Raw genomic sequence first — 144,179 nt, 5'->3', positions numbered from 1 at the left:
TTGTGTAGAACGCAGAAAGCTGCAGAAAGAGAGACAGGGTGTGTTTGTGTGTATGGAAAACGCACACTTTTTGTTTTTATGCGCTGGCGCTGCAAGCAGATTGTGCGAAACCAGAGTAGAATAGAAAAGCAGGAAGGTTAGCTAGGCGATGCGAAGTAGGCTGCCATGCTCGAGCAGGAGTAGGCAGCAAGTGAAAAAAAAATTCCGAGAGCACTGTTCTTTCTACACCGAAGAAACCGGAAAGCCTAAGCGTTTCTGGGGCACACGGTGCATCACGTTCACCATCATTATCACCGTCTTTATCGTTGCTAATGTAATCATTGTCAAAATCAATCAATAAATAGGTATCTTCATCGCTACTACATCCACATGGTAGACAACGCGAATTATGATATACCTTTCACGATCCCGGGCTTGGTGCAGTTGTTAAAGCGCTCGGCTGGGGATCCAAGGGATGGAGATGCAAGTCCTAGTGGAGACAGGATTTTATATTTGTTTTTAAAACGATTGGGCTAGGTGTAATTTAATTTGCAACTTAAGTGTTACTGAACGGACGCCAATGGTATGAGAAATCTAAGGCATTCACCCTAAAAAAAAAAACGAAGGATGATTAAGAAATTCGCGGCAAAAAGTTAGGGCGACACCGCGTGCACGAATCACTGTCTGTCGAAAGATTGAAATGCAAATTATTAAGGAGAGTTCATTTTTTAGCTTATATTAAAGAAAGCAACCATCGCAAAATTATATGCTTTTCAGTATACCGAAACTTGCTCTGGGGTGCTGATTTTGCCTCGTGGCAAGTAAACATTGTCAGGTACATGACATGCAATTTTATTGAAAAGAAATTGTCAGTAATTTTTGTTACCTTTAATTGGTGTGAAAGATCCTAATTTCTTTAACATTGAAGTGAATGCACAGTCCTAGCTCTGAAACAGGTGAGCCACACTGCCTGGTTTTGGGCCTACGTTTAAAGCAATCAATGGTGATCTCTCGTAACTGTCGCTTCAAAGTTCAATGCACAGTCACCGCACCATATAACTCATAATATTGTCGCACTCTGGAACCATCCAGACAGATGATTGAAGCGCATCGCTGGGCTCTTCGCAGATCACCCTCTTGAATTATAAGACCGCCATTTGCGCGTCTGGCAACAACCGCTATACTCAACCGCTCTCTCTGATAGCAAAGCGTTTGCAACGGGAAGACAGCTAGTGCCCTCATGCGGGTGTAAATTTGCTACTTCATTATTAATCCTCTATAAGGCTGAGCAGCTGATAAGTACGTAGCTTTATGGCTCCATTTAAGTGCCATCTGCAAGTAGGAAAGCTGCATCAGCTTAGCTTACAACTGATTTGATAAGTCAGTTATTCCATTTCGTTAATAAGAAAAGTTCCGCCTATGATAGACGTTAAATTAGCCATATTCCTTACGCAATGGCTCAATGGGTCAAAACATGGCGAAAAACTTTTGTCAAATACGATATTGCGGGAAAATCATTACGCCCTTTAGCGCCAGTTTTATATCACAGTATGCAGCTTTTGGATAATGTATGTCTCTCTACACAACGTCATTCAGATTTCCGGAAGAAGCCCTTGCTTGCAGGCAGTTCATTTCACCGAACTCTTAATACAAGCAAAGTGTTTGACTCTGCTTTTTATCCCTTTGTTTTTCATCCATCATTAGTTATATTTACCATGCACGCATCACGAATAGATCTGCTAAATACAATTTAAAGGTCATGTCATTATTAAAAGCCATTTCTACAACTCACATTTTCCCGCCACAAATTTGAAACATTTGACTATTCTGAGAAACAATGAAAGAAACAATATGGCGCCGAAAGGCTGCCATGCGTGTCGAGAGTAAGACCCCGGCAGAGGCACGTGCGCTGACTATATATATTTCGCCGTCATACGCTCCAACTAGCTCACGCGGACGAAGCAACCATCACCAACATACCGCCCTAACGCTGAAAAGAAGGCATGGAGTCATGGCAGCGGCTGGTTTTGTTCGCTCAAATAATGGTTGCCAGGAGCACGACTAAGGAATCCAGGCGGGTCGAACTGTCATCTGCGCCGGCACGCTTCGCCAGTGGGGCCCGGCTATCTTCAGCGGGACTGATGAGCACGATGTTGAAGGCTGGCTCACTGCTTATGAAGGGGTGAGCGTCTATAATAAATGGGATGACGAGACTAAATTGAACAATGTCATATTTCACCTCAACGACGTAGCAAACGTGTGGTACCGTAACCTTGGAAGCGACATCCGTGAATGGGCTGCATATAAAAAAGATGCTCTCAGAGGTCTTTGGTCGCCCGACTTTCAGTAAAATCCGCGCCGAGCAGTGTTTACGTGAACGGTTGCGGCAAATTTGCGAAATCTTTACAAGCTATATCGAAGAAGTCGTCGACCTCTGGAAACGTGCGGGCGCCAAAATACCAGAAGCCGCAAAGAACAAACACATCTTGAAGATCATTGACCATGACGCCTTCGAGATGTCGGCGCACGACTTGCGTACCGTCTCAGAAGTCTTCACGCTTTGCCAGAGCTTCATTGAGCTGCGCAAGCTGAGGGTGTTGATGCGTCAGCCCCAAGTACAGGTTGAATCGCTCTCCGGACTGACGCCTGCAGCAGACAAACCATCTCTGTTGTAGCAGATTAAAGCATTTATTCGTGAAGAGGTGGCGCGGCAGCTTTTCCTGCCTCCTAGCACTCAAAATTAGTCACACAAGGCCCCCGCGGTATTCCGGCAGGCTATCCAGGAGCAGGTTTCTGAGGGGCTTCCACATGTCCATTCGCCAATAGTTGTCACTGCTCCTCTTCTGACTCATACCGATGCCGTTCCAAGACCTGTCGGCGCTCCTGTTACCTATGACGAAGTCATCCCGAAGCCTGTCGCTGGTCTTTTGACTTATGCCGGAATGGTTGCACGGCCTCGGCCACCAACTTACACTCTAGCATCAGGGCCTGTGGAAGCGCCAGCAATCTATTTTCGACAGGCTCCAAGATCACGCAATCCTTGGCGCACGACAGATAACCGGCCAATTTGTTGCAGGCTGGCTAGACATATTTCCCGAAAGCGTCTTCCAGGGTCAGCATCACCTACTCAAGGATATGAACACTGGTCTTCGACGCCTCAGTATTCCGCGGCTACTGAGCAACCAGCAGTCGTAATTTCTCCCCAGACCACTCATCCATGTCACACCGCCGTTCACCGTCGCCGCAACGCCGCTCTATCTCTCCGATGCGACATCGACAGAACGCTTCACGCGAGGAAAACTTAAGGCCGCAGTTCCTGACGCGAGAACTACGAGCTTGAACTTCCAAAGTCAACATCCATTGCCAGCTAATCTTATTGACGTTTTCATCGAGGATGTTGCTGTCATTCCTCTAATTGATACTGGTGTTGCGATTTTAGTAACGGATGCAAAACTTTGTAGTTTTTAAAGAAAGTGAAGATGCCAATGCAGGACTTTCGTTGCTAATGGCCAGCGCTCCGCAAATCAAGCCTTTAGCAGCTTGCACCGCTCGAGCAGTGATCCAAAATTCATCATCATCATCAGCCTGATTATACCCACTGCAGGGCGAAGGCCTCTCTCATATTTCTCCACTTAACCCGGTTCTGTGCTAGCTGCATCCACTTGACCCCTGCGAACTTCTTAATCTCATCCGCCCACCTAACTTTCTGCCGCCCCCTGCTACGCTTTCCTTCCCTTGGAATCCAGTTTGTTACCCTCAGCGACCATCGGTTATCCTCTCTTCGCACTACATGTCCTGCCCATGTCCATTTCTTCTTCCTAATTTCTACTAGAATGTCGGTAACTTGAGTTATTTCTCTGACCCACTGTGCACGCTTTCTATCTCTTAATGTTACCCCTATCATTTTTCGTTCCATAGCCTTCTGGGTTGTCCTCAACTTAAATAGAGCTCTCTTGGTTAGCCTCCACGTTTCAGCCCCATAGGTGAGTACAGGCAAGATATACTCGTATACTTCCCTCTTGTAGTGCAGAGGTGGCGTAGCGGTAGAACATCCGCCTCGCATGGAAGAGGACCGGGGTTCAAATCCCGGTGCCGCGCAATTCTCCACCGGATGAAAAAAAAAAAAAATCCGCGTGTCGATGGAATTGCATAAACAGGTTTGGGGTGCGACCTGATGCCGGTGAACACCTCCGGCAACGCACTCCCCCACCAGAACAGGAGTAGGCCACCCTGGTGCAGTAACTGGCCGCAACCTCCTATGATAAGCTCCATAAAACCCCGGCCCTCAGTCACCAGCGGCTGCGGAACAACTGACCACGGCGGCGATCAGACCTGTGACGCAGCAGGGGGTGCTAAGAAAGCCTGGCTCCGCTGGACAGGCCGCCATTGGAAACTGACCCTGGCAACGTTTAATGCTAGAACCCTAGCTAGTGAAGCTAGCTTAGCAGTGCTGTTAGAGGAACTAGATTGCATGAAATAGGATGTCATAGGGCTTAGTGAGGTTAGGAGGCCGAATGAGGCATATACTGCACTGAAGGATGGGCATGTACTGTGTTATCGAGGTTTACCGGAGAGGCGACAACTAGGAGTAGGTTTCCTTGTCAATAAGTATATAGCGGGTAATATAGATGAATTCTATACTATTTATGAGAGGGTTGCAGGCATCGTAATTAGGCTTAATAAGCGGTATAACAGGCCTATGCACCTACATGTAGTTATGATGACCAGGCAGTTGAAAGCTTCTATGAAGATGTAGAATCGGCAATGCGAAAAGCGAAGACGCAGTATACTGTACTAATGGGCGATTTCAATGCCAAGGTATGGAAAAAACAGGCAGGAGACAAGGCAGTAGGTGACTATGACATTAGTTCTAGGAATAGCAGGGGGGAGTTACTAGTTGAGTTTGCAGAGCGCAATAACTTACGAATCATGAATACCTTCTTCAGCAAACGGAAGAACCAGAAATGGACATGGAAATGTCCTAACGGAGAGACTAAAAATGAAATCGACTTCATAATGTGTTCAACCCCCGCCATTGTGCAGGATGTAGAGGTAATCGGGAAAGTGCGATGCAGTGACCACAGGATGGTGAGGTCCCGAATTAACCTAAATCTGAAGAAGGAACGCAACAGATTAGTAAGAAGGAAACAGATCAACGAATTAGCGGTGAGGGGGAGGGCAGACGAGCTCAGGATCTCACTACAGAATAGGTTTTCAGCTCTAACTGAGGATGGCGACATTACCCTAGAGGCAAGGAACAATAATTTCAGAGAGATGATTACGGAGTGCGCGGTAGAATTAGGCGGTAGTATAGTTAGAGAGGATACCGGTAAGCTGTCTAAAGAGACGAAAGATTTGATTAAGAAACGCCAGAGTATGAAAGCTTCCAATTCAACAGACCAGATCGAATTGGCCGAGATATCAAAGCTAATCAATAAGCGCAAGGTGGCCGATATAAGGTAGTATAACATGGAGAAAATTGAGCATGCTGTAAAGAACGGGGGAAGCATTAAAGCGATAAAGAAGAAATTGAGCATAGGCAAAAACCAGATGTATGCGATAAGGGACAAGGCGGGCAACGCCATCACTAATACGAAAAAATTGTCAAAGTAGCCGAGGAATTTTATACAGATCTCTACAGTAGTCAAAGTAGTCAGGACCGTAATGAGATTGGCGGTAGAGAAAAACAGTCAGACGTTCCACCAGTGACGAAGGACGAGGTCAAGAAAGCATTAGAAACTATGAAAAGGGGGATTAGCTGGAGAGGATCAGATAACTACAGATTTGCTGAAAGACGGGGGGGGATATCGGGCTAGAAAACTGGCTAACCTGTATACTCAGTGCATGGCGTGCAGTGAATAGCAGGGGGTAGACCCTTACGTAAGGGTAGGCCCCATTTCATTCGTCCTCTTGAAGTGAGTAAAAAAAAACGTAAAAAAGAGAGTAATCCCGGACACGCAAAAGCTTTGCCATGCTTAAAACCAATAAAAAACAAATAAAAGGAAGCGATATCTCGAGATAAAAAAAACTTTTTTTTAAAGTGATATAAGGTATAACAAAAAAATACGAGGACCATGCCAGAAGGAGGTACATGCTGGCTTAAAGAATAGAAAAAATCCAGAAGGTAGCATCCAGACCTGCAAATGAATCAAAAACAGGAACCAGAGCCGGAAAAGAAGGGAACAACAGCAAAACAACAGTCATACAAAAATGGAAAAGAACGTACGGAGAGATAGGCAGACGTAATAAACCCAAAACAAGAAAAAAAGGGAGACTGAGGTAGAATAGTAAATAGGGCAGTTCCCATTAAAGAAGTAAAAAATTGGGTGTACAATAGAGAATTGCAGTATCCTACAGCATTGTAATCGCTGGTCTACAAATCCACAAAGAGAAAAAAAAATAAAGTAAGGAGCAAAAGAATGAAAAATAAAGAAAGTGCTGACACAAAATACAAGAGGGGGGGGGGATGAGAAAGAATTGTAAACCCTAGACAAAACAAAAGAGAAAAAACTATTAAATCCAGTCTGATGCGAAAGACGTCCGTCACTCAACCAGGTTATATTACCCGCAAAATGCTCGATAAGAGAAATTATGGAGGAAAATACATGAATAAAAAAATACCTCACCGCTATACCGGACTCGTCTGGCAACCGCATCAGAAAAAGTAAAAAGTACGATATCACAGGAGAATAAAAAAATAATAATAATAATAACTCCACTCATTTCATAGCAGTATATGTATGCTGCCCATGCGGACCTGGCTCTGTAGGCAAAAGTGACCGCAGTCACGAGCACATTAAGAAAAACTGGAAGACATGCCTAAGGCACTCTGCTCAACACAGGAGCACGGAGCCCTCCCCTGTGCAGAGCGTGGTAGGGGTTCAGCAGGACCCTCCAACGAGACACTCCCCCCCCCCCCCCCCCCCCCAACGTCAGGCTCAATCACAGAATCAGCAAGCCACCCTCTGGTGCTTGTAAAAACGAAGATGGAGGGTTGGCGGCATCGGAGGGCACGTCACGAAGAAATACCAATGGACACGTAGAAACGTTATCAAGCAGGCATAGGTGACCTGCGCACTACAGCCACAGGCGCCTCCATGCAAGCAAGTGGGCGTGTCTGAATCAGACAGGCTGAAAGGAATATTCTTTCTCCTCTGTACAGAGCGTGGTTGGGGGTCGGCAGGATACTCCGAGGAGTCCCTCATCCCCAGACAAAAGTACTAAATCCAACGGAAATCCGCTGGTGCTTGTAAAGCCATGGATGGACTGTTGTCAGCAGCAGCAACGTGCTCGCCACAGCTGGAAACAGGTAAAAATGCACCCAAGTAAGAAGGCATCCAGAGAAAATAAAGAGAGAAATAAAAGATACCTGAGAAGAAAAACAATGGACTTATGGAAAGAAAAGGAAATCAACTCTAAATGATTAGGTACATAATTGGAAAGCATGTTTTGAAAAAAATATGCAGATAATTGATTAGGACAGAAATAAAGAGAAAAAGAAAACAACATATGCAACCTTTCAGAGGAGATATGTAGAAAAATAAAACCAGAGGCATATAATTTAAAGAATGCAAAAAAAGCAAGCAAATAGTTTACCTAAAAGAAGAATGTCAGCGACAATAGCCAGGTATACATAGTGCTCCTTAAGTTTTGAATCATTTGAACTGAAATTACACAGGCGACAGGATTCCGAAGCAGTGTCGGGTATTGAGACGTTGTAATATCTGATGAGCAAAAAGACTTCAGAAGAGAAACAAAAGGAGTAGTATGAGAACAAACAGTCTTGAAAGTAGTGCCGGACGTCATTACACATCTTGGCACAGGAACAAACTGAAGAGTAAGACAGACTTACTTAAAGAAGGAAATCTGCCGTGCCCTGTAATTATAGTTGTAATCGCTTTACGGGCGGACAAATTCGTGGTATATCGTTTGTATCAGGTATCCAATTAAATAATTTTTTGCCGCCATTACTTTCGCGCCAATATGTGCTCCATAAAACGACGTAAGCGAGAACGGACATAACGTAGTGAAAGGGTTGAAGGGTGAAAACGGCCGTACGGGCAACACATTGCCATTAAATCGGAGTGGTCCCGGATATGGAATAACATGAATGGAGCAGGAGACGATAAGCGCGACAGGTTCTTTTTAATGGTAATAATTGTCGGGTTAAACAAATGTACTTAAGAGACGGCAGAAAGCAGAGACAGAGAAACTGTATTGAAATAAATAGCCGCAGTTGGAGGGAAGTGAATGGCATAATAAACAGCAGAATTAAAGGCTACAAGTTCCACTTCATACGCACTGGATGGTGGCTGCAAAGGAAGGCGATGAACAACTAATATGTTTCTAGGTTGAGTTAAACACTGCAAAAGCTGCGCCCGCGGAGTGAAGTGTGAACGACCCATCAGCATAGATATGCAGTACGCGTTGAGGAGAACAAAACCTGGCTTCCTGCTAAGTGAGTTTTATAAAATGAAACTTAAACTTCATTGAGGGATGACCATTCGAGGGACTGAACAATGGTTGTTTCAGAATGGTTCAACCTAGAGTATATACATACTCTAGGTTGCCGGAGTGTATAAAGGTTGAACTCGGCACATAACTGGTCTAGATAAATAGGCCATGGAACAACATTTGCAACAACAGTAAGTGCAGCTGTTAGCGTATTTTGCTAAGGCACCAGTAAGAGCGAGGAGTGGTATTCGTTGTAGTGATTGAACACGATATCTTTGTCGAGAAAGAGGACAGTCATACCACCATGCTGGGCAGCATATTTAATCGAGGAGAGAATGACTTCATCATAAAGTTGACGCAAATGAGATGAAACCCGAAAATGTAAATTAAAGAAATGAAGGAGCTTAGTGGTAAAGGCCAATGTTTTAGTTTCCAAGTGATTTACATAGGGAATAAATGTAAGGTATAAACCAAAAACAACCCTAATAATGTGATAGTTGGCTGGCACTTAAGGCAGTGCGATCCAAGACGGATGGCTGGCTTACGTTTATGTAATGCTGGTACTTCATTATGAAATAAAACATAACATTTTTGTGCGTTTAACTGAACACGATTTTCGGTGCACCATTGAGTAGAGACCCCTGGGTCGCTTCTCTTATCGAGCTCCTCTCAGATCCATCGGTTGCTTCTCCATCACGCGCGCTTCACCGCCAAGCATCACACTTCACCATTCACGACAACTTTCTTTATCTCCGTAACTACAGTGCTGATGGCCGAAAATGATTGCTAGGCATTTCCCGCCACCTACGCTTGCAAGTCTGCGACGGATTTCACACGGATCCACAATACGGCCATGCGCGAGTGTTCAAGACCTACTATATCGCCTACGCTAACGATACTACTGGAGGGGCATGTATAACTTTGTCCTCAAATATGTTCGCTAATGCCTCGTCTATCAACATCGCAAGTCTCCTTCTCATCCTTTTATTGGCGAATTGCAGCCGTTACTTGCCCATCATGGCCCTTTGATCGTTTTGGTATTGATTTATATGGCCCGCTCCTGTACACTGCCGCTGGAAATTGTTGGGCCATCGTCTGGGTTGACCACCTGACGAGTAATTCAGAAACCGCTGCCATTCCATCTTCCACAGCGTCACACGTAGCCTCATTCAATTTGCAGCGATTTGTCCTACGCCAGGGTGCACCTGGTGAATTATTCTGTGACAGAGGACGCGTCTTTTTATCTGACATTGTTAAAACTCTCCTGAACCAGTGCCACATACTTCATCAGACCTCTACCGCCTATTATCTGCAGAATAACGGACTCACTGAATGCCTTAACCATGCCCTTGGTGACATGCTTCCTAAGTACGTCTCCTCCGACCACTCTAACTTGGATCTCTTCCTTCCATATGCAACGTACGCATACAATACTGCTACACAGTCAAGTAGCGGTTTCTCTCCGTTCTATCTTATTTACGGCCGTCATCTTTCTGCTCGACTAGATACCATTCATCCGCACCAACCAGACACATTTGTGTATACCGCTGCATCTGAAGCTGTCTGACACGCAGAGGAGTGAAACCAAATAGCCCGGTCTCTTACAAGTGAATCCCAACCCGACCATAAATCCCGACGCGACAACCATGAGACGACACCGCAATTCTATTCTGGCAGCCTTGTGTAGCTCTGGATTTCATAAGGTACTCCCTGACTATCTTCGAATTTCATTTCGAAGTATCACGCCCCCTATCAAGTCCTGGAGCGCATCTCTCCTACCAGTTATATTGTGCAATCCCTGACGCCCTCACCCGACCTCCCTCGACGCGCCCGCGAAACTGTCCACGTCCAGCGCCCTAAAAAGTATTACGACCCTGCCGTTTTGCCTCCGCCGTAAGTCGCCAGGGTGACTCTTCTTGTCCCCGGGGTCCCTTGTAAAGAGGAAGATGGATACTTTCGAAGATGAAGCTTCCGGCCGCTGTCGCCAGTAACATCGCTATCGGTCAGTGCTCTGGACTTACTCGTACGTGGACTGTTCTGACGGGGTCCTAGGTCACATCCTTGTACCTCTCATAAACCGCCGTCGTACAATATATATATATATATATATATATATATATATATATATATATATATATATATATATATATATATATATATATATATATATATATATATATATATATATATATATATATTGGTGTGTTCACGTAAGACCTGTAATCGAGGTCTCAAAGGAACTTTTATCTGTGGTTGGTATATGTCTGCACGCAAAGGGATGAACCGAATTTGTGCGATACGCAGTAGTTTTCTCGGACAAAAAAAAAAGAAACAATAGTACAAACCTAAATGAGGAGAACACCGTTTATGCTATTTCGAAACGTTGCAAGAATCAGTACTGCTGCTTGCGCACTAGAATATTGTCGTCCACTATTTTTTACTCACTTAATCTATGCAATTTTGGATTTATATGAACGAATAAATGCTATTTTGGTTCTGCTTTTTATTTAGTAAAAAAATCGCAAATATTGCTCTAGGAGTGACGCGCTGCCTGAACGTTTATTTGCAAACTTATGTACAAGCATGCGCTTGTTTACGATGTGTGCACTAACACCTTTTTGTATTAGAAAGGGAATTCTCCTAATTTTAGGCAAAACGTAGAGCTCTAGACTACTAGGTGTGCCCTCCATTGTGCCTCAAAAATGTGCGAAATTTGAAGAGAGCAAAAAAGTGGCGAAGTTTGTTCGAATCCTTAGAAACAATCGGCAACTGATATTTTTTATTGATATTTCTCTCAAGAATCCTCAGCATCTCAAAAATATTACGGACAAATGTCGCAATATATTGTTTAATACTAGAAAAAGAAATATAACGCTGAGCCCTTGTAGTGAAGATTGTCACTGTTAAGCCTTACATTCTGGGTTGGCTGAACGAGGTGTTTCTACTGGAAAGTTTCTTTTGTATTGTTCTATATTATGCAGCCATTGCTCTCAATTTGTGGGAAAATATGACGCTCTAGATTTGTCCGTTCTTTCTCTATACAGTCTTTTGTAGGACCAAAGTTCAACGAGATGAAAAATGTACAATTTTCCTTCGAATTTAAAAACTACCAAATCTGCGATCTTTCTCGAAATCTTCTAACACAATTCTAACTTTATTTCAAACATCATGCACTAATTCTTCTGTTATATGAAATAAATATGAAACTAAACGCATAATTTATTCTCTAGTATTGCTTATGGTTTCTCCTTATAGAATAAGCATCAACATTCCGAATATTTATTCGCTAAACGTTTTTATTTTACATTTTATCTTATGCTTTATCCCATAACTTTCTAATGCATATAATGTCCTTTTCTGCTTTTTGGCAGGGTTGACAACCACTTAAAAAGGAATAAAAATATGCTCCTTCTGGAATTTTTCGGGGGAACGCAAGCGAAGCCAAACTTTTTATATCCGGTATTGTTTAAGCAAAGTGCATCATTATTTTGTGCATGTGTTTATTATGTTATTTAACTGCTCAGTTATGAAAAAATAACAACGTTCTTTCTGAAAACCATTTTTTTAACCTGAATGTAAGTACAATCATAAGCAAACGGCTTTGCAGCATAACAGTTTTGGCGAATTTTGTATTTTTATGACAGCATCCAAAAGAAAGCTGGGGGAGGGCACTTCAAAAGCAGTTCTTTTAAGATATCAGCCGGTGTAACCTCAATTATCCGCGAAAAAATTATCAAGGGGTTGTTTCCAGCTACATTTCAAAACCCCTGGACAAGAACAGCAGTGACTGCCATAATATTTATAGTAGAGCGCCGTAAGCACTGTGCCACTCGGCGGGCGAGTGGCACAGTTTATATTGCAGCATGGAGAATGCATTGGGCCCGGGTCACCAATCCTAACTGCTCTTTTACCTATTCCGGCGCTATTCAAGGCTGCCACATGGGGGACAAGGGTGTGCAGAATTAGGATAAATAATTGGAAACGGGTCGCGAAAAGGCTGCTTTATCAGTTAGCACTGAGTTTAGGGCAATTAAATTTCAGTTGGACATAGTTGGTGCATGATTTGTTAAGGCAAACTGATTAGCGCAAACGGTAGACGATCCGCGGAGAATACACAAGGACAGGCGCTAACTATCAACCGCTTTGTTCTTCCCGGCAACAGTGAATTTGAAGACCAGAGGCCACATTGCACGAGCAGACCAGAAACGGGCATGTCACCTTGTATAAGTTAGGCACGTCGCGATCATAGCAACTTATATTCGGCCTCGTACAAAGGAATAGAATTGTCGATAATGCAGTATTTAGCGTTTTCTTGTTATGAAAGGGTTCAAGTGCCAATCGCGCATGTTCGTTTTTGCTCCTGCTTAGAATCGACGTCTTACCATATTGCGGGGTACATTTGCATGTAAGAATATTTATTTCTTCCTAAATTTTATCGCATGTTCCCTCATTCGCTCATTAATACAGCATCCTTTGTATGTCAGTCGCATTATTTCTCGTGATTTGGCTCAAATATTGTCACGTAGTTCTTTAAATCTCACAGGGAAAAAATTACGAATCTGGATCAGAACTAAAGATGAACTGTTATGTGGCTGACTTGAGCCCGCAAAAGAACTAAGCAACTCGGCGTTCGAGATAGAGACAAGAGCTCTTGGAGCCTGTAGAGCTGCGAAAGTCCGCTGCAATTGGCAGAACTCAAATTACCGAAAAGCGATATGTAGATAAACAGGGCAAAGGAAACTAGAACAGGCCAGGCCCATAACATGATCGCGTTGCTTGGATCAAAACGCGCGTGGAAAGCTATTTGCAGCAATACCAATTACAGTGATTCCAATTAGAGAACATTATAATGCGATCTGCAAGTATTGTAACTACGGAGAAAACACCTCCAAATAATTAATATTGTGTAGTGCTTAAATTATTCATATTACGTGAGAACGCTTTGGCGTTTGCTTCAAAGTGTTTTCAACGGCGACTGAAAATGAAAAGACGCCTGAGTGAGTTCATTGAAGGGGACACCGTGAACGGTGTGTTACCTTTTGCTTCTCTCTAAATCGACGCTGGAATGTAAGATGCATGTTCTTGTACTCGCTTTGCCACGCTCCTGATCTTCTAGCTATTTCTACCTGATGTACCAGCCTTTCAGAGTGAAAAATGTCCTCTTCAGTGTTTCGCTTTTTTCCTATCAGGAGGATAAATATTTTTTGTTTTGCAATTTACATCTTATTAGCCATATGTCAACAGCTTAAAGAGCGCTTTAGTGTGCTTCTGAAGGAAGTGAAACATCAGAGCACGTGGAGTATTTTAAAACCGCGTGTTTTCACTTTTCACGATTATACGCCTGCATCCGAACTACGCATGGTTATGTATTGTCACTGAAGTACCCGAGTTATATTTCGAAGAGCACAGGTAGCGTGGTGTCTGATACTCTTGTGTGTTTACATTGATGCTCCCTGTTGCTAGTGAAGACAGCTTTTTGGCACTTTTCACGTAATTAGGCTCGCTCAGGATCAATTCTTATAGCTAACTTAAGCGCATAAACACGGACGCAGAGAGAATATAAGCGCTTCTTGTTTACTAATATTCCTTCTGTGTTCGTCTTTATGCGCTCTTGTTGGCTCTGCACCCATACCAACTTACCCATATATCTGCGGTGAGTAATTGTCATGTTTTTGTTTCCAAGCATATATGTAATATCTGCAGGCATTCGTGACCTTCTCGCCTGATCGCATAATTATGCGCATGTGTTTGACAGAATGCATTCGTTTTAACTGTTTGCGTTTTATAAAGGCCACAGTTTTAGAAAGGAAGCCTTCTTCTGCTGTGCGTGTTACCTCAGGTGCTTTTTGATGTGCCGGACGTTTCTAAAGCGTGGTTATTTGGCTTTCAAGCAAAAACTGTGATGCACAGGGGTGGACCGAAATTCAATTAGCTGTTTATAAACATAGTTTGAAGTTGCCTGTTTTCTGTGATAGCTTGCTCTTTTGTATGTGTGTGAATTATACTTCACTGTCATGAGTAAGAATGTTGAATATCTTGCGTTTCTGTCAAACTAAATTGGATTCCTACGGCCGTGCTTCATTTTCACGTGTTTCATTTTCTCGTGTTGATTCCTGGAGTTTGAGCATTAGATACGGCTTTTTTACTCTCAAATACAAATTCATAGCATAGGGAATGACATTTTTGAACTCGCATTAGCTGCCAAACAGTTGTTACGACTTACCGAATGGAGATGAGGAAGCATTTCGTAGATTTGTTCTCATGTCACTGGTGCTTTTGTGCCTGAAACTAAGGAACCATCATACTTTCTGTACGGATGCGTGAGAAGTTTGAAAAATCGCAGCTTGCTGCCTAAAATATTTGCCAAACGTTATCACGTTTGCTTGTCCTTCAGTACATTTCGTCTTAACTTTCTGTGTTCTGGTTATTATATAATCATGTTATGGGGGCGGGAGGGGTGAATGCTGCACTCTATATTAAAGATCAAGCGCTTGCAACGGGTAGAAAACATGTGTTTCTGTGCCTAGAAACTTTATGCTGAAAACGAACCTGTAAATATCCCGTGTGGTAATTTTAGTTTCAGATTTATAACAAGGTCGTTTGATATAAAAGCGCTTTTTACATGATTTTTAAAGTTACTTCATCTGCTCCTGGCATGGTGTGTGTAATTTAAACAGCCGTGCAGTACAGACGGTAGCGCGGTATAAAAGATTAATTGAGAAGTTTTGACAACCACCACAGTTATTTTCAAAAACGTGCGAAGGCGTGGGGAATAAATGGGCTGCCCTATACAGCAGGTATTTCTTGCTGTTTCTTCTTCTGCCTTCGCTCGTACAGAGTGGTGTAGGTGACCACAGCTGCAAACGTGGCTCAGCGATAAACTGCGGTGCGGAAATGAGAAACTCCCTTCTCAGACTGTACACGTTTACTTTTACACCTATTTACACGAACGTCGTCAGATGCGACATCAAAACAATATTGGCTAACTGCAAATGGGTGAACCTTCAGAGGACAGAGGCTAGTAGAATCATGCCTTGGGCTTCTGCTACACTTTAGGCCGGAGTCCCTAGAGACCTCCGTCAGCCTAACCTCCCTCCTCGAATAACCCCTCTGCCCTCGACTCTCGTGTGAGCCCCACTGTCTAAACGCTCGCTTCCTTAGCGTTCCCAAAATTTGATTCTAGTCCGTTGACCAATCAACGACTAGTCACTCTGTGACCAATGACATGCAGTGTTTCAAAATGGGCTGGCCAATCAATGTACCACACACACATACCCCTCTCCTAAGCATGTCAAGTAAAGCAAACACAACACACGCATTCAACAGCGAGTGGTTGCTCAAGCAAACATAATGATCTTCGGTTTACACTCTCTCCCGAGGTCTTCTCTCAGTTCACGCGGGAGGCGCAAATGAGTCACAAAGACAAATGGCGTGGACGGTTACGCTTCCAAAAACACACACATAAAAACACACAAGCGCAAACCTCAGGCCCAAACATTCCGATCGCTGCCCTTGGTCGGCTGCGCGCGGGCGGCGGATTCAAATTGACGTTTAGGCGTCTTCCCGGAAAGGCATGTCAACAGCGGCTCCTCTGCAGCACCTTCTCCCCAAGCCCGTGTTACACCGCGTTTTGGGATTTATGGCCTCCATCCTCTCCACTCGAACCGGGAGCATAGCAGTTATCGCCGAACCCACGACCACTGCGCTTACACTGTGCTGTCTAACTGCATTGTTTTGCCTCCCTCTCGGCACGGGACGGACAGAGCCGGCAGCGTCGCCTGCTGCCATGTGTTCTGGCAGCACTACCGAAAAGCGGCCGCCTGCGCGGCCGTCATAAATCAGCAGCGTCAAGCTGCCCCTTGACCTTTGTCGCCCCATCGAAATCTCCCCGCGACAGTGTACCGGCGATGAACACTTCGATTCTGTGCGAAGCCCGCAAACTTAACTAGACTGTTGTTCGCTTTCATCATATACAGTAATTACGAAGAGTACACTCCCTCTCGCTTCGTTTCATCTGAATACGACTATACGCTGCACTTGGCTGGGACGTTGTGCCTATGTATGCCACCAAACTGCCGCAAAGTGGCCATCCAGAAGTATGAAACGGCAGCAATCGGATTATCTTTTTCTTTGATGTTTTCGCCCTTTGCTCTGTGGGGAACGATTTGCCCTTGTTTCTCTTTAAAGTCGGTTTTCCCCCGCGGTAGTTACTTCAGCTATCGCGAATTAACCTCAGCATTGGTGGTTACCATCAACTACCGAGAGCTGGCACCAGCGTCAGTAGCTGGGAGTCACGGAAGCCTTCTCCCCCTGCGCACGTCGAATAGCCGGTTCTCGTCGGCATCGGCAAGGCCTTGGCATCGGGACCTAGACGCGAGCGGACGTCTCCTCGCGGAACTCCGCAGTCGCCGGCGAAGTGAAGCCTCGCGGGACTTCTCTCGCTTGCCCGTCTTTTCCGGCCTCGGAGTTAATCCCCTGCCCTAGCGTGGGCGAACATTCGCCCGTAGCCCTTGAGTCAGACAACCTGTATTCATTATCGTGTGTTATTGCTAGCTGGCATTGTTGTTATTGCAACAAGAAATGCCTGTTTGTTGTCAGTACCTATTGTACCTTTGTGCCCAAGAGCACGGCCCGCTGTTGTCGCCGTGCGCGCGGTAGCGCACATGATCACTTGGTGAGGTGGCCGGGTTGGACTGTCAGCCGCGACTAAGCGGGGAAAACGCATTTATCCCCCTAATAAAACCCCACATCTGGTAGCCCAACGTGGGGCCGCTCTTGAAACATTGGACGACTATTTGTTCATGGCAAGGGACGTTCTTTGTACGGACATGACAAGTGAGTGAATTTTGATCGCTAGGCCCTGCGGCATGCTTTCTTGAGTGCGAGGTGAATTCCGCTGCAGCATGTTTGAAATTTTCGGCTTGCTCATCGCATTTTTGTGCCCTTTGGAGAAGCTTCTTCAGTTCGAAAACCACATGGTCCACACCGAAGGAGCCAAGCCTGTAGCGAGTGAGTACGGCAGCTGCGTGTGTGGTCCGAGTTTTCTTGAATATAATTTCCCATCCGACTCTTTTGCGACTCCGGGAGTCGCGGGACCTAGGAGCCGAGTGGCCATGGCTCACGGGTGCCACGATCAACTTGCTGGTATAGCAGCTCGGCACCGGGCGTTCTGACACCGTTCGGGACGGTGGGCGCCGATCGCCAATCCGCTTCGTGCGTTGAGCGGAGTAGGGCTAGCCCCATTGTGCTGATGTCTCCTCGCGACTGTGTGCACGTAACCCTTTTCCGGGTTGTTTTATTTTTTTGAAGGTGGTCTTAGCCACAGTGGTTGTTGGGCCTAAGGCTTCGTGCCTACCTGCACCGCTCCAAAAGAGACAACCGCAGGGTCCGTGGTGTTGCAGAGCGGGAGTACAGTGCTGACCGCTTGTTTCTTTTTTTAATATCCTCGAACGAACTGAGCATTCTCGTTAAACTCAAGCAAGGGCTTTGTTCACTTAAACTTTGCGTTTTACTGCCGCATGACACGTTTTGCTAGCGAGTTTTGTTTTGTGTGTAGCCACGAGGCGCGGGCGGATCCTGGTGCCGCCTCTCGTGACTTACAATAAAGGCTTTTGGAGAGCATTACGGCAGTTATGAAGGTTCACCGGAACTACCCCGGCTTACTGGCCTCTGCACATTCTCTCGCTGATGCCTGCTGCGACGGAGCTGCCTGTATCCTGTTCAGCGCATCCGCCCGGAGCAGTCGTGGCGAGACCAGTCAGCAATCACATCTGGCTGCTACTATCCTGACCAGCAGCTTTCAGCAGTCCTTGCGGGACCTGTGGACACGTGGTCTACTCCCCGCGACCCCTAGTGCAGCGCCGATCCAGCACCTGGCTCGTTACCGTTTCTGACGTCATCTGCACCTGACTTCCAGACAGCGGAGCCATCTCTATGGTCTCCCGGCCACAGGTTTCGAACGAACCCCGCTGCGTACCGAAATGCAGGCACTGAAACCCACTTGACATGCCAGCCATCCTGAGAAGACCTGCACGCAACTGTCGGCACACCGCGGAGAATGTTTGCAGTGAGCATTTGGCCCTTCTACAAAACCGAGCCGATTCCTTATATTTTGGGCTAAAAATCTGCCCATATCAGCTCCCGCGGACAGCCGTAACTACTTCGTTTTTTGGACACAGCAAATATACCCCAGATTATTTCACCACCCGCATATTCTGCGTATATTTGTGTTAAAGTGTACCCCAGATCTTACGTTCTAAACCGAACCTCGTTTAGGGAGGGCGTTAGAGAACAAGCTATTTACTCCGGTTCGGGGAATTGGGGATTAATGTGTACTATCTTTATTGTCAAGAAATAACCATTTTGCATTGCGCGGATGCTGCAGTTGTTCCTAACATTAGTTAGTGAACTATGTGTTAAAGCTTTGAAATTGAGAATTCCTTGCCCTATGTTGTAATAACTTCCCTGGCGGAAATTAGTTTTGAGAACTTTAAGGGGCTACAAGAATTGTCAAGCGGCCTGATCTCACGCAGTACAGGTCCAAGTCGCTAGGTTGGTGTGCCCTGTGGGCTAGTTCCCAGTAATCTTAGCTAGTATGTGTACGAGGAATCAACTGGCCCCCAGTTCACCTCTATATTCAATAAATATTGTAGTATTAATAAATGACGCGTATAGTTTCATAGATTATAATGGTCAGAGGGCATAAGCTTCTCAGAACCCTGAAAGTGCAGGCACGCTACCAATCGCGGCGAAATTCAGTACGAAACTAACAGGGGCTCTGTGCACCCCAAACGCTCTGGCCGGGACCTGGCATGTCACCTTAAAGCCAAGCTCCTCGGAAGAGAGCAACAGAGCTTGTTCAGCTATCCCTTCAGAATAATTTTGTTTCACACTAGCAGCTAATTTTATTCAGTTTTTAACGTTGACTGGAAAACAATATATCGACCTCTAGCAAAATTGAAATTTTATTCAGTTTTTAAAGTTAACTGGAAAGCACAACATTTCGACCCAGGACAAACTTGTGCACTTCATTTTTCAGAATGGCGCTATTTGAAACAACTTGCTGTCTGAGGCGCATTGGGATAACCGGGGCATCAATGTCTGCAAGCGGCGTGATGGCTTAGGGAACTCTATATCGAAGAGGGCCCTGGACAACCTGGGGCACAAGAATTTAATACTCCTACCGCAACCGGCCATGGTCATCCTGTCTTCACACATCCTGGGCAGTATAGTCAGTGTCGAGTTTGGTATCCGTGAGGACCCAACCAGTCTCGAGGATCCATGAAAGCTAAACGCGCTAAACTAAAAACCGAACCCTATGTGCACACACAGTACGGTTCATTAAGCAGTGCCTTCCACGGATGTGGTATAGGTCAAGTAAGTAGAATATTTTGCTCAGCCTTAGTCAACATTGATGGTGTATCCTACGATTCACGTTTTGGAGGGTTTAATAATTTCTTTTGGTCTTTAGGGGGTTTAGGGTGCAAAACCCGTTCAGGCTATTGATGATGCCGCAGTGGAGGGTTGCTGAAACTTGCACCACCCGAGTTTCTGTTTAACCTGTAGTGACATTGCATTGCACAGGGGCGCCATTCCCTTCACCTCCATAGAATATATGCCGCTGTTGTCGTGACTCGATCCGACTTTGTAGAGCTCGACAGGCAAATGCCCTTACCATTGAGCCTACACTAGTGGGGGGGGGGGGGGGGGGGTGATTTCCTTCATCGGTCATCAATGCAGCAAGCCGTTACCTTCTTTCTCCACTGTCTTCACCGATCTACATATCATCGTCATGTTATAAATATCATTTACTTTGACTTCTTCGTCAAACGATAGGGACGATCGCTCGGTGGCCCGAGTAGTGTTACAGGCGATAAAGAAGCGGGCACTGGCGTGGGCAGGCACGCTCGCGCTAGGTCCACCACCTTTCATAAAAGCGTCATATACTATCGCTATCGGTCATGCTCTGTCTCCTTTCTTCATCGGCTTGCCGCCTATAGTAACAATATATTTACCGCCTATAAGAATGGTGTACTTATGATGCGCTGAAAAAAACAGGCATTTGGCTAAAATTTGTTGTCTATAGTAAGAGCCATCGTTGGCAATTTCGGAAGGGTTGGAAACTGATGCCACCGCTGCCATATGATTGTTGATATCTTGCGTTCCGCTGTGTTAGTGGCGGTTGACTTGTTCGCTGTGCATCGCTGGTTCTCTAGTGTTATTCTTTTGGTGGCGTACGCTGTGAACTTCGCCTCTTCGTCTCGGCTTGCATTTCATGTCATCTGTTTTCTTGCATTGCTTACATAGCATCGAGATTTCTATTACCACGTCGTCGTCGCCTTGCTTCTGCTTTCTTGTGCTTCCGACAAAATAAGCGAACGTTTGAATAACAGTGAAAAGTGGACGGCAGTTACCCTGCTATGGGCAAGTTTAAAGCCCGTCAGACTCTTATTGTACCCCAGTGCAGGGCTGTATGCGGCGAGCTCTCTGAGTCATACTCAGAAGAAAGTTAGTTGTAGCGCAGCGCTGTCACAAGCGCTAACATATACGCAACATTCTCCGAGATTGTAGCATCGCAGAACGACAAGGATAGCAAAGCAAAACCTGGGTAATCTTTAATATGAGTAAAGCGCTCTTTCCGAGGCTGGTAGCGAGTTGTTAGGAGCAGTCTTTTAGGCAGCCGCTAATGCACTCCCCTCGCCAGTGTTTTTATACATGGTAAACCAAAAATAATCATTAACGAACTAGTGAGAACGCAAATATGCAGACAGCTTTTGGCTTTGTTTGGAGCGTATCGTGTACCGTTATGGAACTAGTCACGATACGACAGGAGTCATTATGATGGTCTTCCGAAGTTGGGACAACTTGCGATTTTTTTATGTGCACGGACATCGCTCTCTGTGGACGCCCTCTTTGTGGTCTCTACAGGAAAGCAGCCGTCGCCGCCAGGAATGTTCACGTATTCACGTTTTCAGCTGTAGACATCCTTAACTATTGAACCCTCACGGAGAGGAAGCTATCTTGTTAGATTGCAACCGGGCGTTATTGTAACGATTAGGATGACGCAAATATCTGCTTTTTTGCAACCTCAAAGTTTCCTCATTTCGCTCGTCTCCTTGCGTAGGTAAGCAATTTGGCCGATCATAAGCTGTATGCGTAGGTTCTCAACTCGGCTGCATTATTCATGCAACAGAATTGATACCTTTCTCTTCTTTTAATTGCGTTTGGCTCGTGTTTTCATGGAAAAATAAAATTTTTCAAAACTACTCAACGTGACCGATAAGAAACGGCTGTCATTTGTACGGTTGCGTCGTTTCTTCGCGCAGCTGCGAAATCTCCCAAATATACCACATGTTGCTTCAGCGTGGCAGGCTTGAACTTTATTCAGAAGGCTGCATTGCCCGCGTCTTGCGCAGCAAAGAGCGTTTGTCATTTTTCTATGCTTGTTGTGTTCTGTTCCATTTAATGGGGCATAGGCAGCTGAGGCTATCCTTCGCCAACCACAAGGTTAAGAGTGTGCATAATTTACGTCTATAAGAATATTCACTAAACAATCTCAGCGGCACTGCCTGAAAAGCGGAACACCTGCTAGGGTGCCCGATATTGATCCCGCAGCAGGCATGCGTTTTTAAAGCTGAAGTTTTACTGGGCTAGCTGCGGCGTGTTTCGCGTACGCCGGAGTTTACCCTTCAGCCGAATTTCAGCCGCGTGGCAAACGGCGTGTGGCCTACTAGCCGCCCGCTTCTTCTAGTTCACATGTGTGTTGTACGCAACGGGAGGCGCTCCAATCTTCTGCTGCTGCCTCGCTTCTTGTTCTACATCATATAACTGGCAAACTGTATTAGTACCGATACCAATCGCAGGTCTCTGCCGGATGAACGAATGAAAAAAAAATTATTTGCTACATATTTCAGCTGATTCTGACCGTTAAAGTTCACTTGAGGGCCGTGGTCGATCTTTGGATCAGGATGCCGCAGTTCAATGCTGTCATTGAGAATGTTACTGTTGTCATCGTTGAAGGTGTTCATACTCTTGCGCTCGTCGACACCGGTGCCGCTGTGTCAGTTATCAGCCAAAAACTCTGCCGCTCCCTTCGAAAGGTGACTACGCCTCTCGAGGGACTATCGCTTCGTACCGCATCCGCCCACAGTATACAGCCGACAGCTGTCTGCACTGCTCGCGTCGTCATTGCTGCAGCCTTGTACACCATCAAATTCGTAGTTCTTCCCACATGTTCTCCTGACGTTATTCTTGGCTGGGATTTCCTGTCCCAGCATCATGCTATCGTTGATTGCGCCAATCCTCAAGTAGAGCACATTGAACCAAGTGATGCACCCTCTGATGCCCTGCTCCACGACTCGTGTCCTCGTTTTGTGGCCGAACTCCTCGTAGCTCATGACACAACCATCCCACCCGTTAGCGCTGTTCTGGTTACCCTCACTGCAACTTTGACCACCCCCGCGACAGTCATCTTTGGGCCCTCTAAGGTTGTCTGCCGCCGCCGCCACTTACCGCTGCCGTTTGCCGTCCTTGACATTAGCAACGGCGTTTGCACACTTCTGGTAGCCAATCCTCTTGCGTATCCCGTTATGTTGATCGAAGGGGAGTGCCTCGGCCGCATCGAGCCCGTGGACCTTCTGTTCGCCTTTGATGATTTGTCATTCCCTGTTTGCCAAGTTGACGCCTTGACTCAAACTCCTGTGGCTTAAGATCTGCTACAGCGGGATCTTTTTGACAATTCTGTGGACAGCGCTCTAGAGCCGCGCCACCGCGAGTAACTTCTTGACCTTCTACACCAATTCCGCTCCTCTTCGACATCCCGCAATCTTCCTTGGGCCGCACGACGAGCGTTTCTCAGCCCATTGACACTGGCGCTCACCCACCTCTCCATCAGCGGCCGTATCGGGTACCCCCACTGAGCGCCGTGTTATTGCCCACCAAGTGGATGGCATGCTGCAACGCTGAGTAATTAGAGAATCCTGTAGTCCATGGTCGTCTCCTGTGGTCCTAGTTAAGAAGAAGGACGGCTCCATATGATTTTGTGTTGATTATCGCCGCCTAAACAAAATTACTTGTCGTGATGTGTATCCCCTCCCACGAATTGACGATGCTGCAGACTGCTTGCAAGGCGCAGAATCCTTTTCCTCACTCGATTTGCGCTTTGGATATTGGCAGGTGCCCATGGCAGAGGAGAATCGCGCTAAGGCTGCCTTTATTACTCCAGACGAACTATACGAATTTAATGTTATGCCGTTAGGTCTCTGTAACGCCCCAGCCACATTTGAAAGAATGATGGACATTGTACTGCGTGGCCTGAAATGGCACATCTGTTTATGCTACCTCGATGATATCGTCGTCTTTTCAGCTGACTTCCCGACCCACTAGACTCGACTTCACCAAGTCTTCACCTGCCTAACCCTCGCCGGTCTTCAACTGAACCTCAAAAAGTGCCGCTTCGGTGCCCGCCAGCTCACAATACTCGGACATGTTGTGTGCAAAGATGGAGTTCTGCCTGATCCTGAGAAGCTCCGCGCCGTTGCTGACTTTCCGAAACCGACCACTTTGAAAAAACTGTGAAGCTTCGTGGGCCTCTGCTCGTACTTTTGTCGTTTTGTTCGCAATTTCGCAACCATCATAGCCCCCCTTATACAGCTTTTGAAAGGCGCCCCTAACCTCCCCTCTTGATCGCCAGCCTGCGATGATGCATTCGCGACGCTGCGCAATGTTCTAACGTCACCGCCAATTCTTAGCCATTACGACCCTACTGCACCTACAGAACTTCACACCGATGCCAGTGGTGTCGGCCTCGGCGCCGTCCTCGCCCAGCGCAAGCCTTACTTCTCCGAATACGTTGTCGCCTACGCAAGCCGTGCTCTTACCAAAGCTGAGACCAACTACTCCGTTACTAAAAAGAAGTGCTTAGCAATCGTGTGGGCTATAACGAAGTTCCGCCCTTACTTATATAGACACTCCTTCGATATAGTGACTGATCATCACGGTCTCTGCTGGCTCGCGTCTCTCAAGGATCCGTCTGGCCGTCTCGGGCGCTGGGCTCTCAGGCTTCAGGAATAAGACATCCGTGTAGTGTACCACTCTGGCCGCAAGCACTCTGACGCCGATGCTCTTTCTCGGTCACCGGTGCGTTCGACTAACTCATCATCTCTTCCTTAAGCCTCCTTGTTCAGCACTCACCATTGAGGATATGCCTTTTGAGCAACGACAACATCCTTACATTTCTAACCTGCTAAATGTCCTTGGCACTAGTTCCGCGGCCATGCATCCTCGGGCACTCCGCCGACAGTCCTCTCATTTTACCATTCGGGATGGCCTGCTCTACCGAAAGAACTACAACTCAGACGGCAGAAAATGTCTTCTTGTCATTTCGCGCCACCTCCGCTCCGAGGTTTGTGCCCACCATCACACTGACCCGCAAAGCGCTCATGCCGGCGTCCTGAAAACCTATAATCGAAATCGTCAGAGGTATTACTGGCGGGGAATGTACAATTTCGTACGTTTTTACATTCGAACTTGTGCCGCCTGTCAACAACGCAAGATTTCTCGCCACCCCGCTGGCCCTCTCCAGCCTTTACCTTGTCTAGCTCGCCCGTTTGATCGCGTGGGAATCGACCTCTATGGTCCGCTACCATGCAGTACCACCGGTAATCGATGGGTCATCGCCGCCGTCGATCACCTGACCCGTTATGGGGGGACCGCTGCACTTCCCGCGGCAACAGCCCGAGAGGTAGCCCATTTTCTTCTGCACCACTTCATTCTTCGGCACGGCGCCCCTCGCGAGCTACTCAGTGATAGAGGTCGTGTCTTGCTTTCCGAAGTAGTCCAAGAGCTCCTCTCGTCTTGCAAATCAATGCATCGGGCTACTACCGCGTATCACCCGCAAGCCAATGGTCTCACGGAGCGTTTCAACCGTACGCTTGTGGACATGCTCGCAATGTATGTTACATCTGAATCTGGGAGCACTAACTGGGACCAGGTACTGCCATTCGTAACATTCGCGTACAACACTGCCACCCAAGCAACAACTGGTTTTTCGCCCTGCTTTTTCCTATACGGCCGGGAACCATCTTGCACTCTGGACACAATTTTTTCATACCATCCAGATGCCTCAGAGTACAGTGCTTTGTCCGATATTGCACAGAAGGCTGAGGAATGCCGTCAGCTAGCTCGCACGTTTACCTCCAACACTCAAGGCTATCGCAAAGATCAGAAGGCCGACACCTTCGTTTGGCTATGCGTTCCTGCCACCAGCAAACTAGAAACGAAATTCCACGGACCTTATCGCGCCTTGGAACGCACATCCCCTGTTACCTACATCATCGAGCCAGTCACCCCTCCTTCCGACCACCGCCGCCGCAGCCGTGAGTTGTCCATGTTAGCCGCCTCAAGCCGTATTACAACCCTCTGTTTGTCTCTTCTCCGTGAGTCACCAGGATGGCGACTTCTTCACGCTGGGGAAATGTAAAGAAGACAAAGAAGAAACAACGCTGCGGCATCGCCATCACCATCGCTGGTCTCCGGCGCCCATCTCTCTCGCGCTGAAGCTGTGCCCTGCGACTGGTATTCCGATCCTGCTGTGCCCGAATTACTGCCAGCGCTAGACATTCCAATCAACCATTAAATCCACATTTCACTAGCTGTATACGAGTAATTGTTCTGCTTCCTCGTCCTCGCTGGCTAGCAAGTTCTCTCAGTGTTCAGGTCGGCCTTAGGTCAGGCCCATTTTACATGATCTAGTGCACATTTTCCGTGCCACCACAGACAGTTGTCTACATATTGCCAAGGGGAAATATTATGTAATCTGCCTAGAGGTTGATAAGTATCCGATTTGCGATCTACGCCAGTCTACTTGCTTGCTTTTTGCTTGGTGAAAAAACAGCGCAACAACAACGAGACACACGAGAGACAAGCGCTGACTTACAACTGAGTTTATTGCATAGAAACATGCCTCCTTATACATGTGCAACAGCCACGTGCGACACAACCATATCGCTCAAGCATTGGAAAAAGTAGCAGAATTTGTAATCATGCAGGCGCGTCAATTTACAACATGTCCAGTTCACTTTTTGTTATTGCAATAGACGGTGTGCTGATACACTTATCATTCAGCTTCGCTATAGCAGCTGCCTCTATAATCTTGCGGACTAGCTGTTCTTTGTGCTTGGAAAGCACTCTGCACCTGCTGAGTTCCGGAGCACAAGTTTTTGAGGGACAGTCTCTGCAGTGAACCCCTAAATGTTGGCAAGCCTGCTCAAAATTCCTTTTATGCTCTAATCGTCTTTCATTCAAACATCTTCCTGTCTGCCCAATGTGCTCCTTTCCACAGGACACCGGCAAAGAATACACAAGGCCTTCAGTACATTCAACAAAAGGGTTTTTGTGCTTTGTCAGGCACACCTGTTTTTTACCACTTGGATTAGTGTTTACCTTTCTACAGAGACTTTTCCATTTGTTAGGGTAGGATTTGGGTAGCGTTTCCGCTGGCCTCTGTAATTATCGAGTACACTTGAGAACGTGGGGATAACAGGGTTAAGTCCCCGCCGACAGCCGCGAGTGACGTCATCACTTAGCAATAGGCCTCACTGCACATGCGCCGTGGCTCCTGCTGCTACACTTCCAAGTGGAATATAAGCCGTGCAGCAGCCGCTCGCTTGCAAAAGGGTATAGATACGTTGAGGATTGCAGCGAGTTCATAGTGCTTTGTCAATTTGGGGAAATAACGCTTAGTGCGAGCTAACACATCACCCTTAACAACATCACTAGCAAGGGTGTCTATTCGCTACCTCGAATTGGTGACGCCATCGGCTGCTTAGAAGAAGCTGAATTCTTTTCGTCTTTAGACCTGCGGTTAGGATATTGGCATGTCCCTCTAGCTGATGGCTCTAGCTCAAAGATCTCTTTTGTAACACCTGATAGCCTATATATGAATTTAATGTAATGCCCTACGGGCTTTAGAATGCTCCGGCCATTTTTGAGCGCATGATGGGTTCGATTCTTCATGGCCTGAAGTGAAATACTTGTCTGTGCTATTTGGGTGACACTGTCGTCTTCTCTTCAGAGTTAGAGATCCCAGTCTAACCTTCTCCGATTGGAGTGCGTGCTGAACTGTTTCACCTAGTCAGTGCTCCGATTTAATGTCAAGAAATGTCGTGTTGGCGCTCGCGAATTCACGATTTCAGGCCACGTCTTCTCCAACGATGGCGTACTTCCTAATCCTGCCGTTCTTCGTGCTGCTGCTTAGTTTCCCAAGCCGTCATCTATGAAGGATCTCCACAGCTTTCTCGGGTATGCTCCTATTTTCGATCTCCACAGCTTTCTCGGATATGCTCCTATTTTCGACTTTTATTGCGTACGCAATACTACTCCAGGTCTCAGCCCCTTCGCGTAGCCGCGGTGAGGTTTTCAGCAGCTGCAGCTGGGCTTCCGGCTCAAGCCTTCGAGTGGCCGCAGCCGGTAGCTACATGGACCTCCGCCGCTGCCGTCGCCATGGTAACAGGAGCGGCTACAGCTGGGCTCCGAGCTCAAGTCGTCGTTTGGCCGCGGCCGGTAGCCACGGTGCGCCGCAGATGGAGCGGCCGCTGCCGAGTGGAGGCGCTGCCATCGCCATGAGCAGCTGCTGTTGGGCTGTTAGCTCAAGTCGTCGCGTGTCCGCAGCCGGTAGCCACGGCGCGCCACAGATGTAACGGCACCGCTGCCGAATAGGGCGCTGCTGTGGCCGCTCTCTCGTCTGCTGCTTCGGAATGTGGAATATGCAAGCACAACTTGCTACTCCATCAGGTGAATCCTAAGCCTAGCCATGCTAGTATTGCTTACGCAACCTACCAGGTTTAACCAAAGCTATACCGCAGATAATGGTCTATCCGAAATTTCGTCACTATCATCGCACCTCTGAAGACCCTCCTGCGTGGAGACAATGACTTGAGCACTTCGATTAAACGCATGTGACACCACGTTCATTATATTGCGCCGTTTCCTCGTCTCGCCCCCAATTTTGTGGCACTTCGACACTATCCCTTCTACTGAACTACATAACAAATCCAATTGCGCCGGCTTAGGCGCTGTTCCTACGCCATGCAAACCCAGTTTTGAAGAATATGTCGTTGCCTAGACCAAACCAAGGCCATCATTTGGGTGATCTCCAGGTTTCGCCCTTACACGTACAACGGCCCTTTCGACATAATGATGGAGCCGCATCCTTGTTTTGGCTTCCTCCTTAAATACCCTACAAGCAGGCTAGCCCAATGGGTCCCCCGTCTCCAAGAGTGCGACATTCCTGCCGTTTATACCTTCGGCCGGAAACACGATTCCAACACCTTGTCCCTCTCTCCCCTACCACTTCTCAGTGCCTGTCGTTCCCACATCAAATGTCATCGTTGACATATCTGTTGCACAACACCGGCACGTAAGAGGATATTTGGATAGCTAGACTTATCAGGTTCCTTTTGGATCAATCGGCCTCAACAGAACCTCGTGCTGTCCGCCGCCAGGCTGCTCACTTCATTCGCGACGCCCTCCTGCACCGCCATAAGTATTGATCTGACGGTCGGACATGGCTACTTGTCATTTCTGCAAATGTGAGGTTAGAAATTTGCGCACTCTTTCGCGATGACCCACAGTACGCTCAATGGTGCCGTTAACACATACAGCTTCGCCTTCGCTAAAATTGACATGGTATGTTTATCTACCTTCGCAAGTAAGTCCGATCGTGCGTCAACTGCCAACTCCGCAAGTGTGGCCGCCATACCTCCGTGGGTCTCAGGCAGCCTCTTCCTTGCCTCTCGCGGCCGCCTTGGGATCGACCTATATATGGGCCCCTTCCACGAAGTGCTCCGGTCAACCGCTGGGATATCGTAACCAGTGATCACCTGACACGTTACGTATAAATTGCGGTGGTCCCTTAGGCTACGGCATCCCGTGATGCATCTTTCATCTTGAACCACTTCATTCTGCTGTACAAGAGGGCGTGTATTCATTTCGGTGATAGTAGAATCTCTATAGCAAAATGTACCATCACTCATCGGACTACTATGGCAACCATCCACATACGAATGGTTTGACAGAAACGTTAGCCGCACCTTGGGCGGCATGCTCTCCATATACGTTGCGCCTGACCATTCCGACTATGACCGGCACAATGCTCTATAGCCACATATGAATTCTTCATGTATTCGAAGTAAGCAAAAAGCGTACTTTCAGGTCTAGCATTTTCGACAGATTTCAAACATGAATTTTGAACATCAACAAAGACTTGAAATGTACTTCAGGTAAATTATTCTGATATTTAGAAAAGTAAATTTGTAATGCGTCGCAATCATGCTAAAAACGCGTATGTAGTTTTCACTTATTCTAATTGTATTCAAAGTGTACTTTCAATAGGATTTTATGACATATTTTAAAAATGCATTGCAATATTGCAAATATTGACCAAGAAATGTAGCAAAGATATTTTTAATATATTTTAAGCGTAATCATGAATACAATATATGCTGAAAGTCTTTTTCAAATATACTTTACTGCCTTCTTGGTAGGAGAAAATACAAAGTGTCAAAAACGCCCCTTTGCAATAAAGACCATTCTGCAGCAAAGGTCGATGTGAGAATATAGTTGGCTGAATACAATGGCGCCAGCAAAGGACGCGTTCTACGTTTCCTTATAGACCAACACCGATCTGTGACGTAAGCAAGATGCGGTTGCGCTTCTGTCGCCAGCGTGGGCCGTATGGGGGGAAAAGTAGGCTTAGCGCCCTTAGGAATACATGGAAGCGAAATATTCCAAAGCAGTTTTCTAATTTCGCGGGTAATCTGCGATGTCTTTATTCAGTACAGATAAACCATGAACACCCTGGAATAGATCGTGGAAATGTGAAATCTGACAACCGAGGAGAAGTATTTTTAAAACACCACGAAACGTATGAGTGTGCGAGATGAGAGGGTGGTCCCATCACATGGTCGATCCCATCCCGACCATGTCACATGGTCGACTTGTCGGAAAGTGCCGACCATGGTTTCTCGTTGGAGATGGGAGGATTAGTGAAATTGATACTTGCATGATCCTCACATTCCGACGAAAGAGTGTCGTAAGTCATCGAACGCGTCTAAAAGCAAATTTAATTGTTTGATCAGGTTCCTATAAGTATGTGCATGTGCCTAAGTACTTGTATTCTAGTGTTCTTCACCTTCCGTTAGATTACTGTTCTCATTTTCAAGTGTCCACAGGCAGCGACTGTACATTTTATCAGAGACACGTTTGTTTAGGAGCAGAGCCTTCACTGAAACAACTTCACTAACATCCTCCTCCCACACTCAAAATGCGGTAAATTAACAGCCAAAGCTACATAGCAGAAGTGGCGGTGATCATTGAACTTATGGCTGTGCCCCATTCATCGTTAAACCTGGTTACTAAGCTCCAGACACTCCCAAAGCGCCAGGTCAGTTTTCTGTCCTCCATTAGGATGGCCTCTCTGTGTCACCGGTCAATAAGGCGGGATCTGTATAGTGACTTAGTGGCGTATGTTCCAGAAGCTTAACTTTGCTGAAGCGTCCGCGCGAACATTCTTCTTCCAGTCTGAAACTTCGGCACATCCAGAGCCCCAGATTCCCTGCCGCCGTTGCAGAAATATACTTCATAGTTCTTCCAGGTGAACACCGGCACGCATTAATCATATTAACCATGAACCACAACTTCAAATAACATTGTTTGTCGCTGGAGCTTTGTTTTTGTCGCTACGGCAAAATATTCCGAGCTGGCCAATGAAACAGATTGTCAGGCTATGATTAAGGCAAAAATAACTGAAAGTGAACTGACGAAAATGTCAATGCCAAGGTTTATATAAATAAGGAAGTTTTTTAACTTATATCCTACAATCATGATTTAGAATAATATAGCGACTCCATTGGAAGATTGCAGAGCCGGTAAAGCGGGTGTTCCAAATCGGCGCTCCTTTTTTTGGCTAAGCAGCAACTTATTCACTTATGAAAAGTGGTCTGCTTTGTGTGTCTACCATTACGTAACTGCGCTGGTTTCGATAACTACATCTGAACATTTTGTTGGTGTTCACGCATTTTTTGGAATCTTTCAAGCCCGCTGTCCGCTTTGAGGTCCGCTCAAATTAGGGTGCGGAAAATTGTCATACTTTCGTCCAGCGGTGGAGCAAAATTATTGCTTGCTAGGGTCTTGTCGCCCATATTTTTCAGTGTGCATACTGATGTGATATTTCTCCACAATGTAAAATAGCGCTTGATATTTCCTTACGACTTTCTTCAGATGTGAGGCGCAATGCTTTTTCTTGAATTCTGGCCACGACAATGTTCGTTTTTCCGAGAATTCCCAACTATATTTGCATAAACAGCGAATTCTGTTTCATGAAGAAGAAAAAAAAAATTAAATAATGACAGCATTTGCAACTTATGCTACAAAAGGGGCATATATAAGCGGTCCTCTTGCAATTAGCTTGTATTAGTTTAACAGCAACCTCGCATATTCACTTCTGTATCACAATGCGCTGGTTTCAAATCCATATACTTATTACGCTTGCCTTCAGTACTTATGCAGTCAGGCTGGAGCACGTAGAACAGGTGAGATAAATTCTAATATTCAGTAAAGAGACATAGGAAATCCGATGTGCGGTTATTGAAGAATTATAGACACAGTCCTATTTTATCCTATTTTAATGTATTCCACAAATAATACTTTTGCGGCGCACTCCATATTGCGCGTTCAGTAATGGAGACAGTATCAGGTGAGATGGGCCAAGTAGCTCCGATTCAAATTGACCTGGCGGTGGCATTGGATAAAGTTCGGCACGATGTCTTGCTCGCGGTCTTGGAAAATGCAAACATTGCGGACGTTTTTGTCAGAAACATAGGGCTGTACTATATGAACACATATACAAGACTAATTGTAATCTGGAGCTAACGATAGCTATACCACTGGAATCATCTGTTCGTCAAGGATGATCGCTGTCTGCATTGTTGTATGCCTTATATTTAGAACCCCTGCGTTTCCGTATAATTAACAGTGCAGCCATTCATGGTTTCTCTCTGGCTCAAAGTGAAGTTAAGATGTTAGCCTAGGCTGGCGATATCGCCCTCTTTTGTTCTGACAAAAAGAGTGTACTTGAGGCTTTACACTTGACTGAACAGTTCAGCAATGCGTCAGGCGCGGCTCTTAGTTTAGATAAATCCAAAGGCTTTTGCCTGAGCCTTTGGGGCGCTAGTCCAAGCCAGTTCGGAGGAATATGCTGAGACTGTAGTCCTCTTCTGTACATAGGGGTTGAGTTTAGAGGCATATGCTGAGACTGTAGTCATATTCTGTACCTAGGTGTTGCTCTGTACCAATTTCGCAGCAGTGCAGCCTACTGGGATCCACAAATCGTACCTATGCGGCGCAAAACACAGGCTTTGATGGGTAGGGAGCTCTCAGTATTTGCTAGGGCGCAGGTCTGTAACATATTTTTGTTTACAAAGCTTGCGTTTGCCTTTCAAGTCTTGCTTTGCACAAGGAGAAAGGTACAAGTAATACACAGAATATTAGCAACATTTTTGTGGCGCTCTCAGTGGGAGCCCATACGGCGTGACAACCTGTTCCCTCCCTTAGAGTGTGGTGGAGTGGACTTTGTTTTCTTGTTTATGCATCAATTTATCTCCTGATTTTTCCTTTTCAAATCGGCAAACTACCCGTTTCTTGTAGCTGTACTCATTAGGCGTCTTAGTCCTCGTTTGCCTAAGTTATTCGCCCCGACTGGGCAGGCTCGTGAGGGGCCTTTAAGGGGGTTGCATAAGGAGGTTTCTGATACGTTTTATTTTCTCACTGTGCGTTTCTCGATAAAGTACCTGTATAGCTTCTGGAGAAAGCAGATGACCACGGTTCTAACTGAGTCTGTTCCCTGCAACGTTGTATCGGCAGCCTTATCTGGGTTTATTGAACAGCACTGTTCTATAGCATATTAGGAAAATGTGCATTCAGGCAGCCGCAAAAATGTTCTTCTTGAAACTACGCACAGCGACATTGCCTGTCAAGGCATTCCTTCATGACAAGCGGATGTTCGCGCCCTGGAATGTGAACTGCCGTCTGTGTAACGTGCCTGAGACAATTGATTATAGCTTTATTCTGGGCAGTGATTCTTAGTTTTTTGGGGGCATATGACAAAGAACTCTTAAAAACAACATTGAAATTGCACAATATTGTAATTGTAAAGAGGACGATGAGTTTCGGAGGCATGCGCACCGCGAGCGCACGGCGCGAGATCCTGCTGTTGAAGAAGAAGCCTCGGACTGACGCTTCAGGGAGATCTCTCGGATCTAAGATCAGGCTAAGAAACCTGTTGCAACTTGGTGGAGTGTGCTGATTCGACCCTTCCTCTACCATCCTGGAGCTACGCAGCCGCACCATCGCACCTACTATGACGACCGATGTGAGCCAGCCCTCTGCTTCTTCGCCAACCCCCTTCGTTTGCCCAGGAGCGCTCCGACAGTGGGACCCGGCCATATTCAGCGGGATTAATGATCACGATGTGGAGGATTGGCTTGCCTCTTACGAGCGGGTAAGCGGCCACAATCATTGGGACGAAGCTCTGAAGCTCAACAACGTCGTATTCTACCTGACGGACATTACCAGTCTCTGGTACCACATCCACGAAGCAGAGTTGACCACCTGATCAGCCTTTAAGCGTGCCTTGCATGATATCTTTGGCCGCCCTGCTGTGCGGAAAGCTGCGCGCAGAACAGCGCCTGAAATCTAGACGCCAGCAACACGGTGAACCCTTCACCAGATATGTAGACGATGTTGTGAGTCTGTGCACATGTATCGACCCGTCCATGCCGGAAACTGCTCGTATCGGGCATATTTTAAGTAGCATCGAAGAAGACACCTTTCATATGCTTGTCGCTCGCAGCCCCAATACCGTTGCTGAAGTCTTCACGCTTTTGTCAGATATAAGATGAGCTCTGCAAGCAGCGAATTTCAGCCCCACCACCATCCATACAGCCTGATTTACCATTAAGCTTGGCTGTGTCGGCGACCAGCAGCACGCTGTTTGAACAGATCAAGGACTTTGTGCGCGAGGAGGCCGCCCGACAATTATTCATTCTGCAAAGCGTTCAGGTCCCTCCTTCTAACCTAGCCCCAAGCCTTCAAGCTGTGATTGGGGATCAAGTGGCTGAGGCGCTACCGATCACTGCTCAGCAGGTTCCAGTCGCAGCGGCCGCTACGTACGCCGACATCCTCAGACGCCCCAGCCCCGAATCACACAATCGCACATCCGCTACCGATCGACCACATGGTCGCCGCTGCTCTCCATCACCGAGGCGCTCGATTTAACTGATGCGTCGCTACACCAACGAGCCTCGGGAAAACTGATTAGCGCAGTTCCCGAGGCAAGAACTGCGAGCGTGTCGAATAATATAAGGCCTCGTTTCGCCTCTGCGAATGTGATTGAAGTTGTGGAGGGCGTGACTGTCTTAGCCCTTCTGGATACTGGCGCTGCTGTGTCTGTGATGAGCCGAAAACTATGCCGCAGGCTACGAAAAGTGACGACGCCTTTACCTGACCATTCGCTTCACACTGCTAATGCTCAGCGTGTCTTGCCTTTGGCGGCTCGCACAGCCAGGGGTTTCATTCAAAGCTTCCTATATATTATAGAATTTGTCGTTCTGTCGTCGTGCTAAGATGACCTTATTTTAAGTTGGGACTTTCTCCGCAACCATCACGCCATTATCAACTGCGCTCGCGCAGAAATCGAACTTCTAACTTGCAACGCCCCTTCAGATATCGATTTGTTTCGTGCGCCCAGCAAGCTTACTATGACTGCCGACATTGAGGTCCCTCCGCGCTCATCTATTACAATTCCTGTTTCCTGCCTCTCCGCACCTGACAGCGCCGTCATTTTCTCCCCGTCCGAGAGCTTCGCATAACGCCACGCCCTGCTTCTACCATACTCTGTGCTCACTTTCCAAGACGGCAGCAGCCTAATTCAGGTTTCCAACCCTTTGCTGAGCCCCTGCTCTTTCCTCCGTGGTGAGTGCCTTGGTATTGTACACCTCATCGATGGCGTGATAATCCCAGACAGTTGCACTGATTCCTCTCTTTCTGTCGTCTCACTTTGCCTGAGGCTACTTCTTCCGATGCAGCCGAAGTCTTTGTTGGTCTTGTCGACGCAAGCCTCGACCCACAACAGCACTCCCAACTTAATCATTTACTGGAGAAGTATCGCTCTTCGTTCGATATTTCAAAAAAAAAACACCTCGGCCGCACAGCTACCGTCACCCATAAGATTGATACCGGTACCCACAAGCCGCTACGTCAGTGCCCATACCCTGTTTCGGCAGCTGAGCGACAGATTATTGAAGACCAAGTCGACGACATGCTTCAGCATGATGTCATTCAGCCATCCAGTAGTCCGTGGGCCTCGCCTTTTGTCCTTGTCAAGAAAAAGGATGGCATTATACGGTTTTGCGTCTATGAACGGCGCCTTAGCAACATCACATGCCAAGACGTCTATCCGCTAGCTCGAATTGCTGACGCCATAGACTGTTTACAAGGAGCTGAATTCTCTTCGTCGTTAGACCTGCGATCAGGATATTTGGCAAGTACCTCTTGCGGATGCCGCACACGCCAAGACTGCTTTTGTAACACCTTATGGCCTATACGAATTCAACGTCATGCCCTTTGGACTTTAACGCGCCAGCCAGTTTTGAGCGCATGATGGATTCGATACTCCATGGTCTAAAGTGGAAAACTTGTGTCTGCTATTTAGATGACATTGTAGTCTTCTCTTCTGATTTCGAGAGCCACCTTCTGCGTTTGGAGTGCGTGTTGAACTGTTTGACCCAAGCTGGGTTCTAACTTAACCTGAAAAAGTGTCGCTTTGTTGGCCGTGAAGTCACGATTTTAGGTCACGTAGTTTCCAAGCACGGCGTACTTCCAGATCCTACCAAGCTTCGCGCCGTTGCTGAGTTCCAGAAGCCAGGTTGGGTTTTGCTGATGGGTGCAGCGGTGAGAGTTCGAAAGATATTAAAACAATGCGAGCTCTGTTCAAAGAATAGAGAACACTATGCATTTAAGAGTATCGGTGATATTTCTTCCGAGGTGACCAGTAACAAATACAGTACTTCGCCGTGAAGGGCCAGATAAGTCGTTTTTTTTTGTGCGACATTCCGAGCCGAATCAGTTACACATTCTCGTTTCTTAGTTGTAGCTCTACATCATAACCACACAGAGCAAGAGCCCTTCATTTCCAATATATTTGGTCAGTGGTCTGACATTTTAAACATGTTATTCTTAGGCAAACGAATTATCTGATGTGATTACGATTGCGAGGTTGAAGTACTGAATTAATTAGGAAAGTTAGAGTATTTAAAAAGGCAAACATCTGACTATGAAAGGTTTAATCAGCCAACCTACCCCTGAGAAGAGAATTCATAGAGCTATGAAATAGTGAAAAAACATAAGGTACGTCATCTACAGACGAATTTCATATGTAAATTAAAAATTGAATGATAAATGAAATATTGTATGCATATGACTAGAAAAAGTTGAGAAAAACACGCATACAAAGACAGAGATATATAGAGATATAAAAATTTTCTGGTAGATGTAGGTTAGATATGCTAGCAAGTGGTTTTGCATAGATCTATACTGTAGGCATAGTAGCCATGACCTTAATAATAAAGCATTAATCATGAAGAGAAATAGGCAAAGCTTTAGACGAAATCTAAGATCTCGGATCATTTTGGTGCTACAAGGGAACGAAAGGCATTTGGAAGGACAGTTTGTCACCGTACATAAAAAGACTTGCCCCTTTTACTCAATATACCTCATGACTTTGTTAATAAAGGGGTCTCTAAAATGTGTTGATATTGATTTAATCCACAAGAAACTGAACGTCGATGGATTGACAAATAGAGGCTGGTCAGCTATAAATGTGGCTCGGTGTTCAGTGCTATAAACGGAAGACGTTTTAACTAGAATAAAGCTATTACTCAGGCAAGCTATTCTACATGCTACACCACATTTGACCACATGCACACTATCATTCAGGCCATAAAGGGAATCTAAAGAACATGATAACTTTATATAGCCGCGAATAATCGAGATAAGGAGCTTTAAGAATTGACAGCTCGGAAGTCAAGTAAGCACTGCAGATCGAAGGGGTACGATCGCCACATAAGAAAGTGATGGGTGTTTTAACAGCTGAACTCTTATAGTTAACCACTCCTTTCAAAGCAGGCTAATGTACACCAGCTCCCAACAGCAATTTTCTATCATCGCATATAAGGTTGAAGATATATTTCACTAGAAAATTTGCGCGCAAGAATTAATGCGCAAATCTCAGTTGTGCAAAAATCACTGGTGACAATGTCTTGATAAGCACTTCAACGGACATCTCGCAAAACTTGTCCAATGATACTGACGCACAAACAACATATGCGGATAAAATATACACCCCGGATACTAGACGTATGCAGAACAGCCTCAGAAGAAATCATCAGTTTGCGAAATGCAGAGATATGCTGGAAACGGTAAAGAAGCACCACTACTTACTGGAAGGTAATAATCCCAGACATAGACCGCCCTATTAAAATAGTTTTGTTCAATAAAAAACGTGTTTAATAATTCAATTACTTTTCAGAGCATATTTGATCATTCAGCCAATTTTTATAGAAGTGCTTATAATTCAACTGCATGCTATACTGGACGAGCCTCTGATTTACTCATTGAATAAATCTAACATAAGAAATAGTTTTTGACTGGATCACAGCTTTACGAAATAATGAAAAGGTGTCAATAATATTGACTTGCTTACACAATGCGCCTCTATTAGCACATGTGGTTTTATGGTGCACTTGTGGCTCGAACAAAACTTCAACAGGCCCCCTTGAAGGGTTAATATCATCTCTGACTTCAGGCCTTAGGTACTTTATGTGCGTTGTGTAAACCACCCTTGTGGATTATTCATAAAGGGCCATTGAAACTATTCATATTGGAGTCTCATAAAATGCACAAGAGGTGTTACATGCTTCTTGTAGCACTTCAGGCGGTGGGACGCACGCATTTTCGGATCATGGTTCTCATGTATGTGTTCACCAAGATTGGCTATAGCATTTATAAAGGAAGCTGAATGGTCGACATCCTTAGTGGCACATGTACACACCATATGAAATGATTCAAGCAAAACAAACGCACCTCCACGATGGGTGAAAGGCAGCAAGGGTGTTCAATGTGATATTTATCCAAAGTGAGGCTGTTGCTACTGCAGCTTAAAAGAAGCGATAAATACATCCAAAAACTTACACTTCTTAACGTCCCGAAATGACTCAAGATAAGAGTGTAATGACATAAAGAGGGGTTTTCGTGTCGCCTCCATTGAAATGCGCCCGCCTCGTTAGACCTAAGTATCCGCTGCAATGAGGCAGGCAAATTTATATCAGCGCTTTGTTTCCAATAATACTTCATCACAGAAGAGTGTATGCTGAATTTGCATCATATGAGTTTCCATTGTTAGAAGTTTCAAGGACTCTGAAATCGGTTTCACACTGACGTATGTCCCTATTAGTCGAAGAACAAAAAGCGCTGATACGTTTGTTTTCATTCCATGGATTCAACCATGGTTCCATTGATGACACATTTGAAGAATGGCAGCATATTAGGTACTTTATTGCAGTTTTTACGACGCTTCAGAGACCTGAACGACTATTTATTGTCAAACCATCCATATGGAATTAGAAACTGAAATATAACACGAAAATAAATTCAGTTACAACGTAACCTGCGGCTACAAAAGAATTCTAAAAATGACTCGCGTATAATGATTTCGAACGCACCACTCCAAAAAACGACCATGTGCAAGAAGGGTCAAACTACATTCCTTTAAAACACTAAACAATGATCTGACTTGACAAGCCGCTGCTGGCTCAGGACAGGGAAATTTAATTAATATGTTCCAGGCTTTCACCTGTGTCGAGTGTATATACGGCTAATAATGAAAGATAATCCTAGGGACCTCATTCGATCTTTCATCTTACCTTCAATCTTCCTTAGGCTGGAATAAGGCAAACATAGGAATCGAAATTTTGTGAACAAGTTGTCTGGTGATGATATCTGTCCGACAGCATTGCAGCATTTTCCCAGGCTGTTGAGTATTTAGTTCAGGCGAAGGGCTCTTTTTAGTTTCACGTTGGGCTCATTTTGGCACTAACAATATTTTTTATGAATCAGCGCTTTCTGGGCTGCTGTGAACACCTGCCAGAAGTTTCCCTGATGGCCTGGTGCCATTTGCAATATGCTTCAATTGTAGCAGCCACCTTTCTATTGCATATTCGCCCTGACGAAGGGGTTAGTCAAGGCATCGCCCACTGAACAAGTGTTGATTTTCTTCGGTGATGTAAACAGCGGGCTAGACGCTCACATCAACAATCGTAGCTAAAGCAGGCCTAAAGGAAGATTCTCCTAAATTTGAGATAATATAGCTTACTTTGGGGGGATACAAAATACCCCTCATTTTCACAGCGCAAAATTAATAAATATTGTTACGGACGAGAAAAAGGAAGAATAAGCGGGCAGTACCGGAGGCAGGAGCGCTCAAGCTAGGCTCGCTAAGATATTCATTAAGCGTCTTCTCACGGCCATCGAGCATCTTCTATCTGTTCTCCTCTTCTCATCGGCTTGCAGCATCGTAACTTTTCGTTGGAGGTGCTGGGTACTTCATCATCACCCCCTCATCCCGGTCCGGGGCTGCGGCGCCCTGCCACTTCTTACGCCGTCGGTGAAAGGTTAGGAGGCATCGCATGGCTGTTCCCCAGCCTGCCGGATCCAGCAAGACCGTGCCGTTCCTCCGCCCCGTCCCCCCCCCCCCCCACCGACCACAAGACACGACGAAGGAGAGACTGACCCGAGACGCCACACATGACCATAAGACACAAGAAGAGACCCGACAGACCATAAGTGACCTCACTGACCAGATGTGCCTACCAAAGACCCCACGACCCAAGACACCACTACACTTGAAAACAACCTCCCCCGCCTATGTCATGCAGTGCGTGCCTTGGCCTCCGCCATCAAGTCGGGGCAACGTGTGGCTCGAGAGTGTCCTGGGCCAAAGTTCATCGGAAATCATGGTGCCGGCAAGCCGTTCTATTGTTCCTTCTTCCTCTTCTCCTTCAAGCATCGAGACATGCCCATCATCATACCATGGAATCATCAACATCGCTAAACTTCCCCGTCCACGATCGAGATGATCGCTCGGTGGCCCCGGGTCATCTTACGGACGAGAAAAAGGAAAACGAACCGGGCAGTGCCGCGGGCAGGAGCGCTTGCGCTAGGCTCGCTAACATATTCATTAAACGTCATCTCACGGCCATCGAGCATCTTCTCTCTGTCCTCTGTTCTCCTATTTTCATCGGCTTGCTGCATTGTGACAATATTGTTACGGTGAAATCAGAAAGGGGGTGTTTATTTACAGTGCTGTGGCAGCGGGTCAAGGTGAAGCCAACTAGCCCCCAGAAACCAACGCTTCTTCCTCCTCTTCTGACACATCATCACAATCCTTCATCGTCGTCAGTAGCGTGACAATATGTTAACTCAGTAAATACATTGCCTGCATGGTTTTATTGAACACCCTTATTGTTATACATTGCTTGGGACGTTGTAAAGATGGCATCGGTGTTCTAGTTGTAAAGCTAGTGGTGACCATAATATACTTGATAAAATTAAGCATATTGTAATTTCGTTTGGAAATCTTGGATTCCTCCTTAACAAATCTTACACAGAACAGTGTATTGAAATGTGTATCTCAAGCAGGTATAGTTGAATATGCTTAAACAGGGGCTGTATGGAGAAAGTGATGAGCGTAAAACTGAGGGGCGAAACTGGGTGACTTGATAATCGGGTAATCTTATCAAGTTTAATACAGACATTGAAACTTTGTACTAGGATTACGTTTTTCATTGAAACTCGGCGTAGTACGGTCAACCAGAGAGTTTACAAACTGTTTAGAAGTCAGCGTTCATTTGACTGCATCGGTGCAGGCAAACAAGCGCAGCGTTTACGTGCCTGTATGCATTTCCGATGCACATGTGTATAAATCTGTAACACGGGCAGGGCGCTTGACGGATCATAAACCAACAGGGAAACAAACCCAGCGCATGTACATGCTCTTATCCAAAAGGTGCTACATACTTTCGTATAGGCAAAAGCGAAACATATCAGATAATAATATGTATTATATTTCTTGCAGGCTCTAAACACCACCGAAAGAATTTACTTGTATCTTCGAACTAAAGACGATATGTACAGGGCTGATGTAATATGCACATATATAGAGCCCACTGGGCCGAGTGAAGGGTACCGGTATTTTCTGGAACGTGGATACAAAGTCAACGAGAAATGGTAAGCGATATCAATTCTCAGAATACATAACTCCGCAATGGTCCTTCAGCTGCACACTAGAAGGTATTTGCAAGAACAATTAGAGGCATGAAACATAAAGAAATGCCTGCAGATATTATTGTGATTCGCTCATCTGTACAAAGAAAGAGGGTGCTAAATGGCTGGGTGTTTGAACAATGACGATTAAGGCAGCTAATCGGTTTCATCTCCGATATTGCGGCGGGTGAAGGGTTTTCGTCTTTGAACAGCGCGGAGGTTTTCGTGCATTGCAAACGCATCTTTATGAGCCAGTATTAACAAAACCTGGGGGTTTCGCAGGTATACCTTAAGGTGAAATTTAAAGCACAGTAATTTAAAGCACAGTAAACCCCTTCATGGATCACTGCCTTGTCGTGGCGGAGGGGCTTGCGAAACTCGATGAAGTCGTGAGCTCTGCTGTGTAGGGCCACCCAAGATAGACAAGTCACGGCAGAGAGTTCTGACAAAATGTGATTCACTGGAGAAGGTAATGGCTACCCACTCCAGTATTTCCTGCCAAGAAAAACCTATGGCCAGTCACAATACCATTAATAATATGGCGCCGGTAGATGAGCCCCCCAGGTTGGAAGGCGTCCGACATCTTACTGTGGATGAGCAAAGGGCGATTCCTAGTAGCTCCAGGACGAATGAAGCGGCTGGGCTAAAGCCAAAAGGACGCTCAGTTGTGGATGTGTCGGGAAGCGACCGGAAAGTCCGATGTTGCAACGAGATGTATCACATAGCAACATGGAATGTAAGATCTATGACGCAAGGTAAACTGGATATCGTCAAGCGAGAAATGGACAGATTGAACATTGATATATTGGGTATCAGCGAGCTCAAGTGGACCGGAATGGGATGATTTAACTCCGGCGACCATTATGTCTTTTATTGTGGGCACGAATCCAAGAGAAGGAATGGGGTCGCTCTCATAGTAAACAGAAGAATGGGCAAAGCAGTGCTAGGGTACAACCCCAAAAACGACCGAATGATTTCACTTCGGATCCAAGGTCAACCTTTCAACATAACAGTTATCCAAGTCTATGCACCGACCACTACTGCTGAAGAAGCTGACGTTGAGAGATTTTATGCAGACCTACAATGCCTTTTAGACCGCACCCCATCACTAGACGTCGTTTTTCTCATAGGAGACTGGAATGCTAAGGTAGGGAGTGAAGAAATATCCGGAATTACAGGCAAGTTCAGTCTTGTTGAGCCTAATGGAGCTGGGCAGAGGCTAGTAAAGTTTTGTCAAGAAAACAACCTGACCATAGCGAATACTTATTTTCAACAGCACAAGAGGCGCCTGTACACATGGACTTCACCGGACGGTCTGTACAGGAATCAGATCGATTATATTATTTGCCGGCAGAGATGGAGAAGCGCTATACAAGCAGTAAAAACAAGGCCTGGGGCCGATTGTGGCACCGATCATCAGCTTCTTCTTGCCAAGATTAAGCTTAGATTGAGAAAAACGCAGAAGACTAGAAGGCCTTTCAGGTATAATCTGGATCAAGTTCTATTAGAATATGCTGTGGAAGTGAGGAATCGATTTCAAGAATTAGATCTAGAAGACGAAGAGCCCGGAAAGATGTGGACTGATGTTCGTGATATAATACAAGAAGTTGCTACTAAGGTAGTTCCAAAGCAAAAGAAATGCAAGAAAGCAAACTGGTTATCTAAAGAGGATTTGCAAATAGCAGAGGAAAGGAGGATGGCAAAGGGTATGGGAGAAAGAGAAAGATACAAGGTTCTCAATGTGGATTTTCAGAAAATAGCAAGGAGAGATAAGAATGCCTTCCTGAATATACAGTGCCAAGCAGTTGAGGACAACAGCCAATTAAGGAACACAAGAGCCCTGTATAAGACAATCAAAGATATCAAAGGAAGCTTCTGTGCTAAGCTGGGCGTGATAAAGGACAAACGAGGCAAGGACCTCACTGAAGCCGCAGAGATAAAGAAGAGGTGGCAGGAATACACAGAAGAACTGTACAAGAAGGACCCGAATGTGCAAACCCAACATAAGACGGTTGTGATCACTGATCTCGAGTCGGGCATCCTGAATAGTGAAGTTGAATGGGCCTTAGCCAGCCTTGCTAAGAACAAAGCTAGCGGAATTGATGGCATTCCAGCTGAGTTGCTTGAAAACCTCAACCATGACGCTGTTAACATTCTGCATACATTATGTCAGAAGATTTGAACAACCCTGCAGTGGCCACAGGATTGGAGGAGGTCAGTTTACATCCCCATTCCAAAGAAAGGCAGTGAAAAAGATTGTTCCAACTACCACACGATCGCGCTTATTTCGCATGCTAGCAAGGTGATGTTGAAAATCCTCCAAGGTAGGCTGCAGCAGTATGTGGATCGGGAGCTTCTGGACGTGCAAGCTGGGTTTCGCAAGGGCAGAGGAACTAGAGAACAAGTTGCCAACCTTCGCTGGATCATGGAAAAAGCAAGAGAGTTCCAGAAACTCATCTACTTCTGCTTTATTGATTATGCGAAAGCGTTTGACTGCGTAGATCACAGCAGATTGTGGCAAGCTCTAAAAGAGATGGGAGTTCCAATTCACCTCATCTGTCTCCTCAGGAACCTGTATGAAGGGCAAGAGGCCACAGTCAGAACTGGGCATGGTCTTACTGATAGGTTTCCAATTGAGAAAGGAGTGAGGCAAGGCTGCATACTGTCACCCTGCTTGTTTAACCTATATGCAGAGTGCATCATGAGGAAGGCCGGTCTGGACGAGTCTTCAGCTGGAGTGAAGATTGCTGGAAAACGTATCAACAACCTTAGATACGCGGATGATACCAATTTAATGGCAGAAAGTGAAGCGGAACTCAAGAGACTTCTGATGCGCGTACAAGAAGAGAGTGAGAAGTTTGGGCTTAAACTGAACATTAAAAAGACAAAGATCATGGCGTCTTGCCCTATCAAGTCCTGGAGCATCAAGGGACGAGAAGTGGAAGCTGTGACAGGTTTTCTCTTCTAGGGCTCCAAGATTACCTCGAAAGGAGACTGCAGCCATGAAATTAGGAGACGCCTGCTTCTGGGAAAGAGAGCAATGCTTAGCCTTGACCGCCTAATAAAGAGCAGAGACATTAGTCTGCCAACCAAGATCCGTATAACTCGTGCTATGGTCTTTCCAGTTGTGATGTATGGATGCGAGAGTTGGACTGTGAAAAAGGCTGACCGCCGAAGAATTGACGCGTTTGAATTGTGGTGCTGGCGAAGTCTCTTGAGAGTTCCTTGGACTGCCAGAAGATCAAATGTCATATTGTCGACCATAAACCCTGAGTGCTCATTGGAGGGTCAAATTCTAAAGTTAAAGCTCAGCTACTTTGGTCATCTGATGAGAAGAGAGGAGTCGCTGGAGAAAGATCTGATGTTGGGAAAGGTTGAGGGTCGCCGGAGAAGGGGTAGGCAGCGAACGCGATGGTTTGATGGCATCCTCGAGGCACTGCAGATGAAGTTATGTGATCTTAGGAAGATAGTGAGAGACCGGAAAGCGTGGCGTGACATGGTCAATAGGGTCACGAAGAGTCGGACACGACTGAACTCAACTGAAATGTTGGAAACCATTCAGCACAAAGATAATGTTTCGTGGATAGCCGTGAAAACATTTCTTATATATGACAACGTAGAGGCTGCCATTTAAAGGAATACCTGGACTTGCACGGAGAACTAAGGATAGGTCAGAAAGGTTACAGTTTTCATTATGAGTGGCGGAATTAAAATCTCCGTCAAGCGATTCACTGAAAATATCTCCCAATTCTCAGGGCCATCTATCTACTGGCTGCTCTCGTAAAACTCTGGTATTCATGTTATTGAACAGAAAGCATAGCCCTTCATTTTATTTGTGTGCCGCCATAAAACAAGGCGAAGATGATATTAGGGATACTCCTAAGTGGTACCAGATAGAAAATATTATCACGCGGTTTTGACGATGCCGTTGGCAACAAATGAGCAGACGATCTTCTCAAAGATAACTCTTTTTTGGGCTTACTTGCGTCCGCAAACAAACTAAGCAATCGGCGGTGGCGAAAGCAACAATCGTGCACAGCAGTCGTCGATCTGCGAATGCCAGTTTAACTTGTCAGCGTTGAATTTAACGTTTGCGAGGAGAGATCTATATAAAGCCGCAAACAGTGACTAGCATGACCTGGAACATTGTAGAAACATACGCGAGCGCCTAGAATCTTCGAGATACATCCTGACGCATCTTGCCCGAAAAAGAAAATTATAAAGCGTCGTCTTGCGAAAAGGAGCATGAACAACTACAGAATCGATGCGCGGGCTAGAATAACAATGATAAGGTCCCACGCCAGCGGTTGTCATAAAAGAACAGATGAATTTTTACCAGTTCGCGGTAATACTCCCCACCCCTCTTAAAAAGGCATTGCCTCAATGCTTATAAAATAAACAGAGATAAGTAAACAAAAAAAAATAACTAGACCCTTTAGCGTGCGTAATAAGGCTTTAGGCGCACAACATGAACAATTTCCTGGCGCGCCCGGCGCCACTGGGATGTGGTCGTGCCGTTGGAGAGAACTTCATAGGTGAGCTGTTCAATGTGCTTGGGCCGAAGTACCACCGCAAGTGCTTTTCACTCAGTCCGCGTTGCCGTGTCGGCGTCTAAATCCACACATGGTCTCCCGGCCTCTACTGTGCATCTCATCGTCAAATGTGTCCTCAGGCGTCGGAGCGTTTTAGGTCTTTTAAACGCAGTTGGGAGAGTCATCGGGCTTCCTTTGCGCGCTGAAGGTGGTGGTGACAGAAGGTTGTCTTCCGTCACTTGTAGCAGCATCGTTTCGAGCGTTGTAGTGGGCTTCCTGCCGCTCACATGCTTTAACAGTGTCGCCTTAGTTGTCACCTGGACGGCTGTGTTATACGCGAATATACTTAGGCAGAATGGCGTCCCAGGTCTTGTGTTTGGCGTCGATGTATGTACATGGCATTCATGTCCGCAATCGTTTTGTGGAGTCTCGTTTTTTAAGGATGGCACGCAGTTGTTCGTCCATGGATCGTAAGACTGTAATGTAGGATGGCTTCCGTCAGCTCTAATGCAAATGATGTACCCCTGCCTGTGATGACCACTTCGTGGGCGCGTGTCAAAGCAGAATTGGCTTGATGAAGAACTCTGCGACTTCTGCCGCGGCACAATTAGGCAGGGCTTTCACTTCGGCGTAGCGGATGAGGTAGTCAGCGGCCATGATGATCTACTTGTTCCCCGCTGAGGATATCGGGGCCGAATAGTTTCCCAATTTATTGAAAGGGTTTGGTCAGGGGCGGTGTGGGGTTCTGTAGCCGAGCTGGTCTGGTCGGTGGCATCTTGCGCTGCTGGCACTCACAGCCCGTTTTCAAACATTGGGCAAATCGTCAGGTAATCGCGGTAAGTAATAGCTCTCTCAGTTCCCATGCAACGTGCTCGCCATCCCGAGGTGCCCTGATGTGGGCTCATCATAGAACGCTTGCAAAATTCCCCTTCGGAGTTTCTTTGGCACCACAAGGAGGTATGTGTTCTTCTTGGGTGCATTTTTTCAAAAAACATAATTGCGCAGCGCGAAGGACAACAGCTGACATCTGAACACTGCAGGAGTGGAGGCGAGTTTTCCTTCTATGTAGTGTGCCAGGTCCTTCAACTCAGGGTCTGAGCGCTGCTGTTCAAAGAAACTGCTGGAGCTTACCGGTCCGAAGAAGGCATCGTCATTGTCTTTTGAGGGCGTGTCCACAGGGTCCCAGGACAAGCAGTCTGCATGGGAATGCTTGCGACCTGACTTGTAGACTACTTTGATGTTGAATTCTTGGATACATAAGCTCCACCTAGCAAGGCGGCCGGATGAATCCTTCAAATTTTCGAGCCAGTGAAGCGCATGATGATCGCTCACTACCTTGAATGGTCAACCTTAGAGGTAGTGACTGAACTTTGAAGTGGCCGAGATAATCGCGAGGCACTCCTCTGTCCTCGAGTAATAGGCTTCGGCTTTTGACAGGGACCTGCTAGCGTTGCCGATTACTTTCTCCTGCCCCTCATTCGTCCAAACGAGAATAGCGCCTAAGCTCGTCCTGCTTACGCGCTATCTCAGTTCCGGCAATCTCATCAAAGTGGCCCAGAACAGGAGGGGACTAAAGGCGGCCCTTAAGTCCCTCGAAGGCTTCCGCATGCGATGCTTTCGATTGAAGTGGCACATCTGCCCTTGTAAGCTGCGTCAAAGGTTCGGCGAGGTGCGAAAACTCATTGACAAATCGTTGTATTAAGCGCACAGTCAGAGGAACCGGTTTACAGCTTTCTTGTCATCGGGCTGTGGAAACTGCGATAACAGCTGTTTTCTGCGGATCAGGGCGAACTCTTTCCTTGCTACCAATATGACCCAGAAACAACATCTCTTCATGGGAGAAGTGGCACTTTTCTGCTTTCAGCGTTAAACCCGACAACTTGATTCCGTCAAGAACTGTTCTAAAACCTCTCAGATGGCTTTTAAAGTTTGAAAAGAAGACAACAACGTTTTCTAGGTATACCAAAGAAATTTGCCATTTCAAGCAAGCTAGTATGGTATCCATTACTCGCTGGAATGTCGCCGGTGCGGTGCAGAGGCCGAATGGAATTACTTTAAAATTGAAAAGGCCATCTGGTGTGATGTGAGCGGTCTTCTCGCTGTCTGTTCCATCGACCTCAATTCGCCCGTACTCGTTCTTCAGGTCCATTGAAGAGAAGTACACAGCGTTACACACCCGATATAATGTGACGTCGATTCGAGGAAGAGGGTAAATTTTTTTCCGTTCTGCTAAGGATGCTTCTTGTTCGAAGTCGGCCACTATTTGGGTCGGGTTTCTCATAAGGCACACAAAAAGGGATTCTTTGGCGCCCTGCTATAAAAAATTAACTTTCCTTTCCTCAGTCATTTCATGGTCTGCACGGCAAAAGAGACGCTTCCTTCCTTCCACATAATTGAGCACTGAATATTCAGGGAGTTGAATTGAGATGTGAAGGTGGACATGTGCTCTTTCTTTTCGGACGACGTTTGCAAAAGCCATTAAGAATTTCATTTAAATGCCGCCTAAACCTTCAAGCAAGTATCACGGTTTCCGACCCAGATCCGGGCAGAGTCTTCAAGAGCAGACGTTGTACGAGACACACATTCAAACAGGCAGAGCCAGAATTCCGGGTCTTCATCTGGTCGTCCTTGGAAGCAGGGGGGCTCACGGGGATGGACAAAAGCCAAAAGTGATTTCTGTTTGGCGGGTGCCATATGGTCGGGGGTACGTCACGGTGTCGGGATGAGCACCTCCACCAGAGGTCCTATGGTGTAACGAGTGCCGTTGGCAACAAATGAGGAGATGATCGTCGCAGGTATAAACTCTTTATTGGGCTGAGTTGAATCGGAGAAAGAAGTGATTCGGTGGTGGCGATATTAGCAATGGGGCTCAGCGGTTGCCGATCTCCGAATGCCAGTTTCACTTGTCAGAGCTGAATTTAAAGGCGCCGAAAAAAGTTCAAGATAAAGCCACAAACCGTGAATAGCATTACTTGGAACATTGTAGAAACACACGCGAGCGGCTGAATTCTTCGCTATTCATCCGAATGCATCATGCGCAAAACGAAAATGATAAAGCGTCGTCTCGCGACAACGGCCATGGATAAACACAGAATACAGAAATGATCCGAGCGCTAGAATCACAATGATTAGGCCGCATGCCAGCGGCTTTCGAAAAGAACAAATAAAGAAAGCCCACCTAAAAATACGCAGCATAAAATTAACGGTTTAATGCACACATTTGTAAGAGATAAATTATTTCTGCCGAGGATTCAAGTTACCAACGTTTCACGCCCAAGCTGAGCATACTAACCAGCAATAACATTGAGTAAATAAGGACGCTTATCGGGGCTCTTGGTTTAGCGAGCTGCTCAGTTTCACACTTGGCAACTTTATTTAAACTCCTGACATCGTGGTCTTCTACCGATTAGTCTCTATGCACGCTGAGTGTGATTGAAAGCTAGCCCATGGCGTCTTAAGTGTCCAGCGCCTTCATTATGTATCGGTGTTTTCCAGGCTCATCTCGGAACATTCGAATTTACCACTGTAGGCTGTTTTGTGGCCGCCCTTGAGACATACAGATAGATCGGAACCCCTATTTTTATTCCCATCGTGCCTTTTAGCTTTAAGCGTGGGTAAATGAGACATCAGCGCCAAGATTCGCTTCTAATTTGTTTTCGTTAGGAATAGCCAAAAAAGCTTTAAATGAAAGATAGCTCGCAGCAAGCAATACGACACATTCATGTGGTAGTTTGAGGATATAGTTGGGTGGCCTCATAAGATTAAGAAATTTCTACAGTGAAGCACGAACTACACCTGCTCATAATGATTAGTACGAACATTATATGATCTGATGCGCATGAGAGCGCTACCCTCTAAACACTATTTAAAGATATAGTTTTCTAAACAAAGAGCGCCCGCCCTGTACTTCCGTACGTGGCTAGATTTCACGCTTTATTTGGAACCCCTTGCTTTTTCTGTATTATTTTTAAACTGGACAAGTAGGACTTGCTCAATCTAGAAAGTAGTCGTGGTCTATCGGATTTGGTAGCTTTATCAGATCTTTGCACCCAAGTTCCACTCTGTAGGGTAATGCTTTGTTTCCGGTTTATTTTGCCGCATGAACATGGTCTATCCGGCTTATGCTTCGTGGAGAGTAAAGAGCTTAGCTAGTTGGTTTTGCGCAGAAGTATGCGACCTAATTCCAGCGCATAATAAAGTCAGGGACGAAGGCAATGTTGACACCAGAAACCCAGAACTTCAGCAGATGTTTATTTATTCAATATGCTTTTTGTGCACACAGAGGGCCGCTAGTGAGCTCTGCGGCTGAAACTGACGCCCCAAAAAAGGTGAAAATATTCAGGGCAGCCGAAAAACCGGCATCAAAGCCGCACTTGTCACGTTCAACTTAACGGCGCACATTTTATATCGCCTACCAGGCTTACCCAACACGTTTGCGTATAGATGATCTTTTTTCGCCGTAGGCCACTATAGGGCTGCTGTCGCTGTTCTCTTGTATTTAAATATACAACATGCTTCAAAACTTTCTCGGCTCTTTGTGTAATACATCTGAGGCACACGCGGTTTATCGAAAACGCCTTGCATGCTGCTTCATGGTAGCAACGGTGAACGTGACCAGGTTAATGACCTCCGCCACTTATTGAATGAGTTGCCCTGCAATACTATAGCAAGTAAAGCGACTCAAGTAATCCGTCTCCTTAGTCGGGCATTGACGTCATGAGTGACTTGATGCTGATACAACTTGGAAAGAGTACAGTGAACGCATTTTTTCTATAACTCCTTGCACGATATTGGAATGGGATGATCTGTAATTACTAATTAGTTTTTGTCCTTGGCATGTATTGCCACCAAACATGATTTTCAACAAATATGAGCTTACATAATTTAACTGGACGTCACATCCCTGCTTTCATTGGTGAGTATCCTTCGTCCAAAACACGTCATAAGGAAAAGTTCAAAAATTTTCTGACGACAACAGATCTCAGCTCAGTTCATTCAAGTTCACTACCACAAGGTGGTATATAGATACCGCAAACACTTTTCTACGTTTGCGTTAAAAAAGGGACGCTCATACATGCTTTTCAATCGTAGATACTGATATTTCATTTAAATGTGGCTCTAGGTACGCGTCTGTGACTATTTCTCGTTTTAGAACAAAATGGCGCTCATAGCCGTATAGACGTAAGATCTTAAGAGGCCTAAAATTTTCGATCAGCGATCGTGCAACCATACGTCCGTCTCGGGTGGCAGTAGTCTTTTTGCGCAAGGTTTTGGTCAATTACCCGTTTTGCAAGCATTTCACACCAGAAGAGGCGAGCATCATGCCGAGGGAAATCTTGACCCTTGGAAACAGGTGGATACCCGGAGGCCACGGGAATCGAACTTCGTACCTTCCGAACGTGAGGCGGACACTCTATCACAAGGCCAGGGATTAGTATCTTGTCTTCAGTACGTTGTCTTGTTCTGAAAGGCAATAGACCTCTTCGTGTAAAACTGCTTCCGCGGAACGATAACAACAGGTTTGGTTATGTTTATGGGATTAAAAGCAGAAAAGAGACAAAGGCTATGAGGTACAGTGGTTTTCAAAAATACACGGCCCACGGTTTCAGTCCGCGGAGCGGCTGCCGGGCCGCACCGCGGCGCTGCTATCTCTGCCCGGCGCTCGGTACGAGGGTGCCCTATGTGACGACAGCTTTCTCCCTCCCTCTCGCGCTGGAAAGTAACACGCCTTCGGAACTCTATGTGCGGCGTTCGTCCGTTTCGACTTTCCTTCTCTATGGTTTCGCCGCTGGCGCTCGCTACGAAAGAGGGCATGGATTTTTGCATCACAGGTCTCGGCGGGCGTTTGCAAATACTGGTGCCCTGCTACCTTCCTCCAACATATGTTCATCGCCGTATGTGCATCGAGACGCGAAAACGAGTGTCGTGCCTCTCTCGCGTCGCGCTGTTTTCGGACCTATATCGACGGAGCGTTCAGATGCCGCGCTCTGCAGTGGCGAGACCTTGCTACTCAGTCCGCTGCTCTTGTGCAGTTTTGGCGAAACTCAGTATGACTTTTTTAGAAACGTTTGCTCTCCTCAATAAAAACGCTTCGAGAGAAGAAATACCAAATTTAATGGGAATAAATTTTCTACAATTGGCCATTTTGTCTAGTATAGTTGCACTTGACAAACCGGAGACCTTAAACGTCTACTGTGAATTATGTCAATGGGAATAAATTTGAACATTATGCTACATTTAATGATATATCACTGGATAGCTTGTCAAGTATAACACTGTACTAATTTTGGGTATTAATGATTTGTCACTAATATGTAATTTGTGATTAAATATTTCGCTATACTTTCAAGTCATAAATTGTTGGATAGCTATGCAGAGTATAATTGCGCTGGACTAGCTAATCGTACTTTGCAATTATTCATCGCTATATTGTTAAATGCAATTAAGTATGAAATATGCTAGACCATGAAGTCATGAATGGTTGGAAAACTTGTATGAAGTATTATAGCAAATAATGACTGGTAGGCGCTAAACTACTATAGCTAATTTGTTAATTGCTATTAAATATATATGTCGCACTATTACCTCATGTTACGTATCATTAAATAGCTTACATCGAGTATTATTGCACAGAACTAATAATAGGCGCTAATTAATTAGTGCTAATTTGGGAATTGCGAATAAATATATATGTTACAATAAAACCTCCAAATACGTATCATTGGGTAGCTTATGTCGAGTATTATTGCACAGAACAAATAATATGGGTTAATTATTTATCACTAGTTTGTTAATTGCGAACAAATATATAATACACTACAACCTCAGCTTATATATCACTTGATAGCATATGTTCAGTATCATTGCACAGATCTACTAGTAGGTGTTAATTATTCCTTATTTGTTATTTGCGATTAAATATCTGTGTTACGCTACAACCTGAATTTATATATCATTGGATAGAACTGATAATGGGTGTTAATTATCGCTAAATTGGTAATTGCAATTAAACATTTAGTGCCATGCTAAATGTTCAAGTTATATATTTTTTAATAGCTTATGTTGTTTATAATTGTACCACCTATCAAGAAAGATTAGTAAGGATTACAGTATCTTGCTCTGAATTAGGCTAAATCTGGTGTATTGTAGCGAACTGTGTCTAAGGCGATAACAAATGAGCGCTAAATAATTAACCCTTATTATTAGTTCTCTGCAATAATACCCGACATAATCTATCCAATGATATGTATTTTGAGGTTGTAGTGTAATATATATATATATTGTGAGCCTTCTGTGGACCTTCTTTCATTTGTACATGCCATCATCATCTTCTTTCATTTGTACATACCATCATCATCGTCCCGCGGCGCCGGCTCTGGCGCGTGCCTGGGTTGGTGACCGGATTAAAACGCTGGACAAGGCTTCGCTGTCCTTGCCGCCACGACCTCGCCGTCTTGACCTAGCCTTCTTCCACAAGTGGTGGAGGTGAGAATTGATCCCCTTGCTGTTTTGTGCCCTGCCTCTCGCTGGAGCTACGTTCCGGTCGCTGTTTACCGCCTGCCACCATCGTTATGTTTACCGAGAGCACCCAAGAATCGGCAGGACCCTCTACCTCGGCTGCACCACCCCCTCCGACTATGCCCGCACGACAACGCGACCCGCCGCTGTTCGCTGGTCGTCGCGACGAAGACGTCGATGACTGGCTGGACACCTATGAACGCTGCAGTAACTACAACCGGTGGGACGACGCTCTAAAATTTCTGAACGTTTCTTTCTACCTCATTGAGGTCGCCAGAACCTGGTTTATTAACCGCGAACCCCACACCACTAACTGGACAACATTCAAGCAGCAGTTCCGCCAATATTTCGCCGACCCAGCAGTTCGCACTGAGGTCGCGAAGAACAAGCTCGCCTCTCGCCTCCAAGGTCCCGATGAGTCGTACGCGTCTTACATAGAGGCCATACTTGCACTCTGCCGGCGTGTTAGTCCCACCATGCCGGAACCTGAACGCGTACACCACATCTTAAAAGGAATTAATTCTGTGGCTTATAATACCCTGATTGCCCAGAATCCTTCTACTGTTGACGCCATTATTGCGACCTGCCAACGCATCGACCAGCTGCAGTCCTCCCGATTGCAGCCCAGCATTGCTACAGGCCCGACCTATGCTGACCTGGATCTACGGGCACTGATTCGAGCCATCATCCGGGAGGAGCTCCAAGCCCTCAAGCCTGTCTGTCGACACGGGTGCGATCATTCTTCCGTACCTTCTAATGACGCCGGTCTACGCAACATCATTAAAGATGAGCTGGCAACAATCACGCGACCTATGCCGTCCGACCCTCCTGCACCCCGCCAAGCATCGACTTACGCGCACGTCGCAGCATCACCCCCTCCTTTTGTTCCGCCGCCCCAACTGGCATCGCCCTACAACCACATCAACGCCGTGACGACGGCTCAGCCTACGCCACACTATTACGCACCCTGGCGCCCCTCTCGCCCAGTGTGCTACTACTGTGGAATACGAGGACATATATCCCGCTTCTGCCGTCGCCGTATTCAGAACGAGCGGCGTGGTTATGACGCATTCGAAAGTGACGTACCCTCATATTATCAGCGACGACCTCCTATGTCCAGCCCACCTCGAAGATCATCTCCACCTCCAGAATCCTCGTCTGAGCCTCGTGGAACCGATGCGTCCCGACGTCGGTCCCTATCCCCATACCGCCGCTCAGTTTCCCCTCTCCGACCCGCAACAACTCTCCCTGTCCGCCATCCGGAAAACTAAGCGTTGCAGTTTCCGGAGGTCAAACTGCAGTCTGCGAACTTACCAAAAGTCCTCCAGATCGCCCGTATAATGTGATTTCTGTTTTCGCTGAAGGATTACCGGTAGAAGCATTAATTGATACAGGGGCTGCAATTTCTGTCATTCACGCTGATTTGTGCTACCGTTTGCGAAAAGTTACGACACCATATGATGGGCCTGAACTCCGTGGAGCCAACGACGTCCCTTTGCGCCCTTTAGCAAAGTGCACCGTACGAGTTGTTATTGACGGCGTCCGCCATCATGTGCAGTTTGCTGTGCTCTCTCCATGTGCGCATCTGATAATTTTTGGATGGGATTTTTTGTCAACCGCTTCGGCATTAATTTCTTGTGGCGACCGTGTTATCCATATGACAGAAAGCGATTTTTCATCTGAAGTTTCTGAACGACATCATCCCCTCGTTGCCGCCGCTGATACTGTTCTGCCTCCTCAGTGCGAAAAACTGCTTACCGTTGTTTCTGACCACATCGCTGACGGGGACGTACTCATCGCACCATCTTATCGTCATCTTGAACGCGGTATCGCCTTCCCGTATAGTCTTGTGAGGTTCTGCAACGGATCAGCGACAGTAGCGGCCACTAACACTTCACGTGAATCCCTCGTGCTCCGAAAAGGAACTTCTCTCCCCTGCAAGGTGGATGTTCAACCTTTGTCCTTGATGGTGCTCACCGCCCCTCAGCCTCAGCACCGTGTTTCGACAGACGTCTCTTTTTCTGTTCTCACAAAGACTATTAATCCTAACCTCACGCCGAACCAACGCCAAGAACTGCTGACATTGCTTCGACAACACCAAGCTATTTTTGATGCCACTTCCCCACCACTGGGACGGACTAGTGTTGCGCACCATCGCATCATTACTGAAGGTAACTCTATCGTTCGCCGGCGGCCTTATCGGGTTTCCCTCTCTGAACGAAAGGTAATTGAAGAAAATGTAAATGACAGGCTCCATCGCAATATTATTCGTCCCTCGACAAGTCCATGGTCCTCCCCAGTTGTGTTAGTTAAAAAAAAGGACGGCTCGGTACGCTTTTGTGTTGATTACCGCGCACTCAACAAAATTACCCGCAAAGATGTATACCCAATGCCAAGAATTGATGACGCCCTTGACTCTCTCCAAGGCGCCCAATATTTCTCGACTTTGGACCTCCGCTCGGGTTATTGGCAAATACCTATGCACGAGGACGATAAAGAAAAAACCGCTTTCGCAACTCCCGATGGCCTTTACGAATTTAATGTTATGCCTTTCGGACTTTGTAACGCACCAGCGACATTTGAAAGGATGATCGATACTGTGCTTCGTGGCCTAAAATGGAGAACCTGTTTATGCTACTTGGATGACATTGTCATCTTTTCGTCAACTTTTAACGACCATCTCACGCGCCTGAATGAGGTCCTCACGTGTCTCGCTTCAGCGGGCCTTCAGCTCAACACCAAGAAGTGCCACTTTGCACAGAAGGAAATTAAAATATTGGGACATCTAGTCAGCCATGACGGCATTCGTCCAGACCCTGAAAAAATTATCGCGGTCTTGAAATTTGCTCGTCCACAACGGACTACAGAATTGCGCAGTTTTCTCGGCCTGGCGTCTTATTTCCGGCGTTTTATAAAGCATTTTGCAAGTATTGCTGCTCCCCTCCATCAACTACTTAAAGCACGCAGCCCTTTCGTGTGGACTGAACAGTGCGAAGCTGCTTTTAATAACCTGAAGCACGCCCTCACATCAGACCCTGTTCTTGGCCACTTCAGTGACAGCGCTCCAACCATCCTGCACACTGATGCCAGTGGTATCGGTCTTGGCGCTGTACTTCTGCAGCGCGATGCAACTTCGCGTGAGAAAGTGATTGCCTTCGCCAGTCGGACTATGACTCCAGCTGAGAAAAACTACACTATTACAGAACAGGAGTGCCTTGCCGTCGTCTGGGCTGTCCAAAAGTTTCGCCCTTACCTATACGGTCGGCACTTCACAGTTGTGACCGATCACCATGCTCTTTGCTGGTTGTCTTCGCTCGAAAATTTGACAGGCCGACTTGGCCGTTGGATTCTACGCCTGCAAGAATACGATTTTGACGTCATTTATAAATCGGGTCGCCAACACCAAGACGCCGACGCTCTTTCTCGCTGTCCACTTTCGGAATCGGCTTGCTGTTTTTCTTCCCAATGCATTTCCACCTATGACCACAGCCGACCATCTCTTTCCCCGACGTATATCACAACAGTTTCATTTGACGACGCAGAGAACAAACACGCTCTCCGCTCACAGCAATTAGCCGATGCCTACTGCCGTCCCATCATCGATCGCCTTATTGGCGCTTCGGACCCACCCAATGCTCGGCTTCGCCGACAACTTCGCAATTTCAAGCTCGAAGATGGTATCCTACTCCGCTTCGTGTATTGCACTGATGGAACTCGCTGGATACCAGTCGTGCCGCATGTGCTTCGTCAACGAATACTGGCGGCTCTCCACGATGACGCTACTGCAGGTCACCTTGGTATTGACAAAACCTACGACCGCGTGAAAAAACGATTCTTTTGGCCTGGCCTATCTTCCAGCGTTGCCAAATACGTCGCATCCTGCCCTCTATGCCAACGTCGCGAACGGCCGACTTCTTCACCCGCTGGCCTTCTACAACCCGTTCCCTGTCCCGCCACGCCATTCGACGTAGTCGGCATCGATTTATATGGTCCCCTACCTCTCTCCGAGGGGGGTAACCATTGGATTATAACAGCTGTCGACCACCTTACACGCTATGCTGAGACAGCACCTGTACCGACCGGTTCCGCTCAAGAAGTAGCAAATTTCTTTTTGCAATCAATTGTATTGCGTCATGGCGCTCCTCGGGTGCTCCTAAGTGACCGCGGGACGGCCTTCTTATCGACAGTCGTTGCCGAAGTTCTTTACGCGTCATCCACCCTTCACAAGACAACCTCGAGCTACCATCCCCAGACTAACGGGCTGACTGAGCGATTTCACCGCACCTTATCGGATATGATCTCCATGTATATCACACCGGATCATCGAAATTGGGACACTATTCTACCGTTCGTCACTTTCGCCTATAACACAGCAGTACAACGGACTACCGGTTATTCTCCATTTTTCCTCGTTTATGGCCGTCCTCCCACTACAATTCTCGACGCTTCCTTCTTCTCTACGCCCGACTACTCCACATCGGTACCTACCCAGTTCTTATCTCGTGTGGCCAGATGCCGTCATCTTGCCCGCCTCAGCACAGCAGCGTGCCAGGAAGACCGCAAGAGCCGCTACGATTCTACGCATCGCGTGGTCTCTTATCGTCCCGGTGACGAAGTACTGCTTTATACTCCACTCCGCACCCCTGGCCTTAGTGACAAATTCCACCACCGCTACCTTGGTCCCTACAAGATCATCAGCCAAACTTCTTCAGTTAACTACAAAGTCGCGCCTGTTGATCCCCCAGCCGATCGACGCCACCGTGGAACTGAAATTGTCCATGTCTCTCGCTTGAAACCGTTTGTGCGCCGCGGTACATCGGTTAGTTAGGAGCGGCCAGGTTGGCCGCTTCCGACCCCCCGGGCAGATTGTGTGAGCCTTCTGTGGACCTTCTTTCATTTGTACATGCCATCATCATCTTCTTTCATTTGTACATACCATCATCATCGTCCCGCGGCGCCGGCTCTGGCGCGTGCCTGGGTTGGTGACCGGATTAAAACGCTGGACAAGGCTTCGCTGTCCTTGCCGCCACGACCTCGCCGTCTTGACCTAGCCTTCTTCCACAATATATATATTTATTCCCAATTAACAAATTATTGATAAATTATTAACGCTTCCCATTATTTACCTGATATAATACTCTATAAATTTTCCAACCATGCATATTGCATATTTAGTTACAATTAAATAAGGGCGATAAATATTTGAAAAGTACTGTTAGCAAGTCCAGCGCAGTTACTATCCAACAATGTATGGATTGAAGGTGTAGCAAAATATTTATTCGCAATTTACAAATGAGTGACAATTCATTAGTACCAACAGTTATTACAGTGTAATTGTTCTTGACGTAAGCTATCCAGTGATATATCATTAAATGTAGCATAATGTTCAAATTTATTCACACTGAGATAATTCACAGTAGATGTTTACGATCTCCGATTTGTCCAGAGCAAGTATACTAATGGTAGAACACTTATTCCCATTAAACTTTGTATTAGAGCGCAGCTCTTTGGCGTCCGTTCCTGGGTTTCGCGTCGGCGTCGGCGTCGTCGTCGGCCTCGTAACCAGCTCCGCCCCCTTTTCATCGCCCCAGCGCTAGCAGCGACCGACTGGTACCGCTGGATGCCGCTGACGCCGCTAGAGAGTCAAGATAACGTGACTGCATAGAACACTGTCGCCGCCATGCAGAAAGAGGAGGGGAGGGTCCCCCCCCCCCCCTGTTCCTGTGTGGCGGATAGGGTGCTCTTCAGTTGCCGACGCGCTGGTTATTTCACGTAGGCCCCGGCACGTCGACGAATACGTGACCACCTTCCCACGGCTAGACCTGGTTCTTGGCGATGCGGAAGCGAGGGTATCATATTGTTTGCGTCGGCATCGGCGGCGTTGTCCCTGAAACTAACTCCGCAGCTGGGGTTGACTCACTATTGGCGTCAGCAGCATCAGTCAGTCGCTGCTATCTCTTCCCTCCTCCCTTTATCGCGCTGTCCGCTTGCTGCGCGCGCTTCTGCCCCCATCGTTTGCCGCCTGGTGTACACGCCGCCCCCCTCCCCCCTCTGCCTGCGAGTCTCCGGTTGTCAAAGCGCCGGCTCGAACTTAATTCCTTTCTTCGCTCCTCCTCCAATGGAACCCCTGTGCGGTGGCAATCAGAGAGCCAGATCGGTGGCGGCGGATCTGTATATGTGCACCGCCCGAGCCGAAATTGCCGCTGCCGTTCTTTGTTAAAGGAATACGTGTGAAAAATATAAAAAAAATTCTGTGATAGCGCATACATGTGTTGCTCGATTTCTTTGCCTCAATCTATCGAAAAGGTGAAACAGCTTATTTGCTGCGCTCAAATTTCGCATTAGGAAGTAACGTAATCGTCGGTAATTTTTTCTCCTTTCGAACAGTTTCCATTGAGGAGATCAGTTTTATCTAGAAAAGTCATACTGAGTTTCGCCACAACTGCACAAGAGAGAGAAAGAGAGAAACAACTTTATTTGCTCGAGCTAAATACGACGTCTGCTTAGACGCCGTCGATGGGAGTGGTTCCCTCTTCACTGGACCCATATGCATCCCTGGCCGCCTGGCCCCTGTAGATCAGGACGAGCTGGTCTTCTACGGCGGGGCTGGTTAGCAAGGTCTCCCGTCGCTCGGTAAGGGAGGATTAGGGATGGGGTAGCGGGGTAGTCGATCATATCCATACCATCAACCAGGTGATAGAAAAATGCTCGGAATATAACCAGCCCTTATACATAGCATTCATTGATTACGAAAAAGCATTTGACTCAGTTGAAACCTCGGCGGTGATGCAGGCATTGCGAAATCAGGGGGTAGACGAGCCGTACGTGAAAGTGCTGGAAGATATATATAGTGGCTGCACAGCAACCATAGTTCTGCATAAAGAAAGTAACAAAATTCCCATAAAGAAAGGGGTTAGGCAAGGAGACACAATCTCCCCAGTACTATTCACAGCTTGTTTAGAGGAAGTATTCAGAGACTTGGAATGGGAGCAGTTAGGGATAAGGGTAGATGGAGAATACCTCAGTAATCTGCGATTTGCTGATGACATTGCCTTGCTAAGCAACTCGGGGGATGAACTGCAAATAATGATTGATGACCTAGATAGAAAAAGTAGAAAGGTAGGCTTGAAAATCAATATGCAGAAGACTAAGGTAATGTTCAACAGCCTCGGGAAGGAACAGCAGTTTACATTAGGTAGCGAAATACTGGAAGTAGTAGGCGAATATGTCTACTTAGGACAGGTAGTAACCGCAGATCCGGACCATGAAAAGGAAATAACAAGAAGAATACGATTGGGATGGTGCGCATTTGGCAAGCACTCGCAGATTATGACTAGCAGCTTACCGGTATCGCTCAAGAGGAAAGTATACAACAGTTGCATCTTGCCTGTACTCACCTATGGGGCTGAAACGTGGAGGCTAACCAAGAGAGTTCTACTTAAGTTGAGGACAACCCAGAGGGCTATGGAACGAAAAATGGTAGGGGTAACATTAAGAGATAGAAAGCGTGCAGAGTGGGTCAGAGAAATAACTCAAGTTACCGACATTCTAGTGGAAATTAAGAAGAAGAAATGGACATGGGCAGGACATGTAGGGCGAAGAGGGGATAACCGATGGTCGCTGAGGGTAACAAACTGGATTCCAAGGGAAGGAAAGCGTAGCAGGGGGCGGCAGAAAGTTAGGTGGGCGGATGAGATTAAGAAGTTCGCAGGGGTCAAGTGGATGCAGCTAGCACAGAACCGGGTTAAGTGGAGAAATATGGGAGAGGCCTTCGCCCTGCAGTGGGTATAATCAGGCTGATGATGATGATGATGAGCGGGGTAGTGGGGCAGGTAAGAGGTGGGGGGATTTCCTTGATGAAGTTGCATACTCCAATGACATGTTGGAGCGTGCCTCTCTCAGTCTTGCAGAAATCACATTCCTTCTGGTACCTTTCCGGGTACATTTTGTGTTGAAGGTAAGGGTGCGGGAAGGATCTTGCCTGTATCTGCCTGTAGATCGCTTGCTGTTTACTGGTAAGCGATTTGTGAGGGTCGGGGTAACGTCGCCTCTCCGTCTTGTAATAGTTCCTAATTTCCTTATAACTAGTAATGGACTGTGGCTCACCTTCCTCTGCCCGGTGTTCCATTTCTCGGGCGAACTGGTGGGCAAGCTTGTTGCCCTTCAGCCCACATTGAGCCGGTGTCCATATCAAGTCAACTTTCCTTTATGCAAAGTCTCGTTTACTTTTGAGAATTCTTAGTGCCGCAAGAGACATTCATCCCTTTCTGTAATTGTTATATGCCTTTTGCGAGTCGGTGGCAATTCTTCCCACTTTGGGCTGAGCGAGTGCAAGCGCTATCGCGGCCTCTTCTGCCACCTCTGGAAAAGACGTTTCAATAGAGGCGCAGGTTACGAGCATATTCCGCGTCGTAACTGCCAGCTTGGCTTTCGATGAAAACATGGGTAACGAAGCGTCTGTGAAGAGAGTGGCACTGTTCCTCTTCTTCTATTTTCTCTAATGTATCCGTCAATGCCGCTATGCGAGCCGTTCTGCTGCCATCGTTACGACCCGGCCTCATGCTTCGAGGCAGCGGCTTACTCACAATTTTATGCGCCCACAACCTGGCTAACGGTCCCGTTTCCTTCCGGTCTGCCTCTTGCCAGCCCAACTTGGCTAGAACGCGACGTCCCGCCGAAGTTTGACTGAGCCCGACTCTTTGATTAGACAGATGAGCTTCTATTAACTCTTCAACGTCGTTGTGCTTGGCCATGCACAAGAGAAGCGGACTGAGAAGCAAGATCTCGCCACTGCAGAGCGCGGCATCTCAACGCTTCGTGGAAATAGGTCCGCATAACGGCGCAGCGAGAGAGCCACGGAACTCGTTTTTCGCCTCTCGATGCACGTCCGCCTATGAGCGTATGATTGGAGCAAGGTAGCAGGGCGCCAGTATTTGCAAACGCGTGCCAATTGTTCACGTGGTGAGAGCCGAGACCGGCGATGCGAACATTCTCAGTGAGTGAGTGATTGAAAAACTTTATTGAGTAGAGATAAGGGAGGGGGAGGTGTAGGTGGGGGTCCCTAGTGCAAGACTCCAGCGGCTGCCGCTGCTATCCGCGCCCGTGTCACGACGGCTCATTGGGCCTCTAATCCAGAGCTGGATAGGGCAGCCTCCCACCCCTCAATTGTTAGCACTGTATTTTTGTCATCTGGAGGCCCAAATGCAAATATTGCGGAAGACAGACCTGCACCATATGGTGTGAACCTGCCCACACAATCCTCCAGATGACCCAAACATCCTACGAACATCCAATGTCCAGACGCCCTCTTTCGTAGCGAGCGGCAGCGGCGAAACAAACGGACGAACGCCGCACATAGTGTTCAGAAGGCGTGTTACATGACAGCGCGAGAGGTAGGGAAATAGCTATCGTCACATATGGCACCTTCGCGCTGAGCGCCGGATGGATGGATGGAATATAGGAGCGTCCCCTTTGAAGCGGGGTGGTAGCAGTAGCTATCATTCTTATTTTTCTCCATATATCTTAATTATTGATTTAGAATGGTTAACTAAACCATCATTCTATTTATTAAATTTTGCTCCTACATTACTAACATTATGTCACTTCTCTGCTTTTAAGCCACCAATCTTCCAGTGGTAATTTGCTAGTTTCCACCGCCGGTTTATTCACCCGGCCACTGTTATCTCTAAACCCCAGAGCTTTAGGAACAGTGATTGCGCCTGCATCAGCGCCGAGCAAAGATAGCAGCGCCGCGGTGCGGCCTGGCAGCCGCTCCGCGTATCAAAGCCGTGGGCCATGTATTTTTGAAAACCACTGTACGTTGTAGCGGAGGGCTCTATTAAGTTTTACTACCTGCGACTATGTAATATTAAATTAAATCGCAAAACATAAGGACATAAGGGCGCCCTGCTTTTCACCTACGTGAAGAAGCGTTCGCTGCTAACTGGATTGTACCCTCTTCATTGTGTACAGCAGTGCATTGCGGTTACTGCTGCAGCACAACAAACCGAAAAAGGAAAGACAACATAGGCGCAAACTACCAACTGTAATAAAAATCAGAACCCAAACATCCTCCTTCACACCCAGGCACAACTTGCTCCTCTACTCCCAAGTACGCCGCACTCGCCCACCTCTTATTTCCGAAGCAGATATGTCTGGTCGACAATGAAATAGTAACTTTCACATTCGAGGTAGAGTCCAATCAACGAATAAAAGACCTACTCCACCACTATTATCGTCCGAACAAAACAAGAACTTCCGCCACTTAGACAGAAACTAAAAACTCACCACACATCTGCAGCTGCCAGTAATGAAAGTCAGTTTCACTCACAATACATCTAAAGTTTGCGGGGTTTCTAACGAGGCTCGAGCTCTGCTCCCAGAGACAAACGCCACAACGCTGGCTCGGGCCATAGCCTTGACCGTGAAGAAGGACACACCGAGACACAGCCAGCGGGCAAAGCTGTTTATTGCGAGCGCGCAGTGTTCTTCCTCCGCATGCTCTGCATCCGCACGCTCCAGCGTCGCGGCCTCGTCGTCGTACTGCAGGTATGTCTGTCGAATATGAGACGAGAGAGTGAAGGAGAGGCCGACCGACGCGTTACACCAGTTCTCGCTAAAACCACATAATCAACTAAAAGTTGCGCCATCTCCTCTCTCCTTCTCCGGCGCCGCCGCTCATTCTCTCGCGTTTCGACCGTGGCTTCTCCTATGCGATGCACGGCTAGCGCGTGCTCTCCTGAGCAGGCGCCGGTCGTGGCCGACTGCCATGCGCCGTGCGCCGTGAGGCGCCCATAGACACTAAAGACACCCAAAGATGCTATGAAATCTAATAAGCCACATTTGGTGACACTTTCGCCGCATATCCGGCAGCAAAAAATGGAATAATTGCTGAGATATTGCAATAAGAAGTTGAGGCTTTTCCTTGTTCCCACCGGTCGAATTCACACTTTTCCCTCCGACTACGTAGTCGGAGTAGAGTGACGCACACTATGACGTAAGTGGAGACCGTGATTGCTAGCAAGCCGGCGCGGCCCGCGGCATTGAGCCTTTTTCAGGGGCCAACATGGCAACAGCATACTCGCAATGACGGCCTCAGCCGAAATAAATAAAACGATGAAGAGTAATTTACCGAGCGATGGGCCCATAAAGGAAGAAAAAAAAACACAGAGCGCTTGTAATGCACAATATTTTACATGTTTCTCAAGCTTTTGCGCTCCTTGCACTGCGTATAAACAAACCGAGCCCTCGGCCATCGCAACGCTACCCGAAATGTTTACATACAAATAAAATTTAGTTACCAGCAAAATAGTGTCCTCGCTGCTACGCTTGCCAGTTCTGAAGCTTCGTCGCCTTTTTTCCTTCCCCTTACGAAAATCCCATATCTGCTCCAGATATGGAGCATATGCTGCCAGATACAAATATATAAGGCAGCAAATAAGGCCTTACCTGGGCCAGATAAGCTCATATATGTGCAAAATGTTGCCCTTATATGGCTCAGATTTGGCCATATCATGCAACATATAATCGATATCTGAACGGGTGACGGGACCTTATATGGGTTGATCAGGAGCATATATGGTATCCTCGCGGCCTTATGTGGTGTTATAAAGTGCATATATGGCATCGCATGACCTTATATAGACAGACCAGGGCCATATGCCTGGCATCAACAGGACTTTATATAACCTCATCGGGGCCTTAAGTATGTACGCGCCATAGTGATTGTATATTAGTAATATATGGCTTTCGTCTACCTTCTGCAAATATTCAATATTGGTTCATTGATTCTAAAACATTGCAAAAGAACAGAGACGAGAGAACGAAACGTACAACACGAGCGGTTGCTACGTTTCGTTCTCTCGTCCCTGTTGTTTTGCGCTGTTTTAGAATGTATACATACCAACTCGCCCAGGCTTCTATTTTGGCAGATTTCAATATTGGCATCATGTGGTCGAGCTTCAATTTTTCTACACTCAGCATGGCCTGCATGCTTAGTGTTAATTGTATCCAATTTAGAAAATAGCTACGACTCCTAATATTTCAAATATTCTGCAGATTTCGCTGCACTATAATTATTTTACCATGTGTTCCTTAATCCAGGAGGGCACTGGGTTATGGCTACACGCTCCACTTTCCGTCTACTAACTCGCATTTTCATTTAAAATGCGGTGGCAGTCCGGTGAACCAACGCATGGTCGGTTAAGTTGAGCAATTCAAAATATGAAGAAAATGATGGCAGTTCAGTATACGGCCCCCTCCGAGCTGTCTAGACGGGGACGCACCTTTAGAGACAGCTGGCGGTTGCTACGTGGAGGGCCGCACTGGCTAAACAGTGACTCCTCCTCTCCCGCATTCCCCTCTTTCCTCTCAAACAGCGGCGGCACCTCTGTCGCGGGCTCGCATTTCATCTATCCTCCTCGCTGCCACGCTCTATACCGCGTAGGCCGCGAGTTCTCCACTTTGTGTGTGCTTGCTTCTTTCCCCTCCCCCTTTCAACTCCGTGCACCTAAGCACTTGTCTCGTTCTTTTCGCGGTGGCAGACATCGGAGTTAGGTGCGGCTGGCGGGCGTGCTGCATGTTGTATATGCTGGTGTGTGTGTGCCAGCGCCTGCTTGCTATTAGCTGTGTGCATGTAACAAAAATGCGACAGCAAACCTACAAGAGCTTCAGTCTGACTGCCGGCACAGAGGAAATTACTGTGTCCCACTGCGGGTAGAAGCTGCCCCCCAGCTTTGGCAGCGAACCTAATGGTCGATTGAGCTTTTCGAGGCTTCTGCCCTTAGTGGCCCGGCAAAATCTTCACCATTGCATCGGATCGCACCCTGATCGTTCCGCCTCATCTTCACGCCCGATCACCAAACCGTGAGCGTGGGACTTCTTGTCGGGAACTAGCACTTGCCAGCCTCAAGATATTGTCCACTTTATTATTTTGATGGAAAAATTTTCCAATCAGTAAATTGGATGGTAATTGCCAGTATGATATTTTTCCATACATTTCGTTGCTAATTTGTCTTTCGCCTCAGCAATTTTGACAAATTTCAGTCAGTGGATAGGGTCCTTCGTTGTTTATTATTATTATTATTTGCACTACCTAAGTAGCTTCATGCTTGATTTGATTTAGGGGCAGAGCTGTCGCTTTCATGACAAATGCCAATAGACATGCTTTTTTTGTTTTCTCTCCTAATTTGAAAAGCAACCACGAGTTAGGCGCGTTCGCTCATTTTGCACTGGAGTCTCTGCTTAAGGTAACACCAATACTTCCTGACAGCCTACATGTACTTTGCTAAGGTTTAGGTATTATCAGCAGTCCCAGAAGTGTGTGTTTTATCGCCCTACAGTTTAGCGGTACCTTTTCCGGGTGTCGACAAACCTTTAAATTCCATTTTAATAGTCCAGTTCGATTATTAACCGTTTATTTTATTTAGCTTCGCAAGTAAACCAGCTCAAACTAAAAGCACTTACTGGTTAAAGCTCTGTGTGTAAGAGTATAGAATAAAAATGTAATATCTAATTTAATAGGTTAATGTATTTCAGTTTAGCTTGTCGTGCAGACAATTATTCTGTTCAGATATCTCATTAGTTTGTTATAGTATCGCGCGTAAAGGAGTAGAATCTCAATATTTACTAACGGATGAACATGTCTTTGACCCTCGGTATACACACGTAATTCAGGCCCGTCTTTGAGCAATTCCATATGGGCAGGGAAAAAAGAAAACCTGTGGTTTCAAAGCTACTTTCCTGTAAGCTAGGTTTGAAATAAAAGGGGAAATTCAGGTTTCCCTTGGCAAACTTGATTGATCATGCGTTTGGCTGGAATACTGAAATTGTCTTGCGTGTGTTGTAATAAAGTGTTATGTTGATATGCAGATATATAGATCTATAGTTCAAAACCTACATGCCATGCGGGCTAGATCTTTAAATCAGGAATTGGGTTGATAAGGCATATCTGACCAGATGTGCCTTATCTGGTACTTGAAATCAGGAATTGGGCAGATCAGGCGTATACAAAAAGATATGCCTTATCTGGTACTCTAAATCAGGAATTGGGCAGATATGCCTTATCTGGCCTAGATCTGTCTTACTATACCATATCTGCCCAATTCCTGATATACCGGATCTGGACTTTTTTATAAGTCCAGATATGGCATTTTCGTAAGGGTCAAGCTTTGTGCTACAGCTCCGTGTTCAGCGAAAATTACGTCCACGGTAGCAGAGCATGACTGAAGAGCCGGCGCCACTAAATTTGCCAGCGCTGTGATATTACACATGTTAAAATGGATCCAGTGCACAATATAATGCGCATAGGCATCCAGAATATTAGATGCAAGTTGTGAGAGCAGGCAGCATGCTGCAAAGATCAAGAAGTTGTAACTTTTAGACCGGCAACAGAAACATGTTCCATTGTGAATGCGGCCATGATGTAAAGTGCAGAATTATTTCAGAAGTTCCTGTGACGCGGTGTAGCCGATCTGTTTAATATGCAGGAAGCCAGAAACGATAGACTATGTTTTTTTACACTGTTGGGAAGGAGTATATTTTTGGGACATATTGCAATGAACGTTAATGAAAGATTTTCCTCTAGACCCGCGTGGCATTCGGTACTTATGCGTCTAAAATGAGGATGGTGTAATAATTGATTTAATTATGCTCATGGGCCTCCACTGTATATGGCCCTCAAGAATGGCGGATTACCATTGCGATAAAGATGCACGGCCTGTCAGAATTTATTTTCGGGAAAGCGTGAACAGGTATTTGGCAATCCAGAAAGCTACAGCAGAACCTCACGAGTAGATCTCAAGGCTGGAGCCTTTGTTGCGTATGCGTGAATTTTAGCGTGTCATATGTAAATAGCGTCTGTGAATAGCATTTGGGCGATTTTTGTATATTTGGTTCTCGTGTCAAGACCAGGCAATAAAGAAAAAAAACGCGGCGTAGCCGACCGGTTAGCGCCAAACGTTACGAAGCAAGCAGTGGCGAGTTCGAATCCAATTGCTACATTTTTTCTACAAATCGATCTTTTTTACCTTTTGTAATGCATTTGTGGTGCTTCGTTGTTTTTAGTTTTTACTTTTACCCGAGGCCCTTTTTTTTTCGCCGGGTGACCAGCGCAATATATCGACGCTCTCCTTGGTATGAGCGGCGAGCGGCAAGTATACCCCTTTTGTTTACAATGCCTGCAAATAGCACGTTGAAGGTCTTGTTGCCGCAGTATGTTGGTCAGATGTGCCATGATTTAGCAAACAATTGAATAATAATGCGTTTTTCATTCGGTATTTAGTATATGTGTGCTTTTCGTGGCGTATGTAGCTGCAGTCGAGCGGTCTGGTCAGGGTTAATGGGAACTCGCAGTCGAAGCGGCGTCGGCGGCGATATGTTGGCGCAGAAGTGTCAACGAAAGAGCGCGTCGGCGGGAGCGGATTTCGCTCGCTCGCGCCTCCGAATGCTCAAATGTGAACAAGCCAGGCGCATCTGCTGCTCCAAGCTCGTAATTCAGGCGCTGCAGGCCCAAACTTGAAACTATCTGAGTGCGCACGAAATGCCTGAGCCGAAACATAACCGAAACTGAAGTGGGTGCCTGTGGGGCCTCCAAGTATATTTTTGTATTTGCCTTATAACGTTTACGTTGTCTTTTCGCCGTCGTTTACTTATGACAAAAACATGTTATCATATTCGAGACAAAACCTTCTACTGCATTCAAACGGGCAACGTAATTCGCATTTGTCAGCCTCCGGGATCCGCTGCGCGTCACGTGATTTGTAGTCGCGTGTTTAGGCTGTGGCGGCGATACCTGTATTTCTGTTCTTCCTCTTTACTAACTTATAACAGCTCTGTTTTCAGTAAGAGTGGATTTTTTGTAAATATGAATTGGCATTCTATCGACGCAAGCCCACTTCAGTTTTCTCTTTAGTGTCCCTTTAAAAGCGCTAGCGCCAGGTCTCACCAGAGTATTTCAGCTTGAATTCTGTCGCAATGTTTTCAGGTAAAATAGTACTCGTAGCGGAAACATCAATACAGAACGCTGACATGAATTCTCGCCAAAATAGTTTCAGCTGTCAGTGTCTTTGACCACACATACGCAATTTCGGCGTTGGTTCAACTCGTCTTCACCTCCGTGCGTCAGAAGTTCGTCACCCGTTGGCCAAACTGAGCGACATGCTTTGAAAAAAATTGTAACTAGGCGGCAGACGGAAAGAATTTAGCAACAGTCGTTTACGATTTTTTGTAGATTTCGTTGGCTTGTGGGCTGCTGGTAAACTTGAGAAGCGTGGCATCAGTTGTCCTAACTGTGTTTTTAACTTCAGCTTCAAATCCTGCAGCGCTTGCATGCGTGGCGTGCGAAATCAAGTACTAGCAGGCCAAACGAAAGTAAAGCACAAAATATGCGGCTTTATCCGATCGCCTAAGAGCCGTCACTGTTTCGTTAAATGCTCCGACACACAAAACATGCAGTTAGCTTAGATTCACGATAAGGACAGCGCCTCATAAATCATGGCTCAGTAGCTAAAAACCAAGAACCTTATTCTATACGTAGATGTATAAGGCAAAATGTGTAAAAAAGAGATGACGCGCGGGCATGTGGTACTTGGCAGGACGAAAAAATGAGCAAATCCGTACAGAGTATGTGGCGACAAATTAGTTTAGAGATGAGCACTAGCGCACCAAGCGTGCAGAGCCGTCACAGTAACGTTGAGTTAGAGTCCGCCCGGCCAATTGGATGCCACGAAACCTTCCTCTGCGCTGCATCTCGATGAGCACACGGCGTTATAAACTACCTTTTGTTATCATACGGAAGTGTGCTGCACCAGAAAGCGAAACAACATGGTATTTCGAACGAAGCCACATAAAAAAACGGCGTGAAAGAGGCGCGAGCCGCTGCAAAACAAAGGACGATACACGCCGCGCGCGCGTAGTTTTGCACCGATGGAAAGGAGGCAGCCAACACAACAAGCAAGAGAAAAGCGCAAGAGAACACGTGTCGGCGCGCGGCCAATGGTTGAGTCGAACGCCGAAGGTGAGCGCCAAAGAGGTGGCAGGCGGAAATTTGGATATGTTGGCGCTACTTTTAATTTATTGAAGCATTTTAGTTCTCGCACCCCCCCCGCTTTCCGCAGCTGCTCCGGGGGAAGAAGGCCGGGAGGGGAGCGATGAGAGCTCACCGTCAAAAAGAGAGTGTTAGCCGCGCCGTGTGGGCGAGGAGAAAGTTGAATCCCCACACCTTCCATCACTTAACCATGACCTCCACCTGGGTGACGTTTTCTCCTTCGGAGCCGCACGGCTGGTCTCAGCAGGTGTCCGTCGCAGGTCGGGAGCCGGGTTCGTAGCCTCTGCCTCTGGGGCGCGGCCAAGGCGAGGGCTCGATGTTCGGAGGCTGGAATTGTGGTGCGCCGCTCGATAAGGTAACATCGAAGCATCGAGGATTGTCAACGAAGGCCGCAGGCAGGGCTCGTTTTTCTTCTGTCATCTCCAGCCAGGGTTGAACCGACGTGCTCGAATCTGGGAAATCTCATACAGCGGTGGCAGAGTGCACTGGTATCTCCTCGCCCTCCCATTCGTGAGGTAATAGCGGGAGCTCGAACACGAGCTGCTCCAAAAACGTTTGTAAGCGGGCGCAGCCAAGGGGCGTGCCTTCTAATCATCGTCTTGGCCGCTCTCGCCGCCTGTACGCAAACGGTTTGGCTTGTACCTGCGCCCGGAGTGCCGGAGTCGTGAATAAGGGCAGTCGGCAACGTTCTCAGCACAGACTTCGCGTAAAGGAACGTAAACGGCGTAAAGATCTTGTCCATCGACACGTGCCGGATAACTTCAGGCGAGACCTCTCGTGCCCTTTCTGTTGACATTGAGCGACTTGGCTTACCTTCCGCACTGCAACATCGCGGAAAGGACAGCCTTCCGTTATATATCCGCTCGCGCACGCACGGATTTGCAGCCCTCATCTGAGGGGTCATTGCCTAGCATGTACTGCAGAACAAGCTTACTAATAGCCCAGCAGGACGTGTCCAACGCATTCGTAGCAATACCAGCTACAGCAGGGTAATCGGTAATGAACGTCACACACACCACACGTGGCTTCACAATGCAAAAAGGCTTGCATTGTCAAGGGGTTCTCTCTTGAATAAGACTTGCGACAATCCTATGGCAAAAAATGAGCCTTCCTGCTAACCCCTGACATCTCTTAACTGGTGAACGCAAAGTAAAGTCGGAGGGGGGGGGGGGGGGGGGGCTCCCCACTTACGAGATGCATGTACACTTGAGGCTTCCCCAACTGGGTGCTCCGCGGTTATTTCTCTAAACCGCTTATTTGGCGTACGGCCACTCCATGAGATATCACACTAGCGACCAAAATTTACACTCCCTTTTCGAACCGCATCTAGCTCCGCGTGAACTGAACAGCAGAATGAGAGTGACGTCGCCGCATTTTCATACCACACCGCTAGTCAAGCTGGCTTTCGACTCTCCCGAGCAGCTGAAGTTTGAACCTGTGCTCGACACGCTTCAGCGGCGCTTTTGTCCGCATTCCCCGAATACACGCTCCGTGCTTTTGAGTCAGCGGAAAAAAGGGACTTATCGCATCTGCGGGTGTGGGTGGGCAAGTGGGAACTTTACCGTGAGATGGACTAACGGGCCGTCTTTCCAGACGGGTATAAATTATAACGTAGGCCACTGAAAGTACCTTGACGAGTACCTCAGGATCTCCTTGAAAATAACTTGTCGGACCACAGCTGTGGTTTCACACGAGGCGAACAAGAGTGGCGGTCGGAAGCCTCTGCAGACAGGCTAGGCTTCGCATAAAGGCCACAATCTCCCAAATGACTTATCGGGCTACTTACTGCATGGAATTTCACCATTCTTCGTGAGCGAGCCTCCTTACACTGGACTGTCAGTCGGGACCCACGTTGGTGCGCCATTTTCTTAGGTTTCCAACAGAGCTCCGGCTTTGCTCTTTGAGCAAAACGCCTTATCGCAGCTCGGGCCACATCCGTGGCCCGGGCTAACGAACGCCACACGTAGGCACATCCTGCTGGCCGCTGCTGTTTATTGGGAGCGTCCCAAAACACTTTTCGGTCTCTTAGCAACATCCGCATGCTCCGGCATCGTGACTTCATCTCTCCGCTGCAGAGATGTCTGTAGAATATGAGACGGGAGGGGGAAGGAGTGACAGCCCGGTGTGCTACGGCAGTCCCTCTCACTCCCACCGTTTCTGCAGCAGCTCCGCGGGAAGATGGCCCAGAAGGGAAAGATGGGACCTTCCCATCGAAAACAGAAAGAGGGTGTTCGTCGCGTCGTGCGGGCAAGAGGAACGTTGACCCCCCCCCCCCACCTTATAACCGAGTCCGCTTTGCGAGTTTAACCGGTAAAAAACACATCAAGCTAACTATTCTTGCAATCGCTGATGACCTTGGCCAATCTGGTCAGCTGCAGCTCATTACATAGCGCGATGGGTTTTGCTCTACTAGCCTTCTTCACAAGCACATAAGTAATTGCCTAGGTCGCCTTCTCTTTGCAGCCGGAATGACCACGAAGCCCCCTTCATTGTCCGTTCGAAGAAGACGGAGGTTATTGCTCTAAAAATGGCAACTTGTAGAATATGTTCTATCGGTATCAGGTCCATCTTCCGAGAACTTTTCAATAAACCATCAAGCCCTACCAATACCTCTCTTAGGCAATAGACATTCCTTGCAAAAAACTCATAAGCTGCAGCCTTCGAAGAATGAAATTTCATTTCTGCGTGAGACCAAAGAGGCATCATTTGCACATGTGCTGCCTTCATTTGTATGAAACACGACACGGCTATAAAATTTCACGGACATTCTTATCCCCACACTTGCCTAAGATCCTGACCACAAAGCAATGGCTCACATTTTCATTTTTGACAATGAGGCGGTAAATTTACCCGTTTTCCATTATCTGAACACTCTCTTTTTTGTCACTGATAAATAGCGTGGTCTCCCCTAAATATGCGTTTCCACATGTAAGTGGAATCTCATACACCACTCCCACCACGCAGCCTACAAAACGATTGCTATGCCTCTTATCACACTATGCTATCTTATTCCTTACACATGTCCACAAACTCCACAGTGCCTTCGGCGTAGAAAACATTACCGATACATCATATCTGCCCGCCCCCTTCCTCATGCAGTGCACCACTCTCTTCAGTAAGAGACTACTTGTGGGCGCTTATTTACGAACTTTACTACAACCATTTTTTGCTATTCATTTTTGAAGGAAAGTCTCTGCCACTCTAAAAATAGGCGTACCCGGGAATCCAGGTACCGGCAGCATATGTATTTGATAAATAAAGCTGGCCTCACCCACTGGCCTTAGCAGCGCTGACTCCAGGCAGAGATGCAATCTCTTTTAACAGTTTTTGAAGCAGCTGACCCACACGGAAGAAGTTGGTTATTAGCTTGGCGACAATATTTCCAACGAACTTTCTCGTAGATATTTTGATATTTCTTTCGAAGAATTTCAGCCTATCACGCTACTGATATCTCATGCGCAAAAGCAAACTATTTCACTTGTTTCCTGATAACAGAAAGGACACATCCCACAGAATATGACATTGCAGAGTCATTGTCCTTGAACCCCAGGAAGTCATCAACATTGGTCGATGATTTAGGGCAATTTCCCAAGGTGGACTATATTTGTAATAAGGGAGTAATTACTCAATATCCTCCTCCTAAGCGCAGCCATAAGGCTGCAAAGGAAAGCTAGGCAGTTTTCTCTGAGACTTCGTACTTAGTGGAGAAGGAAGAAGTAGAGGTTTCCGAACGTCTGAATCTAGCGCTCTTCCCCTTTTCTGGACTTTTAATCTCTGTAAAATACTTGTAATCTTGTTAAACTTCGGGACGGCGGTGGCAGAACCGTTGCGTCCACCCGCCGCTGTCGAGCATCCTGCAACATACTTGACGCGTCGCCTCAACGTCGGGGATGTGGAGCTTCCAGATTCGGCGGATAAATCCACAGTGATTGCGATATACTCTGACAGCAGCTACACGCTTAAGTTTCAGTCACATTGTCTGAAACTGAAGCTGCGTAGAACATCACCAACTAGTGAGCTATGAAAGCAGAATGCTGACAAGCAAAGGATCTTCTCCATGGCCTTCGTACCAACAATGGCGACAGCTAATTTGAATGGTATAAACAAACAGTACCTGACCCAGGCTTTCGATTAGCTGGTTCCCGGTGAAGTAAGAGGTCAGAAATAATATCAGGAAGAATGTCCTACCATGGATGTCAAATCGCAGGCTAGAGTGGACAAGCTGTAAGGAATTGGTGCGCTAGACAACATGCTGGTCTGTTCTTTCATGCACATGGGAAAAAGACTGCCGCAAGTGTAATGACAGATATTGACCCTGAGATAAGTGAAAACGACCTCTGCACGCTAGTCAAATCTACTGCGCGCATTGTGGATGTTTATCATTTCGGCCGCTCGAAGTATGTTAAATCAATATTTCAACTGAATCCTTCCCATTCCAAATGAAAGTGGGCTATGTGAGACATCAATTTCGGATGTATGTTCCAAGGCCTGTTTAGCGCCACAAATACAATAAGATCGGTCAAGCGAGCCCCGTTTGTCAAAACGGGATATCCTGCTGTCAATGCGGCGGTACGCACACTCATTACATATGACAGCACTGCTTTCCTTTGATTGTGATCTGTGAGCCCTACATGCTGTCTGCTTTCCTCCTTTCTGAATATGTCCTGCTGTGGTCCCGAGAAGTAGACAAAACAAGCAGTGTTGGTGTGTGTACGCCAAAACATTGCGCACGTCCGCCATTCTCTACAGCCCCACAACACGAATCAGTACATTTATTTGGCAATAGCCCTGCAAGGAGGAGATTATTTGTGTAATTGGCGCTTGTATGCCATCGACAGATGGCTTTGACCAGTCATATCTATTTTTAACAATCCAGTGTTGCGCAGCTCCTTATATTATTGCGGGGGACATTATTACTCAGCACCCTCAGTAGGGTAGTGCTATAATGAGCAATCAAGGAAGAGACCTGGCAGACTTTATGCATACGCAAGATCTCGTCCATATAAACGACAGCTCACCGACGTTTCTATACGGGGAACAACCTAATGCAGCATATCGCTGCTGTGGGTTGACACGACTCCAGATGAGCTAAAACTCATGAATAAAACATTATGAATATAAACTCCAGCAATAGGTCGAAAAAGCTACCATACCATTACAATCATACATCTCTCAATGATTTAGACAACTCGATATGCGGCACCGAACGGAACGAATCCTCTACAGAGTTGATGTTGACAATTCGCCGTGGAGCCAAAAAAGAGCGCAGCAGTACAGCTAGCAATGGTGAGGCAAGCTGCACGGCTGGTGCCTAATGCACGTAGAGAAAAATTCGTATTGGAAGGTGTTGATGTACTGTTGCGCCACAGTGTATATAAAAGGAACCTCGCTTAGAAGGCTTGCTGATGTCTAAGGGAAGATATTTGAACGCGTTACTGGCAGACAAAGAGAATGGCTTTATTGTTATGTCAAGCCAAGCATTTCAATCACCAGCTACTGATATACTCATTCGGTCTTTGATAGGTACGACAAAGTGTCGTTTCGCAAAGTTAATAGTCATCTTGTAAAGATGTGCTAACGCTTAAACTTGGACTAGCTTACTCGGAGCATCGATGGTGACAAGTTCTACCAAGATATAATTTTTGCGCAGACTCACAAGCCTGACTGTTTTATTGGTTTGGATAACGGGACATAGCAGAACCATCTAAAAAAGTATCTACATGCAGGCTTACCTGAAAGTGCTCGATATGGACGAACCTTCTCAAGTGAAATGTTGCAAGCAAGTTATTGATTACCTTAATCACAGGCACAGAGGCTGCTTTACTTCCGTATCTGTGAATATAAAAACATTGTATTGTTCTATTCCTCATGACGACCTGTTAAGCAATTCAAAAGACTTTATCGAGGATGGTTCCGTTCGATTTCAAACTGCATCAGGCATGACGGTTAGTAGCTACGTGGAGCTGCTTGACACTTACTTGAGCACCACCGTTGCCCATTTTGGATACTACAATGTTTCTCAACAAAACGTAACTTGCAAGGATTCTTGTGTCATGCCCATTCTGAGCGATATAGTATCTGTTCGCCATTACACAGTATACAGCGCCTTACCCAATTACTTGTGTGCTTTAGAATCATTCTCTCAAATAAAGTGCTCATTCTTTGAAACTCAAATTTCGCACAGAGATGGCCTTTGGTATCTAGCATTTTGAGACCAAATTCGTTTCGAGCACGTTCCTGATTCGATCAGAAGTCGGATGTTTCTGTTGTATGCACCGGAGGCGAAGCGAGCCACGGCACATAATAACACGAAGGCCTCAGCTCACTCGAAGGTGTAAAACGAGCCATTTTTGAGTCGTTCTTCGTAACCGCTCTTGAAAATTTATGCAGAGAACATAAATAAGCCTTTCAGTGGCAAATGCATTGTCTAGAGTCAGCCGGATATCCAGTGAAAGTTCTAATGCAATTGCAGAGACTTACTGAAGCAATCGGAAAAGAGGTCCACGGAGCAATTAACCTCGGAGAAAGGTAGCTGCGATACCATACTTACATGCAAATTGAAAAAGAGAGGAAATGAAGCGGTGGTGTATATCTTTTTCGCGGCTCAAAAGAACTTGCATTATTCGTGCACATGTTAAGGTGTGAATTTTGACATTAAACGTGAGCCTGAATGCGTGATGAGGCACCATCCGCTTCTCGTCGTTGCGAAATGAAGTAATTTATTCAATTCCCCGATCGTATAGCAAAATCTACATATGCTAAACAGGGAGGTACCTTACCACTACATTTGTTGAACATGAATAAAATCAATGAAACCCAAACCCTTAGAACTTGCCTTGCATTGTAGCCAGTGCAAAGGCTGCACTCCTGCCTTTGAAAAAAAAGCGCTATTCTTCGCAAGTGTCGGGGCAACAACACAAGGGTGGTAGTAGAGGCTCTGGCAATCTAAAAATGCCCAGATAAATTCGTCTGCAACCCGTCTGTGCGCCTTAGCGAAAACGGAATGTCATTTCTGAACACCCATAATAAGATGAAAGATTGAAGGAATGGTAGATTATGCCGATAATAAGGCTACAGATGCGCGAAGTGATATGTTTGTTCTTCGTTTTTGTTGTTTTGACCTAGCATCCATATGATCTAGTTCAGGGCAATAAACACATCAGTGCTTGAGGATGTGTTCTTATAGTATCGTATAAGTTGCCACTGCGCTACAATCTCCAGTATGCAAAACCAACTAAACAGAAACTATAATTTATGCTACATGCAGTACAAAACTGTGGACTGCGTTCCAAGCAGTGTACAAATAGCGCGGAGTAATTTATTCCTTAGTATGATGGCTGTTCATCACAACCGCCTCTTGCAGCCATGGTGAAGCAAATTTCTGGCACGGCAGCTTGGTTATTAACGTGGTGCGATTTAGTAGTGCACAAAACGCTCCATGCGGACAAGGCTTTACGCTCTACTATTGTGCGGAGACAAACGAGGAGGGGGTGTAGAGGCAACTGTCGAGGAGCAAGATACTTTTGATTTCGTTGTCAAGAGCACCGATTGTTGACAGCACTATGCGTTCGGAATTCTCTGCAGCCACATAATCGCTCTTTGCAGGAGCGATCATGTGTGAGCGTACGTTTTCTGCAGTGAGATCCCAGTACTGAGGCGCCTGCCGCTTGTCTTTTACGAACTTAAGTGAATAGGTTTACCTGTTAAACGAAATTTTCTAGATGACATCTAAATCCAAAGTTAAGATGTTGAGCCATTTTGAGTGAGTGGGCAATTTTAAGTGTTCTACTGGAGAGCCTTAATTTCCTGTAGAGGCGGGAATGTTTGAGAAAAAGTTAATTTTGTGTGGTCTGGAATATATTCGTTTAAATACTGCTCCATTTAACAAGCCTAAATTATGTTTACTATAAACCAAAGTGACCCGAGAAAGCTTATAAATAATTTCGGCTAAACCTTCATTGAAATTATTATAAGAACTCCAAACGCGCCATTTTTTCAACTTTCAGTGCCAAGTGAAATAGGAAAAATCAAATATTCTTCACTCCATGAAATTACATTAGAGAAATTTAGCTTACCGTGAACCGCGATCCGCCACCGTGACCCGCTACCGTGCGTGGGCGGTGTGCACTAGCTGATTGGTCCCGACGCGGCAGGCCTATGTGCTGACATCCAGTATGTGGCGCCATCTATCGGCGTCAAGAGATCTGGGCATGCGCAGTGGAACGCGCAGTTGCGGATCACGGTAGCTGATCGCGGATCACGGTAAGCTAAATCTCTCTAATGTCAATTCATGGACTGAAGAAAAAATAATTAAAAACAAAATTGCATTATGTCACCTTCTTTCGAGTATAATTTGATTTTTTTTTGTCCACTAGCGTTTGCCTATCTGAAGAAGTATCGAATTTCCTTTACGTTACAAAATTTTTTCTCGGAAAAAGTGCTTTCATAAAATAATTTTCTCCTATTGCCAAAACGGAGGCCACATCTCATGGAATAAGCCAGTCCTACATTACTATCAACCGAAATTAATACTGCACCTAAGACGAAATCCAAGGGTTGGTGTAAGAGTGATTACGTCGTGAAGATCGGTGACCAGCAAGGAGTGATCACATCGAACCTCTCGTCTGATAATATCAAAATGACACCTTTGCCCCGCCGGGATGGTGCAGTGGTAAGACGCCCAACTACTGTGCCGGAGTTCCCGGGATCGCATCCCGGCCTCGGCGGCTGCGTTTCGATGGAGGCGAAACGAAGTGGCGTCCGTGTGCTGTGCGATGTCAGCGCACGTTAAAGATCCCCAGGTGGTCGAAATTACTCCGTAGCCCTCCACTACGGCCCCCCTTTCTCTCTATCCACTTTCACTCCCACCTTCATCCCTTCCCTTACGGCGCGGTTCAGGTGTCCACAGAGCAAGTGTGACAGATACTGCGCCTTTCCCTTCCTATGAACCAACCAACCAACCAGGAGAGCATCATGTTGTCCTAACTGCATAGATGGATATGCTGACAAAAGCAGCAGTGAAACTGACACTAACAGATAAAATGACCATTTTTTAACCTGCACCAGCAGAAGAACAGTAGCAAAAAAAAAAAACTGGAGATATAGGAGATATGCTACACTGGTCTAGGCTAATAAATAGCCCTACAGAGGTCTAAAAAATAGCCCTAGAGACAGGTTGATTATCAGGATGCTACACTACTGAACAGATGACTGCGCGATCGCATGTGGGCCGTAGCGGCCGCTTTCCGATCATGAAGCAATGCAAGGCATTCGTGTGCTGCGCGATGTCAATGCAAATTAAATAACATCAAGCGGTAAAAAGTAAAATGCATAAGTTGCATTAAGGTGTTTAACATTATGAACCACACGAATATATAAACGCAGCTGGGAACCCTAAAGCTGTTCTTATGATATCCTAAGTCGCTTCCCCATTGCTTCACGTCGGCAATGTTTCGTTTGAGAAATGGAGAATTTTCGCATGCTGACATGGGTGAAGCGAAGACGAAGGTGGTATTTATGTGCGTAAAGTGTTTTTCTTGTGACAACGACATTGGTGTGGCAATACGTTTTTACATCAAAAACATGCTACCACTAGAAGGTAAAACGTTTAGGTCCATTCCTTTGCAGGCGTAAAGCTAATATCACAGCAACTTTGGGGGAACCAGAAAAATTAGGTTATCCTCCTACAATCACAACAACCTGGCCCCATGGTAAGCGAAGTTTTATTACTTCATATATGTAAACACTCCCATAATTGTTCCTCATTCCTACTTCAGTTGTTCTGGCCCAGCGCTGATATTTGTCAAAAATAAAGCCGGTAGCATACTGATGCAAACGTTTAATAGAAATGTCTGCACTGCACCAGGGGAGTAAGATTCCAGGAACCGTTGTATAGGCGGAGCAAGCTAAGCGCTAGTCCGCTGGTGAAAAGAACCCTGGCAACGCGATGCATGACACCTAGGTACATTAAGGTCGCCATAATAAAATTACAAGAATAGTAAAGAGCACGTTCTGCAGAAACAATCGCCGTCGCTGTAACTCAAGTTGAGAAAAATGGTGACAGAGAAAATATGCAAAACATTTCATAACAAATGTTTTTGCGAACGCGATTTCAGCAGATTCAGGCTGCTGTCATACCATTTCCCTTAATATTTAGCAAAAATACTCTTGAGCAGGCCGAAGTAAGTTTGAGAGAGTGGTTTAAACTGACTGAATAAGCCCTTCTGATAAATGCCAACATTTAATTAGAATTCAGATGTCGCAGTGTCATTTAAAATTCAATTAGAGTGAAAAATAAAATTTTGTTTGGTGAATAATAAGGTGTGGTTATTGGCTCTTCGCGTCTATTCTTACACAGATGCTTGAACCGTTCCTAATTTTTCAGTCATTGTTGGTTTTAGGAATTTAGTTGCAATATGCAAGGGGCGCTCAATGCAGCACAAATTATCGAATCATTTACAATCGACGGCAGTGCATGCTCCTTCAGCTCCTAGAAACAGTCACCAACATTGTTTAGAAAGGGTGTGCTATAAAGTGTGAGTGAAGCCAGTAGGATCAGCGGTGCCTATGCTGCAAATGTTTTGTCGCTCTTTATGAACACCTTTTTACTTATTGCGTTTTTCACTCGCGGGCCCGTAGTATAGAACTATACGAAAAGCTCAGATATCCGAATAAAATCTTTCTCAAAAATTTCGAAAAATTACACGCGTGTAATATCGCATCAAATTTAAGAAACAACAGCTCTTTGTGTGTGTTTATGTTGTGTTAGGTTTAGAGGTGAGACACGGAGGGACAGGAAGAATAATACACTTTCGCTCTTTTTCTAATCACTGACTTGGGCGCCCCTTTAAAACTGAGAGAGACAGAGAAATGAACGAAAACCGGATAATGTAGTGGGCTCCGCCGGACATTCCGTCCGCCTAGCAGCCGCTGCAGTACAACAAGATTTACCCCGAAATATGACACCAATACATGCAAGGTCTGCAAGACAAGCATAGCATATACTCTGGGAGTGCAAGGCACAATTTAAAGGCGTTAATCCCGATATCATCTCGACGAGGTGGTCCACAGCTCTTCGCAGCTTGATCCTCAACGACCAACTCTGGGTTGTCAAGCAGGCCCTCGTGGCGGCGAAGAGACAAGATCTCGGCGTTTCCACATGGGAAACCTAGGCCTGATCGCGTTAAACACTGCCGGACACCCAATAAAGTTATTCCTTCTCCTTCTCTTTAAAAATCAAATTTAACCGTCTCTGTGGCTAAGTGGGTAAAATGCTAGGCTACTGAACGAAGTTCCCTAGTTCTAACTGGATGGAAGCGACTACGAGTCGATGGGGCAGAAGTCCAACCGTTTCCGCATAGAGTGTGATGTCAGAGCAGGTTAAAATCGCCGACTGATACGGCACCTCTTTCCCTGTAATCGTTCTCTATCAGCACCCTCCCTTACGTTCACTATAAGCACACCGCACAAGCTCAGGGCTTAAGTATACAGTAACCTGCGACGGCTCAAGATGGGCGATAAAGAGTACGAAGGGATATCGTACCTGTCAGCGCCGGACGACTCTACGAGAGGCGTGATTTATTATGCATATGACGGCGGAACTCCCGATGAGTTTCGACAAGGATTCCTGGAGCGCTACCAAGAAATTGCGGTGGTGGATTCTGCCTTGGCCAGTCAATGTCCATAATGGTGACGTTCACCGGAAAGAAAGCTCCAGACACCATCTACTATTTCGAGAGTCCTTTTCGTGTAAACCCTTACAGGTAGCAGATGGAAACCTGTTTCAACTACAGAAGAGTAGGCCATCGGGCGGACGTCTGCCCAGGACCCAACTGGGCCGCAGGTGCGGTGAAGAACACCCTCCGCCAGCCGAGGGGGAAGCTGACACCTGCACGCCCAAGTGCAATGTGTGCAAAGGCGCTCGCAACACCGGGAGCAAGAACATAGCTTTGTAGAACGCCGCCTCAAACACACGCAACAACACAAGAACCTGAACGATGAAGTCGACCAGCAGTCCGGACACAGGCCGCGCTCGATAGGCAAAGCCTGTAGCCGTTCGTCGAGCCTCCATCGGGGAAGCAAGACCCGCCACAGGTCATCCTCCTTCCCACCACTGTCATCTAGCCAGGACCCCAGTTCGAGACAGGGAAGCACGGACCGACGGCGGCGTTCGAGCAGGAGCAGGTGCAGAAGCTGCTCGAAGCAGGTGAGCTGGCCGGATATGGCTTCCCAGAATTACACCGCTCGGGAGAAGGAGCTCTGAGCTAAAACAGTCTAGAGAAGCAACCATTGCGCAAATGTTACGAGAAATAGCAGAAATGAAAATTCTGAACGACTGAACGACTGAACTGAACTAATTTTGTTCAGCGTAAATGCATTTGCATTGGCGCGTGTGTAGTACCAGTACGGGCTAACATCTTTTTATCTGTCATTGACTGTGATGTGGCGCGCCTTTTTGACGACGAAGTAATTCTGAAAGTTTTTATATATGTTGCTGGCTATTTGGTTTATGCTAAACATCATTCTAATGTGCCCCGCACTGTGACTGTGGGAGAAATTTTATCCTTTTTAAGACGGCACGGGAAGAGTCTAACCTTTACCCACGAACATCCGGAGAATGCCAAATTACAGTTTTTAGATATTAACTTGACTTTAACGCCAGATCACGTATATTGGATGTACTCACCACGAGCCCAGAAAGACCTGTTACCGTTTGAATCGGCACATTCGAAGACTGTGAAACGAGCCATCGTTTCTTATTGTATGCAAGGCGCCTTGGATAAGTCTTGCGTGCACCGGGTAGATGCGAGTCTCAGTAATCAGGCCATTAGGTTGGTGAAAGCTGGGTTCCCGACTTTTGTCATTACCTCTGTAGCAGAGAAGCTCCTACGGAAGCTGAAAGCCAGACCGTGCCAGGAAGGTGGCAGGTTAGAGAAAAGAAGGCCTGCGGTGCTGCCCTACCTCCACAGGGTTTCTCAAAACTTGAAGAACGTGGCGAAAAGATACGACGTACCGGTGGTGCTTTCTGCAGCGTGCAAATTGGCCTCGTTATGCCCCTTTATACGTCCGAAGGGAAAAGTACGCAAGACTGCTTGAAGCGTCATGCCAACCCATATGTTAGTTGTCGGACGGGCGTTGTTTGCGAGGTCCCACTAACCTGTGGAAGGGCATAGATTGGTCAGACGGGCAGATATTTAACTGACCACTTATGGGAAGACCAGCTTTCTATGAGGACTAAGACAGGGTCGAATTTAGCCTTGCACTGCGGTGCTTATCCGGGAGCTATACGTGACAGGCCATGCCTACATTTCCTGAAGAAAAAAAAATTTTAAAGAGAGGCAGAGACCAGGTCTCACGTGAACTTGCCGAGGCGTTTTTCATTGGTAAGCGTGGGGATGATTGTGTAAGCGACCGTTCGATCAATTTTTCTGAAAAAGAAGGCAGATATCTGAGCTGCGCATGGGATCAGATATGACACTTGAAGGCATATAAGACGTGTTTCCTTTCATATGAATTTCAGTCGCGAGTCTACGCTTGTTGTGTACCCTTCTCGTCCTTGTTTTGTGTGTGCGCAGTATACCTTGAAGAGATGTCCGATCATTTCTATCCGAGCGAACAGCAGAGCTCACTCTAAGTAGCTTTAAATCGGATCCCATTAATCTGGAAACCCGAGGCACACCACAAGGCTCGGCGCTCTCGCCTTTCCTATTTAGTCATACACTCATTACACATCTCCCCAAGCTAGCTGCCCTGCTGGGGCTGCAGCACACTATCTACGCGGATGACATCACCCTGTGGGTAATCACGGGGAATGACGGCCAAAAGAGGATACACTGCAGAAGCCAGTAGACGTAATCGAAACTCACGTGTCGGGAGCGGGCCTTGAATCCTCGCACGCGAAATCGGAACTGCTGGATTTTAGAGCCAAGCCGCGCAAAAAAATGCAAACCAGGCCTCACCTGATCGCCCTGAATGTATGTGTGAGAGACCAACCGGTCAGGGAGGTTTAAACCAAGCCCATACTGGGCATGTGCATACAGAACAATCGCAAAAACACCGAAACAATCAACAGACTTACTGCCACGGTGAATCAGGCTGTACGACTCATCAGACGAATCGCCAACAAAAGAAAAGGAATAAAAGAAAATGATCTCTGTCGATTAGTCCAGGCTTTCGTACTGAGCAGGACTGTCCACTCCCTCCCGTACCTGCAACTGCAATTCGCGGAGAGAATGAAGGTCGAGAGCCTAATCCGACAAGCCTACAAGGCTGCCCTTGAGCTCCCGCACAGCACGTCTACGGAAAGATTGCTGGCCCTTGGGGTTCACAACACGCTATGGGAGCTGTGCGAGGCAGACGTTGTCTCCCAGCTCGAACGACTCACTCGCACAAATGCAGGAAGGTCCATTCTGTACAGACTACACATGTGCGATCAACTTCCAGAAAAGGAAGCGAAAACACAGTTACCTACGCATATTAGGATAGATTTATTCATTGAACCATTGCCCGAGAATTTGCCCCCCGCGCACCACGAAGGCCGACGCAATGCCAGGGATCTCGCCCTACATGCCACATACGGCCGACTCGTCAATGCAGAATACGTGGACGCGGCAGAACATCGGCATACCCAGAGACAAGCGTTCGCACTGCCCGCTGTGAATGGGAACGGTTCCCCGTTGGCGGCCGCATCAATCGCAACCACCTCCCCCGGGACAGCGGAGGAAACGGCCATAGCTTATTGCAAAAACCAGCATCCCCCAGCGTCTTCCAGTGCGAAACCAGTACGATTCTCGCACTGGTTGTACACTGGATCTGCTGGGCACGCTGAAGTTTTGCGATATTCACTGAAGCAGTAACGGAAAAACACTGGTTGCACGGGTACGATGGGAGAAATACGCTGGGATTAGCTTTTTGACGCTGGTTGTGTCACTGGCATCCGGGATGCACTGGGAGAAACGCTGGGGCCGCACTGGTCCCAGTGGCCCAGTATAGCCGGTGCGGCTTCCGGCGTCGACCGGATTATCATCCCTCAGGGGCCAACATGGCAACAGCGTACTCGCAATCGGCTATCGGGGCGCATTTTAAAAATGTGGTTCAAGAGAGCACTTTTTGCTCCGAAGTCGTTGCGCACCTCTAAGAAAACAAAGGCAGTATCTTTTTTCTAGAGTTTCCATGTTTCGATAGATCGTTTCGAGCGTTTCGAGAGAGACCACGACAGCCGCGCCTCTGATATCTCATGACACATTGACGAATAACGTACAGCTAAAACTAAAACTGGAATTGAATAATGTGGGCTACCATGCATAACAAACTTCACAGTTGATCTTAAGAGCACACAAGGATCACTGCCAAAATATTCAATGCTGGCTTAATCGTAGGCGAGCGTAGCCTGCACCACGGCCCAGTATAAACAGGAGAAAGAAAAAAATAAAACGAGGAAGCGAGTAGTTTACCAAGCGATGGGCCCATGAGAGACGGAAAAACATCATACAGTGTTTGTAATGCATAAAATTTTGCGTCTTTCTCAAGCTTCTGCGTGACTTCTTACTCTGCGTATAAAGCAACCGAGCCCTCGGTCATAGCAACGCTTCCCGAAATGTTTACATACATATATGGTTTAGTTACACGCAAAATAGTGTCATCGCTTCTGCGCTTGCCGGTATTGAAGCTTGGTCGCACTTTTTTCCTTGAAGGTTTGTACTAACGCTCCGTGTTCAGCGAAACTTATGCCCACGGCAGCAGAGCACCACCGAAGAGCCGGCGTTGGTAAATATGCCAGCGATATCAAACTCGACATGTTAAAATGATTCCAGTGCACAAAATAGCGCGCATAGGCATCCAAAACATTAGTTGCAAGTAGTGAGAGCCAGCAGCAAGGTCCAATGATCAAGACATTGTAATTGTTAGAGCGGCAGCAATGGCCTGTAGACTGCGAAACATGAAGTCCCAGCCTTATAAAAGCGGTCATGACATAAAATGCAGAAATGTTTCCAAACATTCCAGTTGTCGGCGATGATAATCTTCAGTGGTTGCCAAAGGTAGAACATTTGATGGATCTTAATGAATTTTAAAAAAGCCAGCCCCTGGCAGGCTTATTATATCAATGTCTTGTGTGTGTTTGTGTTGTCTTGTAAAAGTCGGCCAATAAAGAAAAAAAAGTCGGCATGGATGAGTGGTTAGGGTGGAGAGCTAGAGATTGATAAGAGGTGCCCAGGTAGCCGAGTTCGAAGCGCGCTGTGTGCCACTCTTTTTTTTCACTTTTTGGGGGTTTTTTGATGCACCTAGCTTACTTTATTACTTTTTACCTTTTAATTTTTATCCCAGTCTTTTTTTTCTCCGGGCGAACAGTGCCACCAGTGCGGAGCGTGCCAGTATGCCGCGTCCCAGTGAGCCCAGTTTCCAGTGTCCTACTGGGACCATAATCAGGTGTGGCGCTGGGGCGCTGGAACCCAGTGGCACTGGGTTTTGCAATAGGGTAACCTTAGCTATTGCAAACACGTCTGTCGATATTATATCGGGGGGGGGGGCATCACGTCTACCTCCCTCCGCATCCTCCAAAGCACCTCTGCTCTGATTAGGGAAATTGAACTAATCTGGGTCTCGGCCTACTCGTCTAATTTGGGGACATCTGAATTTAGAGTTGCTGGGCAGTGATAGTGGCCACGAGGGTCGTGATTCTGGAATCCGACGGGTGGGGCTGCAATTTCCAGCTTACCGGTGGTATGTTATTGGTGAAACTGCTGGCAGGGTGGAGGAAGCCTCCGACTTGGACAGAGGCGGGAAGGAGACAGCATGGTGGCGGCTGGCACACTGTGTACTACGGGAAGCCGACCGGCAGCTGCGGCGGCAAAACCGGGAAGTCTTGAAGATGGGCTCGGCTGGAGGCGCTGGTGGGGATAGTAGCTGTTGAATGGTGTCCGGGGGTGATGGCATGCCGCCCGGTTGCCTCGGAGCCTGCCAGGGTACGAACTTAGGATGTTCGCCTTCTTGCAGGATGCAGTAGAGGACGCAAAGGGGGGTTTCGACTGCCTCGTGGGCGGACCAGAACGGTGGCCAAGTTCAGACGGGAATTTAAAGAAGTCCGCGGGAAAGCCCAGCAGTTCTTGCAGGGACCAGCATTCCGGCGAAACGGATGCTGGTGCCGGAAGTGATAAAGAGTAGAATTTCGATCGTCCCATCTAGCGCGCATCAGCGATAGGCTAGGTGGCGGTAATATTGATTCATTGCAGGTCTTGAATTATCTCGTCCTGGTTTTGAGAGCCAGTGATAATGTATATTATGCCACTGAGGGCGTTGTCCGGTGCGGCGGGGAAGCGATGGCACCCATGCGGAGTTCCTACATGCGGAGATAGAAGCTAGCGCGTGGTCAGACTCAGTGCTGAACAAAGTTGTTCAGACGGGTAATTTACAGAAGTCCGCGTGAAAGCCAAGAGCCCAGCAGTTCTTGCAGGGATCAGCATTCCAGCGAAACGGGTGCTGGTGCCGAAAATGATGAAGAGTAGAATTTCGATCGCCCCATCTGGCGCGCATCTGCGATAGGCTAGGTGACGATAATATTGATTTATTGCAGGTCTTGAATTATCTCGTTATGGTTTTAAGAGCCAGTGATATTGTAGTGGATAGCTCTATGCCACTCAGGCATAGAGCTATCCAGTCGGGCTAACATAGCCTTGGAAAAAATTGAAAACTGGGCATGTCAAAACAGTTTAAAACTCAATGTCAGTAAAACAAAAGCCGTACGCTTCCATCCCAGAAATAAAGCGTTTGAGTTGCCTTCTGTTGTACTCAGTGGCACGAAAATGGAAATCGCTCGCTCTGTGAAAACGTTGGGCGTGTACTTCTCAGAACACATGACATGGGACGTTCACATAGAATATTTAGTCAACAAATTATCACGCACAATAGGTTCTCTACGCCGACATTTTCGTGTATTTCCACTTACTATTAACATTATGGTTTATAATTCACTGTTTTCGTCTATTCTGAACTACTCCTTGCTGGTATGGGCAACAACAACAGCTGAAAACATTGCAAAGTTACTACTCCTTCAAAAACGTGCAATAAGAAATATTACTAAAGCTTCTTACCTCGAACATACAGGACTAATATTTAAGCAGCTCAAAATAGTTAAAGTAACATCTTTGTATAACTATAGGCTTTTGCGATTATATAAACAAGGCATCAGTAAAAAGGACAACACACTAACACTCATAGCAGCGCTTCAAGACAACATAAACACATACGACACCCGTAACCCGGAGCATTGGCACTTTACAGCGTGCCGGACGAACAAGGGCAGGCAGATGCTTCGCTTCAGGCTTGCTACCATATTAAATAAATATTTTGCTAATAGTGGTCAAGATTTCTCTCTTCCTCCCATTAAATTAATCCGCGAAATGTTCCTATAAATACATATATTCAAGTTAGGTGTTCTGTCTTGCGGCATTTCTGTTTTATCCTCAGGTATTTTTCCTGATTTACCTAGTGCTTTTTTGTGGTTTAATTATTTCTCCATTGACTCCGTTGACTCCACTGTGTGGGCGTCACTTTCTCTGCTGTGAAATGCCGTCATATGTAGGGGCAGCCGCCCCGTCAAGCTGCTCTTCGAAGCAGCTTTTTAGCGGCTGCTCCTTTCCTTTCCTTGTAGTAAAGGAAAAATAAATTATAATAATAATAATAATAATAATAATAATAATAATAATAATAATAATAATAATAATAATAATAATAATAATAATAATAATAATAATAATAATAATAATAATAATAATTTTTATTATTATTATTATTATTATTATTATTATTATTATTATTATTATTATTATTATTATTATTATTATTATTATTATTATTATTATTATTATTATTATTATTATTATTATTATGCCACTGAGGGAGTTGTCCAGTGCGGCGGGTGCGCGATGGCACTAATGCGGAATTCCGACATACGGAGATAGAAGCTAGCGCGAGTTCAGACTCGGTGCTGAACAGAGTTCTTATAAGGATTGATCCGTACGCGGTCGGCAGCATGGAAAGTGGCAAGGTTGAGGATGCACAGTGTCTGATGTGGTGGTCCATTAGTGGTCGTGCAAAGGTCCACGACCCCCTCATGGTCTAAAAGCGATTTTGAAGCCTTCTGCTGGGAGGCTAGGGAGAGAAGCGTTACAGTGCAGAATGACAGCAGGAGAAATGAGTGTTGACGGTGGAGTGTCGGACTTAGATGCGGTCGAGGGAGGCGGTTGTGAGAGTGTGAGCTTCTGAGCCGCAGCTGCAGGGTGTGCCTGTACGGCCCGTAGACAGTGGAAGTTTGCTTCAAGCATGGCAGGGGGATAGAGACGACTTCGTTTTGGTAGGACGTTCTGGCGGCTTCGAGGTTTGCGAACGACAGTGGCGGTGGCAGCGACCAACGCATGTGTGGCGCATAAACGCAGCAGCGCGCTACACAGGGGCTCTGTGTCGAGCTCCAGGCGATAGGATTAGCGCGCCTGTGGCGTGGCAGAGCAGAAACTGATACAGAAAAGTCGGTTATATTGGAATTGAACTGCGAAGGTGACAATGAATCCTCTCCCATTCAAGGATAAATGATTCGTGTACAGAGTTTGGGGAGATCCGGTAAAGCAGGACAAATATCGAAAACTCAAGCCGAACACGTTCGTTCTGCTCCGCGTCCCATCGGACACTCCATCCACTAAGGGAGCGCGATGTACCGCGTGAAGAGCTGCCCTGAGGCTTTTGCATTTCTCCATTAAAGATTCTCCAGTGTTCTCGGATTTTTGTTGCGAAAGCAACACTACGAAAGCCAAGTGACTCTTCGGGCGGCCACATCTTCTTCGTAAAGAAGAGTAAAGAGGGATATGCCGTGAAGAGGCTTAGCAACGCTTCCTGATGGTACTAAAATGAGCCTGCCATGACATTTGAATTCACGTCTCTCCGATGCCACTAGCAGGAGCTGTCAACTCGGGTCGCTCTTTGCATGTGGGAGGATGATATTGGAATTGGCCTGCCAGAACTATTTGCAATTTCGTTACCCCTACGACACACAGGCACATCCGTACGAATTTGTTGAAGTATGACTTTATATGTGGGCTGGTTGCTTAAGCTCTCTCTCCATACGCTTAAAGGGTGAGCTTAGTGTCCCCAATAATGTAGCTTCTTACACTGATAGGACATGATAGGGGATTTATGCAGCATGACAAAGAAGCTTCCGCCGTTGCTTTAGCGATCAACTAGGACTCCCCAGAGCTATTCGACAACTAATTTTTCCCACTGCAGATGATTGGTTGCCTTTCTTTACTCACTTTCTAACCATCCCACCGATTTGTGCACGCAAATCACGCCATTTCTCGCTCGTTCATGTTGAAACGATTGAAATTTCCCACCACCGGAAGGTAGGCCTACATCACCGGAAGTCGAGTACAGCGTGGCTCCATTTAAATGTCTCCACGCTCTGTCCCGGATTATTTGCCGTCTAATTGACCAAATAGGCTCTAAATTATTGACCCACATGCACATCCTGAGTTCCCATAAGGAATTCCTTGATATTTTATCCTATGCAAGCACTGTTTTATTACAAACGCTTTAGTTCCAACGTAATTGTGCGGACAAGATAGTTATGATAGAAACCGCAATTATATCTGTACAAAGCTTACGCATTATTAAAAAGCGCAGTAAGGATGATCCCAGAAGAAAGACACCACAAATATGAACACTGCAATTAAGTGGCTTTGTTTCCTACAGCGGTTAACAATACATAGGGATACACAGCGCATGCGCACATAACACTAGGTCGATGACAGCCTTCTTAACAGTAATACAAATAGCATTTCACGTCTACAGTCGACGAAACAAGTGGTAATAAGATCATCACCCGGGAAACAGCGTTAAGAACCAACAGACACCAATGAAAACATCAAGAAAATGGGCACGCGCGTAAGATATGGTGCTCATCTTGCAGATATCTCTCCAACAGCAAACTTGATAACAAAGAACAAACTTGACATGACAAAAAACTCAGTGAAGCGTCGCTGACAGTGATTCGCTTTTTTGTCGATTTGGAAAGCATCCAGAAAAATGCTGGCTGTTATGTGAGACCTTTGAGGAGAATTTTTGCTTACTTAAAGCGATGCTCGCACTTTTCGCGTCTGAAAATGTGAAAATAAATTCGCAAGCTTATCTTTATCTATGTTAAGAGCATTGTTCCTTAACTGATCACTGAGAGTAAGCCCAGTCTGCCATAGCTTCTTCAGCAGGACAGGGAAATTATGTAAACCACTACCAGGACAAATTTCGTGGAGGCTTGTTCATGTCGCATTTTTAAAGTCTGCTGAACCTCCTCGTAGATGAGGGGACACTATTTAGGAAACATAGTAGGCGTGGAGAAAACAAAAGCTGCATATTATGTCATTTGACCACATTTTGAGGTTATTGGAAACCTTACAGGAGCATGCTTTAGACATAGAAAAAGATAAACTTGCGAATTTGTTTTCGATGTACCAGCTAATAAGCTTAATTACGCTGCCAGCCACCTTCTCATTAATACAATAAAAACAACCTATATTAGCAGCTCTCTCTATATTGACAAGAATCCCTACCCCTAATTCTCGTCTCTCTGGTACGCGTCGATAACACGAAACATGTACTCCCTTCGCTACACTATCAGCCTTTATTGGCCTCCTAACCTCAATAAGCAAGTAGTGTGATATCCCATTTTATGTCTCCTAGTTGCTCGAAGAGCACTGGTACACTGGCCTCACTGGCTGGCGTTCTAGCACTAAAATTTGCCATGGCCCGTCTCCAATTGCAGGCTATCTGGAGCAGGATACCATCTACTGCGTTACAGGTCTAACCGCCGCCGCTTTCAGTTGCTTCGCAGCACGGTGGATTGAGGGCCAGGGGTTTTTGGAGTATTCGTAGGAGGTTATGGCCAATTACCATTCCAGGGTGGCCAAATCCTGTTCTTGTCAGGGAAGGTGTTTCCGGAGATCGCCGGCCTAAGGTTGCGTTCCAAAGCTATTTATGCAATTCTATCGACACTCGGATATTGTTCGTTCATTTTTTAACTTATTGGAGAGATACGCGGCAACGGGATTCTACCCGTTGTTATTTTGCACGCGAGGTAGATATTCCACCTCTACGGCACCGCCGCACATGATTAGACAGCGGTAATTATAGAGCCGCGCTTTAACCAGCCATTTCGATATTCTATTTGTTGTCTTATAACTCGGATCCAATGTCCCCACATCAGATTCCTATTGGACCTTCCCGTCCTACAGTTGAGAAGTCACTTGTGCTCTAGAGTACCAGCCTATACTACGTCAATGCCTCCAATCTATATGACTCGCAAATATGAAGCGCCGTAGGTATGCATTTGCTTTTTCTCTCAAAATTTCCGTCGCGAATTCACTTGTTCGCGTACCCTATTTGTCCAGTTTCCACAATTAGTCTTCTACATTTCCCTTTTCCTTGCTGCTCCAGGCGCCAGAGCACTACCATTCCCGATGCGTGCCACAGCTCATATTGCTTGCAATGACGTCGGCACACGCGACGCTTTAAGCCAGTAAACACGTCTTGAAGTGCATGACATGATAATTTAATGCGTCCTTCACAATGCAAAGTCTGCCGTTCAGCCGTGTCTAAGTCACCTATGTTCTGGGTGTTGACGAGAGTTTGCGGAAGGCCGAGCAGATGATTGTGTTTCAAATTTTGCCGTGAATAATTTGACAGGATGTCCAGGGCCACCCTAATGTTCCTGGGAGGTGGCAGGCGACGCCGACGGCGAGGCAGCTGAAGCTAGGCACGGAACCTAAGACTAGCTTCTTGAAACTATTTCCTACCTAATCGTGCATATTGTCACGATATTGGCGACTAGGGCTAGGTTATCAGAGCCGGTGCAGGTAGAATTACACGGTCCAAGCTTTAGGTACGTCCTTCAGTCCGGAGCCGATTCCCTTCGCCTTTTTTTCCCCGAGCGCCACTTCAACGTCTTTCGCTCCGAGCGCCCCCTGTCATTCCTCCCTCCTTAAGCGTGACGCACACGGCACAAGTGATCACAGGTGGACAAAAGCAACCGCAAAAAAAAGTTTGCAGATGCCGTCTTTCGGTTACCGTGCAAAGTACGGCTTGAATCGTAAGACATGAACTGTCTCTGGACGAGGTAGCCGACGGCCTGTGTACTCTGATCCATCCTGGAGCACCTCGTAATGGACGCTACTGATGCATCGCACGATTTTATACGGTCCGAAGTAGCGGCAAATTAGCTTGTCTGAAAGGCCGCGGCGTCGAACAGGAGTCCAAACCCACACCTGGTCCCCGGTGTTGTAGGAAGCTTGTTTGTGGTGGAGGTTGTACCGGCGTGAATCCTTGTCCTGTTGCTGGGCGATGTGGACGCGTGCTAGTTGGCGTGCTTGCTCAGCATCTTGGGCAAAGTGTTCGGTGCCGGTAGAAAGCTCGGTATCTGTTTCGCAAGGAAGCATTGCATCCAGCATCGTCCGAACCTCCTTGCCGTAAACTAGGCGAAACGGCCTGAAGCGTGTCGCCTATTGGACTGCCGTACTGTACGCGAATGTCACATATGGTAGGATAGCATCCCAAGTCTTGTGCTGGGCGTCGACATACATCGCCAGCATGTCCGCAATGGTCTTTTAAGCCTTTCCGTCAGCCCGTTGGTCTGCGGATGGTAAGCAGTAGCTTTTCGATGAGCCGTACCGCCGAGATGAAAAACTTCGGACATCATTTGTGAAGTAAAGGCAGTCCCTCTTTCAGTAATAATACAGGTCGGAGCACCGTGCCGCAGCATGATCTGGTGTACAAAGAAATGGGCAACCTCTGATGCTGTACTACTAGGTAACGCTTTTGTCTCGGCATATCGAGTCAGGTAGTCTGTGGCGATGATTATCCAGCGGGCGGTTGCCCCCGGAGGATCGAGGGAAAATACCGAGAAGGTCCATGCCGACCTGATCAAACGGTGCGCGTGGTGGTATTATGGGCACGAGGAGGCCTGCAGGCTTTGACTGCTGAACCTTCCGATGCTGACATTGCCGGCAGCTCTCAACATAGCGCTTAACGACAGTGGCAAGGTTGGGCCAGTAGAATGTCTTTCGTATTCTAGCAAGTGTGCGAGTATAGCCCAAGTGGCCAGAAGTTCGTTCATCGTGGCACGCGGAAAGGATTTCCTCTCGCAGAGCTGCAGGTACCACGAGGAGATAGGTTCTCGAATCGGATCTAGAGCTGTGCTTATAGAGTACACCACTTCTCAGGCAGAAAGTTGAGAGGCTCCGAGAAAAGCACTTAGGTATTGTGGCTGGCTGACCTTATAAATAATCGATCAGGGCTCGTAACTCTGGCTCAGCACGCTTTTGATGAGACATATCTGAAGTATCAACCGCTCCGAGAAAACTGCCAGAGTCACCCGTGAAGCGAGCTCGACGGGCGCACGAGAGAGTGCGTCAGCATCCTCATGCTTATGTCCGGACTTATAGACTATAGTGAATTCAAACTCCTGTAGGCGAAGGCTCTATCGCGCCAGGCGGCCGCATGGGTCACGCAGGTTGACGAGCCAACACAAGGAATGGGGGTCAGTGACAACTTTAAATGGGCGACCATAAAGGTAGGGGCGAAATTTGGCAGCAGCCCAAGTAATGGCGAGGCATTCCTTCTCAGTAGTTGAATAGTTCATCTCGGCGCGGGATAAAGCACAGCTGGCATAGGAGACGACTCGTTCCACACCCTCTTAACGTTGCACGAGAACCGCCCCAAGGCCAATGTTACTGGCGTCAGTGTGGATTTCTGTCTCACCGTGCTCATCGAAATGGGCTAGAATAGGCGGCGATTGGAGACGGAGACGCAAGTCGGTAAAAGCAGCTTCTTGCTCGTGACTCCAAACAAAAGGGGTGTCTCCCCGGGTGAGCCGAATCAGCGGTTCAGCAAGAGCAGCGAAGTTATCGATAAAACGGCGGTAATAACTGCACAAGCCGAGAAATCTGCGAACAGCTTTCTTGTCACGTGGAATCGGAAATTCCGCAACAGCAGTAAGCTTTTCAGGGTCGGGCTTCACGCCGGCAGCGCTTACGACATGACCGAGGAATTTAAGCTCTTGGTAGCCAAAGTGACATTTCTGTGGCTTAAGTGTCAAGTTAGCGGATCGAAGGGCTTCGAGTACTGACCGCAGGCGCTTAAGATGTTGTGAAAACGATTCTGCGAAGACCACCACATCATCTAGGTAGACTATGCAACACTGCCATTTAAGCCCGGCGAGGACAGTGTCCGTCATCCGCTGAAATGTGGCCGGCGCGGAACAAATTCCGAAAGATAGAACTTTAAACTCGTAAAGTCCGTCGGGTGTGACAAAGGCCGTTTTTTCACGATCTCGCTCATCTACCTCAATCTGCCAGTAGCCACTTTTCAGATCGATTGACGAAAAGTACTTCGCACGCCGAAGGCGGTCGAGAGAGTCGTCAATCCGCGGCAAGGGGTAAATAAACATCCTTCTTGGTTACGGCGTTCAGCTTGCGGTAATCGACGCAAAAACGTAATGTGCCGTCTTTCTTTTTAACTAGAAGGACTGGGGAGGACCATGGGCCATTTGAAGGCGGGATAACATCATCTTCGAGCATTTGTTTAACTTGTGACTTAATAACTTCGCGCTCTGTCGAAGAGACGCGGTAGGGATGCTGGTGAATTGGGCGCACATCATCGAACGTCACGATCTGGTGCTTGGCAATTGGAGTCTGATGCACTTTTGACGATGATGCAAAACACTCTCTGAATTCGAGTAACAATCAAAACAGCTGTTCACGCTGGTTCACCGATAGCTCTGAGCTAATATCGAGGTTATCGAGGGATATAGGCGGTGGCACGGTTTCTGTGGACAAGCACTCGGAGACTCCAGATATGCGTTCCGCGAAAGCTACGAAAGTATTCCGAAAAAGGTATCGATACTCGTGCGAAAAATTGGCAACAAGTAGCTTGGACCGACCACAGTTAAGATGGATCAAACTGCGAGCCACGAAGACTGCCTGCGTCAACAGTAACGAGAGGTTAGTTTCGGCTATTGCATCACCATCGTGAAGTGCATTACATTTGACATTAACGAAGGTGCTGGTTCGGGGTGGCAGCATGACACTGTCAGCATAAACTCGGGGAACATTGAGTGGTCGCTGTGTACTGCTGAGGGCCACTGCTTTCTCAGTGGAAAACGAGACCTTAAAATCCCGGAGGTCAATATTTGCGCCATATTCACGAAGAAAATCTACGCCCAGAATTAGGTCACGTGAGCAGCTTTTCAGAACGAGGCAGCTTACCACAAATGTCGACTCTTGAATTTGAATCCTGGCCGTGCACATGCCTAGAGGAGTAACCAGATGACCACCCGCAGTGCGAACGTGTGTGCCAGCCCACAGAGTCAAAAACTTCTTGAGAATCGCGGCAAACTGGCTGCTCAAAATAGAATAATCAGCGCCAGTATTCAACAAAGCTCGAACATAGCTACCATCCAGTATTACTGGTATGTCCAACGACAGCTTCTCGCGAATATCAGGCTTCTGAGTGTTTGAGTGCTCTGCGTCGGTGTACGCGGTATGCTTCACCTGCGATGTCCGTTCCACCGGCAATTCGTCGTCGTTGCGGGTGCGTTGTCGCCTCACCTGTTGCAGCGGTAATTCGTCGTTGTTGCGGGTGCGTTGTTGCGTCGTCTGTTTCACCGGCAATTCGTCGTTGTTGCGGGTGCGTTGGTGCGTCGTCGATTCCACCGGCAATTCGTCGTCGTTGCGGGTGCGTCGTGGTGACGTCGAGGTAGCGTTATAATCGGCAACCGCGGACTTTTGCAATGTCGATTCGTAGAGTTTCCGCGTCCGCGTCGATTGGGGGTCTCCCACGCAGCGATGTCCAGCGAGCCTACCCCCGAAGGTCGCTGGTTTTAGTTTTCCCGCTGATGGCTGGTCAATCGGCCCTGCGCTGCCCATGAGGACCTCGCAGCAGATGGCGAAGGGTGAGCCCTCGGCGACGGTGATTGAGATTGCCGCAGACGAGACGGAACACCACGGCGCTGGTCATTGAGGAAATCTTCAACGGCTCGGGGCGGTTCGCCGTAGCGAGGCCGCGGAGAATCGGCGGAAAAACCTTCGAGGCCCAGTCGATGGTAGGGACAGCGCCGATAGACATGACCCGGTTCGCCGCAGTTAAAGCATAAAGGCCGTCGGTCGGGGGTACGCCACTCGTCTGTTTTCCGTCTAGACTGTCGGTAATCCGTTACGTACTGGATCACGGGGGCCGGTGTTGTTGTTGCAGCTACGTTACCAGGAATGACGGTCGGCGACTGGGGCGGCGAGTATTGCAGCACCTCGGCGTATGTGGGACGCTGGCACTCAGGTGGCGTAACAGGAGGAGCAGGGTGAGGTTCACCGCTTGGAAACGGAGGACGGAGCTCTTGCTGCACTTCGTCGCGGACAACGCTCGCAATGGAGGTGGTTGATGTGCGCCATACAGCAGTCTGAGTTCGTCGCGCACAATCGAACGTACGAGCTCAAGTAGCGCCGATGCGTCCATGCCATGCGATGGTAACTCGGCAGAGACGGAGGTGGCGTGGACGGTACGATTCTGTGCCGACGCTCGCTGCTGAAGCACTTTTTCTATCGTGGATGTTTCCGCAAGCAATTCTGCGACAGTTTTCGGTGGGCTGCGCACCAGGCCAGCAAAAAGCTACTCTTTAACGCCAAGCATGAGGTAGCGCAGCTTTTTGTCCTGGGACATTGTAGGGTCTGCCCGCTTGAAGAAGCGTGTCATGTCTTCGATATATGCCGCGACGGTTTCGTTAGGCATTTGAACCCGAGATTGGAGAGCGCGTTCGGCCCGTTCGCGGCGATCTGAGCTACCGTAAGCAGCCTCAAGATGACGCTTGAACTCACTCCAGGAAGACAGCTGGTCTTCATGGTTCTCGAACCATGTCCGAGCGCCATCTTCAAGGCTGAAGTAGACGTTGCGAAGCCGGGCGGCGTCATCCCAGAGATTGAAGGTAGCTACCTTTTCGTAGTGCTGCAACCAGTCGTCGACGTCTTCATAGGTGTCCCCGTGAAAGGTCTTTGGGACGCGGGGGATCTGAAACGTCACGTAAGTAGGTGCCGCTCCAGGCATTGCGACGACGTCGTGGCTTCCGGTAGTCATAGCCGATGGGGAAAACCCAGGTGGTAGGCCTCGTTGTCTGCGGCTGGTGCGGTGAAGAGGCGTTTACTCGAATATATGACCAGCACTCCTGCTTAGCGGAGGGGTACGGGATATCAGACCTGACCTCCACCAGATTTGTCACGATATTGGCGACTAGGGCTAGGTTATCAGAGCCGGTGCAGGTGGAATTATTACACGGTCCAAGCTTTAGGTACGTCCTTCTAGTCCGGAGTCGATTCACTTCGTCCTTTGTTCCCCGAGCGCCACTTCAACGTCTTTCGCTCCGAGCGCCCCTGGCAATATTCTCACTGATAATGCTTTTTTTTTATTTTGGAAACGAATAAACTGAGGCACAGTTCCACCAGAAAAACAACCCTAGACAAGAACTGCAAAAATGGGCTTGCGTTTACCCGTTGTTTAATAATTAAAGCATCTTGGATGTAACCTTTAGAGCAAGAGGGAACCATGCGGATGGATTCCGTGCTGATAAATGTAAACGCCTGAAAGTCATCAACATAAAAGCTCTGGGCTTATATCATCTAAACATCAAATAGGGCACGCTGGTCTACTATACACTAAGTCAATGGTGAATTAAAATATATAATTGCATCGCAAGGTCATTTACTGCTTGAATTACTGTACTTGTCATCTGGTGTTTAAAATTATGTTCTGCCTGCAATATTGTCTTTTTTTGTGTGTGCAACAAAAATCTGTTAAAAAAAAGCGCTAGTAAAACTATATACTACATCTCTTACATCTAAGGTGTACCTTTTTATGACAATGTAAACATCTTTAATTGCATTATCTAAACTATGCAAATTTTGCATGTGGTGAATTACGCAGGCAACGAAAACTACACAAATTTTATACCAACCTCAGGAATTAACGTCTAACAGTCATTCCTACCAATGCGTCACCTCAAATTTTGGTTGGTGCCTTTATCACAAGCCAGTTATAATGCGGAAATGGCATGTATAACTGTTCCAAGTATGTTTATGTACTCATAACGGATACAATTATCAGATACTACTGGCGTCGGGATAACCGAATAGCATGTTTTTCTTCAGTTGTGCTCCACATATGTGAAATGGAAATACTGTCTGAAGTGTTAAGTGTACAATTTCATTATTTTGATTAATTGCCTACGTTTTGTGTTGTTTATTGCTTTTTAATATTTATTTGCACTTATTTTACTTGATATCAGTCACATTTAAACATTTAACCACCGCTTTGTTGGTGGCGGAAGCTGAGTCATTTTGCATAGTAGAAAACATTGCATGTGCTCAGGTAATATATAAAAAAATCAAATAAAAGAAACAAATTGATGGGCATCACAGTCAGTCGCAGAAAGCTACATGCTATCGACATTTTAGTTAATGCCGGCTTCATATCTTTCCGGTGGTACCTTGGGTGTGTGTGAGGAGTTAGGAAGGCACTCAGCGCAATCAATGTCTCAAAATAAACTTTCACTGTAATTGCTCTGTGCGCTGGCATGGTAATCATGTAGTGGCGGAGTGGGCGGCTTACGCACACAGAAATAGCGCCAAATTGATAAGATCTTGAAAAGCTTCACACACTCTAGAGTGTCTACTTGTGATATGTATAGCTGTCTGCTGTTTGGAGATAAAATAATCGCGAAGAAACGCCAAACGGCCCGGAGTGTTTATGAAATTCTGAGCTTGACAATATTCACGTATTTTTGTCTTCCAGATACAACAAAAACAGTTAAATACACAATGATTTACTGGGACGATGAAGGAAAATGTTTCATTTTGTTATATAGCCGGGATATTCATGAAAATTGTAAGACCAAACATTGCTGTCTATCCATCGGACACATCTTTCTAAGCTGCGTGGAGCTATTTTTATGAATTAGGACAATAGACTGACTGAAAAATTAGAGATGTCATAAACTGGCTAAGAGCGCAATGTGGCGGCAATAGAAACAGCCTTCCTTTTTTATATTCATTTCATAATGGGGGCGAAACATTCTAATCTTCATTTGTTGCTTTCTAACTGCCACTAGCATGCGGTCTTATCACTCAGCTCACGTTACAATTTCGTTCTCTTTGGGCATGATTTTGGTTGCGGTATTGGGTATTATGTTGCTTTGTTTCGCGATATACGTCGACATGTATCGCGAAAAGTAATAGCCATGAGTGACTGTTTCTGCAATGTTCTCGGTTATGCTAGTCACAATTTATCTCTTCAAACTGATATTTCTGTTACGAATTTACATTCAGCCCTGAAAAGTGCACCGGGCAGTCGTACTTCCACGACCAACGAGTGCGCGTCCTGCTATCGCAGACGTCGAATTACGTATTTCGCGGTCGCAGATTGACTAAATAGTTTACTTCAGAGTATTATCATCCTCTTCGATTGTTGCCTACAACCTTGCCACCACTAGGTGGTGGCAAGGTTGGAGGGGCCTCCCCTAATGTGGTAGTGGGGCCTCCCCTAATGTTTTGGATTACTACCACATATCGAGATAACAGCCCTATTCGTATTCCTCCGGAAGACGTACCCACAGCCCAGGTCCAACCTGAACACGAACTGCTACCAGTACCTACCAAACCCGGAAGGAGGCTTCTGCATTAACAATGGCTCACTTTACAGTACCTGTTTCGATTGCGATCCAGCAGCGCCGACAGCCCCGAATTTCCGACAGCAGTCCAGTATAATAACTAGAGGACTGGTTCGGTGAGTATGGTCGAGTTGCCGCGTACAGCTGGGACGATCCATTGGAGCTCCAGAATGTCTACGCACTGGATAGGTCGGCTCCAACATGGAGTGAATATGAAGAATCGTCCCTACGACATAGAATGGGGATGAGGCACTGGCCTGTTTGCCCAATGTAACATATACTACAGGACAATGGGATTAATACGCCACACTAATGGGGCAGTTCACAAAGCGCGTGGCGTGTTTTGTTGCGCAGGGTTTTGTCTGGTACGTACTGCTGACCATGCGGCACATCCTAGACAGCTTTTGTGGGGCTGTTAAGACGATACAAATGCCGCACTTTCCCGCAGCCTATTTAAGGCTATGGGGCAAGTTGTGTATGTAGGGCACAGGCACCGGACGTCCTAGCAGGCCGTCATTTCAGCAGCCTGCTGTCTTGCATTCCCTGTCGGAGCTATTTAATAAGGCTCTCAGCGACGGACGCGAGTATGCTGTCAGGGAAGCCAGCGCTACGCCTACGGACGCCATCTTCGTAGCGCTGGCTTCCCTGACAGCATACTCGCGTACTTATGTACCACTACCCCAAGAACAAGCAACACTGGATTCGCTTTCTTCTTGAAAGCTACAGCGAATGTTTTTTTTTTTTTTTTCAGCAGCAAAGCTGCGACACACTCCGTTAGAAAAGCTTCGCATTATCACAGACGAACAAGCCCGACCTATTCATCAAAGGCCGTACCATGCATCGCATCCTGTGCGCCAATCTATCCACAATCAAGTTGAGGAAATTCTACGTGGATATGTAATTCAGGCATTGAAAAGCCCCTGAGAGGCGCCAGTCATCCTGGCGAAGAAAGACGGTACATCGCTTCTGCGTTGATTACTGCCGTTTGCATAACGTCCCGAAGAAGGATGTCTACCCGCTCCCTCGCATCGACGATACTTTAGAGTCTAGACCATATCTGCAACGCTCGTACTTCTTGTCAATGGATTTGAAGAGCATGTGCTGGCAAATTGAGGTCGACGAAAGTAACCACGAGAAGACGGCGTTCATAACACCAGACAACCTCTGCGAATTCAAGGTAATGTCATTTGGACTGTGCTTCGCACTAGCCATGCTTAAACGTGTAATGGACACTGTGCTGGCAGGCTTGAAATGACTGATCAGCCTCGTATAAATAGATGATACGGTTGTCTTAGGCTCTAACTTTTGTAACAACCTGAAAAGGCTTCGGACAGTTCTAGAAGCTATAAATGTATCACGGTTAACTTTGAAAGTAGAGAATTGCCACTTTGCTTACGAGGAACTGCGATTACTGGGTCATATCGTTAGCAGGGATTATGTTCGCCCTAGGGATGGGTAACTCCGGAGCGAGCCGGATCTTCGGAGCCGCTCCTTTCAAAAAGCTGATGAGCCATTTGGCTCTGCAAAGTCGGAGCCCGATCCGCCGAAGCCGTCGAATCCGGAGCGGCCGGAGCGGTCGGAGCCATCGGAGTGGTCGGAGCCGTCGGATCTTTCGCAAATCTGGTTGCTGGTTCTCTCGTTCAGTGAACTTTTCCGTGCCGCGCCGTCTATTAGCAATGCGAGAAAGCAACCTCCTGCCCTTTCTCGCAAGACTCGCAATAATCACCTCGCGCTCGGCTGTCTTCTATTTTATTATTTGAAATACTGCGGACCGTGCATGGTTCTAGCAGAAGGGGCACATTCAAACATTATGCAATACAAAAATTACAAGTATATGCATAGAGAAATATTAGAAGTCAAACAATACGAATTCAAGACATCATTCAGAATTGAAGATTGAGCGGAGTGCGCCGTTCTTTTGGTTTTGTTCTATAAATAGAGACCGGATAAATGTCTGGAACGGCCGTTCTTTTGAAAAGGCGCTTTTTTCTCGTTCAGTGAGCCTTGTCTGTCGGAGCCGGGTGAGAGTTTTCAAAACGCAAAGCAAGAAAGCAAATATAACGCCCTTCCTTTTCATTGTCACAACGAGCCCATTGTCTTCGGATCTTCCGGCGGGTACCGCAGGCGCACTCCTGCTGGTGTCCGCACTTTTTTTTTATTGCGAAAGAAATACTACTCTAGGTTTCGAGCCTTTATCATGGCGCGGCCGCAACCACATGACGCTATGACTTCACACCACACCTGACCCTAGGGTGAGAGCTGGGCTACTAAATCAAGCGGTCGGCGTAGCGCGGCCGCACCCACGTGATGCTGTGACGTCACACCCCACGTGACACTACGTTGAGAGCTGGGCTACCAACTCAAGCGGTTGGCGCAGCGTGGTCGAAGCCATGGCGCAGCGCGTTACGTCATACTTCACATGGCACAAAAGTGAGATGGGCTGGCAGGAGCTGCCAAATTGGGTCTCTCGTTTCACATGGAACGATTATGTCAGAATCAGCCTGCTAGGAGCCTTGCATTCAAGGCTCCTAGCAATAAGGCCAATAAGGCACGTTTACACGGCTTATTTAAAGCGGGGCTTTATATATGGGCGGAGGATGAAGAAAAAGAGAAGAAGAATGCTCGGTCACCCGCAGCTAATGGTTTCGCTCAGTTATTGGTTCAGTAGCGCTGAATCCTTGTAATTTTTATGTCTTGCAGTTTTGTGGTTTTGTTTCATGCCGATGAGTGGGGACCGGTACACGCTCTCGTCCGCTGTGTAAAGTGGTCCGCGGCAATCCTTTTGGCTCTGTATACGTAATATAGTATGACACCCGGTGCCACTGAAGGGGGAGTAAAGCAGCCTTATTTGGCAAAGAATAGCCCTCGACGCCCTCGAGGCAGGGGGTTAGGGGATCGAGGCCAATGTTGTACGCCAAGCATACTTTGTACGCGGTGACTGTTAGTGTCGGGAGCAGAGAAAGCAGAGCGAAGTGGCCCGATTGTTCCGCGTTCTTTTGTAGCACCTTCCTCAGCCGTCTCAACAGGCAGAACCGCAACTGCAGTCAGGACCGCTGGCAGAAAATGATGCTAAATGCCCTCGCAGGCTGGGTCAAGTAAGGGCCAAAATTGATTTTCCTTTATATTACTACTGGTGTTATATATATAGCAAAGCTTTCGCCCTCGCTCTTGATCATGCTCTACGTGACGCTGACGGCAACAAAGGACGTACCACGTCCGCCGCCATGGCTGAGGGTGGCGCTGGTGAACCCTCTCAAGGTTCGTATACAGACAACATAAATACCCGAGCAAGTAGCAGGGGGGATAGCGGCCGATGTAGCTCAGTTGGAAGAGCACCGGACGCGATATTCGGAGGTCGTGGGTTCGGTCCCCACCATTGGCACGTTGTTTTTTCTTCTACTTTGTGTTTAATTATCTTTCCCCTAAACAGATTACATTAATAATTTCTGTGATTATCCAAGTAAACATTAAAAAAAATGACAAAGCATCATCCCCAACGCTTTCCTTGGCCTCGCCGACTGTTGGCTTCTTTAATTCATGCATTATAACGAGCACCCTCATTTCCCCTTAATTGATCTGCTTGTAGCTTACGGGGGTCTCGGTTCTGGCAGTCTTGAAGCCATAGGTACCGTAAGAGGGTTCTAGCACAGCTTTCGTCCTCGCTCTTGATCACGTTCTACGTGACGCTGGCGGTAACAAAGGACGTACCACGTCCGCCGCTATGGCTGAGGGTGGCGCTGGTGAACACTCTCAAGTTTCGTATACAGACAACATAAATACCCAAGCAAGTAGCAGGGGGAACAGCGGCCGATGTAGCTCAGTTGGAAGAGCACCGGACGCGATATTCCGAGGTCGTGCGGCACGTCGTTTTTGCTTCTACTTTGTGTTTAATTATCTTTCCCCTAAACAGATTACATTACTAATTTCTGTGATTATCCGAGTATACATTAAAAAGAAAGACAAAGTATCATCCCCAACGCTTTCCTTGGCCTCGCCGACTGTTGGCTTCTTTCCTTCATATATATATATATATATATATATATATATATATATATATATATATAAGAGGGGTTTATTGGGGGTTAAAGAAGAAGGAGGTGCAGAAGAAGGCAGCGGCGATCGCGACAAGGTGTCAACGTCGGAGTGTTTGCATCTTGATCGATAGATCACGTCAAAATCAGTCTTCAAGGCGACGAGCCCAGCGGCCGAGGCGTCCAGAAGGGTCTTTCAGCAAGGCCGACCAGCAGAGGGCATTGTGGTCGGTGATGACGTTGAAGCGGCTGCCATAAGGGCGAAAATTTGTTAAGGCCCATACGATTGCAAGAAACTCCTTTTCCGTGACGGTGTAGTTGAATTCAGCTTTCGTTAGCGCTCCGCTAGCGTGAACAACCACATATTCGAAAAAGCCGGGTTTGCATCGAGCGCGGACAGCACCGACGCTGATGCCGCTGGAGTCAGTGTACACCTCTGTAGGAGCGGATGGGTCGTAATGGCGGAGATTGGGCAGTGAAGTTAGTACACGTAGGACCATAGTGAAAGCGTCGTCGCACAGTAGGGTCCATGTAGACAAGTCGGCTGGACAATTCAGCAATTTTGTAAGCGGTTCAATTATGGTAGCGAAATTGCTTACAAAACTGAGAAAATATGAGTATAGGCCGACGAAGCTGCGCAGCTCTTTAACAAACGTCGGTTTTGGAAATTCAGTGACCGCACGTAGTTTGTCCAGGTAGGAAGGACGACATCTTTGGACACAACATGACCCAGTATTGTGAGCTTCCGGGTGCCAAAACGACATTTCTTCAGGTTAAGTTGGAGACCAGCGCCATTGAGACAGCTCACGATTTGGTGCAAGCGCAAGAGGTGCATCGGAAAATCTGGAGAAAAAGCGATGATATAATCCAAATAACAAAGACAAATGCTCCACTTGAGGCCGCGTAAGATGTTGTCCATCTTTCGCTCATAGGTAACAAGAGCGTTGCAAAGACCAAACAAAGGCTGTTTAGGGTCGGTCAGACTCAGCCATAGGTACTTGCGAATAGCCAGAGCGCAGATCCAGGGACGACAGTAACTCTGCTGCTTGTAAACAATCGATGGCGTCGTCAATACGGGGTAGTGGGTATACGTTTTTATGTGTAATTTTGTTAAGACTGCGGTAGAAAACGTAAAAGTTTATGGAGCCATCCTTCTTTTTCACAGGTACTACGGGAGACGACTACAGTCTAGATGAAGTTTGAAATACACCACGTTGTAGCATCTCGTCGACCTGTTCAGCAATAACACGGCGCTCCGAAGGCGAAACACGTTAAGGGCGCTAACGAAGAGGGGCATGAGTGCCGGTGTCAATGTGGTAAACAACCTCGGTCGCACGGCCCTAGGAAGTCGTCTGAGCGTCAACCGAAGAACAGAACTGGTTGAGGAGAGCAAACAGTTGCTCTCGGTGAGTCAGGTCGAGGTCACTGGCCACAGGCGATTGAAAAAAGGTCCGAACTCCGTTTGTCGGAAGACGCAGTAATATGCGTTAGGAAGGATATACGTGGGCACTCTGTGGTAAATACCCATCAACTTCAAACGGCGAGATGAGGTCAGCAACTTCTATATGTCCAAGGCATTCGCCACGAAGTAGCGGGCCCACAGCGGTTGAGGTATTCGCAACAACAATGTCAGCGGCACCTGAGGTAATATCGATGATAGCAAAGGGAAGAAGGAGGTGACGGCGAGAGGCGAACTTGGGAGATGGCGAAAAAAGAACATTCGCATTTGGAGAAGTAGGTACACACACGGGAACAGTCACAGCACAGTTGGGCGGAATGTCGGTATCGTCGGCGACAACAAGTTTGGCGCAAGAAAAAGACGGCGCATGGTCAAGAACCGCATCACAGAGCGCAGAGAAGGCGACGTGGGCGCGGGCGCAGTCAAAAACAGCATTGTGACGGGAAAGGAAATACCAGCAAAGAATTAAGTCATGCGAGCATGACGCAAGCACTAAAATCTCGACGATGTATAAGACGTCCGCGATAACTGCACTCGCTGTGCGAGCAGCAGACGGACGAACGGAATCAGCGCTGGCGGTACGAAGAGAGAGTCCAGAGGCGGGATGATAACTTTATGAAGCGAGCGGCCAAAACCTTCGCTAATGACGGAGAGAGTGGCCCCTGTATTGAGGAGTGCAAGTGCACGAACACTGTCAACAAAAATTTCGAGAACGTTCGGCGGAGACAGACGAGGACTTGGGGTAAGCGAAATGTGCGCAGTTCGTGCCCCAGGAACTGCGGCTGCTAGTTTTGCGAGTCTTGTGTAACGCTGCGACGCCGCATTGGCGACAAGGACTGACGGCGAGGGGACGGCAAACGGTGCAATGGAATGTGCTGGCAGCCCGATGAGCTGTGGGCTTCCCTGGAGATGTCACCGAATGTGGGTGCATGGTGTGGTACTGATAACTGCAGTCAGCCATAGTCCGTGCAGGGGCAGGACGCAGAGTACGACGGCATAGGTGGGACGTTGCCTGGAATTCCGCAGGCATAGCAGTTAGGCCGGTTGTCATTCGTGCGCCAAGGATTGTAGGGAAGCGTCGTTGATCGTAACCGTGAAGAGATAGTCGGTGGGGCCATAGTCGGCACATACGCAAAGGACTGTAGCGGCGGAGGGCGAGCGGTTACTTGTGCATATGTTGGAGGCATTTGTACTGGTACAGGTAGAGGCGGCACGACAACAGGGGGGTTATAACTCAATGGTGCAGCAAGAGGTGCGGGCTGCAGTGGGACAGGATCGATAGTTTTGGCGCTGGCTGGCCAAAACTGGAAAGTGCATCGGCAACTTCCTGTGTAATGGTGTGTCGGATCGCAGGGTTAAGTAGCTGGGTTGTAGACGACGGGCGTGGGCCGGACAAAAGCCCAAGTTGTCGGAAGACCTCATCTCGAATAAAATCTTTGATGGGAGCCAAAATGTCGCTGCTCACAGCCAGGCCAGAGATGGACGCAGCAAGTGCGGGAGAGCGACGAGTGCAGAGGCGTTGCTGGAGCATTTCCTCGAAACTTTGGCAAAGGTTGTACGCTGAGGTCACCGTGGTTGGGCTCTTTGCCTACAGCACGAGAAATGCATCGGCATCAGTGCCTTTCATTATGTATTTTATCTTGGCAGCCTCATCCATAGACGGGTCGACACGCTAGCATAAATCCACACAGTCTTCAATGTAGCTTGTGAAGGTTTCCCCTTCACGCTGAACTCGTACGCACAGGGCTTCTTTAGCGCGTAGTTTCCGAACTGTGGGGCGACCGAAAACGTCCGTGAACTTTATGAAGTTTGGCCACGTTGGCATGTCAGTCTCATGATTTTTATACCATAGGTTAGAAACGTCACTCAGGTAGAAGACGACGTTGTTGATATTCCTGCAGTCATCCTAAGTGTTATGACGACTCACCAGCTCGTACGATGCCAACCAATCTTCAATGTCCTGGTCGCCCTGCCCGCTGAAAACTGCAGGGTCTCGCTGCCGAATGGCACCGGAGCATGAGATGGACTGCGAAGGGCCTGTCACCTGCTGTTGGCTTACCTCGTTTGTCGCCATAGGTATCGTACGGCTGCGGAGCTCCACGGTGATCGTGTAAGCGTCGTTCCCAGGCGCGTTCCACCAAATGAAGAGGGGTTATTCCAGAGGCTGGAGACGGTTACCGGTGACACAGTCGATCGTAGAGCGAGCGCAACCTCTCCTGAACAATATAGTCCGAGCTCTCAATGCACGCGTCAGCTGATCGGTGTCGTCATCGTCGTTCGTGTCGGCGGTGTATCATCGTCTTCCTTACAATATATATATATATATATATATATATATATATATATATATATATATATATATATATATATATATATATATACATATATATATATATAATCAGCCTGATTATAACCACTGCAGGGCGAAGGCCTTTCCCATATTTCTCCACTTAACCCGGTTCTGTGGTAGCTGCACCCATTTGACCCCTGCGAACTTCTTAATCTCATCCGCCCACCTAACTTTCTGCCGCCCCCTGCTACGCTTTCCTTCCCTTGGAATCCAGTTTGTTACCCTCAGCGACCATCGGTTATCCTCTCTTCGCACTACATGCCCTGCCCATGTCCATTTCTTCTTCTTAATTTCTACTAGAATGTCGGTAACTTGAACTATTTCTCTGACCCACTCTGCACACTTTCTATCTCTTAATATTACCCCTACCATTTTTTGTTCCATAGCCATTCGGGTTGTCCTCAACTTAAGTTGAGTTGTCCTCAACTGGGTTGTCCTCAACTTTATATATATATATATATATATATATATATATATATATATATATATATATATATATATATTGTTACGGTACGCAGTGAAAGAGACGATGACGAAGTGCTAGACTAGTGGAGAAAGACGACGCTGCAGCTGCGTCTGGTTCTCCTGTGAGTGTCCTTGATGGTGAACTGTTGCGGCTACGACGTACCATCGCCTCCTAACATATCGACGTGCCTCGTAACATCTTGGTGGAGCTGCTGGGTAAGACACCAATACCACAAGCTGGATCTCAGTAGTGGCTGCCAACTTGGTGCTAGCACTATGCAGTCCGACGCAGCTACCTCTACAGGGGCACAACCAGCGCCCACTGTCGTCGTTGCGCATCTTCGTGATCCGGGAACCTTTTGCGGCACCGATGACATCGACGTCGAAGACTGGCTTGCTATGTACGAGCGAGTCAGTAAGCACAACCGATGGGACGCAACGTTGATGCTTGCAAATGTCATTTTCTTACTGGCTGGTACGGCGCGCGTCTGGTTCGAGACGCACGGAGATCTAACATCCTGGGACATGTGCAAATAGAAGCTTCGGGATCTCTGGCAAGCCGATCGGACGCAAGCTCGGCGCTAAAAAGGACCTGGCATCGCGAGCACAGTCGTCGACCGAATAATATCTGTCGTACATACAAGACGTACTAGCTCTATGCCACAAAGTAAACAGCGCCATGCCCGAGTGTGACAAGGTGGGCCACATCTTAAAGGGCAGTGCTGACGACGCTTTTAACCTTCTATTTTGCAAAGATTGTACGACAGTCGACTCCGTCCTCGAGGTATGCCGGCGGTTTGAGCAAGCTAAACATCGTCGTATCGCTCCCCGCTTCGACAACTTGGCAAACACAGTTGCTACGTCTTTGTGCGAAGATCTGCCAACACTGCAGCAGCCGTCCCATGAGCCAAACTTGACCAGGATCGTTCGCAGAGAGCTGGAGGCAATGGCCCCCGTCGCATTCACACCTCAGCCGGCGGATACTACTATAGCACTGATCCAAGCTGTCGTTCGCCAAGAATTCGCGAACGGGGGCCTTAATGCGAGCGTAAGCCTCAGCTCTGGTCAGCCGTCCACACAGCCATCTGTCCAGCCCACCGTTCCGGTGGTAGCTGCTGCGGCTCCTACTGCACCCTTCCCGACGCGATACCCCGAATCTACCCGACGCTACTGCAACCCAGAATGGCGGACCTTGGACAGCCGACCCAACTGCTTCAACTGCTCACGCGCCGGCCACTTTTCTCGCCATTGCCGCAGCCGTTGGAGTCCGCCACCTCGACCTCGCTACTATCATGATCGCAGCACCGCCTATGGACCACACCCAACCTCTCTCGTGATACGCCCTCTCGTGACTTGAACCCGCCATCCCCGCGCATGTCCAACCGATCGCCGTCTCCCCAGACCCGCCGTTCTCTCTCGCCCCTACCTCACCGTTCCTCGTCCCCTCACTTCTCTGGCCCGCTCCCGGAAAACTGATCAATGCAGCTCCCGGAGGTGAAGCTGCATTAACGACCCGGCCCGAAAATCCTCTGCCGACCCTCGCTCATCGCCGCAATCTTCTAGATATCTGTGTAAATGGTATGCCTGTTACCGCCCTCATTGACACTGGTGCCCAAATTTCCGTCCTCAGCTCTTCGTTTCGCCGCCGACTCAAAAAAGTTGTCACACCAGCCTCTTCATCAGCCGTTCGCGTCGACGATGGAGGCGTTGCTGCCGTCGTGGGACTTTGCACTGCGCGCGTGAGCATTTGTGGTCGAACTACCCCTGTGCTCTTCACAGTAATCGGCCGCGGCCCTCACGATGTGATCCTAGGCATCGACTTTTTAACGGCGCACTCTGCCCTGATTGATTGTTCAAGTGGCCTCCTTCGTTTAAACCTGCCTTTGTGCTCTGACCGCACAGATATCATGCCACGCCTCTGCTCCGTCTAGTTTGTTCGCCTACCGCCCGAAGTTGCCATGTATGTTCCTTTGGCCCCGTTTCCTGCTATTCCTGATGGTACATACGTCACTTGTCCAATCACCGATGTTGTTCTCCACCGTAACGTCATACTCCCTCACACTGTCCTGACCGTCATAGATAACAGAACCTATCTTCCCGTCCTTAACTTTAGCCGCTCTGTCCAAGTTTTGCCCCATGGCATTGCACTCGCTGACTTGCTTCCTTTGGCTGACTGCGAAGTTTCTGCCCTTAAGCCTGTCCCTCTGCCTGCTTCTATCAGCTTCTCGTTCAGCTTCTCGTTCGGCCCCTTTTACTCCCATGATAGCACCGGATTTGACACCTCAGCAAGCCAGTGTTCTCTCCGGCCTTTTATTTTCGTACAGCGACATTTTTGATTTTGGCGACCGACCTTTGGCCCAGACATCTGTCGTTACCCATCGCATCAATACTGGTGATGCACGCCCTATTCACCGAAGGCCTTCTCGAGTCTCTCTTGCTGAGCGCCACGTGATACAGAATGAGGTCGACAAGATGTTGACAAATAATATTATTGATCCTTCCTGCAGTCCCTTTGCGTCTCCTGTTGTTTCAGTCAAAAAGAAAGATCCAACGTGGAGATTCTGTGTAGATTACCGCCACCTCAATCAGATCCCTAAAAAAGACGTTTATCCGCTCCGAGAATTGACGACGCCCTCGACTGCTTGCACGGTGCCAGCTATTTTTCCTCGATCGACATGTGTTCCGGCTACTGGCAAATAGCTGTCGACGAACGGGATCGAGAGAAAACCGCGTTTTTCACCCCTGACGGACTATACCAATTCAAGGTCATGCCATTTGGCCTTCGTAACGCTCCTGCCACCTTAGAGCGCATGATGGACTCGCTTCTCCGTGGCTTCAAGTGGACAACGTGCTTATGCTACTTAGATGACGTTGTCGTTTTCTCTCCCACGTTCACAAGTCACCTTGGAAGGCTTACTACGATACTGGCAGTCTTGCGCCGCGCCGGTCTTCAACTCAACGCAATAAAATGCAGCTTCGGCCGCCACCAGATCAAAATCCTGGGACATTTGTTTGACGAAAATGGTGTGCAGCCCGACCCTGATAAAGTTCGCGCAGTCCGCGAGTTCCCTACAGCACGTAATACAAATGATGTGCGAAGTTTTCTCGGGCTCTGCTCCTACTTCCGTCACTTCATTCGGAACTTCGCGTACCTAGCACGTCCCCTTACCTCCCTTTTGCAGAAAAACGTGAATTTCTCGTGGAGCCGTGAACAAGCTCAGGCCTTCACAACGCTCATTTCTGCGCTCACCGCTCCTCCTGTACTGGCGCACTTCGACCCGTCTGTGCCTACAGAACTGCGCACCGACGCTAGCGGACATGGTGTTGGCGCCATCCATGCCCAGTACCAGCACGACCACTCTCGTGTGTTTGCCTATGCCAGGCGCCTTCTATCTCAGTCCGAACGCAATTATTCCATTACGGAGCGCGAATGCCTTGCACTTGTTTGGGCATAGACCAAATTCCGCCCTTATTTGTTTAGGCGGCCCTTCACCGTAGTGACGGACCATCATGCCTTGTGTTGGTTGTCTTCACTTGAGGACCCTACTGGCCGCTTAGGTCGCTGGGCCTCGCGATTACAAGAATACACGTTTACTGTTGTGTACAAGTGAGGCCGCCTACATCAAGACGCCGACTGCTTGTCCCGCCACCCCGTTGACCCTCTTGAATTCCTGACAATACTGCTGACGACTGCGCTTCGTCCATTTCGAACTTTCTCCACATCGGCGTCGAACAGAGTCGTGATCCTTCCCTGCGCCCCCTTATTGATCACCTGCGCAACGACAGCACCGATCCGCCCATCAGTATGTTCGTTCTGCGTAATAACACAATATACCGACGCAATATGCGCCCAGATGGTGTAGACCTTTTGCTTGTGCCGACACATCTACGCTCTGCTGTTCTTGCGCACCTTCATAATGCTCCTACAGCAGGGCACCTAGAAGTGTGCCGCACATACGACAATGTTCGACGGCGATTCTACTGGCCTGGTCTCTACCGCTCTGTTCGTCGCTACGTCGCCGCCTGTGAGCTGTGCCAGCGCAGGAAGACCCGTCTCTTCACCCTAGTGGGCCCCTGCAGCCACTCCCAGGTCCAACTGAGCCCTTTTCTCGAGTTGGTCTCGACCTGCTTGGGCCATTTCCTACATCCACTTCAGGGAACAAATGGATTGCCGCAGCAACCGATTACTCCACCCGGTATGCCATAACCAGAGCTATCCCCACCAGCTGTGCCTCTGACGTTGCAGACTTTCTTTTGCATGACTTCATCTTGCTTCTTGGTGCCCCTCGTCAACTGCTCACCAATCGCGGTAGCTGCTTCCTTTCTAAAGCTGTTAATGACCTTCTGCGCTCATGCGCTACGCGCCACTACTTCACAACGGCCTACCATCCACAAACGAACGGTCTTACTGAGCGCCTTAATCGTACCCTGACCGATATGATGTGAATGTTTCTGACCATCACCGTGACTGGGACATCTCTTTACCTTTCATAACATTCGCTTATAACTCCTCACGGCATGATACCGCTGGATACTCTCCCTTTCATCTACTCTTCTGCCGCGACCCTCTACTTCCCTTCGACACCTTACTGCCTCTTGAAAATTCCTCCTGCAATTACGCTTCTGATGCCATCGCCCGCGCTGATGCCGCCCGTCATATTGCTCTAGACCGGCTTCGTGCGTCCCAGCGTTCTCAAAAGCACCGTTACGATCTCCAGCACCATGACCCCTACTACCCTCCTGGCTCCCTTGTACTCCTCTGCTCCCTGCTCGACGTGTAGGCATGTGCGAGAAACTTCTGCCCCGCTACGTGGGCCCTTGCCAGATCTTGCGGCAACTTACCGACGTGACGTACGAGATTATCCCTGAGAACCTCCACTCTCCTGCAAACCATCGTCCAGAAGTCGTGCATGTCGCCCGTCTCAAACCTTCTCGCGCTCACCTGTGTAGTCTACGCACCGGGACTGTGCTTCTTCCGCGGGGGGGGGGGGGTATTGTTACGGTACGCAGTGAAAGAGACGAGGACGATGTGCTGGACTAGGGGAGAAAGACGACGCTGCAGCTACGTCTGGTTCTCCTGTGAGTGTGTCCCTGACGGTGAACTGTTGCGGCTACGACGTACCATCGCCTCCTAACATCTCGACGTGCCTCCTAACAATATATATAATCTACGGCCCCTCCTGAGTGACCCACTCACTTCTACAGATGTAGGTGAGCCAGTGAGCTTTCTCAAGTGAGCCGGCGCACTTTAATGAGCAGAGCTGCTCCCACCAGACGCACTAAAGTGAGCCGTCTTGCCATGGGCAAGACAGTTCGCCCAGACACAGACAAAACATCTGCGAGTGCTCTGTTACCGCCCCCCGGCCGGCAGAAAAGCCGAGCGCAGGTTCCTTGGGCTGTACGCTTACTATCGACGAATTGTCGGGAACATTGCGCGCATCGAGAAACCTTTGACGCAGCTTATAAAGACCGATATTTCTTCCAAATGGGAAGCGCCGCAGGCGGAAGCTTTCAAGTGACCTAAGCGCCGCTCAGAGACCCCTCATATCCTTCAGCACTTCGACGAAAACGGAAAAACAGAAATACTTACAGACGGTACCAGCGTTGTTCTAGACGCAGTTCTCGTTCGGGGAAGTGAAGGTCAAGAAAGGGTTATAGCGTGTGCCGCCGTATTGAAAGCCAAAGAAAATTACTCGATGACCGAAAACGAGTGCCTCGCGATATTCTGAGCAACTTCAAAGTTCCATCCGTACTTATACGGCTGACCATTCAAGGTGGTAAGCGATCCCCAAGCGCTCTTCTGGCTGGCAAGTTTGAAAGACCCTCTAGCCGACTTGCGCGATGGAGCCTACGTCTCAAGAATTCGACATCACAGTCTTCTACAAATCCGGCAGGAAGCACCCCAATGCATACTACTTGCCACGAGCCCCCTTAATGCGCCAACTAATGAAGACAACGAAGACATTTTTTGGGGACCGGTAAGCGCCAGCAATATCGCACAATAGTGATCGGAGCCTGAGCGGGAAACGCGAGGTGATTCCTTACAAAGAAAGACCGCTTACTTTCCTGCTGTATTCAAGCTTCGGCCCTCGTCCTTCGCATTACAAAATGAAGTCTTTGCGAAGAACCTTGCATACATGAGGTTCGCACACTCTTGTGCTTATAAACATTAGTGAGGAAATCAACTGGCGTGCCACGATGAGCCAAAGACAGGAAATCTTTGCCTTGCACGCCCGTTGCACCGAATCCGGGAGTATTATTGGCCACGGTCAGATGTCAATATTTCCAGAAACGCAAGACATCTCCTGCAAGGCCTGCTGGTCTACTGACCCAGAGAGCACCCCCAAAAAAGTCCTTTCAGAAAACAGAGATGAACCTCCTCGGACCCTTCCCAAATTCATCGACGGGAAGGAAGTAGATCATTGCGGCCACTGATTCCTTATCTCGTCACGCCAAATAAAAAACCTGGTCTAACGGTTCCGTAGTGGACGTCGACACATTTTTCGTAAACCAAATTATCCTCCTACACGGCGCCCCAGAAGTGCGCATCGCGGACCGGAGAACAGTATTTATGGCGGAGCGCATTGAAGCAATCCTGAACTACAGCCAGACAAGCCAACGGAGGACGATTGCCTACTACCTGCAGACAAACGGCTTTACAGAACGTCTGAATAAAACTATTGCGGACATGCTTGCTATGAAAGTTGATGCCGAACATAAAACTTGGGTCGCCATCCTGCTATATGTGGTCTTCGCGTATAACACAGCCATCCAGGAGACAAACAGAGCGATGCCGTTCAAACTTGTGTACAGCAGGAAGCCCACGACGCTGTTCCACGCGATGATGCCACACGTGGCAGAAGACAACCGCGAAGTCGCCGCCTACCTGCAACGTGCTGAGGAAGCAAGAAACAGACGCCCGGCGTTACAACTTGCGACGACGTGACGCAGAGTACAGGCCGGGAAGCTAAGTGTATGTTTGGACGCCGGTACGCCACCGTGGACTGAGTGAAAAGCTCTTGCGACGGTACTTCGGCCCATGCAGAGTCATTCGGCACATCGGACCGCTTAGTTACAAAATAGTCCTGTATGATACGACCACACCCCAGCCACGCAGGGCGCGCCCAGAAATTGTCAATGTTATCCGTCTAAAGAGGTATTACGCGCGCCAAAGGCCCTAGTGGCTTTATTTTCCTTTATTTTTTGACCATTTTATGTTCATGTTGTTATACTCACCTCCTAAATGCATCGCCTCGATACCTTTTAGGGGGTGAATAATGTCACGATCTAGTCAAACAGTTACTTGATCGTTTTTCGACAGCTGCTGCCGTGCTGCCTTATCACTCTGATTCTGGTACGCGAATCAGCTCTGTACTTTTTTAGTTCATGCTCTTTGTTGCGATCAGCTACTTTATTAGTTTCGTGCCAGTATGATGCGCTGAGATAGTTCTCGAAGAATTCTGCCACACGCGCATGCTTCTGCAATGTTCTAGGCTGTGCTTTGTACCGTTCGCGGCTTTTTCCAGATGATTCGTTCTCGTCTTTAAATTGAACGTTTTTCGGCATGGCGGCATTTGTTCGACGACCGCCGAGCACGATTGTTGCTATCACTGCCACCGAATCGCCTATTTCTTTTGCGGGCTCAAGTCAGGCCGATAAAGAGTTTCTTCAGTGCACTCACAGAATCTTCATTTGTTTCATCGGATTTGACACTACCACGTGACAATATTGTTAGAATGGGTCTTATCGACCTGTAAGATATTACGGAATTGGACGTCAGTTACGTTTCCATAGCAGGAGAAATATTGAGATAAAATTGAGCTCGGCACTGATGCATCACTTCTGGACGCACACGAGTCTGTAGTACCATGAAGGGAAAAACAAGATCACATCAGGCATCCAACCACCCTGGCGTCTCTAGTCTGCGCCATTTACGCAAGTGTAGACATTTCATTGCTGCGCCATTCGAAAAGTGCATGTGCACCTTGCAGGGCCAACTCATAGCACGGGACCATGAGTTGGAGGCCCTCAGGGTCCGCAGCACCGAGGTACCCACCAGCGTCTCCGAGATCTAGTCAGACCTTCGCGTTCTCCGAGGAAGAACGGGCGTTCTTCGGACCTTTGCGGCAGTCCTGCTCGGCAATAGTGTCCCTATACCATCTGTACACGCTGATCCAAGTGCCTCGGATCCCACCTGGAGACACCCAGAGCCGCTCGCCCCCGGGGTCTCTCTTCCGGCCCAAGAACCCCGTCAGTGCGCCCCACGTGAAGCTGCTGGGCGCCCCTTCCTTTTCCGCGATTGCGGTTGCTCCTTCTATTTTTAAATTTTACTCTGTATTGCTCTGTTGTTACCCGTTACTACTGGCGTCAGCAGCCTGTACTCTTTCACCTTGTTTGTGCCCCCACCGCATCACTTGATCCCTGTGACGTTCTTTGTCTTCTTTTTGCTACCCGCGGCACCTTTTATTCGCTTTCTCTACATTTTATCCATCGTGTTACGACTTCATTGAGCGATTACCCAACCTTCGTTCTCTTTTTCTCAAGTCCGATGCATGATTCAATACATCATCAATGTGTCGGATGCCTGTCACGTGCTTGGGTACTTTCATCCCCTTGTAATTGCTAAGTCCGCACTTTTAGTGGTTACAGGTTTCTTTTGCCACCAGCCGATAACTAATCCCTTTCGTCTTCTTGACTTTCACTTCCCAGGCTCTGCTTGCTGCCATTTCGACTGCTTTTCCATGCCTGTAGGGTTACTTTCCACATTACCTTTATCCCATCTATCTTCGGGCGTTATCAGTCACCGCGCTTTCGGCCCTTTTCACCTTTCTCGCCTCCAGGGTTACACATCGCTGCCTAATCTTGTTCTCTCCCTTTGTTTTTCTCCCTCTCCCCCATCTTCCATCCGTCGGCGGTTGGCGGGCCAGTTATAATTATTTCACGCTCGTTTATATTCTTTAATGTATCACCATGACTAGTTTTAGTTTCTTTCCAGATAAACCTTCGCTACACCTCGCCTGTGATGGCTGCACTCTCTAGTCACTTTCTTCCATCTTCTTTCTCCCTGTCGGCGGCGGAGGACTTTCTTTACATGCTAGGTGGCTTGGTTTCAGCCCTGCTCAGTGATGTTGGCGTCGTCTTTGTTTTTGCAAAATTTTTTGCCTCAAGGTAAAAAAGTATGGTATGGTGGATGAAGGGTGTGGCCATATAATTGAATAAAGGTTGGGTGATGAAATGAAATCGAGGAGTGAACGATGATGCGGTCCCAGCGTCCAAACTGCATATGACACCATCTCATCCGCGTTCGCTAGACCTTACACGGGATCCTCCTTTTAAGGTAATCCCTGCCTATTTCTCACAATCGTCGTGTCGTTGGTGAGCACCTCTTCGTCTGCTTGCTTTCTTTTAGTCTCAGTTTATTCTCCCCTGCCCGCTGTATTTGAGTCATCTTTAGAAGAGCTGGACGAAGTGATTACCTTGAATGCGGGCCTACCTATAATTCTGGCTGGCGCCTTTAACGCCAAACATGAATTACGGGGCCCTGCGTCCTCCGACTAACGTGGCTCCAAATTGGTCCACTTTGCACTGGCCCATCAATTAATGTTTTGAATAATCGAGCTTCCGCCCCTGCGTGTGATAACCATTACGCCGAGTCGTGAATCGATGTCACGCAAGCTTCCCTGTCCCTTCTCAGCTCAGGATACAATTGGATCGTCTAGGACGCCGAATCGATGTCTAAACGCTGTTATGTTTAAGCGACCATTGGTCCTCCTCTTCCATAGACGTCTAATGGTTGCGTCGAGAGCTCGTATCCTCGACTCCCTCGCAAGAGACACATAGTCTTCTCGGGTCGCTGGAGCTGACTTCCGTTCCTCTGACGTACTGGAGACCGTGGTCACACGGTTCCATGAATGGGGTATTACGCTGATTGAGCACCACAATCGTACAGCTACGATTCTCAAAGCTCTAAGCTATCGAAGCCAGGTGGTCGCCCAACCTCGCCATCGAGCGGCGTCGCGTTCCAGCCTTGTGCCGGCGCTTACAGCATTGTTCAGATCTGCCGATGCGTCCTGTATACCGCACCGCGTTTCAGACGGCACTTGCATGTTGCCGGCGAAGAATCAAGGAGGCCAATGGGGACACGGTTATACAGCAGGCATGCCGCGATGCGACCTGCAAAAATCTTTTCGGCGCACCATTTAATCTAGTATTCGCTGATGTTTGCGTACGCGCATTACTACCGCCCCTGGATATCGATGAAGACGTCCTGACGGCCACCCACTCTCGAGTCCGCAGCACTTTTGCTCCACACACAGGCAGCCTGTGATGATATTTCAATTTATTCAGAGCTACACGCGTCTATCCGCGCATCTGTCTAGTTGCGTTACAACCCTTCCTTACCTATTGATGTACCGTTCTCGCGTAACGAGCTTCCGTTACGGTTGAACGCATTCAATACGTGCACGGCTCCCGGACTGGATTCTCTGACTGTTCCATTGCTACCGGCCTCTGACATGCCCACCCATCCTTCTTCATCTTCCTTTTCAACAGTGCCCTCCGTATGGGCAACTTGCTCTCGGCGTGGCGCAAAAGGCAGAAATTCTTCCTTTCTAAGCCGGGCCTTCCATATTATCTTTCTACTTTCAACCGGCCAATAGAAATAAATTCAATACTGGGCAAATTATTCCGACGCTTACTACATTGTCGTCTATACTATTTCTTGAATGCCAGGGGCCATCTCCAGCCCAACCAATTTGGGTTCACACACCACGCAGTGCTGTTCAAGCCCTCGCTTCGGTGCGGACGGCTCACGCCCTGGTGCTCATATTCCTTGATTTTTGGCTACATTTGATAGCGTTCGGCATCTCCTCGTCCTTTGCTACTTTCATGAACGCGTTCTTCCATCCAAACTCTATCAGCTGTTACGTTCCTTCCTTTTCCAGCGAACGGTGGTCTACCGCACGCGCACGTGCGAGGAAGTGTCTGCTAATCCTATTCTTAGCTGGCCTCAAGGATGCCCTGTTTCCCGCTGTTGTGGAATATATGTCATATACGTTTTCGAGTATTAACACTTTCTGGTGTTTTCTAACAGAATGCGCCCTGAATTAGAACAATTGTGTGCAGTCGTCCTAGACAGAATAGCCAGCTGGGCCTCCCGCTCCCGTGTGACCATCTCGTGGGAGCAAACTTTCTGTATGCTACTGTCTCATGGCTTGGGCGTAACGCGTAAATGCGTTGGGGTAACGCGTGGAAACGCGTTACTCCAACGTGCGCTTTGCGGGCCGGCCGCTGAGCTTCAAACAAGAACTCAGAACTTTAGGTGTTATGTTTGGCCGCCATCTCGTATTTTACCTCATTATAACTTCCTGCGCGGCAAAGCAGATGAAGTCATGTGCTCTGCTGGCTCGCCAGTTTCGAAGACCTCTCCAGCAACTTTGTACAATGGAGGTTACGCCTCCCAAAATTTGACATTACGGTTGTCAACAAGTGCGGTCAAAGCATTCTGACCCAGGCTGCTTGCCAACGGCCCCTGTTGATGCGTCTCTGATGGGAGACGACATCGACGCATTCTTGAGACAGGTAAGCTTCAGCCCTTTCACAAATAGCAGCACTCAGTCCCTGTCTTGAGAGACCTAGTGGATTAACTAGAAAGAAAGAATGCTTCCCCTCCTACTGCATCCAGGCGTCAGTTGGCGTCCTTGGCGTTTCATAGCGACGTGCTTATACAGGACTTCACATCCAACGGAACCACATGCTTCTTTGTCGTGTCTAACGAATGCCTAAAAGAAACATTGCAGTTTCCACAATGAGCCGACAGCAGGAAATAGCACGCACATCGCATCAAGATAAGAAAAGTGTAATTGGCCGCAGTTACCTTTTGACGTTGCTCATTACGAGAAATCTTATCGTGAGTTTCAGCAAATCAAAGCGCCTCCGATCAGTTCTGCTGGGATACAGAACCCCATACCACCCCGACCAATCCATTGCAGAAAACGGGAATGGGTCTGGTTGGTCTCTTTCCAACTGCATCAATGGCTAAAAAGCGGGTCATCATGGCCACCGATTACCTTTGGAACTAGGCGAACGTAACTCACTGCCTTATTTTACAGCAGAAATAGCCAAGATTTTTTAGCGCATTCTCCTGCGCCAGGTTGCTCTTCAAGTACTCACCATTGATAGGAGGATAGTATTTACAGCGGAGTTCACTCAAGCTTTCTTGAAGTGCAGCCAGACTAGCCACCGCAGAACGACCGCCTACCACCCTCACACAAACGGACTTACAGAGAGTCTGGAAAAAAACCATCGTGGACAGAGCCATCCTGAGCATCGACGCGGAACACAAGACATGAGGTGCCATCCTGCCCTATGTCACCTTATTCTATTACAGCGCCGTTCAAGAGAGAATAAGGTCGACCCTATTCAAACTAGTAGATCGTAGATCGACAACCACCGAGCAAAATTGCTGCTATCTCCGCCGCAGGTTGTTTAGTTTTTTTGCGGAATCAAGTCCGCCCAAATATAGAGTGAAGTTGAGCGAAAATCCAGTGTTCTCATTTCTCGCCAAAGGCATTCTCTTCACTGCGCTACAATATGCTGAATTTGATTTAATCCATTCCGTTCCTTAGTGAATTAAGCTCCACTTATGAAGGTAGGTTCAAAAATTTGCTGTTAGCTCCAGTTGTCTGTATCAAAGCCAATGAAGAGACCTGACCTGAAGAAATTTGTTTCATGAATCAGACTGAAAATGCAACCCTTTCTGTTTCCCGACCTTGGTTGGTGTTGAACGCGTAATAATTGTGTCAGTAATCGGGCGCCCTTATTACTTCAGCGTTGTGAGCGGATTCCTTTCGGATGACATTTATTGATGACACTTTGGTGTGTGCTGAATTTGTAGCAACTGTTCTTGCTCTTTTAAAATCGTTTTTATTCCTTTTGCAGGTAAAACGAAATGTGAGATGTACCAATGGAATGAAAAAGTTGATGAGCGCCGCGGGCCTATTTTCAGCCCCAAGCCTGTCAATCGGGAAACTGTCTTTCGCCCTTGCGAGAAAGAGTACTATGATTTCTGCAAAGACCCTAAGCCTTTTATTGTTTATGATATGACAAAATGCAAAGGGACTAACCCTCCGTTACCATAAATGAGAGGTTTCAATGTGTTGCTGGCTGTTCAATCGTCGTAATTGTAAATTGCAATCCAAATAAAATGTTTTTGTACTGCTTGCGATGAAGACATCAGGCGAGTGGCAGTCTCAACATTCAGGGAACATTAGCTGGTTGTGAAGCCCATAGGGGTAAAATATGGAGGGTCAAGCATTTAGCAATATACTACTTCCCTGTGCAAGCAAATATTTAGCATACATAGAGTTTCATTTTTACCTCCACATTTTTATACACCACAGATCCACAACTGCTGGGTGTGCGCTGATAAATACAACTCTTTTACATATTTAAATTCCATTTTCTTGGTATAGGACAATTCTCCGATTTAGAGCCCAGACAGCATTGGCCGACTGCCGACCTATGGCCGGTCATCGGCAGCTGGTCGGCAGCCGACCTGCCGGCATTCGGTGCTCGGTACAATGACGACCCATGGTGGCCATATACCAGGTAGGGCGGAAGTTGGCCATCAACCAAGGCCCAAGCTCGGGAACCCGACTGAACGCCGACCATTCCCGCCATGGTAGCTCGGCCATTGGGCAGCCCATAGTCGGCCATGTACTAGATTGGGCAGAAGTCGGCCAGCACCCATGGCCCGAACTTGTAATCCCGACTGAACGCCGACCTGTTTGACAGCGGTTGCTGCGAAATTTGGCGGCCCAGGGTCGACCGCGTACCATGTTCTCCAGGAAGCCGGCTAGCACTCACGACGCAAGTTGCCTGTAGTGGACGCCGATTATATCCCTGGATCTACGTAATCTCTAGTACAAATTTAATTGTCAGTGAGAACGCGCATACAAAACGATACCATATGGTCATAGCACGATCATGTGACATTAAATTAATGATTAGAAGGTACCTTTTTCATTGCCGAGAAAGAAAACGTTGCCTCAAGTTGATCAAAAAATGGTCGTTTTCTCAGCCTTTTTTTTGTCCTAGTGCTTTTGCATTATTCATAAGGAACTACGCGCAGCATCGTCTGTTTACCTGGGGAAAGGACCGAATACGATGTGTGTACTTTCTAGACGCAAACCCTGGATAATGAAAAGCCGGAAGACGTTTTGGGCATTCACACGGTGGAAAAAAGAAAAAAATGGCAGTTTTTCGCGCAGACTGCGAGTATAACAAGCCCCGGTACATTTATATGGTGCACAACATACATATCGGCAATAAACAACAAACTAGTTTGTTCCGCCTATTAGCTTAGAGCCCGATCATTCCAGCTGCGCTAGGCAGTGGCAAAGGAATAAAAAAGTAGAATTTTCCCCATAAGATAAAAAAAACTTCTCGGTCGACCTTTTACATTAATTTTAAAACTTTATATAATATTGTCAGATGACTGGAAAGAAGAGACTTGCAATTTGGTTTTGCTACCAAAAAAGTTTTCCGGCCACAGGAAATTAATAATGAAGAGGCGGAGTTTCGCGCTTATCTTCTCTGCTCTTTTGGAAAACTTTGGTTATGAATTACGGAAAATCTGTTAAAGTCAATTGAAAATTATCGGACTAAATGTATCCATGTTTTTATTTGTATTCAGTTATTTTTCGCTTTTCAAGTTAGTTTAGATGTTTTCAGAAAATTTTAGAAAATCGGCCCAAGAAGTGAAATTTTCCTACTTTGCAGACCTTATTATTTCAAAAAAGGTTTATGGCAGAGCAGCAATAATTCCACAATATATTCTCAGTATAGGTATGTATTAAACGGCTAAAGCTTATATTTATATAAGCTTTCAATACACAGATACGATCGCGCTAATTTAAAGAAAACAGCGAACATCGAATGTTTCTTAGGAAAGTAAACAATACAGTTTCAACATTGTTTAAACTTTTTCCACATATTCTCCACTACCCCAGCTCTTAAAATCATAAAACGCCTTATATAATTTTATTGCGCTAGTAACTACGGCCACTTCAATAAGGCCCTGGTGCAATGCGTAGCGCACCACGCAGATCTGAAGATTCTACGGCATTTGTGAATCACCCACGATTTTGAAATTGTGGCATATTATAGTAACAAGGAGAAATATATTTACAAAAGAGGATTAAAGATATATACAATGACAGACAGCCAAGGAGCTAGGCAATGAAGGCCCCCCATTCAACGCACTTCTTTTTCTTAATCTTACGCAAACGAGAGCGCCACTTCGTCCTCATCATTCGCATCACCATCCAGTAACGTTTCGTCTCGACATTGCAAACTAGCTGCGACAGACACAGCAATGAAGGGTTCGGAGTCAGGGAAACTGCGCAGTGCAGCACTACGGCAGCGGAACCAGCACGCGTGCGAGTCACGGCAGCAGCGTCGTCGTCTTTGTCGAATCGGTCGCGGTTCTTCTTCGGGCGCTACAATATGCATTTATATGCTGTAAAGAAGAAACACAACGTAAAAACACGCGTAACGGAATCCATAAAAGTAATATGACAACAGTTCAAACCCCGAAACGCTAAAAGGAGGAAAAATACAAACTCGACCAAATAAGCGAATAAGCATCAATATCTATATATTACAGGCAGTAATAGTGAGACTATATATATATATATATATATATATATATATATATATATATATATATATATATATATATATATATAGACAAACAAAAAAGAACAGAAAAAAAAACGCACTCGGAGAGTCAACAAAAGGGACTACAGCAAAAGGTTCGGCGATTGTCGACATCGTGCGAGCTCGAAAGCGGCGCGCCCAGTACGATGAAACGCGCTCCTCGGCGCCTGTAGTTTGGCCTCAACGCGCCCGCAGAGTAAACATCCACCCTCTTCCTCCGCCTGTTTCCCACCGACTGTGCTGGCGCGTCTCAAATGCGCTGTTGGCTTGCGCACGCTCTGCGCAGACTACCGGTGAACAGCAGGGAGGCGAGAGAGGCTGATAGAGGCAAGAACCTCCTTCGGTTTCACGTTCCAGCTTTAGTACGCAGCATTGAACCAACACGTACTGCTTCGAGCAAACTGCTACGATTGCTTTTCTTTTTATTTTATACAAAACGATCCGCCAGACAAAAATTGTTTGGGCAAGATGGCAAGTACATTTAAGAGAGTACCTTAAACAGAAATAACCGCTTCACCGTCAGAAAAAGCGGACGTGCAGACTTTTCAAAGCGCGTGGTCTCTCCACTTTTTCTCGCAGGTGCGCGTACCTCGCTAATACCCCGGTCAGACGAGCAAGTTTAGTGTCACTTTCAACGAGTGCACTGGCCTTTAGTGTCATTCGTATCGTGTCACACGACGAACTTGACTGACACTCGCTGCCGAACACACTCGGCGGGAAGTGAGTTTGGCGAACTCTCTACACTTTGTCCGGCAGGCGAGTGTGTAGTCTCGACAACAGGGCACTTCATATTACTTATACATTTTTTGAGAATTACAATGTTTTGAAATGTTTATCGTAATTTCATGAGCGTTTCTATTAATAGGCAAAGAATGTAAACTGTCACCAACTAAAACAATGCGTACACTTGAATAGCTACCCTCGCTCTCAGTGCTTGCGCTAAAGCGAAGGGGTTCGTCTGCTGCTGCACCTCGATGGTATGCGGTATCTCAAGCTGCATCATCGAAGTTGGAGTTATTTGTGACCCAATCTCCAGAAAGTCGTCACTTGACGCGGCAGCATTTCGCTCGGGCCAAAGGCAGCGCTTTTGCTCCCGCAAGCCGCCAGCTCCAAGCCAGCACCTTTACGGCGCATCCGACCCCGCTGTCACCGGCGTCAGAAAAGTGTGCGAGAATTCGTTTTTGCCAATCCCTGGAGTAAAGCAATGTCACAAATTAATCCTTCTTGGGGATCGTTAACCCGTACCGAGTCGCTAGCAGGAGTAATTGCTGCGATACAAGCAAATTTCTGCTCACTACTTCATTGTCATCGTCGCCGGCGGCGCGGCGCAACTCACCCTTGTAGTAGACGTATACGCTAGCTACGCTCCTAAGGAGTCGTCGATTTGAATAGCACATTTCTCTCATTATTCTAATTTCTCTCAAGGCAGTACCACAAGTGAGCCATATATCCTATTAAGCTGGCCACACGAAAGCGCCGCCCACTGATACTTTGATGCCAAACAAGCTATGGGCCTAGCGACGACCACGGAGGAGCGGCCCGTGCGCTCTGCCGTTCACGGGCGCTCACGGGCGGCATTACAGCGAAAAGCTAGTAGCATCCGGTGCTGTGAACGCTGCGAATTTCTCGCCTACTTTCGTGATGCTGCGGAAACTGGACATTTTTCGACGCTGTGTACGTACAACTACACGCCAAGCAAACGCTGTGAATACGTGACGATGCTGCCATGCGTGGTGCTGCGCCGCTGGATATTTTAGGCTGCATAGACGTGCCGTCGGACATGATTTCGTGTGAAAAATGCACGCTGCTCTGAATCATACAACTCGTGTAGTTTTCGCGCTCAAACACCGGTGACTGCGTTCCATACGTAGGCGCTACCGGCATTTTATCAGTTAACGATGCAAATCAAAGTCGCAAAGCTACGTTCACGATAACCGCAGTTAGTAGCGTAACTATATAGAATAAACGAGGTCGGTTTTGCTTGTAAACAACAGTAACCATGCATGTTAGCGAAAAGCGCGGGCGACATCGCAATGCTTTTGTTTTTTTTTTTTTTTGAAAACCATGTACTGAAGTGCACAAATAAACTGAATATTAGCTTAAGGTAACTGTGCTTGCAATAAAATTGAGTTTTAAGGTATTTTTGTGAAAAATAATTATTTCCACATAGGGCTGCAGCATCCGCATCGGCAATGCCGTCATGTAAAAATGACACTTGATTGTGCCGTGTGACAGCGAGCACCGAAAGTGTCACTCTTCCTATGTTAGTGCACTTCGTGAAAGTGTCACTAAACTTGCCCGTGTGACTGGGGAATAACACACGTCTCGAAAGGCTGGTCGTTTTTGTCGGCCTGTGACTAGAAAAGTCTCGTAAATTGCCTCAGCCCAACTTTTATTTCAATGCCTATGCTCAGTTGGTCCGTCGCTTCCAGAGTGAGGCCTATTGAGCCTTAGGAAGAACGGCGAGAAATTTAGCATATGCATGAGCGCTATAGCTTTCGGGGCCGTATAACATTCTCCAACAATCCACAAGGATTCTGCGACTGACCAACAAATATGACATTCGAATCTGACGCTTAGAAGGCGTGATGGCTCAGTGGTTACGTTCGAGTTCTGAATACAAGTGCGAGGGTACTTGTATTCAGCCAAAGAGCCAGGCAATAAGTTCGACGCACTTCTTTTTTTTATTATTCCACAAACGAGCGCGCCACTTCGTCCTCATCATCATCTGTCATTTTTTGTCTCGACGTTGCAAACTAGCTGTGGCAGACACAGCAAAAAATGATTCGAAGTCAGTTTTGTACTCGTAGAGTTCTTGATGCGCTGTGGCATAGGGCCGCCCACAGACGTTTTCCGAAATCACCTTCACCATTATTACAATGAAAATTTCTGAGGACAATAAAAAAAAACGTTTTTGATATCTTTTTAAGCTTTGTTCACGTATTCTTCTCGACATCAATTTTCAATATCCATAAAACATAATGCGCAATATTGAGGCACTAGTAGTTACGACCAGTCCAATAAGACCCTTAAACAGGAATTTGCAATTGCTGTAGGTCTGACGTTTTGGCTACTAAGGGAATAAAATGCAAACAGGATTGAATTTCAGGTTCTAAAAATATGTTCAACAGTAGAGAAAAGATGTCGACGGAAATGAGGACGGTAATGTTGAGATGTTGAGATGACCGGAGCGGCCATGAGCACGGGGATGTACTCATCCCAGACGTTCGTTTTAGGAGCCGATGCAGTGAGAGCTCGTTTTTACGTCTTCAGACCAACAGCCTTCGATACATATATTATGGTGAGGCTACCCAAAAGTAATAAAACATAATATGCCTCTGCCCGTGCCACTAGGTATAAAGGACTTATAGTAACTCTCTTGTAGCAGATCGATGAATCTGCACTGGAGCTTCACTATTCTATCCGCCTGTTTTTCGCACCGCAACCAAACGCCAATAACACGGGGTGAAGTAAATGAGATGCGACCACTGTCGGGGAGCCCGCTTCACCAGCGCGTGCGACAGCCTCTGCCGCATGAGAAACTGCTGCGCCAGATGCTATCAGTGGAAAGCATGAATGTGGTGCTGCAGTGGCAAAGCAAGGTATCGAATGCTTATTAAGAAAAAATATTGATAACCGTGAAGAAAACATCTCGAGTTAGTTTGTTCATCACAGAGCAAAACAGCGCAAACTTCACAATGGACAGAGAAGGGCAAGGAGAAGCGCCTGTGTCTTGTCTGCCCTTCTCTGTCCATTGTGAAGTTTGCGCTGTTTTGCTCATTGATAACCGGATGCTCATGCCTCTCTCACATGACGACATCCAGACGGCCTGAAGTGGGCCTTTTGCCGCGCGTTCGATCTACTGTTCGCACTTCATGCAGGCACGCTAGCCAGGACTGAATGGAAGAAACTGTACATGAATGAAAATAATATGCGCTGCTGAGTCATTCGAAAAAGCGAATGCAGCCCAGAAAAACTGTGTTTACTGAGGCAGATTTCCATGTCCTTCAAAATTTTTCCATTTTACTAAAATAATTTGGAATACGTTGCTTGCTCATTGAACGTAATCGTCTTTTTCTGTAATCCGCGTTAAGGTGAAGGTGATTGCGAAAAACGTCTGTGTGTTGCATGATGTCACAGCGTATCACGAACTCGACGCGTACAAAACTGATTCTGAATCATTCATTGCTGTGTCTGTCACCGTCAATTTGCGAAGTCGAGAGAAACAATGATCGAGGAAATACTGCTACAGCTGGGGAATTATGAGGACGAAGTGGCGCGCTCGTTTGTGGAAGATTAAGAAAAAGAAGAGCGCCGAACTGGGGGCCCTCATAGCCTGCCTGGCTCCTTGGCTGTTTTTCAATGCATATATCTTTAATCCTCTTTTGTAAATATATTTCTTCGTGTTACAATAATAGGCCAAAATTTAGAAACCTTGAACGATTCACAAATTCCATAGAACTTCAGATCTGCGCGGTGCGCTATAATTGGACAAATGCCTTATCGAAGTGGCCATAATTACTAGCGCAACAAAATTATGCAAGGCGTTTTTAATGATTTTTAAAGCTGAGGTAGTGTAAAATAGGTGGAAAAAGTTTAAACAGTGTTAAAACTGTTTTTGTTTTCCTAAGAAAATTTCAATGTTCGCTGTTTTCTGTAAATCAGTGCGATCGTATCTCTGTATTCAAATTACATAAAATATAAGCTTTATCTGTTTGCGGATAACTACGCTGAGAACATAGAGTGGAATTATTGCTGCTCTACAATGATCCTTTTCTGAAGCAAAGGCCTGCAAATTAGGAAAATTTCGTTTCTTGGGCCGATCTTGAGAATTTTATAAAAACATCTACTCATACCCGAAAAGCGAAATTAACCTAATGGAAATAAAAACATGTGTATATTTAGTCAGATAATTTTCAGCTAGTTATACTTGAATATAATTTGTGTAATCTATAACTAAAGTTGGCCAGAGCAGCAGAGAACCTCGGAACTCTGACTCTGACAATATTAATCCGTCATCACGCAACAATATATGATAATTTGAAGTAAATATAAAAGGTCGAACGACCATCATTGGTTCGATCGTAGGTAGAAGCGGGAGGGGAAAGATGACGCGCGCATTTGTCGATGCACCAACTGTATGGATTTACGCAACGTTGAGGATGGTAGTTGGGGAGGCTTTCTGTTTTTTAGAAAAAGTTATGGGGCAGTCCGCGGTTGGCTTGAGGAAACAATGTTTTTGCGAGCAGAAAAAAAAACTATTTATTAGAACTCGACTCGAGCGGTGCGCGCAAGCGGGCGCTCATCGGCGCGGTCCGATCTCTGGGCACGGCTGGCTGATGCAGACAGGCGAGGGCTGGGGTAATGGAGAAATGGAACGTCAAGAAGGTTGTTGGTCCTTCGTTCCCACGCGCAGCCCTGCGAACACCACACCGCGACGGGAATCGACGTGCACTGGTTGAGAAATTCATTGTTCTATCTCGTCTACGCATGCCAAGCTGCGCGGCTGTGCGGCCTCCTCCCGAAGCATTCATTTCAGAGCTTCATGATGACGCTACAAGACTTTTGACTGCTTCTTATACCTTTCTTTAATTGCTTCCCGCGTTAATTTTCTTATTCATTGTGCTGTGTATAATTTTTTTTCTTGCGCCTATATATGTGACATGTGCTCCGGTTTGTGCTTGCTACATATCTGTGAATAGCAGAGCTGTGAAATGTCGCCGGAGTACGGATTACAGCAACGGCGGGAAACCATCGCACTGTCGGACTCAGTGAACGCCGTCCTCTTACACCGTGAGTATATACCTTTGCAGCATGCCATTGCTTCATAATTGGTTCTATATAATCTCCTACCACTCCCAAATGTTCTCCTTCCATATTCTTCTGGAAACAACTGCGCGAAGCATGACTTCAAGAACTAAGCAAATTTTCGTCCGGGTTACATGCAAGCAAGTGCGTGGACTTATTTGCTGGCTGCCATATGAATAGCATTTGAGCCGAAATTAGAGAAGCCGAGAGTAGCAGGTGTGTGTGCCACCAACGCGCGACAGAACACCGCAGGCAGCCATTTGCGCATTGTTTTTTGACTGCGCAGCGCGCCGCAAACAATTAGTAACCGAATACTACGCGCCCAGCTTTGTACATATATTTGGAACAGCATCGTTTCTGCTCGCAGGAAGCCATGTTCGCTTAGGTTTTGGATTCTGTTAAAAGTGAAGGGCAGTTTTTTTATTTTCAGATGTACAGACGATGCTTTGAAAACTGCCCGTGTGGTCTGTGCAAGCGAATTTTACAGTGGGGCAGACGTTATGTGCTTGATGCCGCTTGGTGATTAGGCTATAATTTATTAGTAATGAACCCATACTTTTATAATGGTTAATATCATATTATGGAATTGAAAGCCGTGAGCAGCGAACGTGAGCTCCTTTTCAAAATTTTCTTAATCGACGCCCCACTTCTGAGCACGCGTCTTCAGGTGAGGGCGTTGTCAGGAAGCGGCGACAATAGGAGAGCGGTTTCGCAGACGCGCTTCGAAGGCGGAGGAAAATAACAAAACAAGCAAAAAGGCGCATAAGCCGTGTGTGCACTGCGCCCCTGTCACTGCAAAGTAAACAACGTGCACGCGGGACACATTGTACAAAAAATTGACAGCCGGTATGAGGCGACCATATCGTCCGAGATATATAGCTCACGAAGCACTCGATCACGGCGCGCAATTTAAATGGGACAGGACGTCAGATCCGCCTGTTCGGCAATTATAGCTCTTTGTGCCTCACGTACTGTATGCATAAAATGCACGTCATAGCCATCGCACAAAAATTTTGAAACCGAAGCAGCGATCCGCTTATTCTATTTCTATAGGAAATCATTTGGAAGTAGAAAAGAGCAACTTAATAAGATGTGCATGGTTCTTTAATGAATATGTATAAATGGACGGTTGAATAGTTGCAGTAATGGAGTGTTGTGCTAATTCTTTACGGCCATGACTGCAATAAATAGTATTCTTATTGCTCTTAGATTTAAGCTCTGGCAATGACAACCCTATCCAAAGAACCAACAGGTAGTGACAGGTTGTTTACAGCTGTTGATGGAAAGGTAGGCCATCATGCTATTATTGCAAGGATATTTGCTCCTTTTTGTACCTCTGTTTATTACAAGTAAAACTTAATTTTGTTCCCCATTCCTAGGGACTCTGCACCTCTTACAACACTCCCTGTTCAGTCGCTTTCATTCAAGGTACAAAAAGGAGGAAATGCTCATGCACTCATATGATAGCCTGTCTTACCGTTAACAGCTGCAAATAACACGCCACTGCTGCTGGGTACCATGGATGAGATTTTCAATGGGGTTACCTGAGATTCCTAGCAATTGCTGTAGTATTTATACCAACCACTGCAGTGAAAAAAAAAGGAAACACTGCATCACTGTAACTGCTGCATGCAGCTTTAAATTTGCCTTAATTGTATTGCCTATTCTTATAGACACAGGACCTCTTGCTATCGACTTTGTTCAGTAAGCAACCATCTTTCATTGTTTCAATTTCTCTCCACCACTTTATTCTTGCTCCGGGGGTGATCATTTGATTTAATTGTTCAAATCATATTGTTTTATCATGTGTGAATGATTTAGCCTACACATACGTGCTTTCATTTTTTTTTAGATGAGCATCGGGAGTGTTTTCTACGCAGAAATGGATCGATTGAGTTGTATCACTGGCGCGAAAACCGACAGTTTGGCACCCCCAGAAGGTCTGTGACCTGTGGTTGGAAGGGGAATAAAGAAGAAGATAATCAGTGGAAAAGCCTGCCTAAAAACTTACAAAGGTGACTCAAAAGCGAAATGCTTATCAGTGTGAGTGTCTGATTACTTCTGTTATCCCACTTCACTTGCTAAGTGATGTGACTATGTATGAAGCACCTTAGTATATTTTGTGTTATACTTGCTGAAAATTGTGTAGACAATACATTTTTCCTCGTTCAATTATTTTGAGTGTGCACGAATTGGAATAAGACGAAGTCATCCACGCATCTAATGCCCTAGACATTAGATGTGTGAATGAGCTCAATAATTGTGTTCCTATGTGAACATGCAATATAGTTTGTCGAATATATTAATGTGGTAAAAGTTGACTTTTTTACTGTTAACCGGAGTAATACATATGGTCCATATCACAGCATTATTTGCCTATAGTTCGTAACTGCTCTTTCTTAAATTGTATTCTGCAGAGTATACGTGTGTCATCTCGTACGTCTATTAACCCCGCGAACAATTTGCAATCAAATTCCTTTCGTGATGTTGTTTCAGCTACAAATAACTAATGACAGTTGTGACAACATAGGTGGCTTTAGGTATAACGTGTAGCGCTGAAATCTTTATATATACGATGACATTTTTATTCACCGTTTTGCTTAAACCAGTCAGTTTGAAGAGACGAAATGAAAACAAATATGGATGTCTTCGGACAGGAACAGTAATCGGGGTGCCATGACCATTTTGTTTTAATTAAATTTTTCTATGTCGTGGGCTAATCTCTGGATACAAAGGATAGACCCTTAGGCTTGCACGATGCGGTGTAGTTTTCCCGGAAAAAGAAAACGCCTATCGCTTAAGCTGGAAAACGCCGTTTTTGTCATTTCAAAAAGTTGCACGTTTGGAGGCCTGTTGCTTGCACACTAAAATTTTGTCATCCATTGTTTTTTACTCACCACATCAACGTAACTTTTATTCCTATAAGAAGTATTAAACACTTGTTTCAATGATGCAGTTGATTTATTAAAAATCGCAAACTTTGCTTCAGGAGCAGCGCGCTACAAAAAAGTTAGTTTTCAACCTTACATACGCGTGATGCGTTACGCTGTTTGCACTAAAACATTATGTCTTTATTACGCAGGTTATATTGTTAATTTAAGGCAGGATCTGGAGCTCTGAGCTGCTATGTGTGTTGTCTGTAACGGCAGCAAAATTATTATGCTGGAAAGCGATTTGCTTATGATTGTAATTATCAAACATTACACATTGAAAAATCATCTTCAAAAATATAGTACTGTTAGGTATGGTCAAAGCTAAGAAACTGAATAATATATTGATAAACTAGATTGAATACTACTGCACCTAGCAATAAAAAAGAATGCAGGACAGAGAAAAAGCTCAGCCTTCACTTGCGTTAGGCCATTAAATTGACAGAAATAGCGAATTAATACCATTGTAAGCTATATTATGTATTTGCCGACTAGCAGAAAAAGGGATTATAAGCGCTGACAAGGCTTTAAATTTTACTTAAGGTAAAATGTAACTAAATTCAGCAAATACTAAAATTAAGTTTTGATGCCTACTCCATCAGGGGGAGTCATATAAGCAAATCTATAGAATAAAAACAGGCATTTTTATATTCCTAATGTTATGTTTTGCAGAATTCAATATATTTACTGGCTCATATTAACAAAGTACTTTGCATTGTTTCCAGAGATTTCGATAAAAATCGATGTTGCGGCCGTTTTTACAATTCTAATCAGTTTCCCTTATTTTACTATTTTGTAATTTCGGACAATTTCAATATAATATGCAGAAATAAACACAAATCTAGAGCTTCAAATTTTTCCGGAAATAAAGAATGGAACCTAGATAATGCAGAGAAATAATTTCAATGCAACGATATTATTGGATCTTGCAAGAATGCAGGCTGAATTTGGCCATTATCAGGACAAGCACTTGGTTTAATCTTTAATGCATTATTCTTAAATAATATAACGCAACACTTTTTAGTCCGCGATATAATTTAGGAACTGAAGATTCTTGAGAGGGACTGGAATGAAATCGAAGATGATCTTTTTTTTTTAATTGCAGCAAATTTGCCCTTTACTGCTGTTTTGAATTTTGGGCAATTTTGATGCGTTGTGGAGAACACACCTAGCGGTCTGGAGCTCCAAATATTGCCGGAATCAAGAACATGCGTTAGGAAGTGAAAATATATTTAGTGCAACAAACCTAATGCATCACATTCCAGTATATAAGGTTAAAAACGGATATTCTTGCAGCGTATCGCTCCTGAAGCAAAGTTCGCGATTTTTTAAATAGCTCAACTGCAAAAACAAAACGGGTTCCTAATACTGTTTGTAAATGTAAAACCTGCATAAATTTAGTGAATAAAAATAGTAGATGACAAAATCATGGTTTTCAAACATGCAACACTTTGAAATGGCAAAAACAGCGTTTTCTACCTTTAAAGATATACCGTACAATTGTTTTTGTTTTCGAGGAAACTACGCCGTACTTGCAAAACAAAGGTTAATTTCTTTGTGTCTAGATATTTGCCCACCAAATATAAAAATTTCTTGGGAAACGAAAGATGGTCATGGGACCTCCATTATGTTCTTTGAGAAAGCCACTATCAAGAACTTATTTTTAAAATTACATAGTTCGAACGGTTGTGCCATCTAAGAAAATTTGAAAGCTAGGCACACCTTCTGTGTCACCAGCACTTACTTTCTGGTAGAGCTGCACTTGCGAAGCTGAATTAATACTTGACTACTTTATTTTAGCCACAAATATTGCACTGCTACGTGTCAACTTTAAAGAAAGACAGCAGTGACGCGATTCTCGTAGTATTTGTAAGTGAAATCTGTAAAGATTACAAATATACCCATATATATGATCTGATGCAGGTTTTGTTCAAGCTACATTACACCTGCTGTGCCCGATAGTTTGAGCCAAGGGTTAGAAATAAACCATTAGAAACAGGCGATGGAAACCGGTGGCGCATTGCTGGCAGCCACTTAGGACAGCGCAGTAAATTTTTATTTTGTACATAGGGAAGTGGAGGTTATTCGCTCCAAATAGTAAATATTCACTTTAGACAATAAATAGGAACTTACAGAGTCGGTGAGCACGTTCGGAAACCTCTGTTTCAATATTTGCGGTTAGAAACCTCATGTGTACCTTTTTGTTCTATCTGCAGAAAAACTCCGGGTTATGTAGATACCGAAACCGTTACCAGCCCATTCGCGCACTTCAATTGTGCTGCTTACAACATGACTTTGAGCGGACAAAACAACCTGCCGCTATTATGGCTGGTCCCATGCATGAATGAGGGTGATATGCTGGCGATGGTTGCCACACGTCGGCGCTTTGGCGCACATGAAGGCGCGAGTTAGAGTGAGCGCGCCTGCAATGCAGATAATGACTACAAAGCGGTAAGGATATAAATGATTGGAACATTATTTTTCAGCTGTAAAGTACACATACGGTCTTGTTGACGGTTGTGCTGGCGCGGACGAAGAAACCATAGGCAACTTATAGGTCTAATGCTACACAGGGCTGTCGAGCCAAGCCAAGGCCGCAATTGTATTGTCCGGCAATCTGATTTTTGTATTTTCGGGGTTTCCTATTGTATCTGGGGAACAAAATGCAGACATGAGGGTTCTTTATCGCAAATAATGAAACGTGGTTTGTGCCGGTGCGCTTCAAAGTAGGAACGCCATTTATTGTGTAAGTCATTAATCACGAATTTAGGTAAATAATGTAAAATAAGGATTCCAAACAAAACCTTCTCTGTGGCGCTCAAGGTAGCTTCCAGCAATATGTATCTGGTTTCCTTCCCCTGCCTCGGAAATGTCTTTTTTATCCCTTGGATCAAATTTGCTTGGACAAGCAGCATATGTGTAAAAATGGTGCACCTCATATTTCTAATGACTTCAGATATCATCCGATGACATCACCACTGATCCCACTGATGGTACTTATAATTGTTTGAGTGATAGCCTTTTATCACTTTAACGGGCTAGAAAATTCACATAAATACGGAATGAAGGCTGATATTTTTTTTTCGTATATTTTCTAGGATGCCTGAGGAGAGGCAGCGCGCACCAGAGGGACGTCCTCTCGAGAAAGACCGCGGCAGCACTCAAGCGATGGCTCGTAACAGTGAAGTAATGGGACGGCGGGCACAACGAACAGGGAAACGTGACATCTTTAACTCAGTCTTGCAGGGCTTGAGACCCAGTACCGGTGCAGCAGGAGTGTGCCCCCGGCCTAGTCGGGTCATGAAGCGCTGGCAAGCGCCAGCGGAAGACGCTATGCAGGCCTTGAGATAGCGCCCCAAGACGCTGGAGCACAATAGCGAATTAGAGTTAGAGTTAGCGGTAGCAGCACATTGACGAGCGAGGCAGTCCGGAGGCTGAGACACGTGCGGCGAGAGCGGGCGCACGCGAATCCGCCGGAGTGGCTGGCACACCCGCTCCCGCCGAGGTCTGAAAGGCGAGTGAGCGAATTAGTCCTCAGGGGCGCACGAAAGCGATAACATTTATGGGCTCCTCTGAAAGGGTCCACAGGCCAATTATTTATTAATATTGTTGCGCCATTGATGCACCCACTGAAGTGCTTAGGCCGTCCCTCTTTCGCTACCCCTGTTCCGGGCGATTCCCCACCCCCGACCTCCAAATTCCGAGCGTGATTTGATGGCTATTCCCTACACATCCAGAGATTGAGGGTACTATTTTCTTTCAATAAAATGGCTGCAACGCTTACGTCGCCTCCCCCATCACTGCTCAAGAGAGCCGATATTTGTCGAATATATTCTGAACTAGGCAACGAGCGATGGTCGCTCTGCAAATCAGCGAGCGAAGCTGCCGATCAAATGACGCCGGTAAGGTTTGGTGTGCCATATTTTTAAATTTCCTTGGTTTTGATCTTGCTTGCAGATTTAGTTAGCATTGCATCACTGTCACTCTAATTTCCTAATAACATTTATATAACAATGAACAATAATTTCTGAGGTATCATTACTGAGTGCGCTGTAGAATTAGGCGGTAGGATAGTTGCAGAGAATACCTGTGAGCTGTCCAAGGAGACGAATAATTTGATTAAGAAACGCAAAGTATGAACGTTTCCAATCCACCAGACCAGACAGAGTCGGCAGAGATATCAAAGCTAATCAATAAGCGCAAAGTGGCCGTTATAAGGAAGTATAACATGGAGCATGCGGTAAAGAACGGGGGAAGACTAAAAGCGATGAAGAAGAAATTGGGCGTAGGCAAAAATCAGATGTATACGCTAAGTGTTATTCTACTAGTTATTTCCCTTTCATGGTTCGGATCTGAGGTTACTATCTATCCTAAATAGATATATTCGCCTACTACTTCCCGCTGCTGCATGCTATTTGGTATTGCGTTTGACGCGCTTAACGTGTTACCTTGAGCTACACAAGTGGTCGCGTGACCATTTTTTTAGTTGAGATTACACGTTCGTTCAATCCATGAACAATTGTTGCGACAAAGCTAGAAACTTACGCGGCAAAGCGCAATCATAAGGCAACACTGCAAAAAAAGCATGCGAAATGAGAGGCAGTGGCGTACGCTGAGCGTACGTCACTGCCATGTTTGCACTTGATGATGGCGCATGCACTTTGGGGCGAACGATTGAAATTTTCTATTTCGGCACATCCGAGTGATGAGCCAAGCGACAAATGCCCACTCGCGATGCGCGCTGCCGTCGCGCTTGCGTAATGCGTGTAGCTCAGCCTTAAGAATGGTTGCTTGCAAACTTTTACATTAGTTCCTAACCTTTTTGCGACTAACAAGGTCGCAGCTGCTGAAATATAATCCACTCTCGCATTATTGCTTTATACAAATTAATACTTCGAAAATGCTGCTTTTCGCGATCCAGCTTTCGCTGCCGCTCCACATCACCTACCCTGGGAAGCCGCCAAGCGCCGCCCGCGATGTACTCGGAGGCGGGGAGTTTTCAAACTAAAGCTGGTTCTAGTAACGTTGCGGTAGAATGGCGTCTCTGCTCTTGTGTTTGCCGTCGATGTATATGGAGATCATGTTTGGGATAATTTTATTCAGACGCTCTGTAATACCGTTTGTGGGTGGTAGGCGGTCGTTCTCCGGTGGCTTGTTTGGTTGTGCTTCAAGATAGCTTGAATGTGCCCCACCGTAAATACTACACCCACCTCCGTAAGGAGCACTGCTGGGGCGCCGTGTCGCAGTAGAATGCGCTCGACAAAATCTTGGCGACTTCTCCTGCGGTACCATTAGGCAGTGCTTTTGATTCGGCGTAGCGGGTAAGATAATCGGTGGTTTTTGATGACCCAATTGTTACCCGTTGATGCACTCGGGAAGGGGCCGAGGCGATACCTTCTAATTTACTGCAACGACTTGGGGTTCATTACCGCAGCAGGGCTGATTGGAATTGTCTTGCGCGCTCTCACTCATGGCACGACTTCACGTATTGTGCAACGTCGAGAGGCAGCCGCATCCAGAAGTACCTCACTCGCACCCGATGCAACGTGCGTGTCACCCTTAGATGTCCTGCTGCAGGTTCATCGTGAAAGTCTGCAAAATTTCCTTTCGCACTTCTCTACGCACGACAAGGATGTATGTGGTCCAGTTGGGTGCGAAGTTCTTCACAGGAATGTCGTTGTTCAACGCGAAGGGCGACAGCAACGTCTGAATAGAGAAGGAGGAAAAGCATCGTTCCTTCAAGGTACTCCACTAGGTATTTCAACTCAGGGTCCGAGCGCTGCTGCTGTACACAACTGCTGGTGCCTACTGGTCCCAAAAAGGCGTTGTCGTCGTCTTCATCCTTTGACGGCGCGTCAACAGGGGCCCTGAACAAGCAGTCCATCAAAATGCTTGCGGCCAGACTTGTAGACCATCGGCAAAATCGAATTCTCGGAGGAGTAAGCTGCACCTTTAAAGGTGGCCGGAGGGGTGTTTCAAACTGGCGATCCAGCAGAATGCGTGGTGATCACTTACTACATTGAAAGGTCGACCGTATAGGTATGGACTGACATTCGACGATTTCGAGGCATTCCTTCTCAGTCGTCAAGTAATTGGTTAAGGCTTTTGAAAGCAACCTGAAGGCGTAAGCGATAAAATGTTTTACTCCAGAATTTCTCTGAACGAGGACAGTGCCTATACCCACGCTGCTTGCGTCGGTATGAATTTCAGTGTCAACGTTTTCAACGAAATGACCAAGGACAGGTAGTGACTTTAAGCGGCGTTTGAATTCCTTGTGGGGCTTTCCACTCGAAGGGCGCTCTGATTGGCAAGAAGCATAAAAGGTTCGCAGAGGCGCGAAAAGTTAATGACGAAAAGTCGGTAATAAGCGCATAATCCAAAGAATCGGCGCACAGCTTCATTGTCCTCTGGCTATGCAAACTGCGCGATCATAGCTGTTTTGTTTAAGTCTGGACGAACACAGTTCTTGATTGCGACGTGTCCCAGAAAGAACAGCTTCGCATACCCGAAGTCGCACTTCTCTGCTTTGAGCATTAGCTCAGACGACTTGATTGCGTCCAGCATTTCGAAGCCTTTGCACCTAGTTTTAAAGGGCGAAGAAAAGAGCATGACGTCGTCTAAATACACCGGACATATCTGACACTTCAAGCCAGCCAGGACAGTGTCCATTAGTCGTTGGAGCGTGGCTGGTGCAGAGCATAGGCAGAATGGCATTACCTTGAATTCGAAGAGACCGTCAGGTGTTATGACCGCCGTCTTCTCAGGGTGCCTGCCGTCGACCTCAATTTACCCTTACCCGATCTTGAAATCCATGGACGTGAAATGACTAGCTTTGCAGAGATGGTCTAGCTTGTCGTCAAGGCGGGGGAGCGGGGAGGCATCCTTCATTTTAATGTTGTTCAACCGGCGGCAGTCGACTAAGAAGCAAATGTGCCGTCTTCTGGAACAAAATGACTGGTGCCACCCAGACTCTCTTCGATGGCCGAATCATATCACGAAGATTTTTCTCAACTCGATCGCATATGGCCTGGCATTATCGCGCCGATATACGGTATTGGCTTTGAAGTAGCGGTCAGTCGTGCTTCCGCGATGATGCGGTGCTTTGCCAACGGAGTTTGCCGCACCGTCGATGCTGAAGAAAAGCACTCACTGTAGCTTTCAAGAAGAGTGCGAATCCAGTCCTGTCTTTCCCGGGGTAGTGATGCGTTGATGTGGAACATAAGCTCCTTGGCTCGGTTGGGTTTACTGTCTTAAGTTTGGCTGGGGAGGGCGAAGACATCTCGAGTGTCCACTAGCTCGTCAAGGAAAGCGACCGCCTTGCTCAGATGCCTGTATTCGTCGGTGAAATTTCTCATCAGCACCTGAGTGTGTTCTCTCAGGAAGTGAATAATGGCTCTTGCGGTGCCGAGACATTGTTCCAAGTGCAACTGGGTGTTTCCTTTGACGATGCCTTCGCTGGTTTCAATGTGTGGAATCCATGCAGATTACGACGCTTGATCGTGTCGGCACGGTCATTTGTTCGCAGAGCACATGAGAGGGACTTGTTGCGTCGATGTCGTCATAGAGGGATATTTTTGTCCGTCGAGAGCTTGTGGAGCTTAGATCGGAGGCCGATTATCGCGAGAATTTCATTCTGAAAATCCATGCCCGGAATCAGGTCACGAGAGTACTGCAGGACCACAAATCTGGTAGGATAAGCTTGTCCATTTACTCTCACTCGTGCGATGCATCGCCCGGACAGCGTAATGAGGTTTCACGAGCGGTGCGGATTAGCGGGCCATCCCAAGTAGTCGTCACTTTCTTGACATCGGCGGCGAATGCTCCACTGATTACAGAATAGTCGGCTTCAGTGCCAGTTAAGGCGGTAACTGTACGATCGTGGACAGCAACTTGAAGGTAACTTGTTCATGTCCTCGTATTGCATCTACGGCTCGAAGCTCGATCTCAGCTTCGCCTTGGGACGAAGTCGTGGTTGGGGCAAAGCTTAGTGATGATGCTGTTCGGAGCTGCCACTTCGATGTCGGGATGCGTGATCGTCTTGGACGTCTTGGTAAGGAGCGTCGGCGTAAAAGCGGCGTCCGTCGTCGCCACTCGTCGATGGCGGCATGGAATCTCGGGTTTTCGCTGTTGAGCAACATTACCTCCAAAAGTTGCTGCCGTTAGCTTGCCCTGCAGGGGCCAGGGGACCTTTCGTGAATGTAACCACGGCCCGGCGATGCAACTAAGGCATTGTACGGCGAAGGAGAGCATGACAGACGTCTTGGCTACGCGTTATCTTCCCCCGGAGAATGTCATCTATTTCTTCTGGTAGGTCGCCAGGACAGTGTCGTGGAGCGCCGATGGCGAAGCCACGGAGATCGATACGCCTGTACAGACAGTGACGGAGGATGTGTCCAGCCTTACCACACAGGAAGCATAGCGTTTGGTTGTTGAACGTGCTCCAGGCGTCGCATTTGCTGAACCGGAAAATGGTTCGTAGACGTGGCGGGTAGGTACCAAGCGGCAGATGTTCGGGTGAAGCTTGTTTGCGTCCAGGCGGTTTTGTGGGTCATGTCCGGGTGCACGACGGCGTGCGGAAGAGACGCAGTTCAAAGCTGTGGGTTACTGCATCGTTTCCGTAAAGGTAGGATTATCAAAGGCTTCTGCATTTCTTCGCGGACGATGTCAGCAGTGTCGCTACTTGATGATGTTCGAATAATGGAAGCAGCCGGCGCCGCACTACCCGAATGCCCTCACGGGTAAAGTCTGACAGGCTATCTGCACTTGTAGGTGAACCGTCTTAGGGGTTTCTATAAACCGCTTTTAGCGGTCTATAGAGTGGAACATAAATCCGAAGTTCGGCATGTGTCGCAGTTGAGCCGCCATGTTCACCAGATTGAACGGAATGGGGTACAGAATTGCTCCTTGGATCATGCATCTCGCGTTACTTATTTATTTAGGAATACTGTCAATCTCGGGCGGGATCGTCACATTTTCGGTTCTCACCACAGGGTGAAGGCGCAGTTTCCGGAGGAAACCTGAAAACTTCCGTTCACATGGACGACCGCGCAAAGTTCACAATCTGTGTGAGCCCTGCATCCTCTACAGCAACAAGGATTGCCTGGTGCGTAATGGTCAACTGCTTTTGAAAAGTTCACTACAATATACCGGGAGTCTTCAGACGGGCTCGTCAACCGCCACCAACGAGCCTGCAAAGCAGGAGGAGGCTATCTTGCGTGAACAGGCCAAGCCAGAAGCTATTCATTGAAGACCCGAAGTAGTCGCGGTACTCTTCATCCGGGTGGTAGACTAGCCAGTTCAGCACCATGCGCTTACAATGGACTTAACCTGTGTCGAAGTCAGTAAAATTGGCCTATGTTTGGTGGTAGTTAATGTTTTTTTCACTGCTTTGGAAATCGGGCAGGTGACAGAAAGTTTCCACTCTGCAGGGCGCTCGCCAGTTTCGTTAAACGACATTCAGCTGTTCAATATGTGAACGTTTTTCTGGTTCGTCACGTTTGTTGGTCATTCGGTCAGAGTTAGCACCTTAAGCGCGAACGGATAGTTTTGCCGGCAGTCGTTGTTTAGTGTTTAGGCGTCCTACAAGGGGGGGGGGGGGGGTGGCATGGTCGGTAAAGGGAAAAAATCGTTTGCAGCATCCTCCTCGAACTCTTCAGCGGTGAGGTCAGCGATGCGCTTGATGTTACGCGCAATGTTGGTTTATTGCGCTTGGCGGAGA

At 46.9% G+C, this 144,179-nt stretch overlaps 3 long non-coding RNA genes across 3 annotated transcripts; 2 read left to right on the top strand and 1 right to left on the bottom strand.

Moving 5' to 3' along the window:
- The first annotated feature begins 31,896 nt into the window (after positions 1-31,896).
- On the top strand, positions 31,897-123,236 carry LOC146177261 (uncharacterized). Its single transcript, XR_014701018.1, has 5 exons — positions 31,897-32,021; positions 41,678-41,829; positions 80,587-80,669; positions 100,825-100,917; positions 122,943-123,236. It is a non-coding gene; the product is annotated as an uncharacterized LOC146177261 (long non-coding RNA).
- Positions 50,534-77,535, bottom strand: LOC146177262 (uncharacterized). The gene is made up of 3 exons (XR_014701292.1): positions 77,440-77,535; positions 76,692-76,791; positions 50,534-51,860 (listed from the first exon to the last, which is right to left on the bottom strand). It is a non-coding gene; the product is annotated as an uncharacterized LOC146177262 (long non-coding RNA).
- An 8,166-nt stretch (positions 123,237-131,402) lies between the features above and the next one.
- LOC146177260 (uncharacterized) lies at positions 131,403-138,299 on the top strand. The gene is made up of 3 exons (XR_014701291.1): positions 131,403-131,516; positions 133,384-133,574; positions 137,560-138,299. It is a non-coding gene; the product is annotated as an uncharacterized LOC146177260 (long non-coding RNA).
- The last annotated feature ends 5,880 nt before the right edge of the window (positions 138,300-144,179 follow it).

The sequence above is a fragment of the Amblyomma maculatum genome, chromosome 10 (genome assembly GCF_055883805.1).
Source record: "Amblyomma maculatum isolate TAMU_Amacu chromosome 10, ASM5588380v1, whole genome shotgun sequence".
NCBI lineage: Eukaryota > Metazoa > Arthropoda > Arachnida > Ixodida > Ixodidae > Amblyomma > Amblyomma maculatum.
The sequence above is the reverse complement of the archived record's forward strand: the minus strand, read 5'-3'. Positions and strand labels throughout refer to the sequence as shown.